This window comes from Passer montanus, unplaced genomic scaffold (assembly GCF_014805655.1).
Source record: "Passer montanus isolate IOZ18808 unplaced genomic scaffold, ASM1480565v1 scaffold4, whole genome shotgun sequence".
NCBI lineage: Eukaryota > Metazoa > Chordata > Aves > Passeriformes > Passeridae > Passer > Passer montanus.
Genome location: NW_024368818.1, coordinates 2,982,694 through 3,126,872, shown reverse-complemented (window position 1 = coordinate 3,126,872; position 144,179 = coordinate 2,982,694). Strand labels below are relative to the sequence as shown.

The following is a 144,179-nucleotide window of genomic DNA, read 5'->3' as shown; positions in this document are numbered from 1 at the left end:
GTGTTCCAAACAGAGCTGTTTCAGTGAAGGACTTGTGACTTTAGAAAAAGGTGAACTGAATATTCCAGAGCAACTGAGGGTTTGTTTTTATTTTGCAGCTTTACAGTACTCCTGCACAGATTTCTAAATTGTCTCTATTGTTAAGTATGTTCTGTAACTTCTGAAATTTGAGTGTGAATCAAGCTGTTGATACTTTGCTGACACAGTACTGTCTTACTGTGCTTTCTCATCTCTACCTGCCTTGACCTTAAGGTAGGATATCTTTGGTGCAGGAATTGTTACCCAGTGCTCTGCTGATTAGTCATATGGTATAATACAGTCTTTGTTTGAATAGGACTTCTTGTCCTTACCAAAATCCAAAGAGTAAAATATTTTAAGGTGGAAATATAATGAGGATTTTAAAAGCATTTTTGTAGAGTATTATCAACCTGTGAACTTGAAGGGGGGAAAATGGTACTTTATGTATTATGTCCATGTATTATATATCTGAAAAATTCTGGTGCCTGTGTAATGTGTTGTTAACTCTAATGAAAACATGATAATTAGACATGTAGCTTAACACCCCATATATATGGAAGCAGGTTTTGTAAAAGATGTGGATTTGTTCTTTGAGTCACAGTGTAGCAATAGAAAGATTTCTTTGGTGAAATTATGTGTTTTCATACCTAGCAGATTGAATTGCCATAAAGTTCAGCACTAACTGAATTTAAAGATGTATGCTGTTTGTTTATTTCTAGGACTTTTGTAGAAGCAATCTAAATTGAATGCTTTGAGAGCTGTGTGCCCACATTCTGCATTTTTTAATGTTGAAGCAGTACTTACCTGGAGTGTATTTATTTTAAAAAAAAGCAAAAGGGGGTAGTGGTGGTGTGGGGAACAGTTTCTTCTGGAAATCACAGCGTGCCCACATTCTGCATTTTTTAATGTTGAAGCAGTACTTACCTGGAGTGTATGCCTTTATTTTAAAAAAAAGCAAAAGGGGGTGGTGGTGATTTGGGGAACAGTTTCTTCTGGAAATCACAGAGCTAATACAGCACAAGCTGAATCTGTTGTTCTTGCTATTAGAAAGACAATGAAGCATATCTTACCTTTTTTGACCACATTTTTGATAAGATCTTCTATCCTTAACCTGTTCTTAGAAATGCAGAGCCTCAGAATGTTTTTACATATTTGGTCCAAGGATTGTAGAGTTTCAGAAATCCACTTTGCAGCCTTTCACAAACAACAGTAATTTAATTTTTCAAAGAAAATTTTTGCTCGAATACTAATTTTTTCTACCTGGTTTTTACACAATAGCAATTACTTCTAAGTTAATACCATATTGTGGTTTTCTGCTTCTTTTCATGTGTGTTTACATTACATTAGAGCCTGATAGATTCAGGAAGGCTTGAGAATATCCTAGAATGTGTTTAGAAAATCACACAAAGATACTAGGATTTATTATGTTAACTTTTAGGTGGTCTAAGCTGTTTTGCTCAGGTACTCTTACCTTCAGATCAATTTAAACTGGAAAAGCAAAGCAAGAGCTGTAACTCAGCCTTATTACAATCTTACAGGCCACAACTGAATAGGAATCCCTGTTTTGCCCAGGATTTACAGATTGAATGGGTATCTAAATCACTCCGTTTAAGAACAAGTCTGGCATACATTATCTGCTTTAGTTGTTTCTTTACTTTTTTCCCTCTAAGTAAGCACTGTAGGTTTCATTATATAAACTGTGTTAGGAGTTGAGGAATCCTGTGACTAAGATGCTGAGAATGGATTATGAAAAACAGGACAGCAGAAAATAGAGGGTTATGAAGTGAGTTATCATGTTTCTAACCAGCCAAACTCTAGCTCAGTTCTTTAACTTGCCTCCATAGTAAAAGAAACAAAGGAAAGACAGAAGAATAACATAAAGGCAGTGCTTTCCAGTTTTGCAGCTGTGTGAATTGGTAAACACTTGTAAATAGGAAGAATTTAGATGAGTGTTCTCTCCAGTATCAAGTGATACGGTAATGTTTGATCTGTATCTCACTTGTGTATTTTTTATGTGCATTGTGTCTGCGAATGTGCCTAATAACCCTGGGCAAAGCTTGCTGTAGAGCTGGCTTCCCATCCCTGTGGCTGGGGTGGTGGGCAGCAGTGGGACTGCCTCCCACTGAAAGGATCTAGGGCAATTGGGGTAGAAATCCCAGCAGCTTGGTGGCTGCTAGCTCATGCCAGAGGACGGACACCAGGGTGTCAGTAGGGAATGTACTGCTGGAGCACAGCAATGCCAAGAAGAAATGCGAGGAAGATGCAGTCAGGGAGATCCTGTGTCTGGCTCCTTGCACAGCATTACTGTGACAGAGAAATTTGTCATTTTTATCAAAACAAAGTTGGTTTAAAACTGGCAAAACAAAGCTTAATTAACTTTTCAGAGACTAATGTTTAGGTTTATCGTGGTATATGTATTGTATATTTATTTTTTTTTCCACAGAAACCTGCTAATATTTTAGTTATGGGTGAAGGTCCTGAGCGAGGAAGAGTAAAAATTGGTATGTTTATATCTTTGATAAGTCCCAGTGTAGCATTTAAGTTAGAATGTTCTGAAGGTGCAGTTGTACCACCTAAAGTAGTCACTGTAATACCAGTATGTGCCTGGGCACATTGCCTAAGTGCTGCTTTCTGAGTGACTGGCTTCATCATATTAGCCCCATGTACCAGTTCTGACAATGAAATGCTGTAGCCTCATCAATAAAAAGTGGAAAATGTCATTATATTTTGCTTAAGTGGGTGTTTGTGTGGGGCGGGGGATTTTGATGTGGGGTTAAAGATGACAGCTAGCTAGGAGGAGAGGAGGAGAAAGAAATGGGATTTTAAAATTTCCTCCATTTTTCTCTAATGCCATGACATCTTGCTGCTGCTTATAAAAATCTAAATAGAGAACTACTCATTGCTACAAACCTTAAATCTTATAATGGAATCAAAGATGGCACTCAGCTTACAAAATATTTTTGAACGAATAGGCAGGTCCCTTGGAGATGAACACAAGGGACCTTAAAAGTGCAGAAACCACAGAAATCCATCCAAAATGTTTAGTGAGAGCCAATAGCTAATGTTAAATGCCTAGCCTGGGGTGGACCAGGATAGAAAGGACCCAGCACTTCCACACTGCTGTAACATTTTCTGGTGGGAGTTACTATTTGCAGTGAGAGGATGGTTTGTAGAAGTTCAGTTGTTTTAAACTAAATACATAAATAAAAATTAACAGTAGTCTAACAATAATAAACTGTACCAGGCTCTGCATTATTATGGCAGTGATACTAGTGCATAGCCTGTTTACATTTGCCATGGTAATACAGCCCCATTCGGGAGGGTTTTTTAAAGCTAGTTCATCTTTTTTTTTCACTTCCCTCTGGCTTTCTTTTGTGAGATTACTCTTCTGCATTGTTGCTCTGTTCTCTTATTGTTTTGTTGATTTGAGCTATACTGTTAGTCACTAGTAGAATGATTCAGGGTAGGATTTTGTGGGAGCGTTCAGTGCTGCTCTAGGCCTTCCCTTGTCCTTTGGAATCCAGGGAGTGATGGGCCAGGGTTGAATGCTTCTGCAGATCCTACTCTGAAAGTTTTTAATGCCTTTCTGAGCTTTTAAGGTTGGCAGTAGGGATTGAGGTCTGCATAGAGAACAGGTACAGCATGGACAACAGAAGGGAAAATTTCTTCATATTACCTTACTCCTCATGGAGGGTTTCTTGCAAAACAGAGCACGTAGGTCATCCTCTGGACTCCCTTTTGATAGTGGTGGTGATATTTGCTGTACACAACTACTTGCTATTAATTGCACATAGACCACCCATTTATTTCTTAATTTATAGTTTTGAATTAATTTGAGAATAACTTAGTAAACAACTAAATTAAGTCAGACTCTGTTAATGGACAGGTGAAAGATTCTGTATTGGGCCACCAGTCCTCTGAGCCATCCATTCCCAGCAGGGATAGAGGGAGGGGAACCTTGGGTTTTGAAGTGTGTTATCAAAATGTAGATTTATTTTTTTTAATTAAGGTTGCCACAGCAGTAAAAGAATGCAGAAATTATACACATACCAAGGGCTTCCACATTACAGTGTAACTAATTTTACTAAAAAATACATAACTGGTATTTAACGTAAAATAATTTTTATAGGCTTTTTGTGTCACTTTGGGTCATAAATCCACTTTTTGCCAACAATTTTCCTTATTATTCATAGTTATTAGTGACTTGACCAATTTTGAATAATTGATATTTTAATGTAGAAAACTGTAAAATGTTTCTCTTTTTAAATGCATTAAAGCAATCATAAATAGGAATGCATATGAAAAAAATAATTAAGGATTGTGTAGTCAAGTTATAGAGCCATATTTACACTGCAGTATTCCCTCATTGAGCTAGAGCATGTAGGTCCTTTTCCCTCAGGGTAGCTACTCATCTCATTTCATTCAAGTCTTTCTCAGCATATGAATATCCCTACATGATAGGGTCACTCTGTCTTGGGATTTAGGGTTGTGGGTCAGGAAAGCAGTTTCATGGGAGAACCTGCATATTTTAGTCTCTGCCCATTTTTTCCTGTATGATTTATATTTAGTTGTTCAGACAACTTTCTAGGCACTTGTACGCTACAAATTCTAGAAAGCAGTTTTTAATGATATAATGCCCACAACCAAAATTTAGAAATCATAGCCTGAATGGTATTCAGCACTGGTATATTGATACTGGAAATGCATCTGGATAGAAAAATCAGCAGGGAGGCAGATGCTCTAGGCTTAGGTGCTGTTTTTGTGTGAAGGAAGTCTTGCCATAGCTAACTTAATGAAGAGGGAGATTTTTTTCATGCGCACGTATGTATTATAAATCATTCTAACCTTTTCAGAATCTGCATTTTGTTTACTTTAAAAATTGCTGTTTTGTGAAAAAACATCCTGTGCGAATGGGAGTATTTTACCATAGAACATCCGGTAAAATGAGTCAGGATTTACCAGTGTCCTGAGGAGTTGATGCACTTCTTCAGAACAATGGTTAATTCTTTGTTGTAAATGACTCATGTTAGTAATGATTTATAATGATATACTTCATAGGTGATGCCATCCAGTAACTTCTACAGAAAGAAAATCTGCTCAGAGAGTTCATATCTGCTACAGTCTGCCTTTGTATTTTATTTAGGAGTGATGATAGTGCTAACAAGTAAACTCAATCAATTTGTTAAAAAAAAAAAAGATTGTTAGTTTCCATCAAATTTTAAAGCATCTCTCTTTGAATTTTGCAGCTGACATGGGCTTTGCCCGATTATTTAATTCACCTCTGAAGCCTTTAGCAGACTTGGATCCAGTAGTTGTAACCTTCTGGTATCGAGCTCCAGAGTTGCTTCTTGGAGCAAGGCATTATACCAAAGCTATTGGTAAGTAAATTGCACAAAAATGTACTGTTCTGTTCTTTATGTAAACTATACCCAAATATTAAAGCTTTGATAAATTAAATAAAAGACAGTAGCTGAGTTAAAGGTATGTTCCTTGTTTCTTGAAGAAACATTAATCTTTCAGAAATTGATCAGTTTACTGTGGTCTCAGGCTGTATATAGAAATGAAATATATTGCTGGTTTTTAGCTCCAAATGCCCTGCAATGCAATTGAAGTTTGTGGCTTTCACACAGACTTTCATAAATGCTGTTGGAGGCTATAAAAAATATGGAAGCATCTTTGAACTGCTAGTAGAATCCATATTAGGATGACTGTGAGGCACAGTGCATTAAATTTATTACCTAGTCTAATAAATGTATGAAATAAAGAACGTACAGAACAGAGAATATTGTGGCTGCACTGAAGCTAAAATGTAAAATTAAGTTGCATTTTAGCCTCTCTGTGTCTTTTTCAAAGACAGATGACAGATGGCCAGAGCTTTTGTGGGCTTTAGAACCGAGGAGCAGCCCAGCAGCAAACTGGAGGGAGATCAGATTCACTTCTACAGCATTGGTCAGCTTTGCTATAGAAAGAAGAGAGACTGTAGGGAAAAGCACTGGGAAGTTTTTCTCTTGCTGCCTGGTTTAAAAGATATGTTAAAGGCTGGCAATCAATTCTTGGAGCAGATAGCTTCCCTAGCAGCACAGACTTGGAGGTTGTATGTCAGCAGACTGTTGTTTCTGTAACCTGAAAGTCTTCCTCAGAACTCAATCTCTCTTTCTCGTTTTGTTTTTGTAGCGATCATATCTGTGTTTCTGTCAGCAATTCTCATGTCTATGCCTTAAATGTATTCTTGTTTACTTTTCTGTTAATGCTGTATTTCTTTCATACATCAGATACATTTTTATATGTTGCTTTAAACTGCTTAATTTGTTGTATTTGCATGTTCCCTCACTTTACTGCTATTTCTTCTGATTGCAGTGTGTGAAACTGCATGGGCAGTCATAGCTTTTAGTACATAGTTTTTTCAGTGTAGATAAAAAATGACTGTGTAAAAACACTGAGTAGTGGAGTTACACTGTTTGTATTATTTACTTTTGTCCTTGTTTATGACCTTGTTCATTCAAGGCTCAGTGTAGCACCACTTAGAGTTAAAAATTGTTTTTATATGCTGGAGAATAATAGAGAAAACAACTGGGAAGATTCAGAAGATCTGATTGTTAGATAGGAAAGCGACAGTGAAAAGAGAGGTTGTGGGGTTTGGGTTTTGTTTTTTTTTAGTGGATGTTATGGAAAAGTTGTGAGGTGTGTGGGCTTGTAACAATTTATATGTAACTCTCTTTCAAGGTGTTACTTGTGTTATACCAATACTGCTACTTTTCAGCTTGTGTTTTTGGGGTAATTTACTATTTAAATTTTGATAAACAATTGTGCATTTCTTGGTCAGGACAGTAAAAGGGCAAGATGCTGGTTGGCTTTTCTTTCTTTGTGTTTTGTGTGTTGGCCATTACCCCAATAGTTTCCTTCACTTTTGTTCTTAACCACATTAATTTTTTACAATGTTAAGTGGTAACTACACTTCAAAAACCCCCCAAAAATTTGTATGCTATTCTCAGCTCCTGCGTAGTTTCTGAATTGGGTACCTCCATTCAAAGCTAAAACAAAAAGTTGAGGAAGTATTGCACTTCCACAATAGAAACTGGACATTTTCAATATAGGAACTTTATCGTCTCTGATAAGCTAAACACTAACATTCTACCTCATCCAGATGGTTTTGGAAAGATTCATTTGTTGTTCTTTTTATTTCTGTTCTCCTTTTTTAAAGATATTTGGGCCATAGGGTGTATATTTGCAGAGCTGCTAACATCAGAGCCAATATTCCATTGCCGACAAGAAGATATCAAAACTAGTAATCCTTATCACCATGACCAGCTGGACAGAATATTCAATGTAATGGGATTTCCTGCAGGTACATACTGTATTTTTTTATCACCGCTGTTCAAAGAAAGATATCCATATTGCTTTCTTTGTATATGAAGGTGGCAGCTGATCAAAGCAACAAAGCTGTTCAAACACAATCTTTATTTCATGAGTTATAAATGTAGAATCCAATGGTCAAATTAGATATTTTCCCTTTTATTAATGATAGGGTTATCTTTGTGTATACATGTACCAATGCTTTATTATTTTAAAAGATTGTATTTAATGGTGGATGATTAAAAATGAGAAGGAATATTTCTACATTGCTTCAGTACTGATTATTGATTTAGAAGGTGATTAATGATATATGAAACCAAGCAAAAATATATATATTTAGTGAATATTACACATTTGTTTAACTCATGCCAGATTAAATGTATCATTTACAAGTAATGGAGGGTGTTGATTTTTTTCCCCCCTGGTGGAAAGGAAAAAATTTCTTTATTCCAAACCGGAAGAAAGAACTGGTTGTATGAACCAAAATAAATTTCAGTGGGGCTATCACTTGTTGCATTTTTCCCTCAGTGTTGGTCATATTTTGTTTCTATGCAAGCTGCCTTGCTTCTTCAGTTGATATTTGTCTTCTAGTGTTCACATGATTGCAGGAGTCAGAGTAACAGGGGCCTTATTTTTACTTTTTGTTTATCTTTCTCCTCACTGTTCCCTTCTCCACTATTAATTATGTTTTTTTGGTTTTGTTTTTTTGTTAAATTTGCCTCTTCCTTTCACATGACTTCTGTGGTCTATATGTTTTTGGTGGTTCTAGGATTTTGGTATTAAACATGCTCTTATTTTTGCTTTTGCCTTTTTTTTTGTGTGTGTGTACTTCATTGCTTCTGTACTGCTGTGTTGGATTCGTGGAAATGTTGCCTTTGCATTTTGTCTCCTTAGTTTTGCTTCTTCAAGCAATACTGTCCCCTTCTGGTTTTGAACTAGAACTTTACCCTTTTATACTTTTCTTAGTTCATTTGGGTTTTACATTGGTTCTGTATAGCTTACATAAGTAGATAATACTCTCATTGTGGTTTTCTGATTGGATTAATTAATCCTTTCTAATGGTCTGTGTTTGACCTTTGGAGTTCTTTGTTTTTTACCAAGAAATGCTTTCCATTCAATTGCAGCATTTTTTTTTTTCATTTTAATTGACATTTGCCATATCTGAAACAGTTTCTCCTGTCCATGGGATAGGAAAGGAGAATTTTTTGTTTAACTAAGTAATAATTAAATAATTACCTCTGATTTATTTATTTATTTAATGCTTTTAGACTCAGTGTTCTGCAGTAGGGATCAGACTTAGTAGAGATTTGAATTGAACCAAATTAGTTGCCCACAAAGCCTTTTCAAGAGTTGGAGCTTAAGACATTTGAGGCTAGGTGCTGGTAGTGAGCTTTTTGTTCTATTTTAAAATACATTTTGATCTTGGTCTACATTGAGGTGGATTCTTCTCATTTGAGTGTGCAGACTTTACTTTTTCTTAACTTTTTGTTTAATAACAGTATTTCTTATTTTGGAGAAGTACCTCTGGGCATTTTCCTGTTACTAAAAGTGCTGTCAGAACAGAGAATCCCTTAGAAGGAGACAGGGTGTGTTCCTGTCCTGAGATCATAGCTGTGTCTAAATAAATTAAATAATAGTCCTGAAGGGTTAAAGCACAGGCACTGATGTGTTTTTCTTCAGCATTGTTTTGTGGCCAGTGTAGTTGGCATCTTTTTTTCAAGTTCTTGAGTTAATCAGCACGCAACTGGAACCTCTTAGGTGTTGGTATGATCTATTGTGAAGAGGTGATGAAGGAATAGGAACTAGGGAGTACAAAGAGATAAGTAACTGCAAGGTTAGAGAAGCAGAATTAAAAAAAAAAAAAACAACAAATATCAAGGCTGTGGAGATAGTTGGAAATGCTTATTTTACTCAGAGAGAAAGGGAAAAAAATAATTAATACTGCTTTGCAGATAAAGATTGGGAAGACATAAAAAAGATGCCAGAACATTCAACCTTAATGAAAGATTTCCGGAGAAACACGTAAGTCTGGGCTGAGCTTTCTTAATAAAGTATATTTTATATCTTTTTCCTACACTAAATTTCTTGCAGTTAAAGTTGTTTTCTGTGTAGATGCTAAACAAGCACTATGAAATTGTTATGACTTAGATTGTGAACAATGAAAAATAAAGTTGCTTCATAATGGTGAACTTGGCCTGTTGAGGTGGTGTGGATCAGAAGAGTAGCCAGAGGCTGTAAAGGGTAAGGTGCAGGTGTGAAACAGGTGGTGCCAGTAAGACCCCATGCAGCTCTGAAGTTTGCAAAGCACAGTGTGTCAAAGCACATCTGTTTCCAAATCTGTGCTACTTGCAACGATTTTCTGTAATAGCTACTTAAAAGGGGTCTGGTAACCTTATACCATTTCCAGCAGACAGTGGGTATAATTGTCAGGTTTGGTGTCTAGGGTAGCTTACAGTGACTAAAGAAGAAAATGCCCTTCAGCTTTGCTGTCACATTGCCACAGGCTAATACCTGCACTTAAAATGCCACCCTGTTGCCTGATTTCTGTACTGAGGCATTTGGGGCTCTATAGTTACATACATTTCTTGCATATGCCATGCCATTGCAACCATTTAGAAACCTTTTACTGAAGCTCCTCTTCAAAAAAAAAAGTAAATATGTGAATGTTCTTGTAGCAATCTGTAGGTTGCAGGACAGCATTCAGATGAGTTTATTATATATCTTCACTGTCATGAGAAATACACACAATTTGACAGTGTAGTAGTAAAATTGCTACCAGGCAGTTTAAATCCAGTTGATGGTTTGCTGTCTGCTTGTGGGTTTAAAGTGTACTTTTTGTGTGGGTATGATATGCTTTTATAAGGATGTGAGGGAAACATGCCTTTTTGCAGTTCTCACTTTGAAGCAATCTCTGGTGTTGATAGTTGTGATTTTTCCCTTCTTATTGGATTTGCAGGGAGACTAAACTGTTCTTATATGTTTTGTGGCTACCAGGAAAACTTTGCAGTGTCAATGATTTGCATATTGGAAATATCACTTCTGTTTCCTTTTCTAGGTATACCAACTGCAGCCTTATCAAATATATGGAAAAACATAAAGTTAAACCAGATAGTAAGGCATTCCACTTGGTAAGTTCCTGCAGACATAAGAAATCCCTCGTGTATGTTACAGATGTTTCATGTAAGAGTTGAGGTAGTGTCAAATCCACTGTAACTAACTTTATAAATGAAATTTGTAATAATTGATACTCCACAGTCTCAAAATTGAAAAATCACTTTATCTTCTCACCTTGATGAAATATCATCTCACCTTATAAAATGATTCTGAGAGTCATTCACTGGATTAGGTTCAGTATCAAGTAATTTTGAAGTTTTTGTTCTTTAGGTCATGTTATAGTTGTGTTAGCCTGTAGTTTTATTTGCAGTGTTGCTGCAATCCTTAGTCATTTTTCTGGTTTGCACAGTTTCAATTGCTTACTTTTACTTCTAAAAATTCCTATATGCCTGATTTTTTTGATCATCCATGTGGTTACTTTGGTCCATATAACCTGTAGTGATTGTCCCATTAATTGATGATGTATGAAGTTTACTGCATTTTTACTGTGTCATTTAGTCAGGTGATCTTTACATCAAGCAGTTTTAAAAATAGAAAATATTTGTAATAATATGTAGAATGTTCACTTCTGTGTGGCATCTGTACAAGGGGACAGAACCAGAGTTTTGATCCCTTGGGTGGATAATGGTTGCACAGTCATTTTGATTTCTTTTTGTATGGGTGATCAATGACCAAGACTTGTCATCATGTCCAATCACCACAAATGATGCTTGTATTTTGCAGTGCTTTTTGTTCGTGCTTTTCAGTGTGTTGGCAGTTCTTTGTCATGTTTTGCCTTTTCCTTTTCTGGCTCTTGGCAGTGTTTTTTGAGAGAGTAAGAGTTGGCTTGTTCAACATGCTATTTGATAAAAAAACTTCATGTAGACTCAGAGAGCTGTGAATTCTTGTGGATGATGTGAAAAACAAAACCGGATTGATGGTGGTAATTCATAGTTATCAAGTTCTTAACCATGCTGTCAAAACTGAAGGCTGAGGAGGGAAGTGTACTTTCTCAACCTCAGCTTTTGAAGTATGGAGATTTACATTGCAGTTATTAATTCTCATATGCAGTTATGAATTTCTCCTAGTGAAAGGAGATGACCAGTTCAGACTTAGATCATGACACTGGATCTTTTTAAAAAGGTGAATGTATGATTCCTATAAAAAGCATGAGTAGGAAATGTAAATGAATTTTATTTACATGTTTTTTCTTGTTAAAAAATACCCACTGCAAGTTAAAAGTGAAGCATTTTTTTAAAGTCTTTGACAATGTGTCATAGTGTAGTTTTGCCTTGTACCCTGTGTTGTATTGTTGAAACATGAGAACTCGCTATTTTTCTGTGTGGTATCTGAAGGTTATCTCATGTTGCTTGTCCAGCACAGCTGTATTCCACACAGCTCTAGAGTGGATGGAGAGAAGTATATGCATGTACACCAGACTTTTTGAATAAAAACCAAGTATTTTAAGAATGCATCACTGCAACTCGGCACTAGAGCTAAATAAAATAGTTATGGTCTGGTATTGCCAGTTCACAAGGCCTCATCTGGAATGCTGTGTCCAGAGGAGGGCCGTAAAGGTGATCAGAGGTCTGGAGCACCACTCCTCTGAAGACAGAGCAGGGCTTGAGAGAGCAGGGCTTGTTCAGCCTGGAGAAAAAAAGGATCCCAGGAGACCTTATAACACCTTTCAGTACTTGGAAGGGGGCCTCCAAGAAAGCTGGAGAGGAAGCTTATTTTGATAGAACAAGAGATGATGGCTTTCTAATGAAAGAAGGTAGATTTGGATTGGATATTAGGAAGAACTTCTTTATTCAAAGAGTGATGAGGCCTTGGAACAGGTTGTACAAATCTCAGGATGCCCCATCACTGGAAGTGTTCAAGGTCAGGCTGGACATGGCTCTGAGTAACCTGGTCTAGTTAATGGTGTCCCTGCCCATGGCAGGGGCTGGACTAACTGACCTCGAAAGGGCCCTGCCAACCCAAATTATTTTGTGACTAAAATGTTGTGCTCGTACATTGTGAAAACTTTTTGAATGGTTTTGATAGAACACTTGTGACTGGAACTGTATGTCCTGGGCTTTGCAAGTGAAAATAGGTGTCCTTTGTTAGGAAATGAAATTACTCTTTTGACAGGGGAGAAGAATTTAGTTGTGCCATTTAGGGTTAGACTTTTGAGTTCAGACACATCTGGATCATCTTATTTTTCAGGAATACAGTGAAGTTTCTATAAATGGTTTTGGTAACGTAAAGGTGTTTTTCTTTTTTTCTTTTTTTTTTCTATTTTTTTTCCAGCTTCAGAAATTGCTCACTATGGATCCAATAAAGAGAATTACCTCAGAACAGGCTATGCAGGATCCTTACTTCTTGGAAGATCCTCTTCCCACATCTGAGTAAGTGGTCAGTTTATTAATCTATCAGTGCATTCAGAGATGCTTTAGAGCTGTGCTTTCTCTCTGCCCTAAGTATGTTTGTGAATATTGAGCTAAATACTGTCTAACAACCAAAGAAAGCTATAACCACTAAAATGCCATTCGTGGTTTTTAAAATTAAATAGCATTTTTATTAATCTCTTGCTTTATGGAACTTTGATCCTATTAGTTGCAGCACTAATCTTGTTACTCACTGACAGGTTGATTATGCATGCTACAGATCTTGGTAGACAACTGCTAAGTGCCCGCAGGTCCGCTTCTCTGCCTCAGAATGCCAGATGACAGTCTCTAATTAGTTTACATTTTTGTCTTAGCCTTTGTTGTAAATTCACTGGGTGGGGAAAGTCAAGTCTGTGTCTCTGTGCTGTCATCCTTAACAACTTAAATCCATTTTCTGTAGACACTCCTCTTTTTTGTTTGCACAGGCAGATTTACAAAAGGGAGAAAATTTACAGACAATGAATGATTTCATTAAAAATTAAGCCCTTCTTCCAAAAGGCTAGCCAGAGAGCATGACTGTACACCCTTTTAAGAAAGCTAGAAGAATTTATAAAATATGTATACTTATAAGGAATTAATTAAAAAGGAAATTATTTCACTAAAGCCTGCTGGATTATTTATAGCATCTCCTGAACTGGCTCTTAAAGTCATGTGAATGATTGGCTGTTGCAGAACCTGCTTTTAGGATAGTGTTTGGCTTTTTTCTCAAATTCAGGTTGACTTTTTAATGTGAATACACAATGAGTATTGCTAACAGGTGTACAGAGACTTTATTATAAATAGATTCCAGTAGATAGAATAGATGAAGGGCAGGTAAATATTAACTTGCACTAGAAGTAGCAAATCCATGTGGACTGTGAGATATGAGTTGATAGGTGAAATTTCTAGTTACTTTTAAACTTTTTTCCAGGTGTGTTTTTAATAGGCAGTGAAATTTCCAGGAATATTTTTAGTTAGTCCTCAGACTGTGAATTACACAGTAGCTGTAGTGAGATAGCTCTTTGTGCCCTTGTAGATACTTAACAAGTGATGTACCTTTCTAACCAACAACAAAATTACTGGGAGCTTAAGTTAGTGTATAAGAGTCAAATGAATATTAAAATAAAATGTGAATATGTTTTTACAAAGTTTAGAATATGGAGATAGAAGTTTTTCCTGTTTGACTCCCTTAGTTGAAGGTATTAAATGATGGCTTAGGCAGCTTGAAACTGTCATGGGTAAAGGGTGAATCTTACAGGTCTAACCCTTCTGTTCTAACACAGTGATAAATAGACTTTTTTGGGGGACAGTGTTTTTGCAGGTTGTCAAATCCCTTACCCAAAACGAGAATTTTTAACAGAAGAAGAACCAGATGATAAAGGAGACAAAGTAAGTACTAGAAGAACAGTGTCATCATGTTTCACTGGCTTTTACACTATTTCCTGATTTTATGTTATTTCATGTACTGCTTTTGAGTTGAAATTTTTCTTTGTGTTTAAACAATTGAGAAGAACCAGCAGCAGCAGCAGGGCAATAACCATACTAATGGAACTGGTCATCCAGGGAACCAAGACAACAGTCACACACAGGGACCCCCACTGAAAAAAGTGAGAGTTGTTCCTCCTACCACTACCTCAGGTGGACTTATTATGACCTCAGACTATCAGGTATTTTGTTTTATTCACATATTGTGTATTTGCTTTTCATGTTTAGAGCAGTGTTTCTTCAAACTGAAAAAGTAATTTTGTAAATGTCACTGTATTAACTGTTACTTTTTGGCATCTTTGAACTTTTTTTTTTTTCAGACATTTAATTGATGATTTGTGGATATCCTGATGTTCTTTAGGTTAGCAGTAAGGAAATAAGGATCAGACATTATTAGAATTACTAATTATCACCTTCATATTAGGGAATGCTAATGATTATGGATCAGGAGCCTGTTATGCTGTGCTCTGTATAATCTAAAAATGCCATTTCTTGCTTGAACAAGCCTTCAGTGGTAGAAGGCAGAAGATGTTGCAGTAAAAACCTGTGAAATAAGAATCTGAACAAGTGTTTTAGTTGGGTGAATGAACGCGGAAACAGTATTTTGGATGACAAATAAACACTTGGCATGATGCTGTCATAATCTGTTTTGAAGATCAAGGGAGACTCCAGGTTGAGTAAGCCAAATATTGCAGATCTGAAGACAGGTGAGGTGGTGGCAGTCAATGAGTGAGGAAGATGAGGAGGTGCATTGGGAAAAAGCACTTGAGGACACATGGAGAAAAATGTGTTCTGGTCTTCCTGCATTTGAGCTTGTGCTCAGATATTAAGAAATCAGAGAATTTCTGACAAATAATATCTTTGTCATCCCAGCAAATGATACCTGAGTTTTTGGGTTTGGATAAGGCTACTGCTGGAGGTGAGGGAGAAGAGGTTTAAGGACAGAACCTTTAGTTAATACAAGCTTAGAAGTTACAAGAGAGGAGCAGGAAAGACTTCAGATGATTCACAGGAGCAGTTAGAGAACAGCAGATTTTTGCAAGCCTGGGGAATAGGCGATTTCAAGAGGAGGCATGCTGCTGGAAGTTAGTTCCTGCAGGAACTAACCATTGCATACTGGTTCACATGGAATGCACGGTACAGGTGGCCAGGCAGTCTTGGATGAAATCAAAGGATGGGGAAGTTGGAAACTACTGGCAATGTTTTCAGTTAATTTAAAGATTGATATCTAAATGTGAGACCTGATATCTAATGGAAACCCACTTAGCTAGGCTTACAGTCTGTAGAAAACATAGGGAGAGTTTAAAAACAGTCAGTAAAGCTGCTGCTGTCAACTTGCCTTTTGGTTTGATACAGCTTCTCCATGTGGGCTTTGAAATCTTGTGTTTCAGAGTTGTCCCTGAGAGTACCAGATAGCCTCAGAAGCTGCCTGGAGGCATTACCTTCATCCTTACCTAAATCTGTGTGCTCTCACTATTGGCCAACACTTGAAAGTACAACAAAAATTTAAAATAAGATCATTTTCAGGAGCTTTATTGTGAGACCCTTCATATAGTCCCCAAGTGCCTTTGTTCAATTTATCCCAGGACATCAATAACACATCAGTTTGCAAGTCATTCTCCTTGAACAATATACATTTTTAGAGCTGTTTGAGACAGTGATGAGCCTTAACTATAGTTCTGCAGGGTGGGGTGCCTCTAAGTATGAATGTCATCTTTCTTTTAGTAGGATTATCCATCACAGGCACTCTTACAGGAGTTTCATCCCTTTCAGTCTGGCAAGCTACAGTCAGTTGCTGTTTTGGCCTTTTAATTGGCTCTTTCTTCTACTTCTTAGAAACACACACACAGAGCAGAAGGCAAATGCAGCTGTAACTTTCTTAATCTTGCCCTTGGGTGGAGTCACACATCTAAGGAGGTTGATTCAGAGGTTGTGTGTACTGTGTCAGGGAGCCCCATTTACATGCCCTATTTACATGCCCTTCACCTAATTTTGCTGCTGCATTGTAGCATCTTGAACAAACTTCAGCTCCTAGTTCTGTGAGCCAGAGCTGAGGTTTGCTGGCTGACAAGTCAGAGGAATCAAATTGCTCAGCTGAAGTTGGCATTGCTTTGTTTTCAGTTCATGCTCATCAAAATTTTTTTACTAGCAGATACCCATCCTGGGATTACAGCTGGGGGCAGCCCTTGTTGACAAATATAATTTCAGAATACTTTTCCCTTAAGATAATGGTAACTGCTGCTTTTCTGTCTCAGGAGTTCTTACTGGTAGCTTGGTTACTCCTGACCAATCTTTCTGCTGTCTCTAGGAGGGAAAATACCTGGTTTGCAAAAACATACATCCTTTTCCCCCTAGCCTTGCAAAGAGACAGTCAATAGATTTGTTCTGATTAAGGTGTCTGGAAAACATGATAATCAAAGAGAGGAGACCTGAACTTGCCAGCACTAGAACAGAAGCAGTTAAAGAGTTTCCAACTGATGGTTTCAGGTCTCCCGGAAAAAAATTCCTCACATTTTTTGCTTCTGATCCAGCAGCTTGAGGAGAGGGAAAACAAACATTACAATACAGCCCTCTGTTTTAATCAAACACCTGTTCCTTTGTTCTCCATCTGATTTGCTCAAATTCCCCATATAAAGCTTGTGAAGAAGGATTGCCATCTCCTGGGCAAGGCACACTAAGACAGTTTCTGCATTCACTCAGAAGTCAAATTACTCTCTGCAGGGCACATTGACCTCATATCCTTTTCTGCCATGCATAAAAATAGTAGACACATGGCACACAGACTTGCCTCCTTGTTTAAATCTGCAATGTGACACTCCCAAAGGCAATGTGATTAAGCAGGCCGGAGCAATTCCACTACTGTGAGCTTTTGCTTGGGATAACACTCTGGGTGCTTAATGGTATTTAGAAAGGATTGTACATGTACTTTTTTCTTAAACAAAAGCCATTTGTTGCTCTAGATGTCATGAAGGAATCTGGTTTTTCATTGCCGGTTTTTCTGTCTTAAAATAAGTTCTGTTTTAGAAGTCAGGATGCAGGGAGTGTTTTACAACTGAAATGAGTGCTCAGTTTTAAATGGTTAAACTTGTGATGGTTTTCTGCATACAGGAACCACTCATGGGCAAAAACAACGCTCAAGACTTTTGCTCTTTAAAGTACATCCTGTCTTTGTAACATGGAGAAGGGTGACCCAGAGCTGTGACCCTTCTGTTGATGAGTGACTTAGTCCTCCTCTCAGGGCTGAAGGCAAATGTCAGCAAAGTTCAGTCACTGTGCTAAGGGCGTGGATCAGCAGTGCTGATTTGTTCCCACTGACATTAAGTGCTGGTCCAGCCATTTGTCCCCCTTTTCTCTAGAGGTGTTAGCTCAGTCCTGTGAGTGTGTGTTAACAAGTAGAATATGCCTTTTTTATTTCTGCCATCATCTCAGCTTCCTGGGTATAGCTTCTGTTCTAAATGCTGTACAAGAAAAAATTGAGGGTTTTGTTTTATGTTGTGACTTAATATTTTACTTTCTCAGGGTGTTGGTTCACCACAGTTTTTTCCTATTCATGTCTCAGTAGCAATGCTCTAGTCCTGGAGTAGTTACTTTATAGAAGTTTCCAGACCTCTTCTAGAAGCAGCTTTTCCTAAAAAACATATGTCCTGTGATATCAAGAATGTAGAAGCTACACAGTTTCTAAATGATGCAAAGTTTGTGAGGGCATGTAAACCTTAATGTGAATGTAAACCAGCCCAGTAATGTACTGAAATTGTGTTAATTTAATGAAATGTTAAATGCTATTAAGTGGTCAGATACTTACTGAAATTCTCACACAGGCAGTCCTTCTTTTCTTTATAACACATGATCAGTAAATAATAACTTTCAGGTTAAAATTGAAGCAGGTTAGGTTAAAATTGGCAGTTCCTGGTTTGTGGAGACCTTCTTGCAATGATGAAAGCTCCACTCAAATAATTGTGTGAGTGCTGGTTGAAAGAGGCCTCTGGAAACCATCTAGCCAAGTCTCCCACTTGGAGCAGGGCTGTTGCTAGTTCTGACTCACTCAGGTTAGCTAGGCTTTGTTAAGCTGAATCTTAAAAACCTTTATAGAGAGAGAGCCCTCACAGACTATATGGGCAGGTTCTTCCAGTGCTATACTGGCTTCTTGGTGGTTCCTTCTCCAGTGTCCCACCTGAACTTCCCAAGCCACAATCTAAGGACATTTTTGCCTGAAATATCTGGTTCCACTGAGGAACGTGTCACTGTTGTCTTTAAACTCTCCTTTGAGCATTTTAAGGCTGCTGATACATGATACCTTAGCCCAGTCACAGTGCTCTCAGCCTGTACTCCTAAGTCACACAGGAGGGTGGCAAATATATCCTCTGTGTGTGAAAACCTCCAGAATAAGGCAGAGTGGCTCATCAGCAGTAAGATGCCTCACCTGGACCTCCACCCCAGCCTACCTTCCTGCTAGGAGAAGGGAGCGAGAGGGGAAGACCAGTGCCATGAGTGGTGGTAGCTCAGTGCCATGTGCAGGTGCACAGTAGCTATCTGTAGGGTTGACTGGAGATTTAACTGTGATGGATGGGGATTCCTGTTAGGGTGGATAGCAGAAGGCTGGCAGCAGTCACTTTCTGATCTGGTATTCCTGATGTCTGTTACCTGCTGTAATCAGAGTACGCGGAAGAAAGTGGAAGTGCAGCTGCTTTGAGACCGTGTGTGCTGGGTGCCTCTTGCAGGAAGGAGTCAGTAGGTGAAATTGCCTGGCGATGTCCGTGTTACGAAGGGCTGTGTGTCTGTGCTTTCCCCCCTGCAGCGTTCCAACCCCCATGCTGCCTACCCCAACCCCGGACCAAGCACATCGCAGCCACAGAGCAGCATGGGATACTCAGCTACCTCCCAGCAGCCGCCGCAGTACTCGCACCAGACCCACCGGTACTGAGCTGCACCCGGTGCCGTCGATGCGCTGCCGCCGCCGCTGCAGCACGGGCCGCGCAGCTGCGTGCCAGGAGCCCGGCTGGGGCCACGGAATGTACTGTACAACCACACCTCCCACCTGTCCCACCGCCACGACCCCCCCGCCACGGGGCCGGGGGGCTCCCACGTTGTACCTGGTTTTGGGGTTAGACTTGAAAAGAAAGTGCTAGCACGGTTTGTGTTGTGGATATGCTACTTCTGTAGTTTACTTGACATGGTTCAGACTGACCGATGCATTTTTTTCAGTGACAGTCTGTAGCAGGTGAAGCTGTGAAATGTGCTAGGGGCAAGCATTTTTGTTGTCGTATGTGGTGAATTCTCTTGATGTAACAACTTCATCTGACCAATAGTACACGACATCTTTGAACTGGTACTTGAAGCATACAGTATATGTTACCATGGCAAAAAAGCAAACTAACCGTAACTCTCAGACAGTTTTGATAGACATTTATTTTTAGTGACTTTTGTGGGTTGGTTCATTTTCCAGCTAGATCGATGTTTTATGACCGACATGATTGCTACGATGAGATTTTTTTAAGAACATGGAAGCGTTTGCATTTTTTCCCAGCAATTACAAGCGTCCCAAAGATTTATTTCCAACATAAGTTTTTGTTCTTGTTTTAAAATCTATGACTTGACTGGTATTAAAGCTGCTATTTGATAGTAAAATAAGTATGTTGTCATTGATATAAACATGTTTGGTTCAGCAAACAAACTAAAATGATTGTCATAGACAGTGTTTTATTTTTTTCCTGTTGGTGTTAATGATTTGTGAGCATGCTTTGGGATTAAAAAAGCATGAATGATATTTCCTAAAAAGGTGCGGCATCCATTCGGATATTTTGTCATGATTTTTGAGAACCAGCTTGGTGTAGTGGATTTTAAATTTTGTTCAGTTTTTTTTTTTTAATGTTCGCACGTTGTTTAGGGGTGCCATTCCTACTGCAGAGGAACAAGATGTTAGGAGAGCCTTAGAATTTATGAGGAAAAACTTACATACAATGTACTGTATCAAACTATTTTACATGAATGACACAAGTATTCTGAGTAAAAAAAAAAATCAAACATTGTTAAAACAAGGTGTTATGTAATAAATTTATTTTTCATAAATCTGCATTATGACCTTTGCCTGTATTCCTTTTTATCATTGAAAACCCCCTGCTCCCCCATCCATACATCTATATCAGGATGTGTCCCAAGAAACAATATGCAACAGGAATTTATCTTGCGAGGCAGGCTTCCATTAACTGGTGAGAAGGATAATTTTTTCTTTTAAACAGCAGGGGAAAAAAAAGGCATTACTCTTGTTCTGTTCATATAGCTGATAAGCTGGAGATGCCCTAAAAGTGGGTTTATTACGAGTAACATTTCCTAGATCAGACAGTTCCTTTTCATCTACAAAATCCAGAAGCATTCCTGTCTGGATGTTCTTCTGAGGTTTCTGTAGCTCATTTTTATTTTGGCAGGTAATACCACACCATAATTTTGACATAATTATATGCAATACACGCAGGATATTTTTCTGCAGGTGCTTCATGTAGTGTGAATATCAACTGGTGTGATTCATCCAGATGTACTGAGATGCCCATGGGGGGGCAAAACAAAAAACAAATTGTTAGCCTGCCTGAAAGGCAAACCATGTTTGAAGTGAAGATTAAACTACCTGACTGGATGGACTACAGGTTCAAGTATTCAGGAGGCTTAAAACTAAAGAAGAAAATCTGAGTGCTGAATTTATGCTGCTTTTATGATACTGTATGATGCCCTCTTAATTTTGACATAAAAGGTGTCAAAATCTGTCTTTCCTTGGTTTCTGGAACAAATTAATGTATAGGTGGGAATGCCTTAAACTTCTTGGTTTGCTTTTCAAATTAAAGCATTTTCAGTTTTTGTTCTTTATTTATATATAGGCTTTAAGCTTACCCGTTCAATATTGTCCAGACTGTTCCCAAGTACTCAGATGATGCCAAGAGTACCTTTTTTTTTTTTGCTAAAGTGCTGTTGGCCCAGATTTTTGTTTCCTATTGAAGTATATTCATATTAATGCATAATAGATAATATCATTCATGTAATAGCAGACTTTATTTGATATCACTATATTGTGCTGTCTGCAGTTGAAAAGTAGCAGGCTTGCTTGAATTTCATTTTTGCAGAAGGAAATGCATCCAGTTGACAAAGGGTGCTCTTGCCATTAGTTTATGCTTGAATTTAATATTCTTATTAAGAATGTATTTGAGATAAAGATGCAGCTTATCAAATAATTATAATAAAACAATTATATTCTGTATTTAGTTTTGAATAGCCTGCTACTCTCAATTTCATTCACTTGTGTTCTCATTTTTAGTAGATATATTGCAGATTACATCAACAAACATCCTAGAGTGAAGTCAAATCCTAATATTTGACTTGTACTGATGTCTCAGTCATCTGGTCATTTGTTAGGAGGCCCTTGAGATTTTTTTCTCTAGGACTTTGGAAAGAAGTTTTTCAATGCTTGGTATAACCTTTGGTACCTCGAAGACAGGGTATGATTCTGTATTGCAGATAAGGTCAATCGTATCATATTCGTGATAATTTTAAGGGATCTTCTGCATCAAATAAGCTTTTTAATACTGGCTTTAGAAATACAGAGGACAAGGCTCTAAATTACTTTCCTGAACTGTATGAAAACATTAATCCTGTTGTTATGCTCTTGATGGGGCTTTTTTACATGAGGGTTACAGAGAGGGGAGGAGAAGAAAGCACTTTTGAGAAGGATTTAATAGAAGAGTTACAAATTCCCGTGAGGTGATGGCAGCAGCAGCCATGCCCCTTTCCTCACATGGCTCAGCTTTTGTTACTTGATTCAAGAACTTCAAAGCTTTTCCTTACTCACCAACAATTATCTGGCCCCATCTGAGTGCATTTAAAATAGCTGGAGTCTGGGTGCCTGTCTTTGTTGCTGTGATTAAAGGACAAATTGTTTTGCTAGAGTCGGCTTATGTCGAAAATGGGCTACAAGCTTAACTTGATCCTGAGGATAAATGTGCTATTGCACCTTAACCTTGGCACTCCCAGCAAGCCTGGCCTGTGGCAGCTCTGCATTTATCATACCAAATAAAGACCCAGCTGCTTTTAGAAGAAATAAATAACTTTTGCACTGATCCCTTTTGAAGAGGATTTCAGCGCTAGTGGTGGGAGGAGCAGTCCCACCTTCCTAGAAGGAAGAACTAGAAGACTGGTTTTGTCCTGTTCATATATAGTAAATAGGAAAATACTCAGTGCACTCACTGCGTTGCCCATGGCAGTGCCCAAGCAATGCCCTGTTGAGGGGTGGGCCAGTGTTCAGGTTTTCTTTTAGCTTTTTTTTATTTTTTCAGGGGACGTTTAGGCTGGATATTGGGAAAAGGTTCTTCACCCAGAGGGTTGCTGGACAGTGGAACAGGTTTTCCAGAGAAATGGCCATGGCACTAAGCCTGCCAGAGCTCAAGCACTTAGATAATGCTCTCAGTTATGTGCTGTGATTTTTGGGGTTGTCCTGTACAGGGCCAGGAGTTGGGCTTTGATGATCCTTGTGAGTTCCTTCCAACTCCGGATATTCTATGATTCTTTCATTCTGAAGCCAGTGCTGGGCACACCCTCTTCTGGCTTCACTGAAAAGCCACCAGTGATCTCTGCCTTTCATGTGTGGTGCCTGTTGATCATTTTATGGGCATGGCTAGGCAGTTTGGTTGCCACCAAGTGGGGTAATGGAGCCTGCAGGATCTCACAGGATTTACTGTGTATCAGGAAGGAAAGGTACAGAGTATTTCTTGAAGCCAGCGGTGAAGTTGCAGACCTGCCATTCAGAGTAAATATTATTGCCATGGCTAAGATGAGCCTCATTTCTGCGGAAGGAATGAGTAATGTGGTCCTCCATCATGTATTAGTTCCTCCCCTGAATAGATAGAGCAGCCTTTTTTTTGTTGAGTAGGGAAGCCATCCCAGCATCTTCCTTCAGGCTGAGTGGGTGACAGTGCTTCAGGCTGCCAGTTCTGAGAGAGTTTAATATCCAGCATCCCTGGAGACCAAGGTAGATGAGCCTAAATCAGTGTAATTTGCTTGTCACAGCTATGGATCAAGAACACTCTGTGAAATAATTTGTCAGACATCTGAGTGATGGCATGTACAAACTACTCCAGCAGTAGGATAGGGAGAGAAAAAGGTGCTTACTTTTTAAAAGCAACATAGAAACAAAGCTGCTGCCGTTTCCACCAGGTCTCTTGTGGTAAGTTCTGCTCCTCAAGGATTTCAGGCAGCCTTTATCTTGGTGGTTGGCTTCAGTGATGGTAGGAGCTGTCTCCAGAGGACTGTCTGTACTTGCAGGGATCCTGTGCTGGAGAACTGGGCACTGGCACTGATGTTAAGCCATTGCCCTGGGGTAATACATGCCAGCTCCAGCCCAGGATGGGAATCTGGATGAGCTCCATCATTGCTCTGAAAGCTCCCATGTCACAAGATGTTGAAAAGTACTTTTCAGCCTGCCAGGATTAGGGTGCCTTTCTTTGGCTCTCAAGGAGTTTAATTATCCCTGAGTTTAACTATACCTTCTCATTTCTGGTCCTGCGGAGATGGGCTGGGTAGTGCCCTGAGCCGGGGGAGGTGGTGAAAGGGCTAGTGCAGGAGTGGTTGTTACTTAAGCTGCTCAGCACAGCTTGGCACATAGCCCTGAGCCCACAGAACCACCAAGGACAGCCTTTACGGCATGTGCTTTTGGGAGGTGTTTCCATTTGCTCAGCCGGGGGTGTGGGAAAGCTGCCATATCCTTGGAGCAAGCCTTTGTTTACTGTTTGTGGGAGCTTTGAATTTGTACAGCGTCAGCCAGAGCATGTGAAGAGCAGCGGCCGCCCTGCTGCCCCATTAGGTACATGCAGCATGCAGCGGCTGACCGAGGGAGGGAGGTGAAGTAGGGATCTGTGTACGGACAGTGCTTACAGGAGTGCTGAGACAGAGCTGAAAAGCCCTTGAGCAGATGCTTATGGAAGGCCCACAGTAACACTGAGAAGGCCCAGAGGTACTGTTGTGCCCTGAGGTGTAAAGAGCACCTGTCTCTCATGGGAGCTCATTCCTTCTCTGACCCACTGTGCCAAAATCTGACCATGTCCTACATTGGTTTGTGCAGGGTTGCCTTCAGTATTTGGCAGGTCTTCCCACAAGGTGCTGGCCAGGTGTGCCGAGAGCTGCTCTTTTTGACCACCTTTTAAAATCAGAATTCTGTTTCTGTTTATAGTGTTTCTCAGGTATACTCAGGGACCTGTGAAGTTCCTACATTAGCCAAGCTCCACCTTAATGAGTTTGTGCCCTTACCTGGGCAGGGCAGACAGTAAGATATATTTGGCATTCTTCACACCTGCTTCAGCCATGTGATCCTGTGGATCAGAATATGGAGATACTCAGCAAACTTGTGGAGAAGGATTCTTTGGGAATAAATCCTGCATTTGGGTGCCAGCAATGATCCCTGTAGGAGAGGGTTTTGCTTTGAGGTGTGCTCAATGCAGACAGCTCATACACACCTTGGGCACTCCTGATGTCCTCTGTACCTGCTTTGCTCTGTTGCTCTGCCCCACTTGCTTTCAGACCAACAAAAGGTGAAAGGAGTGTGATGTCCCAGCCCAAGAAATCCCTGTATAAACTCCTAAAATATATTCTACTCCCACCAGCCATGCAGGTATGCAATACAGCTGCACAATTTACTTGCACACCAGACAGAACCAGCTGGTTTGAAAATCCCCTCAGTGTCTTTGGAGGCCTTGCTGGGAGAGCCCTGCGGGGACTTCTGACCCAGGGCAGCCTGTGGCTCCAGAGTGATGGGCAGACAATGCTGGGACTGATGAGCAGCTGCTTGATCAGATCTCATCCAGCCCCCGCTCCATGGGTGAAGAGGTGAGGCTGTCATTTGCAATCACACGCTTCTCCAGCTCCCCAGGAGGAGGAGGAGAAGGGAGGCTCAGTGCTGTGCGGGTCTGAGGGGAGGAGGGGAGGTGGTGGCTGTGGGCAATGAGGTGCTGGTCAGTCAGGCTGGCTGGTCTGGTGCCCTGGGGCTCTGCAGGACATACATGGCACAAGATGCTGTGGGGACCCAGAGAAGGGACAGTCTGCTGGAAAACCTCCTTTTGTCTGACTGAAAAGTTGCAGAGTGTGTGGGCACTCAAAGGCAGATCTAATGGGCTGTAGGAGGAGCTCAGCTCATGTCCTGCAGCTGCCTTAAACAGAACCTTACACGGGTTCCTCACGGTGCTTCCAGTGTCTGCTGGGACCCGGGATCTGCAATCCTGTGTCCAGCCCCCTGGGGATTTATTGCTGTGCCCCATGCCACGAAACATCAATGAGTGCAGCATCCCAAGTGTGTGAACAGTGAGACACAGTCATGGAGTGAGTTGGTGACACAGGTGCCAAACCACTGCTCTAATGAACCACACGCTGGGTTGTGTTTACAGGAGATGGATCATTCATTTTGGTTAAAATACTACAGAGTGGGAGATTTTCTTTTCCACCAGGAAAGAAGGCAGGGAAAATGGATCAACATAAAACATTACCGTGAAAGCTTGTCTGTCACACTTTTCTACCTGATGGGTTTTTTAAAATAGAGAATAAAAATTACGAAATTCAGTTCACTGGAAACAAGTTAGAAGGAATGTTATCCCAGAGGTTTGTGTTTTCACACAAGTTTTTTAAAATAGAGAATAAAAATTACGAAATTCAGTTCACTGGAAACAAGTTAGAAGGAATGTTATCCCAGAGGTTTGTGTTTTCATGGAGTAACCTATGCCGCACCATGCAGTGTCTATAAACCAGCAACAGGCACATACCTCAAAGGAATGAGGAGAAGCCAAGCTGGAATCTGGATTTGGAGGACAAAGTGGGGGTAACAAACCTGCAGTGCCCATGGCAGTGACTGATCCCAGTGTGCACTGCAGCCCAGGCATGCTGCAGCCACAAGTGTGCTCCTGGGGTTCAGGGCATTTCAGGGGGTCCTGAAGGGTGCAGGGCCACAGGCAGCAGAAGGAGGGGTGCAGCTTTTGTTTCCACTGCACTTCTTTACAGAACATTCAAAATGGGGCAGAGAAGCCCCGGTGTCCTCCCCAGAGGACACTGGAATACAGAGATGTCATCACTGTTACTGAATCTGCACGTTATTCCTTAATAAAAGGCATTTCCAGGGAAAAGGGTTAAACACCCACACTGAAAACCATTTTCACTGGCTGGAAACCTAATTAATGGATTGTAAAAATTACTTTCCTCGAGAGCAGCACCTTAAACAGTAGCATTTAAACAGGGTAGTTTATGCTCCATGAGTTTACAAATACACCTTTGCTGATCCTTGTGTAATTCTTAATAATGCCAGGAAATAAAATATTGATTATGCTAATTATTTATAAAATGTTAATATCCAAGAACAAAATTAATTAATAATAATTTGTTCTGAATTAATGTTCAGAACAAAAGGAGAAATTATGCAGAACATGGCCTGTCCTGAGAGATTATTGATCTTCACAGTGATGTATCAAGGCAGATTATTGTATATATGTATATTTTTTTCCCATTGGTATTTCAGGTAGTCTTTTGATCTGAAAATCTTACAGCATCAATGGCTTGGAGCAGATGCAGTTGTGGATCAGGATCTCCCAAATAAACCATCACACAACCCCTCAGGCTTCCAAGTCACACAGGGAGGGGAAAAAATCCCCTTAAAACCTGAGACACATCAAACCATAGAGCAGGGAAGGTTATACATGGATTTGTCATGGATTCTGAAAATGCTGAAGTTGAGGCCACAGTAAAAGAAGTTAAAAGGTATGCCAGAATGAAACCTACCTGGAGAGAAAAGCAAACCAATATTCTGGAGGTACTTTGGAGGGGCATGAATGCAAGGGTGCTGCAGGGCAAGCAGGCAGTGATGTGGTTTGGGGCTGGGCAGTACCAGGACCTGCTGTTCCCCCCCATGCCAGGGGCTGAGCCTGCAGCTGAGTCCCCTTGGCATTCCCAGATGGCATCAACGTTTTCTAGTGCTGCTCCTGCCCAAATCAAGCTCCCCTCACTCTCAAAGACAACATATCCCTCTTGAGCTGGTGCCTGGCAGGGGCGCCCTGGGGAGTGAGCCCAGGGAGGGCCCTGTCCCTGCTGTGCCAGGGGCTGGGCAGAGGTGGTGTCATGGCTGGGTGGTTGCCAGCACTCACCTCCACTTAGTGCCACATTGCATGGAAGAGAATCTGATACAAATCAGAGCAAATGCAGCTCTCAGGCTCTTACTGACAAGCCTCACAGAGGGTGCTATTTCTAATAAATATTTTAGGCATAAAACATCCTTCAGAGAGGGCTGCTACATTCCTGTTGTGTGCCTTCTTGCTGGGGGAAGCCTGCCTTGGCTGCTTCAAATATTCAAATGCTTGATATATAGTTACTGTTTTATGGAAAAATGCCTCTGGGTGAGATGTGTTTAATAGAGAGAGGCTAATATGTGAGTGATTTATCTCATTTTGCCAAGTTCATGCCTGTAATTCAATAACCCCATGAGCTACACTTAACCGTATTCAATAAAGATGATCTAGAGGAGATGTTAGTGCAGGTGAAGGATTCAAGAACTGGAGAAAAGGTTGTTATAAATAATTGGGTTTGAAGTAAACAGGGAGCTCAGGCAGAACTCTTCCGCAGGATAAATGTCTTGAGCATCATTAAACCAGTACAAATGGCTCTGTGAGCTGCAGAGATTTCTTTCTCTGAAAGGAAAAAGCTGTGAGAGAGACTTTCATTAGGGAGAAAATGCCACCTTGTGCTCCGGCCGTGACCCAAATCCTGCAGCAATCCTTCCAAGCTGTCATCGTGGGGAGCATCCCCAGCAGAGCGTGCCGGCTCCTCTGGCAATGAGGCAGTGTTACAAAGGGCACAGGAAGGTGCTTTTACAGGCAGACAGAGGAAAGAGGTGTGACAGCCCAGGGCTTTATTCTCCACCTGCTATAGAAAACCTTCAGACACGTACCTGGGTGTGCAAAGTGCTTTGCAGACAGTGCTACGTGCAAGCTCTGACAGCATGACAAGGAAATGTGGTCTCTAAAAGCTGTTCAGGGCTGTAATTGCCCAGTTTGATTGTAAAACTAAAGTAAACAGCACTGGCAGCTGAGTCACCCTATTGCAGACCTGCAGCACTTCTAAGTTAGGTCTAAAAATATCTTGTATGCTTCTAAGTTACTGGCAGAATGGAGAAGAAAAGAATAAAGGCATCATAGCACTGACAGGGACTGCACAAGGCTTTGGGGTGAGGTGTGAGTGCTGTCCCTTGCCCAGCCCTGTGGGCAGCATGGCTGTGTGCCCACCCAGCACTGGTGGCTCGCTGTGTGCAGCTGCAGGTGCCAGCCTGGGCCAGGAATGGGCTCCCAGCCTCTGCCCCACAGCCAAGTGCAGCAGCCCACCCCAGACAGCCAGGTCCTGGCTGGAGGTGTAGAGCAGTTGCAATAGCAGGGAAAAAGGAGTGGCTTTCAGCCAAAAAGCTGATAGAGAGGCCTGGGGACAGCAAATAGGCCATGGCCATTCATTGCCTTTTCCCAGCCAACACCTTGGAGGCATGGAGCAAAAGCAGGAGGCAGCAGCTTCAAACAGAGAGGTGCTTTCACACCGCATGTCATTACACAGTGGGGCTCTGCCATGGGAACCTGCCAGTGCCAGCCACAGCTTCAAAACATGGCAGGAAAAAGTCATGAAAGGAAAATAATTTAAACTCTGTTGCCTACAGAGACACTAACTCCCGCCCAGGAGGTCCCTTGGATCCCCATGCGGGGGGAGGTGCTGGAGTGGGTTCATCCTGTCCTCACCTCCTCACATGGCATCTGTGGCTGGTAGGGACAAGCTGTGGGGTCAGATGGACATTTGGTCTGACCAAGGGTGACTGCTCCTCTACGACAAGCAGTCTCACACAGTGGGGGCAGCTGTCCCTGAGCCACCACATGAAGGTCACTCTGTGGCTGCAGCCGGGCAAATGTGCTCTGCTCAGCCCCCTCGGTCCTGCAGTGTGGCCACTCGCCCAGCACAGCTGGAGCCTTTTGATATGAGACACCTTTGCCTGGTCATTGCCTGACAGTCAAAGCCCAAAATCTTCAAAAACTTGAAAATTATCAGCCTTGGAGAAAAGTGAGTGAGAGGAGACACTGAGCTGGCAGGGTTAGAGGAGATGAGAGAGCAAAGGTGCCAGACCCCCTGGGCCACTGGCTGCTGCTACCACAGCTCCTGGTGCAGGTATCCCCAAGAGCATGGGGAGTGGGAAGGGCCTAGGGAGCTGTAGAATAGCTGGCAGAGACAGAAAGGAGAGCAGATGGAGGAAAGGACAAACATGAGCAGTGGGAGCACCCCAATCTGTGCAGCCCACCATGGTACACATGCTACTAGCTCCTGTTTTTGACTTCTCTTCGCAATAATTATTGCATTGGAATAAACAAACCCGCTCTTACCCCCTGCAGAGTCTCTGGTGTTTCTCGTGCCCACAGTCCTCTTCAAAGACCCAGCAGGCAAAGCAGGAAAGGAGCTCCAGATCTTGTTTCTATCCTGACACATCATTGCCACAGATGGGGCTGGCTGCAGCAGCCTGGGCTGAGGCACAGACAGCTGCTCAGCTTGTCTGGGATGGAGCATGAGATGACTGGAACACTGAAAGGGATTTTCCAAAGCATGTGTCACAAAGCTGACAGTTTTTGGTTTTCCTGCTACTTTCAGAAGAGACTTTGCTTGGCATGAGCTCATCTGTTTGTCAGGTTTGGCAGGGGCAGCCAAAGCACTCAGCCTGTGTAGGCTGCACACAGCCTCACAGCACCTCTCGGTCCTTGCCAGGGCCGAAGGAGATGCTTGGCCCTGGCATCCCACACCACCCTTTCCAGCCAGTCCAATGAGCCAAGTGCCTCAGCTGGAAGCCTAAATATACTCAGGTCTGTGGGGTGAAAGTTTGGAGGGACATGTTAAAGTGCTACATCTGAGGAAACAAGTCTGTCTGAGCCTTGAGTCCAGGACAACCTCCAAGGGTTTCTTTAGTCAGTCACTCTTGTGCCTTTCCAAATGTTCAGAAAAGGTCATTTTTTCCAGCTGGTTCAAACAAAGACTAATGCTGATGTTTTTCTAAAAGCTTTCCAAATAGATTTTTGAGCAAAGCTGTACAGGCCAGGAGTGGGAATAACAGAGATGTGCAAAGGCCCTGGAGAGCAGAACTCTACTGGGTTGCATTTATTCCTCAGTCTTTCCATAAAGTAATTGAGCTTTTGCTTTTTCCCTTTGGTTATTGATATGTTTGTAGCTGCCATTTATGTAAAACACCCTGCTAAAATTTATCCTAGTTGTCTTTTCACAGAAATATGATGTATTATATTAGGCACTGACCTACCACCTCAGTGATCTCCCTGCTTCACGTATTTTGCAGTTCTCTGTTTGGTATCTCTGTCTGCTGTGTTGCTTGCACACACTGTAAGTATTTTGCATCCCATCTGCCCTCAGCAGTGGTACCCTGGTCACCTGCAGCAGCATCCATGCAGGGAAAAGTCTGGGGTAATCTGAAAGACACAGTAAAAATAGCAAATCTCTCAATCTCTCTCTCTCTCTCTGGATCCAAATAAACCAACCCTTATAAATATGCAGAGTAATAAAACCCTTAATGCAGTGTGATTAAAAAGTTACGGTTCCCCCGGCAACCCCAAGGCGGCTGCCTCGCGAGTGCCGAGGGTCTGAGATGGCTTTGCTGGGAAATTCATTCGTCTGCCTCGGGTCAGGGTTGCCATGGGAATGGGAGGTCTGGTGCTGCCTGGTGGGAACGCTGAGGAGCTCTCTGCTCCCCTGCCCTGCCCTGCTCTCCTGTGCCTTGGTGACTGGCAGCCGCCTCCTGCAGCTGCCTGCTCCCAGCACGGAACCTGAGAGCAGCTTCCCGGCCCTCAGCCCAGGCACAGGCTTGCCCCCACCTGTTTCAAACCCCTTTTTCTTATCATTCCCTCAGCACTCAGTGCTTCCCAAAATGTGCTCTTTTTGTTTTGGTTTCTTTCAGTCCTCAGTCCCCAGTGAGGCTTGTCACACTGCCAGCAGTCTTCTCCTTAATCAGCTCTGGGTCAGTCCTCTCAGCTCTCCCTCTCCTTCTTGCTTTTCCCTCCATGCCCTTACTGGGGGCACAAGCAGCTGCTGAGCCCTTTTAGATGAGGGCTCAGGAAACCACTTGTGTGAAATATATTGGATGAATATCCTGAATACTCTGGGTGGGTGATCCCATGCCCCTTGTTTGCTCTGGGCAATGTGTGAATCTAGTCCACAAACAGCATTGGTCTCCAAGCCTGTCAAACACCAGTACAATGAAATATGAGGTTTGGTTTTTGGAGGGGAGCTCTGGAAGTAATGCAGGTAAGGAACCCTTTGGGCAAACCCAAAGCAAGAATAAGGCATGAATTCTGCAAGAGTCATTAGCCCTCAGGAGCTCTCAGCCAGGATTTATGACACACACTGGGATTTTAATGAAGACAGAGTGTCTTTCTCACAGATTCCCTCCTGCTCGGGCACGAATTGCCGGGCTGGGATGCAGGAGCTCCCGGCTGCAGTTTTATGGCCAGTTATACAGGAGGTTGGGCAGCTGATGGCAATGGCCCCTCGGCCTTCCCAGTTATGACTCCCTGAATTTCCAGCTGCTCGTTCACTCGTAGTACGTGTCATTTACAGAGAATGGAATGTCACCCAGTCTGTGGCTGGCAGCAATGCCACGTGGCTGCCGCTGCAGCCCGAGGCAGCTCGGCACTGGCAGCCCCCAGCCTGCTGCATGCAGCTTCCATCACTGCAGCTCCCTAAAAGCTCACCTGGGAGGAGCTGGTCACACAAAGAAATCTGAATAATCCAAACGCTCCCTCCAGGTATGACACCTGTGCTCTGGGAGCATAAATAGGATACTGGCTGTGAACAAAATACTTGGTGATTTTCACAAATCTCTTTGCAGGTATTTTTCTTCCCTCTCCATCACCATCTCCCCTAGCAGTAGAAATCCTTCTTGCTCTTCTTTCCCCCCACCACTTTCTTTGTTAAATTACGACTTCAGTAGAATGTGTCTACCTCTGCTTGCTGTACCACGACTATCTATTAAATTCCATATTGCCTGTGTTATTTTCACCCATTTTATCTGTAGGTAGCATTACTCAGAGACTGTTACTCCAGAATAGCAAATAAACACTCAGATTTTTTTTCCTTTTTCCCTATAGTTTCAGTGTGATTAGAGACATACCCTATTAAGCCAAAATAGACACGAGGTTAATGAGAGGTCCTGTTTTAACTCCATGTTAAGGGCAGGCAGGGAACTGTAGGTTGCAAAGGATCTTTCTCATGCAGGGCACATGCTGCAGTGAATGCTGATCTTTTACTGAGCAAGACTGGGAACCTGGAGAAATCCTTGAAAATGAGGACCCAGGATTTACAGATTCCTATCTCCTCCTTTCTGCCTTGGTTTTGTGGGGATCAGCAGGTCTCTGGGTCCAGGGATTTCACCTAGAGAGCAACATGAGTGGTGCAGCAGCACTGCCCATGTGTGGTGTCTCCTGGCAGAATCAGAGGGAAGGTGCCTGGGCAATTTGGAAGTATTTGGAGGTATTTCCCCCCAACTCCCTGCATTAATGGAAAGCTGGAAGCTAGGCTGCTATTGCTAGTCTGTGAATCCATGCCATTACATGAGAACTGCAGCTTTCATTTTTTGCAAAAAGTGGGCAAACTTGTGAATAGAAGACTTCATGTGTATTGGAATTCACCTTGAGATTCATTAGCTTTATTGCTGATTTGTTGAGCAAGGACCGTTCACACTGTTAAGAATGTACCCAGCAAAATGAACACCACTTAAGCACTTGGCCATTCTTCAGGATAGTGAAGGGATGAACAAAGCCAAAATATAAACCCAGGTTCAACTCTGTTCAGCCTTTCCCCTTAACTCCTGCTGCAGTGCATCAAGATGATTTAACCCAGGGGCAAAGCAGGCAGACAAGGACTGGGCCCAGGAGCAGCCTGTGAAATCCAGCCCCAGCCAGCAGCCCCTGGATACCTCTCTGATCCATCTCAAAGGATGAGCACTGGCTGTAAGGTGTATTTAGTCAGCATCAGATTAGCTGAGCTGTGGGAGATGCGGTTGGGATGTGGGAAGCAGAGAGAAGCTCTGGGGAGGGTCAGTGCCCTGCCACGGGCTGTGAGCAGGGTGTGCCCACTTTGTGAGGTCCTGCCACCCGTGTGTGGCACCTGCCCCTGCACTGCTGCTGAGCACTGCGCTTGAACTACATTTTTGAGTGCTGCTTGTGTCAACTGGACACGGACAGTCTGGCTTTAAAGCAATCAGTCAGACCTGGAGAGGTCTATGAAAATCACAGAGTGTGAAGAGCAAATGGGACAGCTTGGTTTGTAAATTAATGTAACCAGCTTCACTGTAAATTCTTGTTAACCTAAGCTGGTTTTTCTCTCTAAATATTCATCATGAAGCGAGCTCTCCTCAGTTGCCCTGAACTTTGCAAACAACACAATCACCTGAATATGGGGAAGAACTTGCATTCCTCTTTGAAGGCTGGTGCATGGACATAGCAGCAACTGTTCCGTGAAGGTTTCCCATTTATCAGATTGATGATGGAAACCAGGATCAGCCTCTGTGCCTGACTGGTCTGGGACTGCTGTGCTGGAGGCCCCGCACCTCCAGAGCACATGGGCAGCAGAATCTTTCGGGGAAGGGGCCTGGGCAGGAGCCGGGCACAGGCGGGCTTCCCTGCAGGAGGAGCCCCTGGAGCGGCTTTCCTGGCCGGCAGGGAGCTGCTGTGCTTTCCGGACAGACAGCTGCCTCTCCACGGGGCAACACCGGCACTGCCCCTCGGGCCAGCGCCCACAGCCTTCCTGGCACTCCTGTGGGCCGGGCATGTGGGCCGTGGCTGTGAGCTGCGGGCCAGGGCTGTGAGCAGGGCCTATCCACGGGGCAACACCGGCACTGCCCCTCGGGCCAGCGCCCACAGCCTTCCTGGCACTCCTGTGGGCCGGGCATGTGGGCCGGGGCTGTGAGCTGTGGGCTGTGAGCTGTGGGCCGGGGCTGTGGGCTGGGACTGTGATCAGGGGCTGTGAGCTGGGGCCGGGGCTATGGGCCGGGGCTGTGAGCTGGGGCTGGGGCTGTGGGCCGGGGCTGTGAGCTGCGGGCACAGCGGCTTCCCCGGCTCCTGCCCCGGCCCCAGCCACAGCCCCCGTGCCACAGAGAGCCTCGCAGGCTCTGCCGGGCAGAGCAGCTCTGCCGACAAGAAATACACGGAATTTGTGAGAGTTTGGGTGGACATGCCTTCCAGGCTTAGCAGCGAGTGGTGCCAGGTGAGCGCTCACCCGTGCAATGGGCAGAGCTGTGCCTCCCCCTTACCTGTGCGGAGCGGCCTTATGCCCCAGCACAGCCTTCGGGGCAAAGGAATATTTTTAGATTTGGTGTGGAAAGGACTGTCCGGGAGCTCTGCATCACTGGTTCCAGCCTCAGCAGCCGCGGGTGATCACCGCCTCCCATTTCCCTCAGAGACTGATCATGCTCATCATCGCCTTTGTGCCCTCGTCCTCCTCCCCAGCAGCTATCCCCTCTTCCAGCCCATGCCCATGCCCATGTCAGATCACTCTTGCTGTGGTTTTGTTGCCTGCCCGCTCCAGCGAACCCCGGGGAGCCGCGAGAGGCGCACCCAAGTGTAGTACGGGATCGCACCATGAGAGGGAGATGATTCCCTGTGGATTTTCTGGGGGAACTGTAGCCCTGCCCTGAGTGGTAGGTGCCGGTGGGAAAGGTGGGCTGTGGTGGGCACAGAGAGAAGAAGAAGGGGGTATCTCAGGATTCCTCACCTTGGGAGTGTGGTGTCCTTTCCATGGGTTCATTCCAGGAGGTTGTCAATAGGTCTTGGGAAGGCTGCTATACCTGAAGGATATTTTCAGCTATTCCAGTGTGTTGCAACACAAAAATGGCTGCAATGTCTTCTAGCCAAAGTTTTTAAAATATTATTCACTGTAAAGTCAGTTTCTAACAGCCCCACAGAAGAAAAACATTAATTTTGTCACAAAAACAGCCTTCCTCCTCCAAGGGAAGGAACTTTCTTCCCCAAGGCCTGAAGTGCAAACTTAGACCTTTTGAACCATGCTTTTTGAACTTCAACAAAAGAAATCAGATCAACCAAAACATATGTACCAGCGCGGGTATCTTGCATTATCACCCTGACTGGCTTGAAAACAGCACCACATTCCTCGGTGTTCATTTCTGGAGGAGGTCTGAATTCAGGGACAAGGTGTGAGACATTTTGAAAAGTCTTCATAAAAGTGCTATTTCCCACCCCCTCTTCCTCTTCCCATCACACCTTTTTTTTTCCCCTCTTCCTTCTCTCAAGCCTTGTCACAGGAGGTTAAGGAGCAGAATTACATTAAGTGCCTCTTTCTTCCAGTCCACAGCAATCTCCTGAGTGGCAGACATTGTTTTTGCCAAGACTGTTTGAAGCTGGAAAGGGCCTGAACTTTGCCAAGCTCAGAAGTTCCTGCGATGGCCCAAGAACAGACTGAAGTGTCCAACACACAGCAGCCTGCTCTACTCCTCCTGTGCCCTGGTGCTTCCAGCAAATGTTTCTAAGTCACAAAAAATCTTACCTGAAGTTGGCTGCTTGGCTCCATGGAGTGTGCATGGCCTCCCAAGGCATTAGGGAGAAGGCAGAGAGAAGGAGAGCAGCCTGCTGTGAGAGGCTACAGTGGAATCCCCTCAGGATCTTTGCTGAGCCAAAGGTTTTGGGCTGCCAGGCTTCTGAGGGAAGCACATGGGCAACAGGGACTCAAGAGGTGCCAGAGAAAGTCAGTGGGCAGGCACCAAGCAAGAAAGTCTCTTGCCAGGGTAAAGCTGTGGGGTAAAGCTCCCTCAGCAGGAGGGATGGGAGCAGGGAAATCCTTGAGGGCGGGACTGTGAAGAGAGAGTGGAGCAGGTCTTGTGTAGCCTTGGTCCCCCCACATTCCCCTCCCAAGAAACTTGTGTCCATAGGTTGTGTCCTGCTGCATGCAGCAGGTCCTGGGCAGTGAGAGATGAGGTGGGGAGAATGTTGCAGCCCTCCAGTTTAACACTGAGCACTGGCAGGAGAGGGAAGGATCCCCTCTCCAGACCTCAGAGGGCATCACAGCGAAGCACAAAGTGGAGGTTGCTGCACCATAGCAGATTTGCTCAGGGGGATGAAGACAAACTCATAGATTTATTGCCTTCCCTGTATGGCCAGGAAGTCAGAGTTGTGAGCACTTGTTCTCTAGAGCTAAAAGCCATAAGCACCAAGGCAGCTCCATCTCTAGTTTGCTGCTAGAGAAAGTGGCTGAGACAGCAGCCTACAAGAAAGCTTCCCAAAAGGTGGGATCAGCCTCTTCCTCTAGTGAGCACCTCCTAGGTCAGAACTGCTTTGGTAGACATTTTACCAAAGGACAATTGCTTTTCTGAAGTGCTTGTGTTAACATCATTTTCTGCTTTCTTCTTTTATTTCTTTTTGCATTTCTTTCTAGGGTACCTTCTGAAAGAAGACAAACAAAAAACCCCCAAAATCTCAAAAAACCCCAAACCTTGAAACAAGCAATCAAAAAAAAAAAAATAAAAATCAATCCAGCCAACAACAAAACCCAAAAAATCAAAACCAAGCTATCCTAAACTTCATCCTGTGAAATTCTGTACAAATACCAAATGAAGATTTGCTCCCTATGTACTGCAGTCAGTGTAGATGAAAGCAACAACCACAGGGATGTGTCCAAGGGGCTCACTGAAGAGCCAGGGGAACGTGGGACATGACTAAGGCTATTTGGCAGTGCCAGATTTTGCTCCCAGAAACACCTTTTTTTCCAGGCACATGGCCAAGATGGAACTACTGTTCCCAACCCTGTAAAGGGCTGGCCCAGAGCACCATGCTTCAGTAAGGGGCAGCCTTTGCCTTTTTCAGGAAGTTGAAATCATCATCATCATCATTTTGATGGAGGACAAGAGCCTTTGGTGCAGGCAGGCAGAGCAGTCACATAGATCTCCTCTACCTCTGACAAAGAATGAGTAGGACCTCCACAATACCCACACAGATTGAAAAGAAATCCAGGAGCAAAACCCAAAAGACCGTCAAAATTCAACATGATTGCTTTTGGACAGTGAACGTCTGTTCACTGCACACTGATTTTCAGTGATGAACATTAATTTTCAGTGATGTTTTGAGCCCAAAGAAATTAATTTTCTTTTTGTGAAAATATTTTCCTTGTAACTTCCAGAGGACTATCCACTGAAGTATCTCTTTTCCAAGAAAAATATAGGAAAGGATGACAAATGTCTACCCAGAATTAAAAAAGAAAGAGAAATCCATACTTCCTCACAAAACTATAGTGTTCCAATCAAATTCCTCTTCCCAGCTTGGCCCAGTTAAGGAATGAGGGGAGGTGCTCAATAGTCTATCAGCTGGACTGGACCTCTGGTGACCCTGGAATTCATCACATCTCCATGAGAAAACAGTCAGCTCTGCACATAGTCGACATCAAATAAGTTCATGAGGGCTTAAATCCATCCTCTCCTCATCTGCGCTGCCACCCTTCCAGGCTCTCCTTTAATGTCCTAGTCAGACTTCATCGACCAGGCTTTGGGGCTGCTGCTCAGGAAGAACAAAGGTTTTCACCTTCTGGGAGGGAAACAGCTGCTTTGTCAAGCTTCTGAATTTGACAATTGTTTAACTGCCTAAATTGTAGAGAAGGAATCCTGGGAGAGTATTTAAAGTCCATGGGAAACTCCATGGAGCTGATCAGGAGATTCACTTTTTGTAAAGCTCACTTGTGGTCCAAACCAGAGCAGTAGTGTTGACACGTCCTTTGCAACTGCCAGCCATCCAAGATAGCTAGGATAATGTTTACTTTAAGAGAAGTAAAATTGTTACCAAAAGCCAGAGACTGCCTTGACTACAATGGCAGAGCAGGCACCTTGCTCGCAGGCAGATCCTTGTGGAACACTCAGATATTCCCCCACCATCCTGCACACCCCAGCATGCTCTGTGTCCCTGCACACAGCTGGGCCCAGCTGTGCTTTTTGTGCTCCCACAGCTTTCACCCAGAATACACTGAAGCTGTGTGTCTGCAGGGATGCAAACTCTGAGTCAAACATGCTCTTCAACCCTCCAAAGGCACCACTCTGTGCCTGTGCAAGGCCACTGGACTCCTTCCAAATGAGCTGAGCTCTCTGGGATGGAGAAAAGTCCCCATGGCCCTGTTTTGCCACAGAGCTATTTTACTCTGTTTATGTGCTGGCTGTCCATCTGCAAATGCAATGCAGAATTGGCCCCTCAAAGAGAGTTCGAGTCAGCGATTGAAACGTTTTGAGTTAAATGAGCTTGTAGACAAAGACAAACAAAAGAGACTCTCTGGAGTCCATTAATTAACAGCATTATGTCATCTACAAGACTGCAGTAGGTAAGTACTGTCCAAGTGTTCTCAGCATTTCAGCCTCAGAGCGCTGTAGCTTTGCTTTGGTTAGGAAAAAGCCGTCTTTCTAGGGCTGCTCTCTGTTAATAAGGCTTCTGCAACCGCACAAATTTGGGTGATCTAATTATGCACGCCTTTTGTTTGAAAGTTTATGTAACTAGCAAGTCAGAGCTTCTTTTCAGAGTGTTTGAATGGTATCTCTTCAAGAGGTCAAGGGAGGAAATGTGAGATAATTGAGCAAAAACCAAATCAGAATCAGCTGCTTTCAAGTGCATCCAGGGGTTACAGTGGCTTCAGCCTGATTTGGGAACCGAAGAATTTCTCAGTAGCCAGAAACTGATGCAGTAAAAGAGACAAAGATACGGGAGGGAGCTTATGAATATAAACAATAGGTGCTGCAGTGGCTGCTGATAATATCTTTGCAGAATTAGGACTTTATTCTTCCTGGTGCTCAAAGCTCTTTTTTTGTTATTGTTTTTGTGGTTTTTTGTTTCTTTTTGTTGTTTTTTGTTTTTGATTTTGGTTTTGTTTTTTGTTTGTTTGGGGGTTTTTTGTTTAGTTTTTTTTTTTTTGTTATTGTTTTTGTGGGTTTTTTGTTTCTTTTTGTTGTTTTTTGTTTTTGATTTTGGTTTTGTTTTTTGTTTGTTTGGGGGTTTTTTGTTTAGTTTTTTTTTTTTTGTTATTGTTTTTGTGGGTTTTTTGTTTCTTTTTGTTGTTTTTTGTTTTTTTTTTTTCTGAAGAAGGTTTCCTGTGTATTTTTTCACTTAAAGTTACATCTTTGCTGCTGAAGTGAGCTTTCTGGTGTCCCTCTAGCTCCATCAAGGAGTATAACATAACATACAGCCCATGTAGCCCTTTTCTTGAGCTAACACAGGGATAAACATGTGAGTGCTTTTAAATTGTGTAGTGCTCACACTAGGAGCTGGGAGGGAATTTCACAGCCATTAACCAGCCCACTGAAACCAAAGCAGTAAAACCTACCCAAGCACTCACAGCCTGTAATTCTCCAAGTGGCATGTTATCCAAGGGAATTTATACACATTTACCAGGGAGGTGTCAGGCAGGAAATTTATCATATCTCTTAAACCCAGCCTTTTCAAGACACAATTATTCCTCTCTGTTGGCTGTGCAGAGAACTGGGCTGCAGTAGGATGGTGCTGCAGGAGCTCACCATTGCTGCAGCAATGCTCTGCTCCCTTTCTGCCACCTCTCTGTCCTCCCTGAGCAGGGATTGTCCCCATCCTTCTTTCTGCAGGCTCCATCCCTCCCCTGTCCCCTCCCCAGAGCTCATTAACTCCAGTGGGTCAGCAGGAAAACTGCTGAAAATTTAAATTCCCTGCTTGCTTTGTCTGTGAAGACTGACTTTAGGGCCTGGAAAATGGGGAGCCAAGGCCTGAATGACCCATTTCACACTGTTATTTTCTGCCAAAGTGACCTAGAGATTTCACCCTGGGGTGATAGCCAAAGCTCATCCATGTTTATTCAACTGGCTTAATTCTCCTCCCTCGTGAAACTTTCTAGCCACAGCCCAGTGATATTATTTGGGTTACTTTTTCTCTCAGAGGAAAACAAGGCCTTCAGAAGCTCTGTTGAGCTGATTGTGGCATTTGCTGAAGGGAGAAGGATGGAAATAAGGAAATATATGAATGGACGTCTGGGCTGCAAGTAGACAGCAAAATATATGAGTTTCACCATTTCCCCCCGCTGTGATCAGTTACAGGACATAAGATGTTACAGCAATGTATTGCATTATCTTGTCTGGAGACCAGGGAAAAAACACTCTGTAGGTATTTCATTTAGTCCTTACTCTGACTCCTAAATATCCTTCTCAGCATTTGCTTTTTAAAGCTTTTTAAATCTGACTCCAGTCCTAAGGTCTATAAACCAGCTCCACATTGGGGAAGAGGTTTCTGCTTCTGGATTGCAGAGGCTGACACCGTGATGGTGGGATGGTGCCTCCAGCCCTTTCTGCTGAGAGCAGAGATATGTTTTAGGTAAGAGAGCCCAAGCAAACAGACACTTTGCAGGGCTGAGATTAAAACTGTATTTATGCTTTGCTGGCAAATCATCTAACAGAAACCTGAACTTATCTCTTGGTGGGTAAATGGGGCTTTGTCTTAGCAGCAGTGTCTGTGTTTACTCTTGGGGTGGCTCAGAGGGGCCTGATGAGGGTGAGGTGCCAATCTGCAGGTATCACAAACACTTTAACAAGGAGAGGAGACATGTGAGGGAGCCTTCACTCTGAGATACAATCAAGTCCCTAAGGACTCATGGAATATCTGGAAAAGGCTATTCCTAGGGATGGTATCTCTTAATGCTGAGTTCTAGTGGTAAACTGTCCTCAGCAAACAGAAGCAACATCTTTCCCAGTCTCTCTTCTCCTCTAGGGACTAGTCAGTGAAATGTCTCCCACTGTTCACAGCCAGCCTGAAGTGTCACCCCATTGAATCATGTTCTTTTGCAGGGGAGATGGAAGTCATGGCTTGCTGGTCAAGCTGCATGTGGCCAGCCATTCAAAGGTGACAGTAAAGACAGCAATTATTCTGCAACTGGTGTTTAATGTCTTGTTCATATAGGTTTCATGATGTCCTCTCGGGTTCTTTGCTGCTGTGGAGCTCTTTGCTAACTGAGGAAATCTGGGAAATAACTAGAATATAAGGGCTGCCAAGACAGACCTTGCTGCCCGAAGATGCCTCATACCTGCACAGCTGCATGTGCCACAACTCTCTGAAAACCACGGGTACCATTTCCTATAGAAATCAGAGTTCTATATTAGGATATGCTAGAGGCACAGGAAAGCATATTGTACTTAAGAAATTACTTTAGTAGGCAAATATTAATACTAGAAGAGGAAAAAATTGCACAGAGGACACTTCCTACTTCTGTTATATTGCAATGAATCAGAGCCTGAGTAAAACTTCTGCTAGATTTTCTCCTGACCAATCACACAAAAATTACTGGTAGAGGCTACAGATTTCCAGAAAGCAAAGAAAGCATTTTCTGTAGATTTTTTTCAGCCTTCTCATAAAGTCTTGTATTTCCTTTTTTCTGCAACTGAATTTCTCATCTTGTCAGACCAAAACAGGAATGCATTTTGAAAAAAAAAAATCCAAAGAATCTCTCTGAAAATATGACTTTTTCTCAACCAATCTTACTTGTATTTAAAACAATATATGATGATCTATCCACCAAAGCATTTGGAGATCTTTATGATATTGATTAACTATGAGCTACCTTCTAATTATATCACCTCTATATTTAACCTCATTAGGAACACATTAGCTTTACAAAACCTTACAAAATTTGGTCTTGAAAAATAAATCTAAATTCACAAACACGATATTAACTTGACTGTCAAGTCTGAGTCCATTCCACTTAATGAAATTATCAGATCACAAGATTTTATTGACCTGGTGTTCAATTAAATATAGCTATTGATTGGTAGGAAAATGTGGATCATTCATATTCCTGTTTCTGTTTTCTTTTTATATATATTACCAGAGTTTGGAAAACTTTTCATGTCTGAACACAGGCCATGTTTTGGGTCAGTTCTTCATGAAGTAGATTAAGATCTTTCTTGCATGATTCCCTCTTTCTCACTGTACTAAGGTGAGAAAAAAGACATAAGTTATAAGGCAGTGGGGTTTCAGCTATGGTATAAAGTGGGTTTATAAACAAGGTAAACCAGACACTCCTCAAAAGGCACCGGATATGATTTCTTTAGAGGAAAAGTTGGGGAAAATAATAAAAATCATATTGGAACACAGAAGAGGAAAAGCTTAGCTATTTAACTGTAACACTTGAGAGGATGCATTGGGTACTGATACACTGCAGAATAGTCTGTGAGCCAAGTGCCAATGTCACAGATCCTGGGCAATTGCATGTGGCCTGTGGATAATGGCTCTGCAGCAGAGCTGAGCACTCCCCCCTCCTTGGGAGGCCCTTGGTGGCACCAACTAATGTGTCTGGAGAGAGTCATTGATGGGCAAACTCAACGAGACCAATATCAAACATCAAAATAAATTTGAGTTTCACCAGTCTGAATCCTATGTGGATTTGACCAGTATCATAATTAGAAGCAAACCAAAGCTTTAACCTGAGAAACAGCAGATCTGTCTGTTTTGGATCCTGCCTGTGTGATTCTGTGCAGTGATTCTCTGTGCACACCCACTCCCCTCCTTAGAGGTAAGAGATGATGCATTTCTTGCCTGGGAAAACCCTAAAATGCAAATTCTTTACCAGAGAAATGTCTATTGTACGGCAAAGGTGCACCTCCCTAGTCCATCCAGGGCTGACACAGATTACACACTCCTATCTGAGCCTCAGTCTGCTTTGTGTAAAGCCCAACCATTTAATTCAAATCATCTTCTGTTTCATCAGGAAAAAGATCAGATATCTGGAGTGAAAAAGTGCATTTTGAAGCAATTAATTGCAGGTGTCTGTTTTGCTTGCTAATGCTATTTATATCTTGAAAGATGGCACACAATGGTTTGAGTCATTGCTGAACAGCTGAATTATAAAATTACTAATCCAAGAGCTAATTGCACTGACGGTTTATCATGTCAAGTTGTATTGTACATGTGGGGTTTATTTGTTGCCTGACACAAACAAGGATGATTTTTCCTGGCACCACCCACTCATACCTTGTACTTACTGCCACTAGGGACTTGGAAAAAAAGCTGCAGTAATAAAATTTTAAATATTCTTACTGTAATCTCTTGCTTGAGGGGCTAATGCTGCTAAGCACAGAAGGCTTTGTAAAGTGTTGTGTTTAATGAAGGATGAGCTACAAGAACAAAATTGAAGGAACAATACCATTATCACAAATTGCAAACTTCTTCAGAATGATGCTTGGCAGTAAATTACAGGCTGTCTGCGACTTCCTTTCTGCAGCTGTGTGACATTTACTATCAGAACATGCAACCTTAAATTAAAGGGCAGAAAGAAAGTTGGGAAACACAAGGAAAATGCATGCACATTGTAAAGGTATATACGCTGTGCATAAGGGATTGATCTCCTGACCCAAGCACTGTTATTTCCCCACTCAAATTCCTCTTTAATTCACTTTTTCTGCAAAGGATTTAGATGATAATCTGCCAGTGAAAACTTCTTTTGTACACATTCATAATTAGAATTTCCTTTTCCTCACAAAAGCAACCTAAAAATCTGTGTAGCAGCCAGGTTGGACAACCTTTTCTCCAGGGAATGTTACATCTCAGAAAACTATTCTTCAGTTTCTTTCACCAATATCCTCTGCAGTTTGTCTTTAGCCTGTGGTTTTGTTCCTTGTTGGACTCTCAGAGGCACTGAATTCCCACTGGAGCTGCTGATATTGAGTGAGATTTGCAGATAGCAGCTTTGGAAACTCAGTGAATTATCTCAGTGCTTATAGAAGGAAATGCTAGCATTTTGTCTCCTAAATTAATCAATTCCATCAGAGATCTGGAAATTTTTATCAAATGTTGGAAGGGCTGAAATAACCAGGGGAAAAACTGTTCCAAGTAATCAGTAGTAGAGGGAGGACTGTCCTGAGGAGTGTGGGGTATTTTCAGCAAGGCTGTACTTGTATCTAGATGCTCAAATCCTTTTGAAACTCCAGGTCACTGGCCTCATTTCTTGGTGATGCTGCACCTGCTTTAAATTGCTCTCCTCAGGCAAAATGACCATAAACCCAGAATAGTTAAGAGCTGACTGTGCCTCTGGGCAAGGAACAGGGATAATGGATCCTACACATCCCATACCAGCTGGGGATTTCTTCTGCTCTGTGGTGCTTGGCTAAAAACCATCTCAATACAGTGTTACAGCCCCTTTGCTGCAGTGCAAAACCAAAGGTGCTGGGGATGATCTCACACTTCCCAGGACCTTGTTCTGTCATACTCATAAAAGCACATTAAAACACATAGCATAGAGCTGTTAGGAGCTGATGGGAATTATCTGCATGCACTGCAGAGCCATGGGGGAAAGTGAGGTTTCTTACAGGAATTAGAAATCCTTTCTAGCAGGGAGGTTATGTAGGGCTTCAGTGAAAGTGCTACTCCAGCCCAGCGACTGTAATGGATGCTCTCAACTGCTGAGCATCACTTTCCCACTCTTACTCACATTGCTCTGGAAAAATGTGAGAATGTTAGTGCCTTCAGGTGCCTGCTGTGTGTAGCTGTTAACAGAGAGAGAAATCAGAAATTCCCTCAGTCCCCAAGGTATCAGGGATTTATTGAACATGTTAAGCTCAAAATCTTGTTATGGACAAAAAGGAAGCACTCTGTCTAGGGGTAAGAATCTGCTGTTAGCATAATTGAAATCTAAATGATCTGATTAAAAAAAATTTCTTATTAATCCAGATCTAATTAATGTAGAAAAGAAAAGAAATAAAAGCAAAAAATACTACTATAGAAGAAGTTTCAATAACAACAATACAGCTAAAATTGTTATATCCTCTCCTAGTGTCCTTCTTCCTGTGTTTTGCAGCCCTTTCCACTGCCCTTCTGGGTGCTCAGACTGATGGCTTCAAACCAAGGGGATGGGGAGCAACAGCACTCCTGTGTACCTTGTCAGGTTGCTTCCTCCTCCCCTTAGGAACCCATTGGGATAATTTCCGTAAATTTGCTAATTTGGTTCACACCTTGATTTCCCACTCTGCATTGCAACTATATCTTACTTATGTTAGATGCTTTTTCTTTGCTGTTTGCTACCCCTGACATGTGCTTTGTGAAGCTCCCAGATCTTCATTTCTGTAACTGCCCATTGGTGAGTTGTTTACAGCCCTGGGCTCTGCCATGTCAGACTCTGCCCTTTTTCCTGTCATCCTGCCTTCCTCTACACCAGTTCACTGTGTTTAGTGATTAAAAAAAAAATAAAAATATTAATATATATATATATATATATAATATATATATATATTAATGTCAGCCAGCTAAGAATATAGTAATAAGGAAGAACCATGTGTCTAGACACTGAAGATAAAAATGCAATATGTAAAAAAATCCAAAGAGCAAGAAATAAGAAATGGGCCAATTAAAATGCTGAAGGTGTAGAAAATATGAGAAAAATGGCAGATTTCTTACTAAGAGAAAAAGTAGTTAAGGAACACAAGTGAGAAGAGGTTATTGTCCATTGCTTTGCATTTCTGAAGCAGCTAGCTCAAAATTTTCTCAGTCCCTCCCTCTACACCAGCTCTCTGTGTTTAGACATGAAGGCTTTATATATATATATATATATATATATATATATATATATTAATGTCAGTCAGCTAAGAATATAGTAATAAGGAAGAACCATGTGTCTAGACACTGAAGATAAAAATGCAATATGTAAAAAAATCCAAAGAGCAAGAAATAAGAAATGGGCCAATTAAAATGCTGAAGGTGTAGAAAATATGAGAAAAATGGCAGATTTCTTACTAAGAGAAAAAGTAGTTAAGGAACACAAGTGAGAAGAGGTTATTGTCCATTGCTTTGCATTTCTGAAGCAGCTAGCTCAAAATTTTCTCAGTGCTTGGATGTAGGAGTGAGGATAGCACCACTGGAGATCTCAAGGTGGAAATACAAGTGCCCAGGAGGTCTAGACAACAGCAGAACAGTCTAGGATAGTCTCAGAGAGCCCAGGTCAGACTAGCTCTTCTGCAACGTGTGCAGAAATGGCAGTCAAGAAGGTTAGAAAAATTCTGATCCAAATGCTGCATGTAAAAATTTATTCAACCTCCAGCACTGGCTGAAGACAGACATTATGCAGGTGAAAAAAGGCTTCTGGGAACATCCAGAAGAGCTCAGAGTACAGTCTTTTATTCAAGTCACTTGTATAAATCTGTATCAGTTAAACTCAGCACTTGGAGGGGCTGGCTGAAACACACACACTTCCTCTTCTCAGCTGGTTGTGTAATTCTTGGTGACAGAATAGGTTTAGCTTTGTGAGTGCTGTGTTGGCTAAGCAGAAATTGCCAAATGCTGTAGGATCACTCCAGGTTTTAGGAGTTGGCAGTCAGCTGTGCTGTGCCTCAGAGCTGGACTTTGTCCTTCATACTTCATGCAGGGAATGTTAGAAACATTTTTGGGCACAGCTGGATAAGTGCACCTTGTGCTTCTGCCCACGGCAGCCTGCGGCACAGCCAGGTCATGTTTATGGGGTGGGAAAGGAAGCTCTGTTCATCCCTTCCTGAGGATACTGGCAGTGAGAGAGGACATGGGCAGCAGGGTAGGAGACACTCAGCTACAGACAAAAGTGTGCATGGAAAGAGAAGGCAATTATGAAGCTAAACCAGTAGGAGTGATCTGGGCCTGTGTTATGCTGTCTTGGAAAACTTTCAAAGCCTTTTTAAGCAATTGGCATGAAGCTTTCTGCTGGCTATAAAAATGCCTTTTGAGAATCATCTCCCATTTGTACTTTTACAATTCATGCTTTTAATGTCGAAAGTGCAAGTTTGCTTGACAGCCTGAGATAATGGAGTTCAGTCCAGGCAACATCAGTAGCATCTCAGCAATATTCCTGCCCTGAAAGTCTCAGCCCTGCCTCAGAGAGAAGTGTCTCGGGGTGAAGAGCAGTTCTGTTGGTAAGGCTGCTCTCATCCTTTGTGTGGCTGCTGAGCAGGTATGCACTGAATCTGGGTTGTCATAGCAGCTCTGATCATCATATCTGTTGAGAAGGAGCTGCCCACAGCCAATAGGTGAATTTCACACTGGCCCAGTAAGGTTAGATAACTCTCCTTCTTGGCTGGGTTGAAGCCAGCAGCCACAGCCATGAGGCAGGAAGTAATTCCACTGGGAAAACATTGTGTGTATGGTGCACTTTGCACAAGTTTCTGCTCCACTGAAGCAGAAGGCAGTTCGGTGTGCAAATGAGAGCTCCTCTGAATAAAGATGGATTTCAGTGCCTAGTTCAGTACTCCTGAAACTGGAAATGTAGCTATGCAAGACTACAGACTTCAACCTCTATTTCTTTCTTGATGCTCTGAATCACTTAGAATTCAGAAAGTTGTCTTCATGAGTCATCACTAGAACTGTCTCTATCCTGGAGCAGAGGAAAGGAGTCAGCATCCTCCACACTGGCACCACAGCACAAGCACAGGGCTTCCTCATGCTGCAGCAGCCCCAGGGTGTTGATTTGACTCCTGAGACAGCTGAAAATACATCAGAGTAGGCCTGAGGCTCTGCTCAACTTCAACCATCTTTTCAGGTGATGAGGCCTCTTCCGTACTCAGCAGAGAAAGAGTAGAACAGTAAAGTGAGCCCTGCTCTGGCTCAGTCACAGGAGATCCTGGTGTTTCTCCATTCACAATAGCAGGACTCTAATCAAATGTGCCAACTGATTGAGTTGCCTAAAACGGTGGTGTCAGCATCCCTCCTGTGCACCCAGATGTGCTCCTGTGCCAAGCCCAGCTTGAATAATCTGGACCTCTATATTCCATTAGCAGTCCTTTAAGTTCTCCAATCTTCTCTTTTGAATGGAATGCGTTTTTAATACTGCAAACATGGGTGTGTAATTCAGTGCATATGTTTTGGGAGTGGGGAGTCTATGAGAATGCCAAGCAAATCAATAAAGGTTTAGCACATCATTATTCATTGTTGCGATGCCATGAGGCATTTTGTACGCCCTTTAGTAAGGAGGGGAAAAAAAAGAGGAAAGCTGTTATATGAGTAGTAAAATTTGATTTGAGAGGAAGAGTTTGCATCTGAATTGCATGAAGTCTATTAAAATTTTGGTCTTCCTCAGACTAATAGGATTATGCCATTCCCAAACTGATTGTTTCTAAGCAACGATGCAGATCCTAGTATGTGTTGGCTTATCTTTTTAGTTTGCTGCTAAACCAGAGAAGCTTCCAAAGATAGCTGCAAAACTGATGATATCAGGTGTAATACATCATTCCAAAGACATTGTTTTGAAAAGATGGTCCATTTATCTTCTATTTGGAAGCTGTAAGAATGCATCAGGACTTGTGTAAGGCAGCTGGAAAGTGATTTTTATTTAATTTTTTTTAACAAAGGAAATGACCTGCACTGTCACCAGCATGGAATGCTCCAGTATGCCACTTCCACTTGTACACAAACACCTTACTGTGCTCAGGGGGAGCTGCTCTCTCTGAGGAACAAATCCTGAGTGGTAGCTAGAAATAGCATTGTAAGGCTTCAAAAATTGCTGTTCCGCAAGGCTTTCCAAATGCTCTCTAGTGTGGCTGCCTATAGGGTCAAATCTTCCCTGCTTTACTAATTAAAAGCTTCCCTCATGTATTATAAAGGAATGCACAGCTATATAGACTGTATACTAAATAATAAATAGCCAGTTGCAAATGAAGTTGCCATTTTATATTCAGAACTGTCCAAGTTGTGTGGAGATTTTGAAAGGTGCATTAGGAGGATATCTCTCTTTTCTGGATGCTTTTGGATTTGATGACATAATGGAATAAATATCATTTAGGAATCGATGTTTACTCTTCTGGCATTTAAAAAGGCTGCTTGAAGAACTCTGTTGCTTAACATCATTCATGCATTTTCTTGATAGTAAAAAAATTGTGCATTTATACATAATTTAATATGAAGAAATAGCTTTTTAGAGTTCTCTGACAGCTACATAAAAAACATACTGCAGCTCTGCAGACATCTGAATTTCCATAGAAAGCAATTGATCACCTCAGAAGAGAAATACATAAGCTATTTAGTGGTATAAAGCAACAAAGAACAAAGTTTAGGACTGTAAGTGAAAAATACTACTATTGATAGAAATTTTAGAAGGAATTTATTGTGGCAGAATGTAATTACCAAACTGGATGGAGTGCTGTGATTTATGTTTGCCCATGTAAAGTGCTTTGAGATGATTAATAACTGGCTCAATCCTTTATATTCATAACAACACTTTTGGCACAATAGCACTGTAGTGATCTGTCACTCCAGCATTGTGTCAGTGGATGTGTAAGACCCCTGCATTAGGCAAGCATGGAGTCTGGGGGCTGGTGAGCAGGCAGATGTAGTCCCTTTGCTATTTGCATTGCAGCCTTGCCAGGGATCTAATAAGGGCTCAGAGCCCTGCTGGGCCAGATGCTGAGCAGTACTTGAAATGAAAGATGGCTCTCCCTTTCAGAGTTCACAATTTAATTATGTGATGGGAATCAATAGAGAGATAAAGCAGAAAAGGAGTGCTGCATCATAGGAATTGTTGAACTTCATATAGTAAACACCAGCCAGAGTCCATCATGTGTTTGCATCTCTTACAAGACACACTATTTGATGGGAAATTAAATTATCTTGTGTACAAGTTGAAGGCAGATAATTTATTCTGATTTGTACTTCATAGTACAAATACTCAGTAGCCAAAGATAACTGAGATTGTACCGTTCAGAGTTTGACTACCCCATGATTTGCAGTCAAAGAAAGTAAAATATAAGAAAGAGACCCTAAAACATCCTATATGATGTGATAGTATCCTCCTTAATTTGGCTCCCTGGCTCTTTGAAGGAAGTAGAACACTGAGGAAAAGGCAGTGAGTCTGGAACATTTTCTCTTCCTCGGCTGGTTTAATGATGGTGCACAATGACTAAAAAGAAAAACAGTGAGCGAGATGATGCACAGAAGTGAGAACACAGTGGAGGAGAGGGAGAAGTGAGAATAGAGTGGAGGAGAGGGAGGCAGAGATTGATGTAAAGAGAGTGAGACTGAGATTGTTGTAAAGAGAGTAAGGCTGAGATGAAGATTTTGCAGGGGATTGTGAGGAGCCTATGAGCAGGGATTGAGTGTCCCAAGGGAAATTAGCAGTGTAATGAAACCTAGTGTCTGATAGCCTTTGAAGACTGTTTCTTGCAGTTGTTTAAGCCAACCTGGCTGCCTTGGCTCTGAAGCTGGCACTTCCCATGCTGAACAACAGGACTTGACATTTACAAGCAAAATTACCCAGTTTCTGAAAGAAGTGATAATGTGCTCAGGATTTCCACCATGCCAGTGAAAGAAAAAAATATTTGTCAGATAAAGAAACAATACAGACGAAGAAGCAGATTTTTTTTTCTTTAAAATTTATATATTTTTAATAAAATCACCAAGGTCAAATTTATGCTCTCTGGCACTGTAAAGAGAAAACAGTTATACTGGAAGAGTATACCTAGATTTACAACAGTGTCAGTGAGGAACATTTGGCTGATGTTCTCTCCCTGAGGAAGGCCATGGTTATGAGTAGCTATGGGGTTAGAACAGTCTAGAACCAGTTTTATTTTGTGCATGATTTTGGCTGCTGCTTCCTCTCTTGGCTGAAGTGCACACTGCTCTATTTCTCTTCCTCATTTTTGTGCTTTGCTTGCATCAAGGTCTCCTCCTCTCTCCTCCTCCTCCTTTCAAAAACTGGCAAAAAAAAAAAAAAAGAGGAAAGAAGAGAAAAACAACAGAAAGAAATCTGACAACGAATTTCACGTTGCCCTTTTCAAAGGACACGACGAGTTACAGAAAATACATCGGAGCGCTGGATGTGAATGCATGCAGCAAAGAAAGCCGTCTCACCAAGCCGGCTCCCTCCCGCCGGCTGCCGGGCGGTCCCGCGGGGATGGGGCGGCAGTCTCGGGGCTCCATGGGGCGGGCAGCCCCTCTCCCGACCTGCCCAACCCCTCCGTGCCTGCCTGTCCCCTCCCTGCCATCCCTCCGTGTCCCAGTGCCTCCCGGCGCGCTCTGTCCATGGTGCTGAGCGGCGGCTGCAGCCTCGCTCCTCGCCCGCGCCGGCAGCACGGGAAGCATTTTTCCTTCAGGTTCCCTGGGCTTCTACCTTGAGCTGCTGCTGCCTCCGCGGTGCAACAGATGTTTTCCAGCCTGGATTTTCCTCTTTTAGCCACTCTAAGAAGGCAGGGAGATTAATTAAAGCCAGAGTCCCCATAGGTGAATTGGCTCCCCACGCGCTCGGGGGCCTCTCTCACTTTCCCTGGTTGTATCTTCATCAGCTGCTTGCACAGGAGAGAGGATTAGATGAACACTGAAAACGCCTTCTGCTTTGATTTGTTTGTGTGTTTACTTTTAATTTTTAGGATATCTGCAGAAATAATGAGAAACAGCAGGGAACGAGAAACCGATTGAGATTGATCGTTTTGTGTATTTGGCTTGTGATGACCTTTGGGGAAAGTGGGTATTTAATTTTTACTGATGTTGTAAAGGCACAGACAAAGTCCTGACCTTTCTGATCCGGGGTGACCACTATGAGCATCCCACTGAGAATTAATTACAATTGCCTGGAGCGGCTCCAAGCAGCATTTATTAGAGCACTATAAATGTGGTAAAAGCGATCAGTATGCCTGGGAGAAGCCATTCCATGTGCCTGCTGTGATACCAAAGAGAAGCTCAGACTTGTCGGTTTGTTGTATTGTTTTGCTGTTCATTAACAAGACTGAAATAGGAGAGACAGCATTAGAACTTGAGGGCAAACATTTCCCATCATTCTGCTCTCCACACAGACACTTTTGTATTAGATTAAGGCACAGTAGACAGAACCAAGCAGAACAAAAATCAAACGCCTCCCCAAGAGACAGGACATGGTGCAATTCTCTGATTGTACACAGCACAGTGCAACAGCTTCTCCTAGCAAACTCCTAGAAATGTAAAGGGGAAGTGAACAGAATGCTCCACACAAGAACCCTGTACAAGGAAGTATTTGATGCTCAAGGTATGCTATGATGCCATTTTACTTTAGCATCTAGCACAAAGCTGGGACTATTAATCCCATAGGATCTTAAGTCCTTTTCCCCAGGGATCTACCTAAAAATGGAAGATCAGTTACATGTTCAAAGTTTAGGCAGAACTATTTTCTATAAGATATGATGATTTTGTCTGATACTCTGACAAAAGAACTGGAAATGAATAAGAAAGTTTAAATACAAATTGTAAAACCAACTTTTTTTGAGAAAGATTTAATTGGGAATGAGGATGAAAAAGGTAGAAATGTGGATTAACCTAAAACAGAAAGGACAGCCAAGTTGCAGCAGATGGCTTTTTCTTATTCTTTGAGTGCCTTATAATGAGGAAAATATGCTATGTAATGACAGTTGTTTCTAAACTGACTTTTTTTTTTTCAGCTGGGGGAGCATGTGTGAGATGTGGTTTCCCATGCAGCACTGGTTGAAAAAGGAGAATGAAAAAGACATGGCTGCAGACAGTCTGTATTGAACTGTTTTTGTTGCGGAGTTCTGAAGCTCGGTTTGATGTATGATAGGAAAGACAGCCATCTCCCATTCCAGCTAAAACTGAATGAGCAAATAGCCTCTATTTCTCCTTGCTGCCTCGCCTCCCTGAGCATCTACATTGCATAAAGGCTCTGCTATTCTCTTTCTGCAACAGAGCCTCCCAACAGCCCTCTCTGTGGGCTAACCAAGATTTCTTTATTCTGACAGGTTTTTGTTCTGTCTTGTTATTTCCTTCCAATGTCAGTTAAGAATTCCTCTTGTAATGCTGTTATCCAAACAACATATTTTCCTACAACTGAAAAACTGCTGTTAGGAATTACCTAAATCTCCCCCTAATTAATTTTTTTTATTATTATTCCTTCCTATCCAAAATGGGGTTGAGAGGGGGAGGGAATGAAAGAAAATGGAAGAGGCAGCCTATTCTACATGACATACGCTTGATTTCCCAGCAAGGCTTAATTACCATTGGGAGTAAGGACTCCTGTTCCTTTTGACACAGCGAGCATTCAGAGTGCAGCCAGTGCCTCTTGCCTATTCCAGTTTGCATGCACTCGGATGAGATTTGATTGCACACTGGGGCACGTGTGAATACAATATGAATTGTATATGAGAAAGGAGAGCCCAGGCATGTCCCCTGAAGGCCCCAGGCATCCATGCAGCTTTCAAGCAGATGTAAGAGCCACAGAAAGTGATACTTTTCGTGCTCTTTTCATATCAGGTTTCATCTTGCAAAGAAATGAGCGTACGCAGAAAATACAGGTGGAATCTTGGCATCTCCTCTGGTCAAGGTGACCCCGAGGAGTGTTAAAAAGTCTCTTTTTCCCAATCCAGCTGTTGAAGAGGGAGTCAGAAGTCTTCGGCTATCGTTCTCAAGGTTGTTTATTATTTCTTATCTAAAACATTTTCTGTCTGGCCTGCCGAAGTTTATTCTGCAGGTCAGTCTGAGGCACACTGCCCACCCACAGGGCTAGTGTTGTCTTTTGTACTTAACCTACGCATTCAATATTTACAATTATGTTGCAATACCTATCACCTATGTTAGACAGTGACTTTCTACTCTATACCAATCCCAAAGTGCCACCATCACCAAGAAGATGGAGGCGAGGAAGAAGAAAGGAGAAGAACAGGACAATGCCCAAATCCCTCCATCTTGCCCCCTAGATCCTCATAGTAAAATTCTTTAAAATTCCACCTTCCACCCTGTGACAACTACTGTTATGCTACTTAAACTTTTGTGACTTGTAATTCTTCATATAAAGTTGGTAATTTGCTCCATAGGTTGACATTGAATTCCCAAGTGTCTTTGGCTTCCTGCCAGGGTCTCCGAGCCCCTGCCGGGATTTTGAGCCATCCAGGGCACCCTGGGTTCTGACAGTGGAACTTCAAAACTTCCACGTAGCTCAGGCAGAAGGGCCTATGATAACGCAAAGGCAAGGGAGCTTTGCAGGACTGAGCTCATGACTGATATCTGAAGGGACTCGTGCTTCATGCTTCGTGGGTACACAAGTCTAATTGGAGACAACAGGAGGTTTGGGACATAATGTGCAAGATGGAAATCCATCACGGTGATTGCTCTTCAACTCTGCATAAAGACATGTGCATTGTGCTTTGAGGAGGAGCATGATTTCCCTTGTTTTTGAGTCTGACATGTAGCAAAATTGTATTAGCTCTAGCCAAAAAGAACAAAAGCTAGGGAATTCATATGCTGAAGCTATGTTGTTAAGGACAATAAAGAATAAGCTTCAAAAAAAGCAAACTAATAAATACAGAATTCTAAAACTTCATTAAAAAGAAAACTGTTATTTTCAAGATCAATCATAGTGATGTGGACCCTCAGTTATGTCAGTAAACACTCACATACAAATTACTTGCTGGTGCTCAAAATCTGAGGACTTTCTTTGAGTGAAAATGCAACTTTTCTCTGCCTGGTATCCAAAATGCCCATCTATTACTGTCTATTCTGAAATATTGTTTTGTTTCTCTCATGAAAATATGAAATGTTCCATAACAGAAACAAGAAATAAGCAATCAAATTTAATATACTCATGAATTTTAAGGAAATTTTTAACTTCAGCTCCCTTTCAAACATTGGTATTGAGAGAGGTTTTTAACATTGCTAGATGTTCTTTTAATAAGCTGGAGAAGATTTTTTGGAAAGCAGTGATCAGGTAATAGTTAGCAGAGGTTCACTACTACAGTGGAAAACTGTTGCCTGAGATTCTCCAGGGATGTGTCCTGAGTTTGGTAATGTTTTGTATTTACTTCAGGGACCTGGATGATGAAGTAGAAAGTATGTTTAGCACATTTTCAGAGGTCACAAAGCTGGTGGAGTAGCAATCAAAGTGATCCTGACAAATGGGACAGCTGGCCAAAAAAACTAGGATGAACTAACTTCAAAGAGGAGAATGCAAGGTCTGCACTTAATCTGGAAAAATCAAGTGCGTTAACACAGAATGGGAAACAGCTGACTAGGCAGCAAGTTTGCTGAAAAAGATGTTGAGGTTGCAGTGAGTCACAAGTGGGATATGTATCAACAGTGTCATACTACTACAGTAAAAGCAAACATGAGGCTTTGCTATTGAGAGCTGCATGTTTAGTTCTGGACAGTGAACTTCAGCATATGTGGAGGCAGTTCAAAAGAAAGAAAGGAAAATGACCAGCGAATTAGAAAACATGTCCAATGAGGCAAGAAAGAAAGAGTTTAGTTTATTGAATGAGTGAATGAATGGAGAGACTGAGAAGCTTTCAAATAATCACAGGTTGTCATTTGTTCTCTGTATCCATTGTGGATATCAAGAGAAAAGAATATGCTAAAATATTGGAAGAGTTACATTAGATATTAGCAAACAGTTTTTGACAATAGAAACTAGCCAAGAATACATAAGGAAATGGTGAAGTTCTCTGCTTTAGATTAAGTACCTTAAAATAATAAAGCAGACATCAGTCTATAATCATATTGCTCTCATTTATGCAGGTTTGGCACAGGAAGATGGATAAAGATAACTCTTTCTGCCATTTTGGCCCCATTTTCCATGTCTCTATCATTACTCTCATGATTTAATTCTAGTGTTAACTTTTCTATTTGCAGTTAATTTACATACATTTTTGAAAAGTGTTCTCAATAAAACTCCATCTCACTTCTATGATTCATACAGTTAATTTTCTTCTGGTGCTCTCCAACTTTTACCTCTATCTTCACACCTTAATCCTTTACATCTCAGCTTCTTCCACTCTGGGATACCAGATGCCAAGTCCACTGGGCAAGCTTAACTGGTGATCCAACTGTGTCTAGAAGCTGGGCACAGGGAGTTGGAGAGTCACATCTCAACTGGAAAATAAACTCCTTGGTCAAGCTGCTGGAAGGAGAGAGTCTCATTGGCCTTGTGTCACTCCCCTGTCACATAACAGGATATGACAGCTCACTTGTCACAGCACTCCTAAGAGGAAGCTGTTTACAATGGGCCAGGGAAAGTTCAGAAGCATTTTGTACTCACTGTTGTGCATCCTTGTACACAAGGTCATTTGATCCCTGCCATCTAAATAGCTGTGCATAAAAAGAAGGTGATACTTGTGAGGCAGACAATGAGATCAGTAATCAGGGTGCTTCCATGACAGCTTTATTCCCATAAGATATGTATGGTTGAAAGGGATGGATTTTATATTTTTTCTATTTTTATTAATTTTTACTGTACTACTCATGTTTGTTTGCTATAGAATATGCCTCCTAACAATTCCAGGATATGCCAGAAGCATATTTTTTATTAGTACCTACTATGATTTTTAAAACTGAATTAAAAAAAGGAAAGTAATTTAACATAACTAATTATTTCATCACAGCCATCTCCTTCATTATTCCTCCCTCACCTTACCTCACATACTAGACTGCAGCTGATGTCTGTCCAAAGTGGGATGCCACTGGGACATTCTAAGGTTTTGAACAAGCTTGGGTTTGGCTCTGCAGTTTTGGGCATCCATGCATCATTCAAAGTACTTTCATATCTAAGGCAAATCACAGGGGTTCAAAAATAAGACAAAGCCACTTCTTGTTCAGACAGCTTATCTTCAATCTGTCCCCTTGACTTTCCCAAAGTCAGAGATGGTAATGGAGTGCAACACTGAGGCACTCACTCTTTTCTATGGATGAGAAGAGAGATTTCTAAGGGGCCCTAAGGGACATAAATGATAACCTCTTGCTGAAAGTCAGCGGGAAATGGATGGTTGCAATCTCTGTTGGTAAACTTTACCCTTGAGACAGACAAGAGGGACAGACAAATAGGATGGAGTGAGTCTACAAGTAACTATTGGACATCAGGCTGGGAGCAATCTAACACAGTTATCATGAATCTTTCAATATCCATGTCTGTTTATGGGCTTAGTAGAGTGAGAAAGCAGCTAGGGACTTCCCAGAATACTGCATAAATCCTTTGACACTGAACAATATATTGTTATTCCTTACTCTTTTATTTGTCTCCAAGAAGCTCATTTTTACCTATATAAGAGATTTCTTGTGACATTACACCCCTGCTGTGATAACACAAGGAGGCACAGAAGTTTAGGCAAGGACTGCTGGGTTTGTAAAAAGCTATAGTGAATCTATAGGAAAAAAATGAGCTCATCTTTAGCTGATGGGAAAGTGTTTGGTACAGTACTCTTTGAAACATTTCACACTGTGCTGTTTGCAGAAACCCAACTTTCCTTGTGACCCCTTCCCTTCCCTTCCCTTCCCCTTAATATTGACCCTGGTTCCCAATTTTTAGTTTCATCCCATTAGTCCTAGCTGTGCCACACTAAATCAACACTGCACTACTAACTACAGCTTTCTGCATATCATTTTTACATCTCTCAGGGAACTTGGCATCATGTTTTTCCTGTGTTTATTTTTGTAGAGGGAACTTGTTCAACTGGCAACACTGTAAAACCATTAAGAGAGTCCGTCCACTCCTGCTATAGATCACCAGTCCTTGCTTCATAGGATATCCTGCTACACTGCCCTCCCAAAATGTCAGGGCCAGCAAAGAAAAGCTAGTGCTTTGCATAGCAAATAGTTTTTATGACTTACAGTTAATGGACCTTACTATTAATTGGCAGAATTACAACTCCTGTTTAGTTGATGAAAGTAGCTGTCTTGAAAAGTTATTAGGCTTCCTTTTGTTCTTGCTTCCCTGTGTTTTTTCTTTCTCAAGATTGATTACACAGTGACTCTTTGAACTTGCGTCGAATGTTTCCTTTGAGGATCTGCTTGCATCTTGGTTTCATATTCTTTGTTAGTCTTTCAGAATTCCAGCAATCCAGGGATAGTGGAAGGAAAGCAATAAAGAAAAAGCAAAATAATTAATAGTGTCAGGAAAGTATTCCTGAAAAATGTGAGTCATATGGTAATATCAATAACACTGAAAATATGAATAGTAGGAGAAATACATATGCAGCCTCATCAAGGCTAATCAGTTTTGTGAAAAAGGAAAATAAACTCCATGAACAGAGACGTAGTAATTCATAGAGCATCTTAGGTTGTGCAGTGTCTGTATCTGCTGGCTATCCTAAATCAATTACTTCAGTCAAGACATGGTTCCCCTTTCTCTGGGTTGCGGCTGGGGATGGAGGGAAAGCAATTTATTTCAAAAGCTGATTCAGCAAGAAACCCTGCAGGGGCCTATCAATGTACCATTAATAATCAGAGATGCTGTAATGATTATCAGTGGCGTTGTAAATCATTTGCACAACACTATTTATTTTAACATTATTCAGCAATTTTTTGTTTCCTGAAAGACAAAAAGGTTTTCATATCATGAAATACGCTCTCCAGCAGGAAGCAACAAGCTGTATAACAGGCTTTCAAAATACTGTTTCTTCTTATGCTGTATCTTTTCTCTGTGTGTGTGAAATTAACTATTCAAGAAGATGAGGTCCTTATAAATTTGATCTAAACCAGGGATATTAGATGCAGACATTAAGAAAATGTCATGCTCACTTCCACTAACTCATCTTGGTTTCAGTGCCCAATAACCCTCCCTTTTCATTACCCTCTGAAGTCTGGTTCTTCCTTCAAGTGAAATTAATAGAAAATCAGTCCTGGGTATCTCTTGGTGTGCCAGCCTAAACCTCTATTTACTGCATTCAGAAGGCTTTTCTGAAGCACGATTTAACTTAAAAATAATATTGGTTCATGCAAATGCTGATTCAATTATTCCTTGCATTTAATTTAACCACCTTTCTTTTTCTCTTAATGAAAACTCAATACCAATTCAACACAAATTGTTTGGCAGATTTGCCTTATTTGCAAATTCAAAAGCAAGGTCAAAGCAGCAGTAATAAAGCTGTGCCTGAGTTCCTTTCTTACAAGATCTAGATGTTATTAGAAATGGCATTAAAAATGTCAGGAATACAGAGGAGAAAAATGAAAGCTATGAAGTAATCCAGGGGACTGGGAAGCAGCCGGAACGAAATAAATGTTAATTAATACCTTGCATCACACAGGCTACTTACTTGTATTGATGGAGCAGAAAAAAAGTACTGGTAGAGATAGGTCTGTTTGAAATTAATATTTTTAAAACCTCAAGACCCCATTTTTAGCATGAAAAAAAGGACCACTGAATGAGCATGAGTGCAGCTGTATTTTACACAATAGCAAGTAATTTTCCTTCTGTTTTGTTTTACAGTCTTTGAAGAGTTTCCACTTGCTGCATATGTGTTTCAGGAAAAATACTCTTTTTTTGGATAGAGAATGAATTTTTCTGAAAACCTTGAGACTATTTTGCTCTTAGGATTTTTGTCCCACAAAGCCCTTATGCTGAATAAAAAGCCTGGTACTTCCTTCTTTTAGGATTATGTTACTTAAAGACTTTTCTGTTTACTTTGCTGGTGATCATAAAACTGTCACCATCCACAGTTCAAAGCTGGCTTGCTGCTTTTTGCTGTGTAACCTGGAGTGATTACAGCACAGCAGTGGTTCTCAGCTGTTGCTTCTTACCACGACCGACACAAGTACCTCAAATACAAATAATTTTTTTCTGAGAATTAGAGGAATCCCACATATAGAGGTTTTGTGGTGGTTCTTGCTTCCCTGTGTGGTGTTTTTTTTTTTTTGGGTTTTTTTTTTTTTTTTTTGGTTAAAAGGAGGTGTTTGTGAGCCTGCAACTTTGCTCTAAGGCAAGATGTGGGTAACTGAAGTGGTTCAACTGGGTTGAGTTCAGTAAACTTTTGGTTGCTAATTGACTGGAGATGGTGTTTAAAAAACTCTACTTTCAGCCGTGATTCTTTTTATTGACTAAACAGTATTTATTTAATATGACTCCAGAGAGAATGGCTGCCTTTTCAGCTTTCCACAGCCTGAGACGCCACTGCCTCCCCGCTCCTGGGGGTCCAAGTGTCTGCAGCGGAGCAGCCCATGGATGAGGGCAGGCTGCTGGGCGCTTACATCGGCTGCTGCCCATCATCGCCTGCTCCTCCTCTGCAGAGCATTATTCCATCATCACGGCGGTCTTCCTGACCTTTTCGTCCCATATAAAGGCCAAGCAGAGACTCTATCGATCTGGATAGCCCGCTGAAAGGGGCAGAGCAGCTGGTTGTCACCTTCATGAGCTCGCTGGTCTTGGGTGTCCTGCCTTAGTTGTCATTAGTTATTGAAGCCGCCCGGGCCATTAAGATCTACTTAGCAGTTTTTCTACCCACCCTGCCCCTCCAAAACCTGATTCACGTGATGCACTCCCACCTACTTTTTTCCTAAAGGCTTCGCGGCGCGCAACAAAAGCCCCCGCGACAGGGATAACCACAAAGGCCGGGGACTGAGGCCCGGCTGGAAGGGGCGCATGGCTGGGGCCCGGCCGGCAGCTGCAGCCCCCGCAGCGCACCTGCCCAGCGGGAGAGAGCCCGTCTGGATAAACATGGATCTCCTGGGGGCCCGGAGGCCCAGGAGCTGGATTCAGCAGGAATTGGGTCGCAAGGGCAAGAAAAGGGCAGCGGGGGTGGGCGTGCTCGTGGCAGTCGGGAATGAGGGCAGAAGCGCCGCAGAGGCCTCTTGCGGGCAGAAAAGGGGCCGGGGCGGTGCGTGGGTGACAGCACCGACCCCACTGATGGCCTCGGGGACTGCGAGGGTGCAAGGGACTGGGCACTGCTGTCCCGCAGCCAGGGCCGGGCGGGGAAGGGGCGGCTCGGGCACTGAGGGGAAAGGCGGCTGCTCCCGAGGGGCACGTGGGTCTCGGGGCTGTCAGGGAGCCCCAGGGCAGCCGCCACACCCTGGGCGCTTGGGCGGCCTCACGGGGCCAGGCAGGACCCAGACCGCGCCGGGCAGGGGTCGAAGCGGCGGGTGTCGGCCCGCTGGCCGGCAGAGAGATGAAAGGATGTAGGGAGGGAGGGATGGATGGATGAGGGAGGGAGGGAGGAGGGGCGGACTCGCCATCCCTCGCGCCCGGCCACTCGCCGGCCCCAGGTAGGGGCCGCTGATTGACAGCTGACACCGCCCCCCCGGCACTCTCATTGGTCGCTCCCCACGCCGATCAGCGCTCAGCGCCGCCGGGACCTGCTTCCCATTGGCGGGCTCCTCCCCGCCCCTCGCGCAGGAACCCTAAGGGCGGTGAGGGGGCGGGGCCCGAGGCTGAAGGGGCGGGGCGGCGGCGGCTTAGCCCGCGAAGGCGGTGGCGGCTGGAGCGCTGGAGCGGCGGCGGCTGGAGCGGGATGGGACGGAGCGCGGCGCCAGGTGGGTGCGGGGCTCCTCTCCAGCCCCTCGCAGCCACTGTGCAAGGAGGGCAGGAGGGCGGGCGGCGGCCCTCAGAGGGTCCTTTCCCCGCCTGCGAGGAGCGCGGAGGGGGAGCAGCCGCTTTTTAGCGGTCTCCAGCCCGCGGGGATAATCCCGGCGCTGCCCTGCGGGAGCCCCTTTCTCCTCCCGGCCGCGGCGGGGGCGCCGGTGGGTCGTTCGGGAGCTGCTGGCTGTGCTCCGCTGGCCCGGGCTGAGCTGCCCGTCCTCGGGCCCTCTCGCCTCAGCTTTGTTCCGAGTCCTCCGCCGGCCTCGGCCCCTCGCCGGTCCCCGGAGCCGCGGGCGCGGTCCCCTTCCCCCCGCGGTCCGTGCGTGGGGCCGGGGCCGGGCCCCCGAGCTCGGCGCTCGGGCGGCGGGAGCGCGGCGCCCACTGCCTCCGCCGCCCGCCCGGGGCTCGTTCCCCGCTCGCCTTCGCCCCCGGAGCGGCCCCGCCGGGGCTTTCTGATGTCCAGCGCTCTTCAGGTGTTTAAGAAATAATCGTCTTTGGCTTTGAAGGGCGCTGGGAGTCCTTGACAGCTCGGGAAGTTTTAAACCCTTCCCCGCCCCACCACGTTTGGGGTTCTTTTTTTAATTTTTTTTTTTTTTTTTCCTTTTTTTTTTTTTTTTCTACTTGGCTCTTAAGTAAATGTGTCGCTGAGAAGAAGCCTGGAGTCTGAGTGAGTGCAGGCGTGCGAAGACAGGGATTTATCTCAGCTGCTCAATGTCTAACACTGACCTAAAAGCAGTTAAAAAATGCTTTGTTTATGCTCTTTCTTTCTGATATAGTTTCGTATTCGCTGCAGATAACAGGAGAAGGGCTGATAGTTTTGGGTTGAGCAGTAATCTGTGAAGTGGGGCCGGTACTTGAGTGATTGGATGCAGTTGTGAGATTCCCTGATAGAAAACACTTCAAAGCACAAATGGTGTAGTGTGTGTGCTGTTTGTGCAGGAATAGGAAAAAGCCGTAGTTCTTTGTGCCTCTTTTGTAAACTGCAGAGAATGAGGGGACAGTATTCCTATCAGAAAAAGATGGGGCAGATGATGAAAGCAGCCAGGAACTTCATGAAACTTTAAATCTGGGGATGAGGAGGTTGTTTTTTCTTGCCTATCATGCAAGACTGGCCTTCTTTTTAAAACTTGACTTAGAGAATCAAAGACTATTACATTTAGAGGAGACAGACTGTTGTTTTGACTTTGGCTGATACAGTATTTTCCATAAACTAATAGTGAGTGTACTTGAAGAGAGGAATGAAGTAATGGAATAAGGCTGCAGTTCTTATCCTCCAGTAGGCTGTCCCACACTACAGTGCTCTGTAGTTCAGATACGAAGTTATGTGGCCTCTAATACATGGAGGCTGACATGATACAAAATAATTACTCTGCAGTAGTGCTCAAGCTGGAAATCTTTGAAAGTTACTGGTTACAGTGATTGGAAACTTAAGTGATTGAAGATTAAACTCTTGTGTTTGAGCCTGGAACTGAGCTTTGTCAGTTGTTATGCTATGGCTTTTTTGCCTTTTAAGTTCTCATCAGAAGAAAATATGCTAAGATGGAAGGACAGTTATCTGCCCATGGGCCCCAAGTCATTCTTAGTAAGAATTAGGATGTTTTATCTGTAGCTATTCATTTGAGACTAGGACCATACTATGTTTCCCTTAAGTGATGTGGAAACTTGACTTGTTTCCAGCTGAATTCTGGGGATGAGTCGTGCAAAGCAAACTTTTTCTGTCCCTCGCTGGAAGATTAGTTTTGTGTTTATATAGCTAGCGGCAGTATGAATGGAGTTATTAGGCAGTGAACACAGAGGTTTTGTTGTACATGAAATAATGTATAATTGAGCTAGTCCTCTTCTCGTTTTCCATGGCTATTTTCCTCAAATAAAGAGAAAATAGAAAACATTTTTTTATCAGATACTGAAACAATAGTCTTGATTATACTCAATAGTTACAGAAATTGAATAGTCTTTGTTAATCTTCCTATTTGTCCATGGAAGTATTAAAAATTAATTTACATGCCAGAAATAGAACTGCTTGTGCTTTAAAAATGTATTTTCTTTACAGGAATGAATTACGTGGCTTTGTGTTTTATTTACATGGTATAACGCATGTGACATTTCATAGGTAATAACAGCATAAACCTGTTTTGTCTTTCAGTATATGTCTTATCTGTAAAACATGATTTTAGGAGTAGGAATATAAATTCCTTGTATGTCAGCTACTCTTTAGTGTGCCTACTTTAGCTCAGGTTTATTTACTTTATTCTTCAATGAGAAGGTACATGCCATGTATTTTTCTGAAACAAGAATGACACTGTCTGTGGGCAATATTGCTGTATGGAGGAAGGAGAAAGAAAACCCATCATTTGACAGATGATAGAGTGTTCTGAAGTGTCTTATACAGTGATGAGAAGGACAGGGTTTCTGGAAAGCTAACTGAACCAGAGCAGATACTTTGGTGAAGGATTCCAGAAGAGCTGATGGTGGTTGAGTATTTCCATCACTGTATCAATGTGACCTGGACATGAATTAGCTTTCATGCCTTCGCAAGTCTTTCTTTTTAAATTTTATTAAACTTCCTGCATGAACAGTCACGAATTAGTGTACTTTGTTCTTTTGAGCAGTCTCAGAGCACTGTCTTCCAGAGTTCTCTTCTCTTGACTGCTTTGTGTGAGGAAGAAGGAAAAAATACTGCTGCAGGTAATTTCAGTCTGCTCTTGCAGGCCTGTCTTTAGCTGATGTGTACTTAATGTTGTCTGGTAACTGCACTGCAATCTTGTATAATACAACTCTGCTTGGACTTTTCCATTCAAATGGAATGTGTTATTACTTCCTGGTTCATGTGTGGCTCCAGTTAAAATTATTAGACAAGTTGTGGTCGTTACTTTTGATTTGTTTTTATTTTATTTTTGTTTGCACAGGATCCTGAGCTACAGGCAGTGTATCACATGAATTGCACTGCTGGTGTAAGTTACTGACCAGGCTGTGCGTGCCCAGTGGGTTATGATACCAACTTTTGTTAATTATCTCAATAGCAGAAATACATTAATATACAGTACTGATGGGGAGCAATTGCTTTTGTCAGGCTAATTTCTTAGTTCTCTAATCTTAATGGCATGCAGTATGTGAAGATCATTGATAGGATCAGATTACAAATGTCTTCCAGTGTAGGATGTAACTGTGCTTCGCCTTTGGAAGCTTCCCTGTACAAGGAGCATGATGAGTCGCAGGCTGTCACTGCTTATTATCCTAAAAGAAAAGGTGGAGGTGGAGGGTGGCTATTAACTTCTCCATATGGAAGGCTCACATACAGAATACCTGTAATCTAAGAAAAAATAGTGTCTCGACTGAGAATGAAATTGAAGCATCTCAAGCCTTTGCTCTGTAGCAGAAGTGCCGTGGCACTCACATTCTCTCCGGAGAGCTTAGTCTTTCTTTAGAGGTAATAATGGCAATAACCTCGAGTTGCACCTGAATTATTTGTTACATTTTAACCAAATGTTTTCCTTCATGTTTAACTATTGTTTAGAACTAAGCCAACCTTTGAAAAAAGTTGTTGAAATATTGCATTGAGTTCTTTTCTTAACTGTAAAGCACAGTTGTTTTTTACCCCTCTTTTGAAAATTCAAATAACTGAAATATTTTTAGCTACTGATGGATGTAATTTCTTCTGCCACAAGAAGAATCAGAATTCTTGGGAAGAAGTTAAGAAATTTGTACAAACAGCTGGAGATCAAAAAAAAAACAGCCTTTGTGCTGATTTAAGCTGCATACTTGGAGCTTGTCTTTGATTTCTTCATTTCTGGCAGGTGAGGTAGCTGGAGAATTTTTTTGAAGGCTTCTAGGTATGGTAAATATTTGTTGGATTTGCTGGTTTTTATTTGTGTTAAGGATTTATAGGTGTCTGGAATTTCAACATGTTGTGAATTAGTTTTTCCTTTCACATACTGAAATATTCTGCTATTGAACTGATGGTGTTTTCTGCGTCTAGAAATGACCCAGAATGTATTGGGATTTTTTTTTTTTTGGTGGACTTCTCAATTCAGCAGAATTTTAGTTACTCCTTCAAGATTCTTGGAGCCCTTCCTATCTAACAAATATAATCTCTTTATTCTAATAGAGATTTGGTAGCCAAATTCAGTGATAGGGGACAGCATGAGTTTCTACTGAGGATAAAGCATAGCATGCCACATTTATTAAATATATTGGTTTTGAGTATTCATTATACTCATGCCACTTGCATGCTTGAACTGATTTACATTTTCAAGTATATGTTTTAGAAGCAGAGAAATTGAGTGTTATTCAGTACTTCAGCTGATGGATCCCAGGTTTCTTGGGCATATTCACAGTGGCAAGCTACTTTGCTCATAACAAGTAATAGTTGGAGAGCTTGTGTGTGTAATGGGTGATGCCTAATACATCAAAACATGTTAATAGTATCCACTGAACATTGGAATTAATTTCTTGATGTTGGTTTTGAAATCCCATAGTTGAAAAGGTTGATATTGAGTGATGCTGAGGAAAGCCATTCATTTACTATGGACTTGGAGTTGTTGTAACAGAGCAACAGGCAGCTGTGGAGACTAATGTGCTAGAAGACAAGGCCTGCAAAGCTTGTTTTATTCTGAAACTTCAAACAGCCTTTGGAAACACTTCTTCGAGGAGTTCTTCTGCCTCATTACATGTGAATGGATAAATGAAGTTTGAACTTGTGAATTAAAAGGGGGGCTTTAGTGGCAATGTGGCTTTTTAGTTTGTTTTTCTGCAGCAGTTAGGTCTTGCTGATGAGTTTTCTATACAATGTTGAAATTCTCTGGAACTTATATCAGCACAGATTTACTGCAGAGTTATTTCCTGGGAAAGTAGTGTTTTTCTTTATAAAGCTTGGCTGCTGCTTTGAATGCTTAAACAGCTGCAAACATGGACAAGAATGCATCACTTCAAATTAAGCCTTTGATTTTGTGCTGAATTTGAGGACACTCTTGTATCAATGTTTTTTGCACATGCAATATTGAAGTTTCTTCTCACCTCTGCTTGCCAGCTTGAGCTGGTGTGGAGCTGCAGTTAAATCTGAAGTCCTATTTAAAGAGGACGTCTTGGTACAATTATACAAGTGGTTTGGTTACAATGTCAGGTAATTTAACTGAATAGTAGGAGAAGGGTATTTGCATTACTAGGCAAGCAGATGTGCAAGCCATGTGCTTTCTATCCATTCTTCTTTTGGCAGAAGGAACCAGGAACTAGCATTTCAGCAGCTTTTTTTTTTTTTTTTTTTTGTCCCTAGATGGAGGAGATCCTGTCTCCTTCTGCTCAGCCAGCTTGCTTCTCTTGAAGCTTTCCCTTCCAATCCTACATGTCTTGAGCATGTTCACTGTAGCAGTCGCTATGTTTATGACTAGTAAAGAGTTGTGAAGCTTGGGCATGGTAAGTGTGATATACCTGAAGGTTGAAAGGAGGAGGTGCAAATGCTTTCCAGAGGAATGCCTGAGAACACACTGAGGTATAATCTTTCAGCCCTCACATGAAGTGTAGCTATTATAACATTTGCCTCTGTCATCAAGCACTGCTCATGCTCTTGTAGACTATGCTGAAATTTCAGGTGTACTTTGATTCAGGGTGGGTAGCTCCACACAAGCACACAGTGAACATTAGGAGCTACACCTAGTTATAGCTCAAGCTGTTCATGCTGTAAAGACAGACCTTCATGTCTAGTTGCTGAATTTCTGTACTGGATTTGCACTGGTATTGACAAGAGAAGCTTCCATGTTGGTGGACTAATACGTGGTTAAGTTTTTAGCCTTAAGGATTTTTATCATCCTGAAATAGCTGCATCTGAAATACTGATGTAACATCATTGAGATTCTGATTTTTATTTTTTTCTAGAATACTTACCATCTTACCAGAGAAAGTGTGTGCTTTGCAAAGTCTTGTTTTGGTTTCTGTACTAACAATTCTGAGGTCCTTGGATCTGCAGCTTGCTGTCATGCTTGGTCACACAGCTGGCTGAAGCACTGTCTGACTAGTTGGCTTGATGCTGGAGCAGGTTTAGCAACCTTCAGTAAATTCTGTGTCTTGGAGGGTCATGGCAAGTTTCTGTTCAGTGGGATTTAGAACTCTATTTGCAAAAACTGGGGAGAGGCAGGTAATACTCCGAAGCTGGGGAAAATTTCAGAGCTTCTGTTGTCTTAGCTGCTTGGAATGGACTAAATATTTTACATTATTTAGTAAATTGGTCCAGTTACTGTTCCTATGTGTTATTGATGAAGGACAGAGTCAAATATTGTAACAGACTGAACTCTCATCTTAAACCTCTGGCTTTCTGAAATGTAGAGAAATAAATCTTATATAGTATATAGTCCAATCTGCATGTTTCTGTTAGCCATTTTGTCTCTTAGTCTGAAACTATGAGGCAGCAGTGAAATAACCACCTTTACTGGCTGCTGTGTATTACTGCTGCCTGTGACAACGACTGCTGAAACCCCAAATTAATTTCCTTCTCTCCCTGTTCCATGCTTTAAAATGAAGCTGTTAAATGTTTTGTGTGCCACTTCCTCATTTGCATTTTCTCTTCCACTTCCTCTTGCTGCAAACACTTGCTGATGCATTTTTTCTGAAGTCTTTTACTTCCCTTCGAAACTTGCTCCTCTATCCTAGTATTCCCTGTAAAAAAGACAAATATTATGATGAGCTTCTGCTTTGTGTCATTTCTAGTAAAACCCACTGATGTCTTATTTTTAGATAGTGAAATACTTGGAGATGTAAAAAAAAAATCTCCAGCAAAAGCCACAACAAAAAACCCTTCCCAGTTGCCACGTACATCCCCGAAAAAATTTAAAACGGAGGGAAGTAGATGCAAGACATGAAGTGTAAATCCTTGCCAAGTGTAAATCCTTCTTCCCTTAGCTGAGTGAACTGCTTACTATCAAATTTCTTTAAGCCACAGAATGTTGGTTTTGGCAGGAACATCAGAAAGAGTTTTCTTTCTTTTAAACAGTTGTTGTTTGGAAAACAAGCATATGTTTGGTATCATCATAGACTTCTAAAAGAGGAAAAAGTGATTTTATTTTCAAAACATATAGTAGAACTGTATTTTCAGCAGAATCAAATGATAATTGCTTCTGGAAGCTTAAATATAATAGTGTGTCCATACAGTGGGTTTTCAAGGTTGAAACAATAAGCACAGTTAGCCCCAAAGCTGCTAAATGCTAATCCAAGCTTGGCAAGTGTTTTTCTCAGCCAACTGAGCTGAGGAAGTTGGAGAAGCACATAGGCAGCCTGTAATAATCCAATTTTTTAAAATGAACTTAAATTTTGAGGTTCAGTTATTAGAAATGCAGCCTTATTTTGTACTTCTGGTAATGATGTTGACTGCAAGACCTGTGACTCCGAATCCGTAGTTTGAGTATCCCCACTATTATTCATCCTGGTGGAATTATTGCTGTTAATGCTTTTGAATATGAAGCATTAGAAAGTACATTGAATTAGGTTTTGTGAACCTAAGGGATGACAGTCTAAATAGTGAAGCTTTGATTTGTTGGTCAAAGATAACTTTGTTCATGCCTCATCACAGAACAATAAGCACAGCATACAGCAGTCTGGGTTACTCAGATAAGTTTGTGTAGGTTCATTCACTTATAGGGATAGGCTAAGAAAGGAGAAGAATGACATGTTCTAGCACTGAGTGGGAAACATCAGGAGATTGAAATGTGAGGGTGAGAAGTATGGATGTTCAATCTAGAGGAGTAAAACTAGTGAATTTAATTGAGGGTTATAGAGGGTTGTTATAATCTCTTTAAAATGTTTAACCTGATACTTTAGAGCTAAAATATAAGTGGAAACCTTCAAACAAAAGCTTGTGTGAAATATGAAGCTTGAAGGACACGAGTTCTTTTGTCAGAAGTGTATTTTTAAGGTTTCTAAATCCACTTTGAACAAAATACTAAAATAAATCTAACTGTAGGAAGATAAGACTGTAGAAATAATTGAATTCTACTGTGGATTAGTTAATTTGCATTATATTAGTAGTGTTCTCTGAATATGCCTTCCATACTTTTTTTGCTCATTTCTGCAGGTGTATAATGAATTGTTCATCCTCTTTTCTTGTTCAAAGCATATAGGATGATTTAAATGATGATTTAAACTTGATGATTTAAATCAGATTCTTATTGGATATTAAAAGAAGAACAGACTTGGCCAAAGTGGGAACCTTAAGCAGTATGTTTTTTGTAGGCTTGAAACAACTTTTGGTGAGTCTGCATATAAGAGAATGTGACCTATGGAACAGCTGGCCTATAAGAAGTAGTTTTGTTGCAGAACAGACTTATTTACATGTTAACTTGGTAGTAGGCTACACCTAAATAAATGCCTTTCTCAATGGCAAAATATCTCTATACTGTTGTTATACTTGAAAATGAGGTAGTTGTGAAAACATTGAATCTTGAAAGTGTTGAGGGCAGTCATCTCTTTAAAAAAGTGGGATTCCCATGATAATCTGCAGCAAGGTTTTCTGAAATAACAAAGCCAGTATTCATCTGCACTGTGCAGAAGGAAACACAGTATCATTTGGGATCAGATGATAGTTTTAAGTGGTACTTTATAAAGGAGGCTTTGAAAAAAAAAACAACAACAAACCCCAAACATCAACAAAAACCTCCAAACAAACCATGTTCCGTGACTTCTTGGATGAGCTGTTTTAGTTCATTTTACTTGATGCAGAATTTGTCAGAGGTTTTATAACCTGTAATAACATGAATGGTCAGCTCAAATGATTGTGGTGCTTACGCCTCCTGAGCACTCCTTGGTCATAGAGGTCACATCTGAAGAGCTACATGAGCAGTTCAAACTGAGGTCAGGTGTGGTAGAACAGTAAAGGCATCAAGTTCTGCATCTGCTGTGGCTTTACTTGCAGCCTTCCACCCATCTGTAGTGCATGTGCTGGTGCTCTTTGAACTAAAGCTTAATGCATGGCATATCAGTAGTTTTAATTGAGCCTCCCTGTTTGGTTGTATTTTATTCCTGTACTGCTCTCTGGCCAGCACCAAGCAGCTGTTAAATAAAGAGGGAAAGAGGAAGCCATGTGTCACAGCTGTACAGCTCTGGTCCTGCCCTTTGGGAAATGGAGCTGTTACTCTTCAAAGCATTGTGTGGCTTCTGCACTTTATATGGAGGTGGGAAGAGGTGGATTTGAAGCTGTGCTGGGTGTCCTGTGTCTTTTCTCTCTTCTCATCCCAGAATGAAGTGGTCAGTAATATCCAGAATATCGTTGCTTCCATTTCCGAATGTATGGCACACATTGCTCTGGAGCTGTCAGCTGCTGCCTGGGCAAGCATGGCATTGCCCTGGGACATGGCATCCCTTCTTTCCTGTGACACATCCTCTGCCTCCACTCCTGCCTACATAGGGTTAAACAGAATAGCTGCTCTTCAAAGGAAAAAAAATTCTTGCATGTTTATTGGCAGCCCATGTCTTTCAGCAACCAGTTGCCACATAAAATGTTTATTTTTTTTCCCAAAAGTCAAGATAATTTGCATCTTACATGATGTAAATCTGTATTTAATTATTGGAAATCTAAATTATTTATAGTTTTCAAAATTTTAATAGAGGAAGGCAAAATTGAAATGGGTATTTTCTGGTTGTTGGAAGACTGAGGAAGGGATGCAGACAAGAAACCAATCCAGACTAGGATAATTTACCTGCAGTCACATTATTATGGAGATATCTGAGATGTATATAGTGTATGTATTAAGTAATTTAGGTTTTCTCTGTGGTCACATCATATCTTAGTTATTGTTTCTAAATCTGTTGATGGAAATTACTTTGTAAGATGCTGGGTTTGTGGCAGCTGACTGCCTCTTCTTCCCCCCAGTAGAAAATACTAAACATGGCTGTGAATGTCATAGAGAAGTAATCTGAAGGATAAGATTTATTGAATTTATGGGAACATGTAGTATGAACAGGTAAAACTAGTCTCTTTAGTTAGTATCAAATGTATGGTGTTGAATGTGATGGTAAGGCAGACCTGGATGGGCTATGTGATTAGGATAATGAAGTAGATATTTTTCATTACCCATATTAAAAAAGTATTTTAAAATTCCTTTTTATGAAAACAGGTCTTAATTAAAACCATAAAAATCCCATGGTAACAGCAGGCATGATTGTTTTAAGCCACTTCAGCCTTCTTTTCAAAAGAAAAAGTGGACTTTATTTCACATACTTCTGGATTTCTGGTGATTTGTTTGATCTTCCTAAACTGCTAAGCTCCTCTACATTGAGTGAGATTTGAGGTCACAGATCCATGCAAAACTGCTTTAGTTTAACTGGCTTATAAATAAAAATGTTTATAACAAAAATGACCCAAAAGAAACAAACAAAACTGTCTGTTGCATCTGGCCCTTTAAAAAAAGGAGAAGGGAGGGAAAAAAATGTAGAGAAACTGGGATAGACCTGAACCATGTAGCTAATGCTAAGGTATGCCATTCTCTTTCAAGAGCAGCTTTCCAGCTGGGATGAAGTAAGGAGTAATTAAATATGTAAGTTTCACCTGTTAAAATGCTTTCACTTCTGTCCCTCCCTTTTCACCCCCTTATTTCTTTACATAATAATGTCCTTGATTGAACCCCATAGGTCAGCTGTAAGGAGTCATTAACTTTGAATTGCATTGAATTTTAATTTTATAAATGGTGGCTCTTTAATGATTAATCTGTATGAGGTCTGTTTGAAAACAATTTATATGGTTTTAAAGACTTTAAAATTGCAGGAAAACCCCATGGTTTTCACAAATATCTTCCTAGTGATAAAACGTACTGGTTTTATGTATATAGAGAGATCTGTTTCTGTAGGTACACAGGGATTTATAAATGGAATAACACAGCATTAGCTACATGCATACATAAGTATGTGCATATGAGAGAGCTGTTTATGAGAACAGAGTGTTTCAGTTGGAGGGCACCTACAGCCCTTGTCCAGTCCGTCTGCCTGCCTGCTTCAGGGCTGACCAAAAGTTAAAGCATGTCCTTAAGAGGCATTTGAACAATGTCCCTAAACACTGTTATGGGTTGAGGCATCAACCACCTCTCTAGAAAACCTGTTTGAGTGTGTGACCCTCCCCTGGGGATGAAACCCTTCCTACTGTCCAGACTGAACCTCCCCTGGTGCAGCTTTGAACCATTCCCAGGTATCCTGTCACTGGGTCCCAAGGAGCAGAGCTCAATACTTTTCTTTTCACATCTCTTCCTTGGGAAGCTGTGGAGAGCAATAAGGTCACCACTCAGCCTCTGTTTCTCCAAACTAGACAAACCCCAAGTCCTCAGCCACTCATTACAGGACTTTTCCTCCCAGGCCCTTCTCCAGCTTTGTTGAGCCTCTCTGGACACGTTCAAGCACTTTCACACCCTTCATAAATTGTGCAGCCAAGAACAGTAGACGGTCCTTGAGGTGAGGCCACAGCAACACTGAATGCAGCAGGACAATCTCCTCTTTTGCCTGGCTAGTGATGTTGTTTGATGCATCCTGGGATGGGGTTTGCCCTCTGGTCTGCCAGAGCTCACTGCTGACTCAGACTGAGCTTGTGCCCACTGTGTAATCCAGATTCCACTCTCTCCCAGTTTATACTTGTCTGGCATTACTTTGTCCCAGGTGCACAATCTGATATTTGGACTTGTTAAATTTCATGCTACAAATCATAGCCCAGTGTTCTAGTCTGCGTAGATCCACCTCTGCAAAGCTCCCTGTTCCTCACAAAAGCCAAAAGCACCTCCCAGTTTGGTATCAGCAGCAAATCAGTGAAGGTGCAGTGCATCCAGATCGTTGGGAAGTACAGGAACAGGACTGGCCCTGGAACTGATGCCTGAGGAGCACTGCTGGGGACCGGTCACCAGCTGGATGTAGCCCCCTTCACTTCACAGCCCTTTGAGCTCTGCCCTTCAGCCAGTCCTTCACCCAGCACACCATGAACCCACTCGTCCTGCAGCTGGACAACTTGTCCAGGAGGATGCTGTGAGAGTATCAAGTTTTCCTAAAAACCCAGAAAAAGACATCTACTGCCTTCCCTTTGTCTACTAGATGTGTGACTTTATTGGAAAAGGTTACCAAATTAGTTTATTAGTTATGACTTTCCTTTTGTGAACCCATATTGGTTGTGCCTGATAATTGCATTATTTTTTAAATGCCTTTCAGTATTACCCAGTATAATTTTTCTTCCATAATTTTTCCAAGAGCTGAAGCAATGTTAATAGGTCTGTAGTTTCTTGGATCTTCCTTCATACCCTTCTTGTAAGTTGGAGTAAAACTAGATCTGGACCAGCAGGGACCTCTATCGACTCTGAAGACTTTTGGTAGATGATGGACAAGGGTGCTGCTGAAGCATCCACTGACTCTTCAGAACTCTGGGATGAATCCCATCATTCCCCATGGAATTGAAAATGTTCAGCTGATACAGCTGGTCCCTTAGAATTTCATTGTTCACAAATGGAAACTCACTGTTCCCACACTCATGGTCTTCCAACTTGGGACTGGGCAGCCCCAGGTCCATCAGTATTGTAATTGAGGCAACCTGACCAGCAGGTTGAGGGAGGTGATTTTCAACTTCTACTTCGCTCTTGTGAGATCCCACCTGCAGTGCTGTGTCCAGCTCTGAGGCCCCCAACGTAAGAAGGATGTGGACATGTTGGAACAAGTCCAGAGAAAAGCCATGAAAATATTCAGAGGGCTGTACCACATTTCCTGTGTTGGAACAAGTCCAGAGAAAAGCCATGAAAATATTGAAGGTTGTACCACATTTCCTGTAACACAGGCTCAGAGAGCTGGGGCTGTTTAGCCTGGGGAAGAGAAGGCTTTTTGAGACAGCACAAAAGAGAGTGGACAGGAAGAAGTTCTTTACTCAGAGGGTGGTGAGGCTCTGGAACAAGTTGCCCAGAAGTGGTGTGGATTCCCCATCCCTGGAAGTGTTCAAGGCCAGGTGGCTTTGAGCAGCCTGGGATAGTGGAGGGTGTCTCTGCCCATGGCAGGAGGTTTGGGACAAGATGATCATTAAAGTCACTTCCAACCTAAGCCATTCTGTAATTCTGTAATGGAAAAAACCACTGAATTTTTAATTCGCCCCTAGCAGTCACTTAATCATCTACCACAAGTCCAATGTTTTGTTTTAGACCTCTTGCTATTTATGTACTTTAAAAAGCCATTTTAAGGGATCATAAAGCAGTTTCCAATGGAAGCAAGCTTCATATCTCAGTTGTGGTTTTTAAACAAAGGATGTGGCCTCTTAGGAGGACATAATAACAGGGAAGGTGAAATTTTTTTCTATACCCAGCTCTAGATCACAAAGCATCATTCTTTCTGCTAGGGTAAAGGATATGCTTTCTTGTCTCCAAACATTAAATCTGAGTGCTCTTACGTTTTTTCATTGCTCTTTTGCTGCCAAGCTGTGGGGAAATTAGCCATAGAGTGATGTGAGTTGTTGCTTTCAGCTAGATCCAGATGTAAAAGTGTCTTGGCCATGAACTGGGTGTGCTAGAGAGAGCAGCTGCTTGCTTGATCCAGGCTGTGACCATCTGCATAATTCTGATTCCATGGAATTCAAGTTGGCTGTCAGCTACAGCAGTGCTGAGTCGTTTAGTAGGACCTTGGTGCTGCTTCCTTCCCTGTTGCACTTCTTTATTGGTGTGGTGTTTTTTCCCCTTTTTAAAAACCACATCAGTTCTGTTTAAGTTCTCTTTTTTTTCTGGACATTCTGAAACCTACTAGATTTTATTTCTCAATCTTGAGGTGTCTCATTTGTGGTTTATGTGTGTATATATATGGTATTTTTGGCTAATGCTTTTCAGCAGGGTTCTTGGCCTGTGCTGATTCATTTTTCCCTTACTGTGCCACTTCTCTCTAACATTATGAAACTGTAGAGTACAACCTGCATGACCCTATACTATTTTTGGAGATGTATAGGTGAAGAAAATATTAAGTTTTGTTCAGCACAAGGTGAAATCTGGTATTTGATTTGAATTTTGGCTGTTAATGACCTGACAATATTTTTTGATTGCTTTTGTCACCTAATTCCAAGGCTAGGTGATGTGACTTTCAAGTTAAATGCTTTAATGAAGCATTTAACTTGAAAGTCACATCACCTAGCCTTGGACTAATCCCCTTAATGAACCCACAGGTTTTCTGTCTGGAGTACTTACACAAAGCATCTGTCTAGATGTTCATGCTTTTTAGCAGTGCCTGCTAACAGCAAGAAGTGAGGTTGAATGCTTCAGAAAGTACAGTTTGAGGGACCTTTCTATTTGAGGAAACATATTCTTAAATATTAGTAATTGAAAAACTGTGCTGTGTAATGCTGGGTGGGTAACAACTGAAATTAGGGATGCAGTCTGCTGAGGATGACCCATTTTTAGTGTTGCTACCTGAGAGTGGGGATCCACTTGAGTAAAGGCATCAGCATTCCTTTAGTGAGGCATTAGGGAGACATCTCTACAGGCTAGGAGTGGAGCTGGGAGGGAGCTCTTTGCTATTCTGTAAAGATGTATACTCTCACCTTCTGGAGAAGAGTGCAGGGCTGTGTTGGGAGATGGAGCAGGCTGATACACGGAAGACTTGTACTGTGATATTAGGGGTGTTATCTGTGGAGAATTTAGGGTTGGTGAACGCTACCAGCAAACCTTTTCAAGTGTTTGAAAACATTTTGATATTGATATCCCATCTGAAATCTGTTCCTTTTCAGAGGTATTGGCCTTTTGTCTTTCCTGGTGGTGAAAGAACCCTCTCTTTTTGGATCAAAGGCAAGAGATCTACAGGGTTTAATTTGCCGTAAAGAGTCAGTGCTGACCACAGAAGAGTGTAGTCCTGGGCAGGCCTCTTGTTGAGACACCAAAGAGGTGATAGATGTAGGGATGGTCACACTTCTTACCAGCAAAGAATGTCTGACGAACCACTGCTGTTACTAGCTGGCTTGTAGGCTTGATGGGCTGGCTTTTGTAGATTGCAAAATCTCTGAAGATCAAGTGTTTAACCTCAGATAAATTCCACAGGATGTGTAGGATTTTGCAAGCCTGCTGTTTAGATGGGTTTCCTCTGTCCAGTACTGAAGGATTGCTATACTCAGTCAAGTAGTGAATATTTGTACCATAATCCAGTGAGTGAAATGGAATAAAAGAATCACCAGGTACTCCACACAGGTTGGATTTTTTTACTTTATCTGCCTGTGCTCTGAAGAAAAATTTCAAGAACTTGAACTTGTTTGTTCCTTGGAAGGAATTGGTGGCAAAGGACACACTGGGTGTGGTGACTAAGTCTGACTGTCAGAGTGGTTCTCAAGAAGATGCAGAGTGGGAAAGCATCCCTTGAGGGCTTGTCAAAGGGCAGGCTGCTCTCTCCACTCCAAGTACAGTGTTTATCTCAAGTAATTTTGCATTTCTGGATACTGCAGAGGCTCATGGATTAGACAACAGTGAGTGACTCTTTAAAGAACACCTGGAAAACATGAGTTGTAGGCTCATGGATTAGACAACAGTGAGTGACTCTTTAATTAAAGAACACCTGGAAAACATGAGTTGCCATGTCTTTATGCTGCTCCTGTTCTGTGCTCAGATTTAAGACTGGGATATGGAACAATCTAGTTTAAAGAGTTAAAGATAAGAAACGTCTGAGTTGTCTTGATCAATCTTATGGAAGCTGCTTAGATGTGTTACTGAGAGGCCCCTCAGTTTTAAGTAACTGATTGCATGGCTCCTATGCAGAAAAGCCCCCATCCCACTCTAGAAGTGCATAAGATCAAGGGGGATCTAACCACTAATTGATGGGAGGTTCTACTCTTTGAAGACTTCAGAACCTGTCTGGGTTTTCCAAACGTGTGTTGCAGAGTTACAGTAGTTTCTAAGATTGAATTTCATGCTTTTGAGATTGAATACATGCACAAATTTAACAAGGCAAATGGGTACTGAAGTTTTAAATAACTTCATTTTTTGTGTGTATGCATTCGTAATGCAGTTACTTGAATTCATACTAGAGTGGTAAGCTTTGAGTCTCCATATATGAAAACATATTTTAAAACCCCTCCCCCTACCCCAGAAAGCAGACTTCAAAATAGAATCCTTTTTTCACCATTTTCATGATGACCTGCCATTTGGATACTTTTAATCCTCAATCTGTGTAAAAGTTATGTCTTACATTAAATCCTTTATGGTTTTTTTCATGTGGATTTCTGAAGTAATCCTCTGTGTGCCATACATCTTGTTCTTCAAATTGCTTGCCTATAATATCCTCATTTCTAGGAGTTTTGTTTAGAAAGCTTTAAAATATTGACTTTAAACACAATTCAGCTGGATATAAATTTCTTACCAGAAGTCAGTGTTACACATTCTGCATGTCTAAGTTCTTATCCTGTTGAAACTGTTCAGTACTTTCTGTAATTTAGTCAGTGAATGCGTCAAATGGGTCACTTGGCAGAGGAGTCAGTGATGCTCTTGATAATGAGCAAGAATCTTTTTATAATGCTTTTGTTGTTTGGTTTTTTTTTCCCCTCTTGGGGATTTCATGGGAAAGAAAGAATCCATTCAAAAGGGAATGCGTGTGTTTTCACAGTTGGGCAGTAGGTAGGTATTGCTGGACTGTTAGTGGTGTACCAAATTATATTTTCCTTCCTGTATCTTGTGTTTTCATCATAGCTATGTATCTTAAATGTGAAACACATAGAGAGTCCAACACTTTGTCTCTGGTTTATCTTAGACCTTTTTGAATATTCTATTTAAAAAAATAATCAAAAATCTGCAAAGCAAAGATCTAAAACTGCTTGACATTGACCATGTCTTGATGTTTTTATTTAGCCAGGTAAGGATTTATACTGAAATACATGTCAACATAGTTGATTTGATTTTCACTGTGAAAGCTGAGATTTGTCGTCACGGTGTGGTAGTTCTCAGTTTTCTTTCCATCACTGTATAGGTTCTGTGTTGTTGATCTGAGTGAGGGGTTCTCTCATCACAAATTCAGGGATCCTGTTTATGTAGTGCAGCACTGCAGGCAGTGTGTAAATGTAAATGATGGCAGTAAACTGCAGCACGTGCACAAAAATGTGCCACTCGTGTGGGGAACTGAGAACTTCCTAAAGTGCCTTTGCTGCTGAGGATAATGTAATGTGTAAATACATTCTCAGATACCCTGGTAGTACTAGAGGGTTTAAGATCTATATAAAGTTCCAGTCACCTTGTGCTATAAGTGCTCTATGATGTCTGTTCCATAGTGTTGTTTATGTCGTGCTGTTTGCTCTAAAGCAGATTTACTGTTCCTGAGGCACAAGCATGCTTAAATCACTGCTGGTTGAAGTCACTTACAGAATCACAGAGTGGCCTGGATTGGAAGGAATTGTAAAGAACATCTAGTTCCAATTCCATTGCCGTGGGCACAGCACTTTCCACTAGGTCAGGTTGCTCCAAGCCCCATGCAAGCTGCCCTTGAACACTTCCATAACTTCTCTGGTCAACCCATTCCAGTGTTTCATTGTCCTCACAGTGAAGAATTTCTTTCCAGTATATAACCTAAACGTACCCTCTTTCAGTTTAAAGCCATTCCCTCTCGTCTTTTCATTACATGTCCTTGTGAAAAGTCCATCTCTAGCTCTCTTGTTGGTCTCCTCTTGGTACCAGAAGTTGCTGTAAGATCTCCCTGGAGCCTTCTCTTGTCTAGGATCCTGTCTTCATAGGACAAGGTGCTTTAGCCCCTCTAATAATCATTGTGGCCCTCCACGTCCATCTTGTGTTAACTTAGGCAAATAGCTTTCCCCATATAGTTCACCTGTCCTGGTAATGAGAACATGAATGAATTGTACATATGTGAGCCTTTATAATGTGTGTCTTTAATTTGTCTCTAAGCACATAAACACTTAAGTGAGGACCAAGACCTTGGCCAACTGGTAGATTTTTGTGAGCAGGTTAACTAGAGGCCAATATTTTATTTGGAATAGGTGGTTATTGCACCAGTGGTTAGTGGAATCAAGGTCTGGGCACCTTAAAGCTTTGGTATTCTGAGGGAGAATGAAGGATTGTGAGCAAGGCAGGTGGTGACAGTGGGCAAGTAGGACACTGCTGTCTTGCCCTTGCGAAATCTCTGTGGTGACTTTAACAGTGTCTTGCTCTTCTAGTTGCTTTGTCTTTCTTATACATCACGGGTTATAATTGTGTCCTTGAGATAAAGTAGTTTTTTTCCTCTTGTAAATTTTAATTGTCTAAATTATTTAGGCAAAAAAATGCAGAGTAGCACCTTTTTAAAATCCTGGTAGTAGTATCAGCCTCCTCAAAGCAAGTGATCTGTTTTAGAGATCATTTTTATATAGTTCTTGTAGAAAGGGCATTTATATCTTAACTGCAAAACCCCTTAATTTACAGAAATTTAGTGTATGACTAAATGCTAATGTATAAGTCACAATGTTCTGTTGATGCTAGGAACTGTAATATTTTCATGGAAACATCTCACTACTTAATTTTTGCAAGAAATTCTCATTGCCTTTTTTTTAGTCTGTTTTAGTGGGTTTCTGTTCAGTAGTATTTAATTTGTTGTGAAGAATCTCAGAGGGATTTAAGACTGCTGTTTTATTGTGCATTACTATAGGCTGTTACATCATTTTTCCATCCCCACAGTCTTCAAGTGGGTAAATGTTACTTTCTCTGCTGATATTTCTATTTAAAAATTGATTATAAAATAACACAAGCTATTTTGTTACCTTGAAAAAAAATTAGGCTGTATCATGAAATATTTAGCACAAAATGGTTAAAGCTGTCTGGATTCTACTCATGCATATTTTACTAAGTTTTTTTTTTTAGCTGATCACTGAAGCGAGCCCCACTTTTAATGCATATTTTTAATTATTCTGTTACTGAAAGGCTGAGTTAGATTTGTCTTTGTTTGCAGAAAAAGCCACCTGAGTGTGCCAGGAAGTTAGAGAGCAGCTGTTTTCTCAGAGGCGTAGACAGTACGGATATTCCACGCTCCTTTTTAAATGGTAAGTTGTTCAAGAGAGCTCTTGCTGAACGTTCCTTGTCACTTACTTTGCATTTGTGTAAATCTATTAAATAGCTTGGATGACTGTGATAAGTCCCTCAAACTGAAGACCAGTGATGAATTTTAGAAACTTGTCCAGAAAGTTTTGAGTTAGCCTTTGGAAGGAGGTTTATATTTTTGTGATATTGAAGATGTGCTGTATTAGGCCCTGAAACAAATGTCAAAAGCATTGTTCACCCAGGAGACTGGTAGCGTTTAAATACTAATCTTATTGTGTAGAAACCGAAATAAATTTACTTTATTCATGGTTGTTCATGAGCTACTGGATTTATAAATTTGCATCTGTTAATTACTTTTACCCTGTATAATCTGTATTTTGTTGATGTATTGTCTAAGAGATTTAAACTAAATCTGCTGAAGTTGAATGTTTGTTGGCATCAAAGTGCAACGGATAATAAAAGATTTGTATTTATTGATATTAAACTAGCTATGTGGGGAAATATTTCCCTGCCCCAGTCTGTCTCAGCTGCCACACTCAATACCAGGGACCTTTAGATAAGGATTATCTGTTGGCGTTGCTGGAAGAATAGCACTTCCCTCACTGTGTGACATCAGAGGTGGGACACACCTGGGGGTGCTAATGAAGGACTGCTGGCAAAGTGCAGACAATTTTGTTACAATGAGTAAGCTGATAAGTGTGTGCATGTGTGTGTTTACAGCGAGCTGCAGCTTGTTGGTGTCTGCAGTGGGAGAGAGAAAGTTTTTGAGCAGGGGAAGAAGCTGAAGGGCAGATTTGTTGCTCTTCCTCCTGAGAGGTTGAGGTTAACAGTAGTGTTAGCTGCCTGTAAGAGAGACTTCCTGCATTGCACACCACAGTGCTGCCTTGGCCAGAAACCATGGCCAGCCTTGCGTCAAGGTCTCTGAGAAACAGCAAAGTATGCAGCAGTGCTTTAGGAGACTGTTGTTTAGGATTCTGTTCTCCTGTGTCCTAGAGCTGACTCTGTCTGTATCCCTGGCTATGATCCTTTGCCACACTTTATCCCACTCAGCTGAAATTCACTTATGCTTGTTTCAGTTTTGAGTTCTGGGGATATGCCTGATGATACTCAAGATGCTTTTCAGCATATATGTTCTGAAAGAGATTTTACTTTAAGTTAGGAAAATGAATTCTGGAAAATGTGTGCATTCACAAATTTCAAGTAGGAAACTGTTTTGAGTAATGAAAGAATAAGGAAGCAATATGGTGCACACTGGAGTGGAGAGTTATGGTAATAGCTTTTGAAGGAGAAGGGTAAAAGAAAACCCACTCTTTCCCCCTTTACCCCTCTTGCATTACCCATTAAATGGAAAGGTAAATCAATGGTAATATTCTGAAATTGTTTGGAAAAAAGATCTCTTGCTGTAAATGTCAAAAGTGGAGGAAATGTGTCAGGGAAAGTAAGTAGTCTGTAGAAAAAAAAAGGTAAACCAAATAGATGTATCTAAAATTGAAAATATGCTTCACTACTAGGTTATTAGATTAGCTTATTATTTAATGAAGCAGTGAGTGTTACAGCACTGTTATATTTCAGTTGCGTTTGATGCTGCATGGGAACATCATTGCTTTTATTTACGGGGAGCTATAGAAATTAGTTACTACAGGAATAAGACCCTTGGTTTTGGAATATTTTACCTAGGTTATATCCATTAATAAAACTTCAGAAATTATTTTGAGATGTTTGCTGTTCATTCTCAGTGCAGTTTTATCAAGCGTTTTCTGTTCTTTGTGCAGTTTAAGCCCAGCTTTCATGTAGAGTTTAATTGAAGTGTCAAGTGTTCAACTAGTCTGGAGTTTAATGTAACTGATGGTTTTATAAAGACAATGCTGAACATACTTGAAAATATCAACCTTTAAGTTTTTTTAAAAATATTAAAACCTAATTCTAGTAAACAAATTCTAATTTTTGGTTGAACATTGATCATTCATGTATCACAAACATTCGGATTTGATGCACAATTTGGAAACTACCTGATCAATAAAATGTGAAACTTGTACTTAAAATAATGGTTGATTTCTACAGAAATGTAATGTATTTTCTTTTTAAATTCCTATTCAAAGAATTTCACTTGCAAATCACAATAAAAATATTAAACAGCTTAATTCACCTTCATGTGTAGTAAGGCATTTGAATTTGAAATTAAGTCACTCATTTTGTCACTTCGATTATAGTTGTGCCTTGTCTTGCTTCTCTGGATTTCCTGCTGTGTTTTGCTAATATAAATGCTCCCCAAAGTTGTCAGGTTGATAAAAACACTATATTAAATGTTTGTAAAAGTTGTGGATTGCTTAAAATGCCATACGGTGTGAGTAGCATGCACTGGCTTTTCTAAACGTCCATTATAAACCTACAACACTATGGTACAAAAGTGTCGTCCACAAAGAAAGTTAGAGAGCATGCAGTGAGGAATGAAATACCAGATGCAAGGCTTGAAAACAGCCTCTGATGCTTACTAGCCCCAGCTGTCAATTCAATAGACTACCAGAAGGATTCATTTGTCGTCACATACAAGCAATTCTAAGAAATACACCTTTACACTTATTTTGGCAGATAAAAATACTGTGTATTCACTTACGTGTTTTTAAAAAAAAAGGTTAAAATTATGTTTGTGATTGCTGTGTGGATAATACTCCAGTCTTTAGAAACACTTTTATTGGGAAAGCAGCTTGGATATTTTCAGTCAGGGTTAAACCAAATTTATGTGCCAAGACTTTTGCATGTACTGTCTGACTTTTCAGTCGTGTAATCTGGCTGCTAAATTATACAATTATTTAGTAACTTAAATATTTGATTTAAAACAAACCATTAAGAATAGTCCCCTGAAGGAAAGCAGCATTTCAGAATGGGACAGACTGAGTGTGAAAAGTAGGTTGGGCAGGAGAGAAGTAGTTTCTGGAGAGAGGTGGAGGGTTTTTGGACTACTTGACCAGCCAAAAGTTGTGGATCACTAATTGCATAATGGTGGATGGGGGGAGTAGCAGGACAGTGTTTTCCCAGTGGTCTCCCAGGGGTGGGAAAAGACCTATGAGAGAGGCAAAAGTATTGCAGAATTCTTGCATTGCAAATGGTAAAGCCAAAATGAGGTGGAACTGGTTTTGGGAGAGACTAACTTAAAACAGAATAGAGAAATGATCACAGATTTTGATCTTCAGGTACATGCATTTTTGATGAGGCTTTTCTTGGTTTCTATCAGATTTTGATGTTAGGAGAGGGTGAATATTTTGGCTTAGCTCTTGCCTCTCTGGGGTTAAACTCTTTTCAGTATGCACTTATTTACATTTTGGACTTGACTGCATGGAGTTGAATTAAATTGCAGCCTGACAAAATGGGTGTGATGTTAGCAAATTTCTTCCCTTTCTGCATTAAAACTGGTGTCTGCACTGTGAGAGCCTTAGCATGCTCATCACATATAGAAATATTCTTTGTTATCACTGTCTGAGACTGGGAAATTTTCATCTCTGCAAATAAATGCAGTCATTGGCCTCTTCTCTGAACTTTTCTGTGATTGGCATCATAATAACTTCCCTCTGAATTATGCAGCTAGTGCACAGGGATCTGCTTGAGGATGAGGTTTAAATCTTGGTTGCCTTCGCAATGATTAAATAAATCAGCTTCTAAATTTAACTGATGTAGTTAAATTACTTCTTGAACTGTGTGTAGATTAGTCTCTAATGGCTTCATTTTTTCCATATGTGCTTGTAGTCTATGTAGATTACACTGATTATTTTGAAATGTAGTTAAGAGCAATGTAAGCATTGATAGGTTTGTTACATAATTTGGTGGGGTGTATGGAAGATCCATGTAATCACAGATAACTTTAAATTATGGTCTTTGAGAGTTGCAGTCAATGTGTTTGTGCCTACAGTCATCCTGTCAGTCCATAAAAACAAACTGGTCGCCAGTCACAATGTGTTTTGCTTGGTTTGTTGTGATTCTCAGCCTCAGGAAGGGTGCCAACAACCGCAGCATTGCCCCTGGAGCCTCATCACAGAGATGGCAATAGCAGTCCTTTTTCTGTTTAGCAGCCAGTTGGTCACAGCTGTAGTTAAGAAATCTATTCCTCTTAGATTGGGGCATCTCATCAGCTGAATGAGTTTTAAACTAATAATTGCATTTCACAGGAGAAGATTTTATTGCCAATAGAACAGCAACAGTGCTGCTGTGAGGGAGGCAAGTTTGGTGTAGGTTCACTTCAGAATTCAGCATCTTTCTTTGCTTCTGTTGTATATTTAAAGAAAAACAAAAGCTTCCTGAATATTAACATGCCAGGATTTAATCCCCCCGCATTGTTTTCACTTCAGCATGTTTAGGTTCAAAATCTACTTACTAGTGTTAAGAATGAACATCTAGGAAGTCTTTTGGTTCAAACCAATTTAATGATAGGAAATACTGAAAGTGTTTTGATCCAGTATGCAAGATATTTTGAGGCAAGGTTCACTACTGACCATTGTGGAAGTGGAGGGGTAAAAAACATCCGTTGGGTTTTTCTTTCTTTGAAAATAGGTGCCCTAATTGATTTCCAACTGCTTTCTTTAAGTTTACAAGAGACTGCTGTGATCATCAGGATCTAGATGGCTGCCCTTTCTTTTTAAAATTCAGGAATAAAATTAAAGCATATTTCATCAATACTCATTGCAGTGTTATACTTTTACTTGTAAATAAAACATTAATGTTTAAGGCTTCCTCATTTATTATTCGGTTTGTGTATTTCATGAAATGGGTCAGGTTGGATGGGACCACAGTTGGTCATCTGGTCCATCCTCCCTTGCTCAAGCAAGGTCATCCCAGAGCACATGGCACAGGGTTGTGTCCAAATGGTTCTTGAACATCTCCAGCAAGGGAGAGTCCACACCCGCTCTGGGCAGCCTGTTCCAGTGTGCAGTCACTGCACACTAAAGAAGCCCTTCCTCATGTTCAGGTGAAACTTCCTGTGCTTCAGTTTCTGCCCGTTGCCTCTTGTCTTGTTGTTTGGCACCACTGAGAAGAGCTTTCAAGATAGAACACACTGCCCTGAAATTATCTGGTTGCAGCTACAAGGTAGCCTCAGCTTTGCATTAAAACAGTTTAAAATGAGGCATTAATGGCTCCTTACACTTCAGAAATAGAGCACTGAGTCTTTCCAGGTAGCTCCCTGGTCTGCATTCTGTCAGCATTTAGTAAGCTAGGTGCATTTGCCTTATTGTGTGGGGAGAAGCAGAATTTATTTCTGAGCATTTGTGGAAAGAGTTGACATGCTATGGGGTGTATTGGAAGAGTTTTCATATTCAAATAAGAACACAGCCTTTGAACAGGATGTTTTACACTGACAGTGGGAGGGGAGTTTGGAATGTGTCTGGGAGGTAGATGGGAAAGGGGGAGGAGCAGCTAACCCATCCCATTCTTTTAGTTACTGGACTCTTTCTTCTGAGTCTTTAAAATCTGTCTCTGAATAGTAAACAGTTTAAATAATTTAAAAAAAAGTTTTGTACCCAGTAGGGCAAACACTGTGTTGTAAAACTGCAGGGATGAAAGGATGGTCAAAAGGATTAGTTTATATCTCTCCTCTTAGCTACCAATGCCTCCAACTCTTGTTGGACCAGCTGGCAACTTCCAAAGAAACAGTGAGACATGGCATGGCAGAAGTGAGGTGTGGAGAGCAGAGTCCAGTCCAGTCCAGAGGAGAGTGGATGCAGGGCATGTGAAGGACACCAATCTTGGTTGCTGTGTCGGCAGCTATGCACAGAGCAGCGATGCTGGATGTGGAGGAGGAGATAAAGCACTAGCAGCAGGATTCCTGTAAAGGAGGAGAAGGTTGGACTGTGGCTCTAAGATATGGGCAGGGCATCTTATCATCAGTATAAAACTGAATGGCTTCAGGTGTTTTGCTGTGGGATGCTGATAGATGCAACTGGAAATATGGATGTGATCAGTTCAACATGCAATCTACCTGTTTGCATTTTATGACTAGTGATTAATGGTGAACAGGTAAAGAAATATTCTGTTCTCTGTGAATTGCAAAATCATTTTGTATTTAATTTGGATTTTGTATTGAAAACATAGAGAGAATGGTTCCTTAACTTTTTAATGGTTTGTCCTTGATTCTATCTTAGTCTCTTGGAAAGAAAGAAGGGACCTTCACAATTTACCAGGAGCTAAGGGTAACTACTTTTCTTGAGATGTGATGGTACCTTTCATCAGATAAGTGACTTCTTGTTCCTGAGAAGAGGATACTAATTTTTGTCTTGAGTTGCTATCCACGCTTCTGTTTCAGAGTACTGTGTATTTATTTAAAAAGTACATATTTAATATTTCATTCTTTAAAAATAAATTTGGTTTTAAATATTTATAAGTAGATGCTGCTTGTTTCTTTTTATGAACAAACCACAGAAATCAATGTATACCAGGTTAGCATTCACTAAAAGCATGTTTTTCAGAAAGAGATGGAAAGGATACAGATATAAACTACTTATGTGGCTAACGTGATAATCAGAATTTATAATGCACACATGGGATATCTGTTTTTCTTCTGTTCAGTAAATTTTTTGTTGACCTACTCTGAGTTTGCTGGGATGCCTACATGGTTTTGGGAAATGTGTCAGCAGAAAGTTCCTGAAAATTGCAAGAGTTCTGAGCTCTTTAGTGTCATTGGTTTGTGTTCCTACTAATAGGACAGACTGGGACTAGAGAGACTGACTTCTGAGAAATCAGCTGAGGGTATTTTGTGTATCTTCGGGAAGAGGGTACTTTATTATTCTGTCTACAACTTCCTTGTGAGGGGGTGGAAAGGGAGGTGCTGTCCACCCTGTGTCAGGTGTCCAGTGACAAGATGCAAGGGAATGACATAAAGCTGCGTCAGGGAAGTTTAGACTGGATGTTAGGGAAAAGTTGTTTGCTGAGAGTTGTGGTCAAGCACTGGAATCAGTTCTGCAGAAAAGTGGTTGTGACCCCAAATCTGTCAAGAGTTCAGGAAGCATTTGGACAACACTTCTAAGTACCTGGGTTGCCCTGTATGGTCAGGAGCTGGACTGGACTATCCTCACGGGTCCTTTCCAACTCAGCATATTCTATGACTCAAGTAAAATTATTTTAACGTGACAATATTGGTGCAATTTCTTGCAGGAAGCAGCTGCTAGTCTTTCAGTTTTGTTATCTAGTCACTTGTGCTTAGCTTGCTGTTCACCTGCACAGCTAAACACTGTAACTGGGTATGAAATGGGAATTCAGCTTGAATTGCTTTGTTTTTTGGTTTTCTTTTTTCTCTTTTGTCCTGAAGGAGATTGAGTGCTTTCACTAACACTTCCATGCTCTCAGATATAAGGGTAGTAATTCCATAAACTGCTTTGATTTCTTTCCCCTGGATTAGATTTTTGCTGACTTCCAATCTGATTCCAGCACGAGAAGCAGCTCAGCTAGGAGCAGCAGCTATAGCAGCACAAATGTTGAAACAGGAATGGGAAAAGGAATCCATTTAATTAAATCAAGAACCGGTTGGCTTACAGCTGTCTTCAAAAGCACAACTTTAAATGGAGCAGATCTTCAGGCAATGACTGGGTTTTTCTTCTGAGAAGGAAACATAACTCATCTTGTGGTTGAAACATTTGTTGCTGAGTATGGATGTGAACCAGGTCCAATTTCTGATCCTTCTACAGGCCTTGATGATGCTGACCAGCACACAGTGGCTCTAGTGCCTCTCAGCAGTATAAATGAGATGCTGCTTCCTGCCTTTCTCATGTTTGGGGAGTAAGTTTAATGTCAGGGTATACAGATGCTGTAGGAGTGCACATGTTGGGTAACCTTACTGTAATAGGCTTGGTGACACTCCTTGGCAGTTGCAGCCTTGCTAGATTTAGGCAGTGTGTTCCTCTTTCAGTGGGTTTTAGTTGGCTCTATTGCCAGGATTTTGCTGTGTGTTTGACTGGCAGTCAGTAAGGAAGATGAGATCCTTCCCAAATGGGAAGCTGAGTGCATTATAGGGAGTGAGAGGATCAAGGTAACTCTGACTCCTGTACATATTTTTTTTTATTCCTCCTTTTTCCCTGGAACATTCATTTGTAATTATTGGAGGGAAGCATAATTAAAAAATACTGTGACATAGTTTCAGCCCTAAGATGATTCTTTTTCTTTCTAACCTGTATTTGCCTCTCTTCTTACATCCTGTCCTGACAAAATTAAAACAAAATAAAACTACTCTTTTTCAGCCTTTATATAGTAAATTAAAGCATGCTGAAACAACATTGTAGGATGTATTATGCTGTAGGTTTGGTTTGGATCCAGGATTATATTTATGATGCAAATTCCCCAGATGTGAAGTATATGAACTCTTTCAGATGAGTGTAAAACCAAAACGTTGTCTGTATGGACATAGGTGACAGTGTCAGCATCTGATGGTCCAAGGACTGGGAGAGCACTAGCTTGGAACAAATATTCCTGTTTCCCTACAAAAAAGAGTGTATGCAAGATGGACTCAGGATCATCACCAGCAGCTATTCGGCTCTGAAGGTGCTTATGCACCTATTGTACCACACAGCTTGCTAATGCAGTCTCTGAAGCCTTTGAACATCCCCAGAGGCTCACAAATGAAAAACCTGATGGCTCTTGTTGTTCTTTATTGTGGACTCCATGTATTTTGATGGTTTGTGCTTTTATTATTCTATGTAGGACTGTTTTCCTCCAAGTTCACACTTAGCATTCACCCACGCTTGGCATTGACTAAAAGAAGAGAATTACAGACATAGCTATAAATCAGTGTGATGCTTTCAAGTACTCAGTGTTAGGTTCTGAAATTTCATAGTTCCTTATAAAGCTAAGTTTACATTTTCAAGTCATATTTATCTCTCTCTCTCTCTCTCTCTCTCTCTCTCTCTCTCTCTCTATATATATATATATATGTCTTGAAGAAAGACAGACAAAAGGTTCCACAAGGGGTATTTTAATGCACTGATTTGAAATACAGGAATAAAGCAGATATAAAGAATTTAGTGTTGTCATTGATAACCTCTGCATCCCAGTAATCTTAGCTGTGATTTGATGATTTTTAGCTAGGAGAAAAAGTTGTGTAAGCTTCTTCTTAGTGATTATTTGTACGTTGCAAGAATGCCTTTTTTTTGTTGTTGAAGCTGTTTTCTGGAGCACTTCTATCCTGCCAGCTCCATGGAGATGTGTTGATACAATGCCAGATTTCATGGAACACAACTTTCCTTCCAGCCTTCAAGTATTGAAAGGGGATTTTTACAGAAGACTCACTGCTGAATTCTGTCTGAGACTCACTATGGTTTTACAGTAGCTTATTTGTCTCACAATGGGAGTTACTGTATGTGTAAGGAGGAAATCTCTTTAATGCTGAAAATGAGGTTTTGTATGCCAGTGTTACTGTATCAAAGCATGTTACTTGTAGTACTGCGTGACACTGATTTTAGCTTTAACAACCCCCCCCCCAAGAAAACGCCAACAAAAAAACCCCAAAACCAAAAAACCCACAAAACTCCAACACAAAATGCTACTATAACCTCAAAACAGCAGAAAAAGAAAAATCTGAGGCAAACATTATATGTTGAATTTTTAAGAAGGTAATGATGGGCAGAACCTTGACATCTGAATTTGTGATCCTAGCAGAAGAGAGGATCTGTCATAGAAGAGGCAGAAACACCAAGAGGATGTGATGTTTTGTACCTGCTTACAATCTTAGTGTGCCTTACATATTAATAACAAATTTATGAAGTGTATTTAGATTTAAGTTTTTTTACTGTGGTTTTGTTTCTCTTAGTATTCTCTTTCTGCTGAGAGGTATAAATGGATATCTGCCCATGTAAATTAGTTTTGAAAAAATGTCTTCAGTACTGATAAGGGCAGAAAAAAGGAGTATGATCTGTCTTGATTTCTGCTGGACCCTGTGTAACTCGCTTGTGAGTCAGTTGTTGGGGTACAGGGAGCTCCTGTACTTCTGATAACTGGATGTTCTGCTGTCATCTGTATACTGTTACTATTTCATTCTATAAACTGAAAAATTGCACATTGCTTATTTCTCATGTGTCAAGCAGGAATGGTTTCTGTGATTAACTTGAAGATGTTAACTGTGTGGAGGAGAGCAAGAAAGATTAGCTGGGAGAGGGAAATATCATCCTTGGTGCTCAGGTTACTGTGCACAGGCAGATAATGTGTGGGAAAGACATAAAATGTGTCCCCACCCTGGGAAAGTCTCTGACCAGAGCTCAGCCTTCTTTGGGCATCAGAGCGAAATAACCACACAAAAAGCTGTATTAACAGGGGACCTTGATAAGGCTGCTTGAGCTTTGCGATGATTTTTTTGGGGGTGGTGGGTTGGCTTTTTTGTGTTGTTTCTCTTTGTTATTTTTCTTTTTAAATTGTTTTTACTACTGTCTTGAGTGTCGCTTTCTGTCACTCATAGTATCTTTCTTGATTTCAATTCTTGATCACATGGCACTTCGTGATAATGCTGTAGTATAGTAGCTACCAGAAGATGGACTTTGTGGGAACAGATGGCACACTTGGCTCAGGATAAAAATAGTTGGGAATTTTCAATTCACTTAGACTCAGCTGTTGAATACAGACACAAAATATTTAGTTCATTTTTTCCATGAAAGCACCCAAAATAAATCTGCTTTTCCCTCACATAGGTTAGTTGCCATTTCCAGGTTTCTGGTATATAGGTAACGTCAAATGTTGGTGGGAGTGTCAAAATCAGGAAAATTTGTTTTGTGGGTGTAAAGCTTCACCTGGAGGAACTCCAGGGATGTTGCTTTATTTTAATTTAAATAATTTAAATCTTCATGGACTGTCCATGTGTTTCCTGACACATATCAGGAACTTTCTGCTGCTGCTGTGTGGTTGTTCAGGTGAACGTTGATGTTGCTTTGACTGCGAAGAATTTTAAGGATTGTGATACATAGGGTGATAGCCTGAAAAAACATCATTGCAGGTGTTTCCCAGTGGTAAAGTCTTTCCTGCCTGCTGAGAACTGGGAGTGGAGGAGGTTTGTTGGGAGTAGAAGTATAATGGCAATTCAACATTAATCTTGTGCTTTTTCTTTTGTTGTTTGACCTACATTATTGGTCTCTTCCATCTTCTCTGTGTGTCATATGTATAATAAATGTGTATAAATTGCGTGTGTATATATAGAACATAAATGTACACAAAGTGTACTTGTGTGTATATGCATATATGACATCCAGAGGGTTTCTTGTACAGAAAAGGAATATAAGAAAACTTGACACTTCTGTGTGATATTTAAAATTTTGGATTAACTGAATTATGTGAAAATGTAACACTTCAGTGTGACATTTTAGAGCAACTGCTGGGAGTAAAAGAGTTTTAAGAACAGAATTTTTTTCTGGAAAAATTCCATTTTAAAAGGTTTTTCATGGTGAATGTTAGATATGGGAAATGGGGAACACTGTGTATTGCCATAAAATGGATGTTGTTTGACAAAAAATTCAATCCTTGATCCCTTTTTTACTTTCCCTTCCAATTTAAGGTTAATTGGAGTTCTGAGAAACAAATTACTGAATTTGCTACTGGTTTAGCTTGAGGTCATTGGAGGATCTGGATGGCATGTTGTCCCTGCAGGAGGGCTCCTGAGGCCTCACCAGGTGGCCTTTATCACATGGACTGTGACCCAGACAGTTATTTCGAGCACTTTAAATCCAGTAAGGCTCTGTTAAATGGGATCAATGTAAGTCAGCAAGCCTAGCTGCAACTTAGGTTTTCTTTATATAATCAAGGCATTTGCTTTTGATAACCCTTGCTGTTTGTGAAGGAGGAAGGCTGGGACAAATGTACTTCAAATGGTCTGCAGGAGTTATTTGTACGTTATTGTAGTCTGAAACACTAAGAAAAGGTTTGTTTACAATTGTTTCAATATACTATTGTGAGTTCTTCCAGCATCAAATTGTCTGAAGCAGTGTAAAGGAATTATAGGGTAATGGTTCTTGTCACAGAATTTTCCCATTTCTGTAGGGTAGATAGAATGCAACTGTATATAATCTAAACTCCTAAAAGAATGTGCATCAGATAACCAAAACAGGCTTAAAGTAAGCACTGCAAGATGTTTAATGCCATCATTCAAGAGACTGTTGAAAGAGTCATACTTATAGCAGTTTCTCAGTGGTGTATCCTAAACTGGGACATGAAAAGCCACGCTTAGTCTTATTTTGTCAGCTGAAGAAGTTTATTTGTAATGATGCTTTTTGGACTGTAGTAGATGGGTAGGGAACAAAGAAATTTCCTTCAGGTGGTGGTATTGTTAATTAAGTACCAGTGTTTACTCAATAGCAGTTCTCTTGGTTTTGTCATATTCTTGTTTTAATTATTATTTGTTGCTTTGTGGTATTACTATGCTAGAAAAATTAAGAGGTACTAAACAGGTGGGAATCAATAGTGTGGCAGTACACAGTAAGTTACTTCAACCATTATTTACTTCTAAGGCTTAATTTATGTTAGCCAGTTCATGGAAATACTTCTGGGGTTTGAGATAGTGGCCTGTAGACATTTTCTCAGCTGTCTGGGCTGCTGAGTTTTGCTGTGGAAAGTGAGAACTGTGTGGCTCTGTCTGCATAGCACACTCTGCTCACATCTGATTAAGATCCAAGCCAGTTTCCAGATGTCATCTGGAAACATTTCGACCTGCTAGTGGAGGGCTGTTCCTGACCTAATTAGCTTGGTGGTATAACTAGCTCTCTGCTGCTTTGTGATTTTGTTCCTTTTGACTTCATCTGGTTTACACTTCTCGCTGAATGTTACCATGTAGGGTACTAAAGGTCAAAACAAAATTAGATTTTACAATCTGCTGCACTTCCAGTCAGTGTTTCAGTACTTCTAAATTTTCATACATGTAATCATTAGGTATTCCAAGTACAAAGAGCTGAATAATTCAGCAGCCGTATGGCTCGCACATGTCGAGATGATACAAAAGGGGGGGTGATCAATCTAAGTCTTCTTTCCTGTGCTGTAGGACAAAGCACAGCTTCCTCCTCTTTCTGTTCTGAGTTTCTCCTAGCTCTGGCTGGATGCTTCTTTTCAAGAAAGAGGTGGTATTTTTAAAGGGTAAATGCCACTTGAGAGGTTGACAGTATAGTGTAGTAAGGTATTTATATTTTCATTTCGTTCAACCCTGCTTTAAAAAACAAAAGGCTACCACTATTTCTTTATATGCACAAGCAAAGTATTTTTTAGCTGCTGTACCAAACTGGACAAATGAAATTTAAACAAGCTCCAACAAATGCGTAGTGTGCATCTTTGCTGTAAAGACAAATAATAAAAACAAAGGGAAACAAATGGTGACTCAGTTCAATTCTGTTTGCTTGAATAGGAGAAGGGATAATAATAAATTCTTGGGGTATAATAGAGAAAGGTCATATGAATGAAAACCGTGTTTTTGGTGCAGCATAAGTACTTTGTGATTGAAACAAGTCCGTTCTTAAGATAGCAAAAATGAAACAAATGCTCTTACATGATTTGAAAAGAGGTTTTTTTGCTTTCTCAAGTGCCTGCATAACATTTACATTGTATTTGGTGTTAGTCTAGCAGTGTTAGGTTGAAATTGTAAAATTGATAGTGGCGGTAAGATTTTTATTGTTTTTTTTTACATGTGTGAATGCAGTGGAGCAGATGTTCAGAACAGCATGGAATATTCCTTGTTCCCTGTCCCACCATCTCTTTCACACTGAGCCATCTGGAAGGGACTAGGAGCAGGATGAGCAGCCATCACGCTAAGAACAAGATTAACGTGTCGGCATCTTTTGTTGATACTTTAAACTGGTCACTGTTTATTCAGCAGAAAGAAACAATGGGACGTCTCATGACTCCCTGTGTGCTAAGATCATTCACGTGAATATGGAAAGAAGCAGAAGAGAAAATGTCATTTATATTGAACAACTAATAAATTTAATGGTAGTCAGGCTGGACTTAGACCCATACAGGCAGAAACCAACTTTTCTCTCATTCAGCTGTATTGATGTATTGATGGCCACTTTTTAACATTAAGCTCAGTGTCAAGTAATAGCGTTCTGTTAAAACAGATTCAGATTTACTTATTTGGGAAAAGACTCTGTACATGTTTTTCAGTTCATGCTCTTAATGAACTTTTTTTTTTTTTTACCCTGAATTTTTCTTTTTTACAGAAATAAGTATACCATGTGCGGATGTCTTTCAGTTTACTCAGTTGGATTTCTTTTTTACCCTTTAGCCTTACATCTTTTGAGACAAAGTGTAAATGTTCTGGTTTAATGAACAAAGTTTTGGTTGGAGAAAAGACAGCTTGTGGTTTAGAAGCGAGGGACTTTAGTCATGTGTGAAGGTGCCCTGGATCATCTGTATTCTGAAACAGAATGAGTAGTAAAGGGTGGGTGGATCTGATGCTGGCAGAGTGATTTGATTCAGTGCAGCAAGCTATTGCATTGTGCACTCTGTGAACTTCTGTTAAATTTCAGGTAAGCAAATCTGTTTCTGAATAGATATCTGAGCAACACTGGGTGTCAAGGAAGACTAAAATGTGTTAGTAAAGGAGAAATTGGATTTCAAAGCTTACTACACAGGTTCAGTGGTACCACAGTGTATTTCTTGCATTGTTTTTTGTTTCTTTCAAAGAAGAGAATTTTAAGGAATTGAAATCTGAAATCATATTCAGGAAGGCTATTTCAAAATGAGATGCTTAAAGTCTGAAACTGCTACTGTAGTGCCATAAGCTGTTCTAAGGGAGAAGATAATCAGAAGAAAGTGACACAATTCAAGATAGCAGCTTTCAGATCTCTGTTTTCAGGATAAAGATAAGCATGAGAAAAGTAAGAGAGGGTAGAACTAGTTAAGGGATATGCATAGATGTTCTGGGGAAAGCTTGTTCTATGAAGAAATGGGGTGATGGAATTAAGTAAATATTCGTGTTTTAAAAAAAGTACTTCAGTATGACAAATATACTGTGTATATGCTTCTCCTGTATTTTTATGAAAATGATAAGGCATGTTTAAAAAGTATAAAGATTTAAGTGACAGGAGTTAAAAAATCCAATGCAATTTACTGGCAAAGATTTTTGCATATTGGGCAGTGGAAAAAATGCTGTGAGTATAAATGGCAAAGTCCATTAATTTGAACAGTGAGAACTTAATACAGGAGATGCATTCTGTATTCCATAGGTATTTTGCAGTTGGGCTTGAAAAGTTGCCTACTTGGAAATTGAGATAAAGCAGCGTTAACCTTTCATTAAGTGGCTTCATTAGCAGAGAGTGAGAAATACCTTTATTTTTTCCTTGAACAATGGTGAAGCCGTTTAATTGGATGAGATGTATGTGATCCCTTATTTTGGAGCAGGAGGTGAAACTTCATCATAATCTGTCTGTACTTCCTGATGATAAGCCTTTTATTTTCTTAAAAACTGCTGTGAAAAGTGTTGCAAATGGGAAGAATTATTCTTGGGATTGTGGCTTTGATATGTTACAGTTCTGTTGAGAGGAAAAAGTAAATGCAATAACTTTGAAGTGGTCCCTCAGTCTTCTTTTCTTTGTTGTGGGACTCGGCAGTAAACTGTAGACACAAGTATTTAAGCAGAAGTTCATGTGACTTTTGACACTATCAAAGACTGGCAGGTGCCCAAAGATCATCTTGAACTACAGTCAGCGGGTAATGCAAACATGGGGTTGTAGAACAAATGGGAAAATACCCCAAAATACTCATCCTGGAAGCTGTAGAGAAAATAAGTCAAATTCTGACATCATAGATGTTGATATTATTTTAAAGCCTTTTATATTACAATCTGTAGTGTCAAAGAAAGAATAGCTACTTAAAAATTTTAGGTTGAATCATCCTCAGGGCCTCTTTTCCTACATTTGTGAATGTTATCTTTTCTATGCATGTTTATAGTTAATCAGAAATATTGAGAATAAATGTAAAGTACCTGTAAATGTTCACTACTGTGAAGATCTGTTCACTTTTTTCTCTCCCAACTTTTTAATTAATGGAAATTCCTGAATTAATGCCTTCACCATTTAATGGTTCTGCAAACTTTTGTGTTGCAGGCCCACTCTGTTAACAGAGGTGGCTATTGTTCTGCTTCTTACAAGTCTTTTGGATATATGAAGGGATGACTAGGAAAATGTACATCCATACAATTTTGGATTGCAGATAAGCAAAACTAATTACCATCCCTTCTCCTGTTGTCCTTTCCCTTGTCATTACTTAATGCCTTGATTTCCTTCATAATATCACTGGACCATAAAATCTGCCCTGAAGATCTCAGCACAGACAAAAACTCTGCCAAATAAAGAAAAGAAAACAAAACAACCGTCCAAGTTGGTGAACCTTCAGAAGCAGCTCATTGCAACGGACATTGAAGAGCTCTATTAAAGAAACAAAATAGCTTTAGGAATTTCTGTGCCCTTTTCATCATTGCTAGTGCTTAGATTGGTATGATGCGAGAGGAAGATGAGAAGTGGTGGTCTGATGCTGAGAGGAAAAAACCTGCTTTCATTCCAGCCTTGACTCGCGTCCCTTTCACGCAGACCTGGCAATCAGGAGGAAGATCTGTGAAAACGATGGTGTATATTGGCTGTATATTAAACTGTAGTGAGGAGGACATTTTCTAGGCACTTCTCTTTACATATATTGTTGAAAGATGTGGGGTTTTTTGTGGATAAGAAATGTTCTTGATTTTTAATTATCCTTAGGAAATAGAATTCAATTAGATTTTGTGCATAGTTATATCAAAAGTCTGCCTTTGCATCACCAAACTCCTATCAAAATCAAGAGTTGCATTAAAAATTATGTGAAATGTGAAAAAATATGTATATTAACTAAAAAATACAATGTCCCTCTGATTGGGTTAGCTCTAATAAAAGTGAAGTACTTGGTACTTAAAGAATGATTGTGGTTTAGTAAAACAATATTTTGTTTTGATAGTAATTACATAGTAATGTGGCTGAGAGAGGAATTGCATACTTGATAGAATTCTAATAGCTAGAAGAGACTATTAAAAATTAGTCTTGTTTAGAAGCCTGTTGATAAAAAATAATTCTGTGGTATTAGAGAGCACTGTGAGACAATAACTGATGGCTAAATATTCTGTATTGTTTTGCAGTACACAAAATGTGGATTCAGATTCTTGTTAGAATGAAGCCAGTTAAAAAAAAGAAAAAAGCACAAAACTTTTAAAATTACAGAAGAATGCCATTAGATGAATATTGAATTCAATAATTTCCAGAATATATGCTAGTTATGTTTGGTTTTTAACTTGTCATTGCTGATCAGGTAGTAAATGACATTCAGAGATGACAAGTAGGAAAGGTTCACAAACATCGGGTTCTTGGTCACGTAGGATAAGGAAAAACCAGAAAGGAGCATGCACTACAGGCATATTTATTCCTTTCCTTCCATTAGAATAGGAGGCATAGCAGTGTTTATTCTCCATGTAGCTGTTTGTTTTTGTCTTGTGAAGGATGAAGAGCCTTTGGATGACATAGAGATCTGTGATAATGGCACCTCCTTGGGGGGAAAAAAGGGAATGGGAGAGCATCTTGAAAGCTGGTGCTTGGGGTCTTTCACCTTTCTGCTTCCTCTTCTATTCCAGTTTAGCACATAACAAGTCTTGAAGGTGGGTGATGGCAGGCTATCTAGAATTACAAACCTGAACAGGAAAATGGCAGTATTACTAAATTTGGTATCATTCAGAGATGGAAATTGTGTGTAGATTTGACTGTTAGGACATCAGATACGAGAAAACTTAACTGTCTGTAAAGGTTTTAAATGTTGAAATGCCCTAGACATGGAGACTGTGATTAGGAGATAGTGTAACTTGGTTGTGTGGCTTGATGTGAGCAAACCAATGGTATTTCTCTGGTTTTGATGAGGTGAAATGCAGTTCTAGATTGAGACACTGAAATTTAGGTGAGTGTCTATCAGAGCTTACACATGAGGTGTTTGAGCACACTGTGTCATTCTTGAATCTGTCAAGAGATGCAGGGATTTGGTTGCTCTCTGGGCTTCTGCTGAGCTCATAGATATGTAGTCATACAAATTGAGGTGCTTAATTCTGAATGGAATCCCATCTGGTACATTACTCATGGCAAGCTGTGTATTCAGTCTGTCTCGTTTTTCTTCTCCATAGAAAGAGAATTATGGTATGTTCTCTTTTTATAGAGAGCTGGGAGATTCATCAATGGAAAGCTCAAAGCTCTCTGAAAAGAATAGACTATATTCAGGGAGAATTTAGAATTGATGTATAGTAAACTCTTTTTCATGGTAAAATGTTCAGCTTTGTCATATTTTACTAGAGGATATAAGAAGAAATCTCTGAAGAGTTTAAGAAAGGGGTTGAACAGTGTCTTTGAGAAAATGTAATAAGTAAACATTCACAAGTAGGGAGGCTGTTTAATGGATTGGAATTTGTTTTGTGGTATTAGTGAATATGTAAAGAACTTAAAGAACCATAAAATTCAGGTACATTATTTTTAGCACTCGTGTAAATTGCAGTGCCTTTTTGGGGTTGTGAAAGGACAAAAGGCAGGTTTGGGGAACAGCTGGTACTTCAAGTTTTTGCCAGTAGCTCAAATATTTGAAAAATCCATCTTGTCTCTTGTAATAGCTGTGCTCTGCTGTTGTTTGGAAAGATTGCACATGCTGTTTTTCATCTTTCAAGTTTGTTACTGTACATCTGCTCTCTACAAGATTTTTCAAGAATCTGACTTGCCAAGGCAGTGTCAGACTTCTTGCAAGCAGTTTAACAGCTGCTGTCCAGGGCAAGGCAGTCTGAGTTGACCTGGAGTGGTACTTCTCTGGCTGTGGGGGAAGCATGCAAAGAAAAGCAGAAATACTTTAAGTCTTTACATAGCACACTTGCCTCTACAGCAGTGAGTACTGGGATGAATGCATTCTAATTTTAAGACAAAGGGCAAGTTGTTATGGAGTTGTTATACAAGTTTTTATGGGAGGGGGAGAGAGAAAGAAGAGAAAGGGAGGTGAGAATACTGAGGAAGCGTGCAAAATCTGAATTTTAATGGGATGATCTAAGCTAATTCAAGCTTTTGATGTCCTGTCCTTTCAGAATGTGTGTGGAAATCGAGTTGCTGATGCCTGGAGGCTTTGGAGAGCAGTGTCCATTTGTACTCCAGTGAGAGTTCAGTCCAGCCAGATGTCAAATCTGATCCATGTCCAGTGAGGCACTCATGGGTTTAGTGAGATGTTAAGCGGCATCTCACCCTCTTAGTTTTTCTTCTCTCCCCTTTTGACTCCTCTAGTTTTTCTGGTCTGCCACTAATGTGTCATACATTACCATTTCAGCCAGTTCTATATGTGCAATATAGCATCTTTCTAGAGTCTTGTGCTTGATGCAGCTGATGGTTTAAAGGCAGCTGTCAGGTGTAGGTGGCCTCACAGTGGAGATGAACCCCTTTATCCAAACTACAAGTTTTTGGTTTCATTGTGTACTTAGATGGAGTAAAATGAGTAAAAAAATTACAGACTTAGGATTGGGACCAATCTACTGCACTGACATAATTTCTGAAAATAATGATTGATTTGCATTAGATTTTTCAGTTATTTGTGGATGGAAGTTGTTCTGTTTTGGGCTGGGGTGGAGTTTTTTTTTTTCACGGTGGCTAGTAGGGAGCTGAGATTCAGATTGTGCTCAACCCACGGTTGATAAATTAGAGGTGCTATTGCTGAGCAGGGCTTACACAGAGCCACAGCCTTTTCTGTTTATTGTACTTCGATGTTGTCAAGGAGAATACTGGAGTGCTTGGGAGATTTCGGAAGAGACACAGCTGGGACAGGTGACCCAGAATGACCATGGTAGTATTCCAGACCATGTGACATCATGGTCAGTGTATAAAGTGAGGAGAAGAAGGAGGAAGAAGGGGGGATGTTTGGAGTGATGGTGCAGTACTTTGACTACCCAGGTCACCATTATGTGTGATGGGCCTCTGCTCTTCTGGAGACGTCTGAACACCTGCCTGCCTTGGGAAGCAGTGAATTAATTCCTTGGTGTGCTTTTCTTGCATGGGCAGCTTTTGCTTTCCCTATTAAACTGTATTTATCTCAATCTATGAGTTTTCTATCTTTTACTCTCTTGATTCTCTCCCTAGTCCGGCTGGTGGGAGACAGGGAGAGCAACTGTCTGGGGGGCTTGGCTCTTGGCTGGGGTTAAACCATGGCAGAAGTGAAGAGAAGTTATTAAACCTCTGTACTGCAAAATTGAATATGATTTCTAAATGCCGGTGTATTTAATATAGTGACATCACAGTGTATTTCTTGTCTAGAAAGAAACTGGGTCTGAGTGTGACTCAAAACAGGTGGAAGATGAATGTGGAAGGCAGTGGAATTGCCATTTCAAATTCTTGGTTTCTGCTCCTGGTAACACACTCCCTTCAGTCTGGTTGTGTCTTATGAGGACCCTGTAATTCAGAGACTCTTCTGTCTTGATTCCTCATCTGACTTCTTGCTACATACATTTTGAAATTAATTTAGCCTCACTTCTCATGCATTTTCTTTAAAAAGGATTAAGTTCATCTGAGTTGTGTGTGGTGAAGAAAAAGGTGGTTGTGCTTTAGTAGTAAGGACACAAGCTTTTTACTTAGTAATAGGTTAATATCTGAATAGGTCTGTAAGTGGTTAATTCAGTTAGGTAGAGGGTTTAAATTAGAATAAACTTAATGCAGTTGCAGAGTTCTTTTTTTCTTTTCCTCTGATTAGGAGTAGGTAGTGGATTGCTTAATTTCTTGCATATATTTACTCACTGGTGTTCAGTTTACTTTTTGGAATTAAACGTCAAACTGAAATGAGGTTGCTACATAATAATTTAAATCATGCATTCAAATATGTAAGTTGTTTATTTTCCCCTATCCTCAGCTGTGGTGTGTGCTTTAGCCTGCTCTTTAGAGTAATGGGATTTCTTGTGTTGGTCTGTCACTCTCCTGGTAGTTCTTGAGCACACTGGACCATTTTATCAGTAAGTGACAAGAAAACAAAAAGCTCAAGCTGCAGTTGTATGTTTTCTTCAAATTAGCTTTTACAGGCAAGAAAGAACACTGTGTGGAGAAGGGACTGAAGTAAGAGCTCCTGGTGGAAGGCATTCTGATTGTACCCAGTGTGGTAGGTGTTTCAAGGGGTAGCAGATGATGAGCTGGGCCCATAGTGCTTCCAGTGGGCTAGTGGGGGAGTTGGGTGAACTGCAAGAGCTAAGGGCAGGGGGCAGCTCTGAGAGTGCTAGACAGAAAGCCATGGGAAAACCAGCCTTGTCATATAATTAATTAAGCATTAATTTGTGCTCCTTTTAATTTATTTCTTACAAATTATGTTTATATGAAATGCATTTTCACTGTAACATTCACATTACAGTGGAAGAATTCCTCATAATTACTTCTATTTCGTAGCTCCAGTGCACTAGCCTGTTTACAGAGTGCTGGTGCTAGAAGTTGCTCTTCAGTAATAGTGAATTTGCAGTTTTGACTTACTGTTCAGAAAAGTGTCTGCAGGGATATGAAGTAGTATTTTGAAATGTATATGGTTGTAGAGGAATACAAAAACATAGAACAGAAACAGGAAAGGTTTTTTATCAAACACAGAAATTGTTCATCTGTTACCTCTGATGTGTTGTGTAAAATTTAGCAAACTCAGCTAACCTTAAATTCTGACATATTCAAATTGTCTCATATTAAGAAAGCAGTGCAATATAATTCAAGACTACTGCTTAGAAGTCATGAGCTTGTTCCTTCCTGACCTGTTATGAAATAGTCTTACAGTTAAATAGTTTCTTTTTGTTCATTAAGGCTGTTAAGCTTTTAGAAATGTTCTTGAGAATAAAATATTTTAAATTTCAGGCGGAAGTCCTTACAAAAATTACTGTGCAGCATTTGAAAGACAAAAGGATTTTTTAATTTACTAATGTGATTTTAATTAGAGAAATTGAAAGGCTACTTTAATTGCTTTAATACAGCAAAAAAAGAAATTTTCAGCTAAGTCTTTCCCAAATGACTATGTCCTTGGTAATAATGTAACTTCTTGTTCCAGAAAATTTCCATGCCACATGCTTTTAAACAGAGTATTATTCATGAGTAGTACATGGACATTGAATTGTTGCTGTTAAAAATGTAATCGAGTTGAGTATTGTGTAAGTATAGTTTTAAAGAACTGCTTTAGATGTTTTTGTTATATATTGCTTCCCTTTTAGGATAATTCTGTCTCACTTGGGCATCCTTGCTCTCAAAGCTGCTCTCTGCAGGACAGTGTTTTCTATGCCATTGTGCCCTTTTTGTGATGCTTTGAGATCTCTTTTTGTTTTCGTTTTCCCCATCTGCTGTGGTTTAGGAATGGTACTGCACAATTTACTTCTCCTCCCGAGAGAGACTTTCCAAACCCCACTGTTACTCGCTCACTCCCCTTCTCCCCCTGTTCTGCCCCCCAGCCCCGGGTGTGCACAAAAGGCAAAGATCACAGCTTGAGATTAAACAATTTACTGGAAACAGCAATGAGATAAGAAAACAAACAGTAGCAGCAACAATATTAATAAGAAAAATGTATAAAAAGAGAATTATTCACATGCAAAAATGCTCAAAAAATGCAGAGCCTGACTTGACAGAAGCCAGGTTGTTCCTGACTGTAGAGGAATGCACTGACTCTTGGAAACGGGAGAGGAATCCCTTTTCCCTGCCTCTGGCAATGATGTGAGATGGTATCAAATAACACAATGTCTTGGTCCCTCCCCTTGGTCTGGGCTGGAACCAAGACATCATCCTCATTTATTTAATTTCTACAAGAAAACCAGTTCTGACAACCTTAGTTTTCTCAGATAAATGTCTTCCTGCATCTGGCATGTTCTCAAAAGCTGTTCAGTGAATGCGGTTATCCCATTCAGAATGCCATACAGCTCCACCTGTGGAAAACCATCTTCTTCCTCATGCAGCCTAATTCTGAGAGGCACTTGCCCTTACGTGTCAGATGAATTTATCATTTTTGCTGAAAACTGTCAGAGCTGGGGTAGGTCGGTGTCTGACGTAATTGGGGGCTGTAGTGCTTGGTCGGTCTGTTGGTGGCCAGCTTGCCAAGGCAGGATGCCAGCCTGCTCCAGACAGTGACCTTTCCTGCCACTCCTGTGGGGACTGCCAGTTTTTTCTAAATGCAAATGTGCACTGAAGTCCAGTGATTCTGGAACTGCAGCACAAGTCTGTGAATACCGTAAATCTTACACCAAATCTAAGGCAGAAAGCCTACATTGCCTATATTGCCTTTACTCTCTGCTGCTCTGCAGTGTTCCTGTCATATTCTGGCAGGAGTACACAACTCCAGTGCCCCGGTAGGAATTGTACAGTATCTTACAGTGGGAAGGCTGGAGCAAGGCTTTAAAAGAAGAAAGGTGAAGTACTTTTTGGAGAAAAAAGCCTGAATGTATGCTACACTGGTTCAGAGCTCTGAATTTCATTTTTGTAAATGTCATATGTATTTGTTTGTAAATTCCAGATTGTGAGCCATGCCTTTGGTGAAAAGGAACATTGAACCACGGCATCTCTGCCGAGGAGCTCTGCCAGAGGGAATTACAAGTGAACTGGAATGTGTAACAAATAGCACCCTTGCTGCTATCATACGCCAGCTAAGCAGCTTAAGTAAGTATCTGTAACTTCCTGCAAGTATTTGATTAATGATGAAAAGCTTTGAGATGGATTGTTTTAAATAGCAAAAGTATTGTATGGGCCATTACCATTTATATATTGTAATTATATGCTATAATAATAATTGCCTTTATGCTCTTCTATATTTTGAAGTTTATTAAAAACCCAATTCTCCCCCCACCCCCAAAAACAAATCAACAAAAAACCAAACAAGCAGGAAAAAAAACTACTACCAAGAAAAGTCCCAACCAAAAGACCAGAGCATAGAAGACCAGGAATTTTTCTAAGTGAGAGAAATTAGTGCAAGAAACAAGACCAACACTTGAGTTCTACAGAATTGAGCCAGCAAACTCTTCTGCCTCTTGACATCAAATGACACATTTGACTGAAATTTTAGTTTTTTGTAGTGTGCTAGTATTTCTTAAGCCTTCTCTTTTATACATATGTGTGTTCAATTCATATGAATGAAATTAAGCACATTGAAAGGATGCCATTTGCTGAGCAGGCTACTCTTGAGGCAGGCTAACATCAGCTCTGTTCAGAGTGGCCTACACACCACACCTGTCAGGTGACACCACCACTAGCAATTCTAGAAGCGTGACTGGAGTGTTTGCAAGATGAACAATATTTTTGATGAAAGGGATAAGAGATGTTTTTCAGACAGTCTTTAACAATCAGCAGCTGTTGTTTGTGCTGATAACGCTGCTCCTAGAAAAGAAATTACTGCTTCATCAGTTGCTTCTCTTTGTAAATAGACATGGTTTTAAAACTGGGAGTCTGTATGGAGCTCAGACTGTAGGGCCCACTGGCGTTTAGTTCATGATGATAGGAAAAAGCCTTTGCTTAGGGAAAGAGGACAAGAGACACAGCATTTCCTCTTTGCAGTAGTCAGGGATTTAGGGATTTTTCTGAGCTGGAAGTCCATCTGAATCATCCTATGTAATGAGCATTTGTAAAACTATCATCTGTGGTATTGCTTAGATCTGTTGAAATAGGGATTACACCTTCTTCTTGACCAATGACCTTTGGCAGAATGTCCCACAATGGAAGTTGACCTGTTTCTTCCTTTTGACACCTTCTCATTCTGGTGTGATGAAAAATAATGAAAGGCGCTTTCATCTTGTGCATTTCCATAATAATTTGTGATTTTGTTAAGTCTTTATCCTCTTCTCCTGGTGATATCTTTCCCAGGTTGAAGTGACCTGATCTGTAAGTGATCTTTTTGAACAGAAACCATTTTGTATTTCTGATCACTGTTATTTCTGCTTTGGATATGTAAGTTAGGGTAAACAGAAGTCTGTTTTATCGTTATTGCCCTAGGAATTTGTAGAATTTTGATTGTTGCTGAGCATTGAATTATTATTTTCAAATAAGCTTGCAAGTGATCCTCTGACCTTTCTTGAACAGCAGCTTACGATTTTATGTCTAATGTTATTGAGAGTTACTTTGTGTTTGCATTGTCATTGCGTTTCATTGTTTTTTCAGACAGTTGCTTAGTAGTGCCATCCTTAAGTTTCAGAAAAGTGAGAATGGCTAATGTTCTAATACTGAAGGAGACCTCATTTTGAGTGATAAGACCTCATTTTCAATGATAGCACCTCATTTTGGTATTGTGCTATGATTGTCCAAATGAAGAAAATACACTTTTTACTTGTCTGACTTGCTAGGAATGTGTACAGCTTTCATTTATCCAGATTTGGTCTTGGGGCTAATCTATTATACAGTGTATTTAGATCCTCTTATGATTGTTGCCGAGGAACTGACTACTTATATTCATATCCAGCAGTTTTCCCTTAGCAGATTTCTAGGGTCATCTGAAGTCTTTGTAGACAGCCCCTAAAGTTCTGTTAGTGTCAAGTTAAAGATCTATGCAAATAAATGATGTGTCCTTAGTCTTAACAGATGACTACGTGGTATTTAACAAGTGAAATGTACCCCTGTTCTCATCCACAGTCTGAAATATGTCATGTTTGCAGAGGGTTTTTTCTGCAGACAGCATTTGCTTTGCCTGTCTTTTGAGCCAACTGGGAGCAAGGAAATGATCACAGAAAAATGCTGTGCTGGAGCTGAAGTAGAATGTCCTGCTGACTGCATCAGAGCTGGTTGGTGTTCCCACAGCTTGAGGCGTAGAGCAAGAATGTTCAGGTCTATCTTGCAGTCACACTGGTTTTTTAGTGTTGCACTATGAGTTCAGTGTGGATTTTAAAAACTGGCAGGTCTGTACTGTTGCATACAAACTTGGCTTGCTTCTGCCTCTGCTCTTTTTGGGAGACGTGAACAAGTTCCTATCCAAAGGGAATGTGCTTTCAGGAGAGTGTTTTCTGTATTATGTTTTCAGATTTGGGTTCATTTCCAGCCAGCTGGCTCCCAGCACAGGCAGAGTGAGCAGCATTCTGTATGACACTGTGCACTTTTATGTAAGGCAGAATCTTGTCTACGGGATTCACCTCTACTTGGGAAGAGAGAATCTTCTGGAGGGGAAGGACAGGGAGCATTTGCAGCCAGTACCTCTAAGTAGCATGGAGGAAGTGTAATCTGTGGAGATTTGGAAGACTTTTTTTTCATGCAGAGAACAATATTCACCAACTTGCCTCCTGGTATTTTCTTGGGTAGATTGGCCATTGGCTGTTTCAGTAGTTTTCGTGCAGGCCTGAGCACACTACATCCCCCTGTGTCACTTTCCTCTGTAGTACTGCTGAACCAGGCTGGGTTGGAAAGGCTGCTTTTTTGCCATTAAGTATCATGCTGGAGGTGCTGTGAGAAAGGAGATGGGAATCAAGACCTAGTCAGTAACAGCCTACCACTTTTGCATCTTTAAAAAAAGAGGAGGGGTAAAGCATGATTCTTATGTTTCTAGTTAATCCAGTTACAGTGATTCCACCCACCCATAGAATCCACTGTCTTATGTAGTTGGAGGGAAACTTAGAAGAAAAGACGGCATAATTTCTTAGATGGGTTTTTTAATTAATGTATAGGTTGGCCACATGTTGGGAAACACCTATTGTTTTTTAAATTATTGTCTTACAGTACCAAAATCAGCTCTTAAATTGAAAGACATATTTTTTCCTGCTTATTTCTGTTTTGTTAAAGATCTAATTTAAACAATGGCAACATAGAAAACACTTGAAGTATTATTTTATTTCTAAAACTTCTTGCATCATGTTACTCACAACAACATGTCCAACACTGCTTTACCATGTCACTGTTTTCACAGACAGGAGATTGACAATCTGTCTTTCACATGTTCTGGGCTAGGAAGTGTTGAAAAAAAATCAAATATTAAAAGAAGTATGCTCCCACTTTGCCTTCTGAAAGATAACTGACAAACATCCATCTCCTCGACTTCTCTAGGGGTGATGTGTTTAATTCTAGGATGTGGCAGTCCTCTCTCAGCAGGCTGATTTCAATATATTAACATAAACTACCATCTATTAAAATTGATTGAGCTCTGAATACTGGTGGCTGAAGAATGTAATAACTGCTTTATTTAGCTGAAGAATTGAAAAGCTTATTTTTTCCATAGCCTGGAATAACATCTTCATTTGAAGCAACTAAATCAAGTGGGGATTATAAGTAAATTTCAACTAGCTGCTGGGAACACTTAGAGAACACTCCTAGTGTGAAGGCAGTTCACTGGCACGGGTAGCCCAGAGGAGTTGTGGAGCGTCCATCCTTGAAAGTGTTCAAAACCCAGCTGGTCAAAGTCCTGTCTCATTGTGCTTTGAGCCTGGAATTGGAGCAGATGATTTTCAACTTCAGCTATTCTGTGGCTGTGTTTGACTTCTGTTTTGGAGGGGCAGGAGATTAGGAACAGGTAGATAGCATAGCCTTCTTATCCACCTTCCACATATATATATATTAAGCAGAGCTTGTATACATTGACATATCTTAACATTTTGGGTTAGTTATTGGCTGATCTTACATGTAGTAATGAAAACTATTACTGGTTAAGTTCTTCATTCACAGACAATCACTTTTTTCCTTGTGATTGATTCACAGTGTTTTCAGATAATGTTTTAGGCTAGTTGTTGTTCCTCACCCCTCCCAGGTAAGTGACCAAGAAAAGACCAGATTGTCCTGTTGATTTCCTCAGTGTGGCCATTTTTTTACAATGAGTTATTATCTCCAGATGTTCACAGAATGGGATCTTAACTGAAATTTTCATTGTCTTTTTACTTTTCTTTGTGAAGTATTAAGGTTGCTTATTGGAGCAACTTAAAATATCAATAATGGCTGCTTTGGAAGTCCCTGTCATTTAGGCATATTCCGTATTCTTTCAACTTAATTGGAAAGTTTTACTCCCCCCCCACCCCATCCCCTTCTATTTCTGCTCTTCAGACTCTTGATACAGGTCACAACAAGATGAGCTTAATTCAGAAGTAGTGTTTTAAAATTAGTTTTTGTTTAAAAAACATGGTTAAATGCAGGAGGCAGGACTTTTCTTTCTACAAGGATTTCTTGAGTGGGTTGGGCTGCAGAAATTGTAGAAATTGATATTTCATTTTAAATGAAATATCAGTATCTGGGTAGGAGGGACCATCAGTTCAGTGAGTGGGAGTAATGAGTTTGGGTGAAATCTGAAATTTGTAGGGAAGTTCTGGGGCAGGTGAACTATTTAAACTGGGGATCTGGAGCCACTGATCTGGAGTGGATGAGAGTTGTGGAGTGGGGCATGAAGAGAATCAAAGATGAGTGTGCCTAGTCCTGTGGGAGAACTGGGAGAGGAATGGCCAAGGACAACGATCTGTGCATCAGGGTGGGATTTGGTTTATCATGTGGCACCTTCTGTCCACTGTAGCACTTTCAGGGAAGGGCCTGAGGCTGCAAATCTGTGCTAAGCACTGGTGAGGCCACACTTTGAGTATGGTGTCCTGCAGTGTCCACTTCTGGGCCCCTCAGTTCAGGCACGACATTGAGGTGCTGGAGTGGATTCAGGGGACATCAGAGCGGGTTAAGGGTCTGGAGCACAAGTCTGAGGATCAGCTGAGGGAGCTGGGGGTGTTGTGCCTGGAGAAAAAGAGTCCTTATTGTTCTCTACAAGTGCCTGAAAGGAGGGTGTAGGCAGGTGGGGGTTGGCCTCTTTTCCCAGGTGACAAGTGACAGGATGAAAGGACAAAGTCTTAAGCTGCTTCAGGAGAAGTTTAGGTCAGATGTGAGGAAGAATTTCTTCTCAGAAAGTGTGATTAGAAATTGCAATGGGCTGCCCAGGAGATTATGGAGTCACCATCCCTTGGAGATATTTAAGGAAAGACAGGATCTTGCTCTTGGTGCCATGGTCTAGTTGATGTGGTAGTGTTTGAACATAGGTTGGACTCATTGATCTCAGAGGTCTTGTCCATCCTAATTGATTCAGTGATTTGGTGATCTGGACTGCATTGTCCACTGTCACAGTGATTGAGAACATACAGCAGGTGAAAGGGAGGCTGAAAAGGTTGTGCACCAAGTCCAGCATGGCCCTGGGTAAATGTGGTCAGTGACCTCTGACCCTCTCTCAAATGATTCCAGGGACAGCAGCGTTTGCAGTCGGCAATTGTAGAGGTAAGTGGGCTGCTGTTTTTATCTGTTTAACGCTGTTTTAATTTTGATGTTGGCCTGTGCTACTGTGGATTGCAAGATTTTAATTTCAAAATCTACTTCAGAAGCTTTTATTGACTGCAGTAACTTCAGGCCTTTTCATCACAGAGGCAGGTTTTAATGCTCAGTTGTCTGTCAGTTGGCACTAGCTCAGCTACATAAGGATTAGAATTTGTAAGTCTCCCTGTGTTTTTAAGAAGACTGCTAACCAGGATGTCCAGAAGAATAGACTTCAGCCAGAATTTATGGTATATTTTGACTTTTTTGCACACATCTTATGCCTCAAATTTTGCTGAATGACAAACTGCGCTGTTCTAATCCTACAGCTACTGTGTTTTATTATATTTCATGGTACTGAAGCCATTTGTCTTGTGTTTTGTAAGCCACTAGCAAAGGGATTTCCTTGTCTATTTCTTACACAGGCAAACATGCTGAAGACATATTTGGTGAATTGTTTAATGAGGCCAACAGCTTCTACATCAGAGCAAATTCCCTCCAAGACAGAATTGATCGCCTTGCTGTCAAAGTCACCCAGCTGGATTCAACAGTGGAAGAGGGTAGGTAATTGCATGAAAGCATTGAGCCAGAAGTGATGTTGACAAGAGCACAGTATTTAATTGCACAATAACCTCTGTCTTTTCAAAGTAATCCTGTAACGATATTTCATCCTGTTGTCTCAGTAAGGCAAGCTGGGAATAATCACTTTAGCCAAGCAAGTGAAAGTATTCTTGAGTCAAGAAGCCCTGTAGTAACAGAGCCATTAAGTTGCCTTTTTCATGAGGAAGGCTTTGAGTTTGTGAGTGTAGTAAATCATAAATGAATAAATATAGGCCTTACTGGGAGTAAGTCAGAATATTGGAAATAGTTTGGGCTGGGTGTCCCTATCAATTTCAGAGTAGAGTCATCACAAACTACATTAGTACATTAGTCTGTTCTGTGGTCATCAAAGATCGTATAATACTCTGTATCTAAACAAGGCACTGTGTTTGCATCAACTAGGTGAAATTCTTTAGGGGGTTCTATTCACTAGAAACTGGATTTCCTTTTAAAATATTTCCCACTTATGAGCTTGGTATTCACTTCATAAATACACAGTAAAAACAAAGGATTTAAGTAACATCATTATATTGTTTGAAAGCATTTATTTGGGTAGATAAAGCATTTCTCTGTCTAGCTTTAAAAGCTGTTAACGTGCATCTTGGCCTCCATGCTACATGTCTGAGCCAGCCAATGCCTGTACTTCCTGTTTAGAGGATTCTTGACATTTACTAAAATGTCAAAACTTTTTATATCAGTACAGTAGTGTAATATTGACTTAGTAGTAGTTAATACTACTTGTGATATATTCAGTAGTGATATTTATATGACATATATTTCATTGCCATTCAGATTTTTGTAGTTTATGAGTAGTTAATACTACTTGTGATATATTCAGTAGTGATATTTATATGACTTATATATTTAATTGCCATTCAGATTTTTGTAGTTTATATATTTATAGTGCCAATTATTAGTGCCAACATGAAATTTTAGTGTTGATATTTAATAGTATAATGGTGTAATATTTAGCCTTCCTTTTTTAGCTGCTTACTGTCTGGAAATTATTACATGTTGTTGTTCTAGGGTTGTGGAACATATGAACTATTAGACTATCAGAGTTGCCCAGAGAAGCTGTGGATGCCCTGTCTCCAAAGAGACCTGGTTAAGTGAAATTAGAATTAATGTTAAAGATTATCTTATTCCAATCCTCCTACCTGTCCTTGTCCATGGTAGGGGGATTGGAATGAGATAATCTTTAAGATCCCCTCCAAACCAAACCACTCTGATTTTTTGGTACAAGCACCTGCATTTTGCTGTCTTAGGAGTCAAGAACTATATGGGAACATAAACTAACCTCTTATGAGATCACTATTCAGCTTAGTTTTTGAGGCATATCATGTTGGTACTATGAGCAAACTAGATGATATATTAATATACTGTACTTTTGGAAATGGCAGTTCTCAAGGTGGTTTTGCTGGCTTTTTTTCTCCCCTCCCCTCCCCTTTTTTTTTTTTTTTTTTTTTTTAATGCCTCATTAATGTCTCATTAGTGTTATGCAGTACCACCCAGCTAGTTTTAAGAGTTTGGAAAATAATTAAAAGCAATATTATGGAAGGGGAAACTAGTGTATGGACTGAGAATTTAATCAGTGTTTATTTTAAATTGACAGCAGTTGTTACTCTTGCATTGCTAATCATGCTTCATATTAATAAGCTGTATATACAAACTGCTGTCACCTTAGTGTCAGTAGTGAGTTTTATTAGCTGTTTCACTGTAGAAGTTGAAGTCTTTATAATAATTCATTGTACTGTCAGAAATAGATTGTTTGTGGATAGCTTTGGCATTTAAGCAAAATGTCAATTGCAAGGTTGTTTTAAAAAGCCCTTCAGATTTGATTGCATCAGTGATTTCTTATATTCTTAGCTATAACTAATACAGTGTATTTTAAAATAAATGAGGTTAAGTTTTCAAAAATATAGAAATAACTAATTCCAAAAATCTCCAGCAATTTTTTTTGGTTCTTTTGAATGTCTTCCATCAAACAAGAATGAAAAAATTCAGATATGTACATCTAAAAAATCTGTTTGAAATACCTTCTACTTACAGGCAGATTTAAATAGAAAGTACTTCCAGAAATGATGTTTTGATACTTCAGATGATGTGAATGGGGAACGAGTATTAGGCATTAAATATTCTATTTTAAAATTTTTGCTGTTGTAGAAGTTACAGAAGAAACTAATTAGTTCTTGGAGTGAGAAGCAAGATCTCAGCACAGATAACAAAAATAGTTGAGCAGAGAAGTCTGAGTGGGATTTGGTGTCTTGGTGTCCACCATGACAGACAATAACAGTGTAAAATTGCATCCCTTTGGGTTTTTTTCAGGTTATCAGTATACTACATTTTTGGCCATTACTGTTCATTTACCTTGTGAAATTTCTCACAGTTTATCCTTGATACTCAATACATTGAATGAATGGGAAGAAGTATTAGATGAAATGCCAATGGGAATAAAAGGAGTCTAAGCTGGTGCATTTTGTTTGCACAAGTCCTACAGCTTACACTCTTATAAAACACTTGGATTGAATCCAGGAGTGGTCAGTGTCATTATAGGCAACCCAGTGAAGACTTCAACATCCTCTTCAACTGCAGTCTGAAACCTGTATTTCAGTGTGCTTAGGGGTGAAAGACAGTATCAAGAGTTTACTGCCACTTTTAAATTGTGATTGACCTTTAACTGGATCTTCTTTAACAATATTTGCTGCATCTCATGAAAACTTGTATTAAGAGTGAAAGAAAGCCTTGATAAAAGTGACAGGAACAATTAAAACCAACTTCAACCTTTCATGTGAAAAGAAAGAATGAAAAGCCTGGTGTCATTTTCCCCAGAGCTGTGTATGTGAAAAGATAAATTCAAAGTACTAGAGTGGAAGTATTTCTCTCTCTAGAGATTTGATCAAAACTTAAGAGCAAGGAGTGTTTAGTTGTATGGGAAGACATGGGAGTTGAAAGAGAGTGAAATAAGAGGAACTCTGTCTCTCACAGGAGGTTGCTGCAGCTGTAATTTAATGATTCTTAGAATGGGCTGGAATATGTGTATAGATGGCATGTGCAATTATAAGACACACTGTGCCAGAGGAACACCAGGCCTTGTGTTTCAGTCTTGAAGCCAGTGTAAACCAGGATAAACCTTATAAAAAGGGGAAATGGTTGGACGTCTGCATGCAACAGCATTCTTGCACCATCTTCCAAGATACAGTCAGTGGTCCCATTATTTTAAGTGAGGTTCTGGACCAAATGAGACTTAAATCTGTTTTATTATGGTAATTTTTACGTGTCTTTGCACTTAAATATCAGGATTATCCACTAAGGAAAAACCTGTCTTTGTGCTAACTTGCTGAAAATATTTCAAATAATTAGTAAAAAAAGGATTTTGTGTATCCACTTTCACTCCTTTCAGACATATGGTAAATGTATTTCTGTTTCTAATAGTATCCTTACAGGATATCAACATGAAAAAAGCATTCAAGAGCTCAACAGTTCAAGACCAGCAGGTAGTTTCAAAGAACAGCATTCCGAACCCGGTGGCTGATATTTATAATCAAAGTGACAAACCACCACCTCTGAATATTCTTTCACCTTATAGGTAAGGAAATATTGATTGTTTACCTTCTTGTACTTTACCCTTTATTTCCTAACTGTATTTGCTAATAATTATAGCAGAGGGGAAAAGCTACATGGATTATTGAGATTTGATTTTTCAAGATTGATAAAACTCAATCTGCAATAAATAATTTATTTCTGTTTTAAGAATGGTGTAGCACAACATTTTCAGTGTATTTTATTTTTAAGAATAAGAATTTTTAACTGCAAGGTAAATGTGTAGGATTTATGACCAATGGATGTGGTTTTGCTGCTGCTACAGACAGTGGTGGTATTTGTTTATGGACCTTCAGTTAGCAAGTGTTGTTGCTTGATCAGCTTGAGGCTCGGATGATCATCAAAGGTAAGTTTTCTGGATTTAAAAGATACTAGTTCATGTATTTTTAGCTTTTCTTCTGCTGCTTTTCCAGGGATGATAAGAAAGATGGATTGAAGTTCTATACTGATCCTTCCTATTTTTTTGATCTTTGGAAAGAAAAAATGTTACAAGATACTGAAGATAAGCGAAAAGAAAAGAGGAGACAAAAGGTAAAAGCAGAAACATAATAACACATTTGTACATTACAATTTTATGTGCAGTTGTCCAGGCGTAAAGGTCATACTTAGTTTGTGTGCATGGAAAGATTGTTCCTCTTGTGTGGCTGTAGTTTCAGTACATTCCATTTTTATAGCTTGTCCTGTCTATTTTAAGAAGGCAGCAAATTGAATTTTAGGAGTGCTGTGGTTATCTTCCAAGGTGCTGTTTTGACTCCTTTGCCAGTATCTGTTTATTGATACCCAGAGAAATGGCCCTGTTATGCTCCAGAAAAAGACACTGTAATGGGAGAGGAAAGGAGTTGGAATTAGAGTTTTTTCCATTCCAGTGTCCCATTTTTTCCATTCTCATTTTAAAGGAAAAAATACAGATGCCTTTATAAGATTTTAAAAAATCACTTGAGCATTTCTTTATTCCTGTAGAATGATTTCTACAAAACTACTTTATATATATAGAAGTTACTTTTAGACTTTATCTTAGGCAACTCATCCTGCTTATTTCCATCCATGGTATATTTTTTGTAGATTTTAATTGTCTTATTACAGTCTACAAATGCAAATATGCTCACTTCCAATCATGTAGTATTATAGCCATACATCACAGAAATACCCCTTAATAAATTCTAACTGAAGTACTATTTGATTTGATTAAATATATGCCAAGTCCAACTAAGAAGAAAGCAGCATAGACTTGAGTCTGCATGGATAAAGTTCACTGTGTGATGGAAAAAAATCTCAGGTTTAGCTTTCCAGAAGATGGTTTTCAAGCATTTCATGTCCTGTGTCCTTTGGAGAGCAGGATGGTTTAGGTGAGATGTGTCCCAGACACACTTTGTTCCACAGGTTGCTGAACCAAATGTCCTTTTTCTTTTATTCTTGTCCTTATGGTAGCAGTAACCAGGAGTGAATCCAGAGCATTTATTAACAATGTGATAGCTGAACTTACATTTTCAATCTATTAAATGAGAATTCTTTATTTAATTTGTGCTCTACAGAAGCACAAAACTTGATAGTTGTTGAGAAACTGTGCAGGTGAAATAAATGTCTATAGTTTAACAAAGTACAAGCTAGACATCAGCTGACCAAATACAGCTAGTTTTTAGCCTCAATTTTTGAGGTGCTTGCTGAAATCTGAGAGTAGTCCCTGCACCAGAGAATCAGTTTTCCAGTATTGTTTTGATAATTTGCCCTAAGTACTTGAGCTGTTGCAGCCAGGGCTTTATGAGCTGTTTAATTTTCTTGCCTCAAATATCATGCTTTTTGTTTCTGTATACAGTTTAATTGAAAATACCTGACAGGCATCCTCTGATTTGACTCCTTCAGGCAGTCTTTTTCTGAAGAAAAATGTAATTTTAATCCTTTAAGTTTAAAATCTAGTGTGGTCTATTTTTTTACTTTCTGTAGATCAGTGTCTGAGAGTTCAGTGTAGCTTTGACTTGGTATGTACCAGTAGTATTCCAAATTGAATGACTGTAGGTAGGGCAATTGTGATTAAACAAAGGATAAGCTGTTCTAATTCTCTCTTTATTGTGCTGGCTTTTTATCTGAGAATAACTAGCTATTCTAGCAACTAAAAATTTCTAAAATTGGAAAGCTCGTATTTCAGAAATCATTATTGCTGACTTGTGTTTTGATAGGCTTTTATAAATTTGTGGTCAGGAAAATAGTGTCATGCTTCCAGTTTTTTGAAAGTATTGCAAATACTTGCTGAAGCTGCTTTTTATTACTAGCTCTTAATTCTTTATTAAGATGCTTGAAATATTGTTTGCTAATTCTTGATGCAAATATCGAACTTACAATTAACTCCACCCTGTTTGAAGCTCTAATATGTTTTGTGTTCGCTGAAATAATTTCCTGCCAACATGAATGCCTTGTTTTCTGGCCTGATCTACAGCACCCACTTGTCTGCCACAGCTTCTATTACAGTTAGTTTAAAAAAAGTAACTTCTCTCAATATTACTTCAGTTTTCTGAGAAATATTTCCAGCTGTAATTATCTAGAAAGGCTTCAGTTCCCCTGCAACTCTGTCTCTTTGCCCTGGGTCGTAAAGCTAGAGCTGTCACCATTGTCAAGGGAATGAAACTGCTACTGAAACAACTTAAAACTACTCCTGGAGGTACATGTAGCTTTGTCAGCTGCTAGGAATAGGGCTGCCCCACTGTTTTGGAGACAATTTAATGTTTTAGAGATGTACTGATAAAATATTTAATCAAAATATTGCTACCAGTAGGGTTTAGTACTGCTTGAGTAAAAGGGATTCAAGTGCATTCATTAGCATGCTTACAGATGCTGATCTGGAACAACCTGTCCAGCTGAAATCTGATCTAATTAAAACCAGCTAAGCTTTGTGCTTATTTTTTGTTGTTTATACATCCACATGTATAAACATTTTTTAAACTTTTTAAACTTTTAAAAACTTCATAAACTTTTTTTCATAAAAAAGCTGATTTCTTTAAAACTAAGCTTCTAAATAATAAGCAGTAACTGTAAGCAGTCATGTAAGCATTCATGACTGTACAGGAATTGTATTAAAATGATTGTCTTCCCAATAGCATCATATATTGAGCAAAAGGTGAATATTTATTTTATTTAGAATCTTGCAAGAAATAGATAGTTGTGACCCCCAGATGACAAATTTTTTGTTCTGAAAGAAGACAGAATGAAGTGTTTTCAGTGAAAATGCTTACTTGAGCTTTCTTCTGAAATGAAGAAAAATGAAAAAACATGACTCAGGATAATTAAAAAATTAAAAAACACAGAATATTTGCAGCAAGTAATTGAAAAAGACAGATGAAAAGCTTTTAACAAGCATGTATTCACGCATGGCAATTAGCAAAACTCTATATATTTAAAATAAAGTGTGACTAAGTCTTGTGTCCTTTCTGCTTCAAATCCTCTGTTGGCAGAATTTGATGTGAAAAAGTGGCTGTCAGACATAAAAAGGGTGTGATTCTGAAAAGTTTGTGGAGGAAAAATATTTCTGATTAAGAACCAGGATGATCATTGTTATTAAACACAAATCAGACCAAAAAAATCTGTTTACTGTAGAAATGAGCAGGAGTTGTCAAAACATTTGGGTGTTGAACTTCAAGAAGTCGTTTCTGACATTCTAAATGTTAGGAGGGTCAGCAGGTCCCTCATGCAAATATGCATGAATGAGCAAGAGATTCAAAACAAGGACAAGGAAGCCATTTGTTAGTTTTTTGTTAGTTACGTAATGACAAACACATTATTTCAGAATTATTTACTCAGTGCTGTTAGAGTAAAAAACCTGTGTTCATCTGTGGTTAACTTTTTGTTGAGCTGGCTTTCCAACTATTAGCCCTTATTTTATGGGTCTAGGTTCCCCAGTAAAAGGCTTGCCTACCAGAATTTGACCAAGCTCTTCTCTTAATACAATTCACTGACTGCATTCTCAGGATACCAATATAATTCTTTCCTGAGAAACTATTTTTCTTAGCAGCCAAAAGCCTAACACCAACCTACTAATAGATCAAGGGTGTAGGATCCAGAGCTGATTGAAAAAACCCCTATGCTCTCATGAATACTGAGAAAAGGAGTAGCTGACCCTTCTCAGTCTGATCTGAGCAATCTTGTTCATTTTTTGTGCAGAAGCACCAGTATGAGCTTTATATTCATACTGAGTAGTCAGAAGTAGGTAAGTACAATATTTCCAAGGTGTGAAAGCATTAGGTCCCAATATTAGGAGATCTTGCTGTCAGTGAGGTAGAGATAAACAGGAATGATAAACACTGACATTGGTTGAGCCTGATGCTATATTGAAAGATAAAAGCAGCCAAGTTTGTAATGAACCTATCCAGCTGTAATATTCTGCTGGCCTGAGTATTGCTGACTCACTGCAGAGAGAATTAGTGTAATTCATTTTTATATCAATGATGAGGAGAAACTAGGAGGAATTTCAGTAGTTAATTAGATCTAAGAAGGGAGAGGAAGTTAAAACAAACAAAGATAATTTCACATAGACTATGGAATAGGAATGTGTGTCCAGTTTCTCCATACTTCACCTGGCTCTGTTGATTGTGACCATAATGAATAACCAGAATAGCCCTGAGATTATTTAACATTCTCAGAAGTTTGATTTTCAGGAGATGAAAATTACAAGTGCTTCAGGGTGGTCTAAATAAAAGACATGATGTCAAAAGAAGTTCAACTTTCTGGCTTTTGAAATTGGTCCCATTTCTGTATTAGGAAAACCAGGAGATTGGCATCACAGTAGCACATGCATCCTTACAGAACAAAGGCAAATCAAAAGTCTTGCTACTAATGAGGTTCATAGCGTAAGGACATACTCTTATTTTAGTATTTTAGTACAGAGAAATTTATGAAGACTTGGCTTCATCTGTAAATCTGGTCTTATTTTCATGCACTCTAACTGCATTTTAACCAGCTTTTTTCCTTTCCTTTTTTCTCTCTCTTTGCATGCTTTATTTCTTTTGTTTGGACATTAGGAGCAAAAGCGTATAGATGGCACCACCCGTGAGGTGAAAAAGGTTAGAAAAGCCAGGAACAGACGCCAGGAGTGGAATATGATGGCATATGACAAAGAGCTTAGACCTGACAACAGGTTGTCTCAAAGTGTGTACCATGGAGCATCTTCCGAGGGATCACTGTCCCCAGATACTAGGTCTGTTTACAGCAAAGCTGTTTGTTGTACCACAGTTGTATGTTCAGCAATACTGAGTAGAATTAGGTGTTTTTACAGGATGGGAATAGTTAGACAAAACATACAATGCATGTTTAAAACATTCTTTTCAAATTTATTTTAAAGCGTAAACGACATAACAAATTCTGTAATTTTTTTTTTCTTCCTCAGCTTCACATGAGCATTTTATCCTCTTAATATTTTGTATTGCAGAGAAAGAAGTGTTGGCTGCTTTGTGGTTCATCTTCAGTGTCTGTAGTTACAAAGCATTTGAGCCTCTACTAGATAATGTCAGTAGCTCTTCCTTAGTGTCTAGTTTGTTGTGCCCTGCTGGTAGCTTAATAAATATTTTTCTGTGATCTACTCAGTCAAGAATACTTTTGCCTGTAAGGAATACTTCAGTGGGAGAAGAGTTCAGCTTTTTGATGTTATATTAGTCTAAAAACCAAGCTACAAAACCAGATGAGATGCTACTGCTTGAAATAACAAAAATCTCTGCTTAGAGATAATGCAGCAGAATTCGTCTTCATTGACTGAGATTCCCTTTGAGCTCAGTGGGAGCTGCCTGATGTGCATTGAAGTCTTAGTTTTTGCACTAAGCTGGTCTCACCAGAGGATTTTCCACTTATTTTATTTCCTTTGTCTGTTGTGATTAGGTACTAGCAGTAAGCATAGAAATAAATAGGGTCCACTGGAAAAAGTGTTTAAATTGTTGAATGGCTAAGTTGAGGAGGCAGCTACCACTGCAAGAGTGTGGAAAGATGCCTTTAGATGCCTTAAAAGATAAAAATCTGCTCAGAACTTTGCAGTGTTGTGGTCTTTGTGAAAAGTAATGAACTTGTTATTGAAACATAGTATTTGATATTGCTATTGGTCTTTCAGTAATGTATTCAGACTCCCTCACTGTCTAAAAAGTCTTGTTTGTTTAGTTTTATTTTATAGTTTCTAATGCAAAACTTTGTCTTCTGTTAGTCTTAATGAAACGCTGCAGACTGACTAAGCTTTACATAGGTTGATCTCCAAAAGCTGTGGATTTTTTCATCAGGAGTTCTGTTTTGCACTTTTTGAGTCTTTTTTTCAGGTTTAACACTTTGCCTCCAGGATTCCTGAGTTTAAATTATCATATTGAAATGATTTGTTTTTATCTTCCAGCAACGTCAACATGTATTTGGCTGTTTGCAGATATGTGGTATTTGCAATCTGTGGGCATTTTTAAAGCAGAAATTGTAGGATGTGGCTGTGTTGGATTTTGATGTTGTTTGTGTGACAGATACCTTGTACTTATATTATGCCTTTTATGTTTTATAAATTATGGAGTATTTTACATTTCAGTGAATCAAATATCTGAGATTGAATCCTGAAATCTGTTTTACATCTATGAAGCATTAATTCTGAGAATGGTAGTGAGGTGGAGAGAGGGCTTTCTATTTTTTACCTTGGAGTAGTCTTAAGCTATATAAAATCCATACATATAAAAATATGTACAGGTTTGAGAGACATTTTCATGCTGCCAGCTATGGCGTGAGCAGTGTTCTGTAAGTCAGGTTCCAAAAAAGTGCATTTGGTTATACTGTCATTATTTTCCTACTGCTAAAGTAAAAAAAAAAAAAAATTGGTCATATATCTTCTAGTTTACTAATTGTAAGACTCAGGCATTAAATGTTGACATCCCTGTGTTTGGACTGTGGCAATTTACAATGTATTTGTTATACTTATTGTACTTTAGAGAGAGAAACACAAGCTGAATCCAAACAGAAACCAGCAAATTAATGTGAGAAAAGTAAGAACAAGAAAAGAAGAGTGGGAGAGAAGGAAAATGGGCATTGAGTTCATGAGTGACGCAAAGAAAATGGAACAGGCAGGAAGCATGAAAGAGGACAAAATGCCCAAAGGGTTTGTTATTTTGTTTTGCTCAAAGCCCTGGCTTTTTGTTGCTTACCTTGCTTCCAGTCTCACAGATAAGTGCATCAGTTCACTGTGTTCACTAAAAGCCAGGCTGCACCATTGTTCATTACTAAAACAAGTCTTCACAGTAATGGGATGAAAAGATCCTTTTGCTCCCTCTCTTGGGCTTATTTGACAGAACATCCTAGACTTTGTATCTTTATGAACTCTCTGCTCAACTAATACTTACATTTCCCAGTTTCTTTAAGCTCTTCCAACAAAATTAATTGTGCAAACAAATTAAAAAGCATTTTCTAACTTTAAAAATTGGTTTTCTCTGCATTGGTAAAATATGTTCTTCCGCATAATTGCAAGTGCTTGTAGTATTGCTTTTCTTTTTCTGCTGCCACTGTTTACTTGAGGCAGGCTGGTAAGTATTGCTATTTCAAACAATGGACTGTCAAAATCATTGACAAAAACCATAAGCTTCATTATGGCTACTAAAATTCTTGTGCTTTCTGTGGACTTAAAAGGGAGTGGTACTTGATAAATCGGGGAATCCTCTTGCAAGAAAAATAATGCTGATTGTATTCTTTTTTGCTTGTTTTGTCAGTTATTTAGGTAATACCCTGTTGCACTCACATAATCTGTTCTTCTGCATCAATTTACTTTAATTTTAGGTCCCATGCATCCGATGTTACAGATTATTCTTATCCTGCTACTCCGAATCATTCCCTCCATCAGCAGATTTCAATGCCTTCCTATGGAGCAGGAGATGGTCCACAGTACATGGCAGCGTCCCAAAGCCACGAGCATGAATACAGACCGCCCTCCACCACTGTACGACACGCCACTTTAAACAGACCTCAGCAGCCACCTCCCCCTCCACCCCAGCCTCCAGATGGCCAGCACAGCTCAGTACCTGTGGTACCAGCAGAATATGGGTAAGTCTGATTTAGTCTAGTGGATTCTTGGCAAAAGCAGAGGAATGCATGTTTTTTGTAGCCATCATAACGTGTAATGCATCAAAGAAAAAGATCCCAAATACATTAGCTACCTCCTTGGGGAGAATAGAAGAAAATGGATATAATTTCTATGTATGAACCGAATTTAAGTGAAAAAATAGTGAAAGCAGAAGGAACCAAGTTTGTATTGAATGAAGTGTGTATTGGTGAAGTCAGTATGATTGTAAAATATTAAGGGTGCCTAATACAATATCGAAGAAGAGATAATTTTCCTTTAAAGTAGAAAGTAGTTAAGGATAATATGGATAATATTTTAAACTTCAGGAAATGTGCAGAAAGAGCATTGTTGATTGTGATTAATCTGGCAGTCTTTGTTGTATCCCTGAAAGGCATTTTTAGAGAAGCATGTGACAGAATTGGAAGGGGTCTCCTCAGACACAAATTCCATACTGCCACAGGAGGAATGCTGCTCCTTAATTCAAGACAGAGATTTATCAAATGCCTGTGTAGATATTTTGCCTGAATGCATTCTGAATGAGGGCTTGCTCCAGAGTTCTGGTTCTTCTGTTGCAAGAAAACATATGTTTTCTAATAAGTCTGTGTCTTTTGTGTAAATAGCTTAAACTTTCAAGTTGTAACCCCAGGAAAGTTGTAGTCATTCTTGCCTGTGTTGTTTTTTTGCTATTCAAGCCAAGGTTTGTCATCCTTGCTTGATGCACCCTGGGATAGCCTTTGCCTGATTCATGGCTATCGTGCTGCAGATGACTCAGTTAGGAGGGTCTGCTCCAGCCTGCCCTTTCTCTGTTGTTTACAGTGTGTAAGACATCTCGGTGCTTGGTCCTCAGGTCTATGACTGTTGTCGGGGTGTTGCAGTTGTCATGCACTGGCATGTGCCACTCAATGTCATCAGCCACTTTGCTTCAGCTCCTGTCTCCTGTATCTAGTTCTTTACCTACTTCATAACTCTTATAAATTCTTTTTTTTCCTGATTAAGATTTCTTTCAATGACATTTTAACAAAGATATGAGTTCTTCCCTGTGCCTCCTATTTAAGGAATCAATCAAATGTATCAATTGAATTAAATGGTATTTAAACTCATTAAATTTGACCAAAGAAGCACATGAGATACGTTTACCTTTGGGTAAATATTTCCTTTCATACTTTCTATTGTTCTCCATGTCTGTGTCCTCTATTACCTCTTGATCTTCTATGGAATTGAAGGATGTAGTCTGCAGTTTTCTTGTTCCCTTCTTCTTCAAAGACTTTGTGCTTAACAGTCCCACAGAGTAGATGTTTAATAAGAAATGAAGCTTCATACTTAACTGGGCAGGAGAATTAAGATAAAGAAGCTCACTTTGTAGAGTGCTGAAAGGCCATTGTTTTTAACTTCAATATTTGTCTTAAATCTCAATATATCAGCAATATTTGACAATTCTTACATGTATAATCACTTGTATATTTAAGTCACCAGTTTAAATTGCTTTTGATTTTTGTTTTACCTGAGGTTGGATGAGTGCAGTTTAAGGGGCAATAATTTTGTAAGTTCTAACTTCAAATGCATTAAATGTTTTTGTTCTGTTTTATATAGGATGCTCCCAGCTCAGATGGTGGATTACTACAATCCTACAGGTCCTCCCCCTCCTCCTCCCCCTCCTATGATTCCTTCAGCACAAACTGCGTTTGTTAGTCCCCTTCAGCTTCCCGTGCCACCTTCCCATTCCGGACTGGTGACTGGCTCTACATATGCAGCTACTCATCCTCCTCCTTCTGGTGGGCTTGTTGTCACTGCTCCTCCTCCTCCTGGCCCACCTCCTCCCCCTCCAGGCCCTCCTGCTGCAGGTGCATCCCTCTCTTCCTCCCCCATGCACGCTCCTCCGGTGTCGGAGGCGAAGCAGGCACCGATGAGCGATGCACGGAGCGATCTGCTGGCTGCCATCAGGATGGGTAAGTGCACACTGAGTTTTAGGTATTCCTTTTTTACAGTGAGAGCACAGTGTTTACCACTGAAATGAGTTTATGGCTTCTTTTCCCAGCTGGGAAGATTTCATTAACCACAGGTACCACACACCTGTTCTGACATTTGTCAGCGTGAGGTTGGATCATTTTCTAGCACCTAAAGCTTCACAGCTGTGTCAAGCGTGTTCTAGTGTTTGTGTGGACATAATCTAATGAACACACTACATAATGTGTTCATTATGTAGAGTGCCAGTACATGTACATGGATTTTTGCTTCTGTTCAGAAGAACTGAATTACCCAACACCAGGCTTCAGCCCACTGATTTTTTTAACCAATGACTTCTGGCTTCCTGACCTTGCTTACAATATGGAGCTGTAGGTCTAACAGTATTTCCAAATACAGTTTTGAAAACTTTCATCTTCAGATCAAAATGACCTGTACAGTCTTGGAACATTTAGCTTCAACATTTTGTTGACAGTTTTAGAAGTCCAAAAGTATTCAGTCTCTGAGAATTATTTCCAATCTGCCTTTTTTGTCTTTCCCTCTTCCTTGCTCAAGGAGGCTCTCTTCTCTCAATGCTTGCTTTCTTTTTTCCCCTCCTTCTTCCCGAGTATTTTGTAAAGATGCAACAAACCAATAACTGTCAAATACGAAATCTCTAGCGTCTGGAAAGCTTTGTCTGAGAGTGGTTGTCTCTGCAGGAATTCAGCTGAAGAAGGTGCAGGAGCAGCGTGAGCAGGAGGCGAAGCGCGAGCCCGTTGGCAATGACGTGGCCACCATCCTGTCGAGGCGCATTGCCGTGGAGTACAGCGATTCCGACGACGACTCCGAGTTTGACGAGAACGACTGGTCAGATTGAACGTGGTCCAAGCCTGCTGGCAACTGCATTAAATACTTGGCTTCGGTGATTGCTTTGTTAGCAAGATGTAAAGCAGGACGTTGACATGTGTTAAGGCTAGTGAGGGAAGTGCTAAAATTGAATTGGTATTATTCAGAATGCTGTAGCTTAGCAACTCTGGTAATAATGATGTGATTATGCTTATGCAGATCAGAAACTTGTCTTACTTTCAGTATTTACTGCATAATACTTAAGTGCCACTAAATGTAGCAACTCTTGTGCTGCGTGCAAGATATGATGCAGTTGTTGCACTGTTACAGAACCAGCATTTTATTTTACTTTCCTGTTCTTGAAGGGATAAAATATATTTTTTTGACTTTACATCTTACTCTTTTAATTATGTAAGCAACTTAGATACTTGTGAATTGGTCTGGTTGTTAGTCTTTGAGGGCAGCTTACTGTATAGCTGAGTGAAGTGTTGAGTTTCATAAATGTGACTTCTAGCTTTTTTATTAGGTACTAATTATGCCCACCTTAGTCTATTTTTAACCACTTTTGGGCTTAAGTTTTTATGCATACAGAATTGATTTTATACTATCTTCCTTTTTATCTTAAAAATGTAGCACATGACGAAATGTATACTTTGAAGAATGACCCCAAGTGATCAAAAAAGAACATTTGGTGAGCAGACAGATATGTCTGTAATGGTACCAGCTCTAAGTTACTGGCTGCTTGTTAGGAAGAGTGTTGGGGGGGTCTCTACTGGGTAGCAGATGCATGTCTGTGTTATAAATGGAAATGAAAATACCTGTAGAGCTTTTCAGTCTTAATATAAGATCAACTGGATGCAGGATAGACCTGATGGAAACCCTGTGGCTGTTGCAGTGCAGAAATGCTACTGCTATTACTAAAGATTGGAACAGTCTGGATCTAGCAATCAGATACATTTCACAAGTATTAAACTTGGTCTTTATGCCTGTAGTTATACATGTGTGTAAATAAGTTCTGTTGTTGTTGATTTGTACATGTGTAGTTGTGTAGCACATTGACTCAGAACTCTTATTTTGAATGTATTTCTTTCCCAGTACATCCCATGGATAAAACAGGGGAAAACAGGGGCAGTTAAAGCAGTTTTGATGGCTATTGAGGTACTATGCCATATATATATATATATATATATATATATATACACAATCACTTTCTTAGTCCTTTCCCGGCTATTGAGGTACTATGCCATATATATATATATATATACAATCACTTTCTTAGTCGTTTCCTAGGCATAGTTGCTGCCATAAAGCCTGCTTTGACGGTCTCTGTTTTCCTTGTTTTCCATTTTTTTTTATCAGCCGTACGGTATTAAAATGGTTTAGTTTGTTTTGGGGTTTTTTTTTCTTTTCTGGACCAAGAGTCAGGCTGCTGCTCTGCCTAATGAGGCTTTTAAATTTTATTCATAGCAAGGAAGATTTCTTTCCTTACCAGATTACAGTTTTAATCTTTGTAACTGAAGTCTGTGTAATTCCAGGTCTAACATTTGATAAACCTCCTTTGTTCTGTGAGGCACCCCTATCTGTTCTTAAAAGAAGTATGTAAAATAAAAAGAGAAATGGAAGGTGATTATCTAACCTGTGTTTACACCATTAACAGTTTTAGTCCTGAGAATGTAACAGTCTAACACGATGTTTGCATGCAAACTGTTGGCTACTGCATTGCTGTTTAATCTGCATATGATTTTTCAATCCTTGGTGGCTGCCTTTATGGTAGAGGGATAACGTGCTGCCTCAGGGCTGGTGTTAAAATTTATCACACAAAGTATGACCAATCTCTGCATAGCGGTGAGCAACCACAGCTCTTGGTAACCAGGGGCAGCTGAAGGTACTTGCTGATCTCTGTCCCACTTAGAGCTGGTTTTGTCTTCGCCTTAAAATGCAGAGCTGAAGTGTGCTTTATTTTGTGTCCTGGAGTCTGAGGTCTGTGTGTCCACCAGGGAGGACAGAATTTAGGCCGTAGCCTGATGGTGGCTTTCAGCACCATGAGGGACATGGCTTGTCCTTGCCATCACGGTGTGCTTGCACAGTGGCCTGCAAAATGATCCTTGGGAGAGGAAGCTGAAGGTGCAACTGGGACCTCAGTGTTACATCACTGCATAGGTGGTGAGAGCACTCTCGATGTTCTTTTGATACATGCTGAAATGAAATGTTTCAGCAGAAAGTTCTTTCCAATCTACTGAAATTTGATATGAGAGAAGATATATTTTATGAGCACAGAAGATGGATGTGTCTGAAATTTTGTAATTTGTGCTTATTTTAAGTAATAAGCATTAAACAAGCAATCAGTTGTGACCAGTGAGATAGTGTAGATTTTTCAGTCATAGTAGCCAACCTGTTTTTCTGAACCTGCAATGTTGTCATTTTCCTTTTGGTATTTTATGGACGAAATGTGAATTGAATTTAGTGATGTAAACACTATTCTAGGCTGTTTTTATCAGTTTTATCATACTTCGGGTTGTGCATAAGTAACAAATATGAATAAAATCTCACTTTTGAGCCTGTGTTTCTTTCCTTAGATTAGTAAGATTTTGCTGTTAATCTTTATTTTAACTTACCAGTAACAGAAGTGAAAATGTTAGACTTCCAAATGCTATCTCTGATCCCAAGGCATGATGTTCCTGGGATGAGGGATGGAGTCTACAAAACCAGATTCCCTTGAGATACTGCTGTTGCTGCTAACATCCATACTTGGTTCTTTTGCAGACTTGATTCAGGCTCCAAGTTCCTGGCTGGTCTAAGCAGGTATGAATTTCCCTACAGGTGGCTTTAGGGATGTTTTTTTTCCAGTGAAATGTGTTAAAGGCCAGCTCTGCTTCCAGAAAGAATAAGGCAGAAAATACAAGTTAAATCAGCAAATATTCTTGCCCACTTTTTTAATGGAAGTTGTCTTTGTAGGTTAGTGACCCAGCACAATACTTTAAAATACAAACCCATGTAGGCCTACTAGAAAAATACTTTAAATTTAATCTTTTAATTGTAATCAGATTAAAGGCGGGAGAGGCTTTTCATCCTGCTGGGAAGAACTTACATAAACCAATTGTGCAATAGAGTAGGTTAATTGTAAATTAAACAGATTTGTTTATGCATCTTAGACTCGGTTGTTTCTTGGGAAAATAAATTAATCTTTATTCTGTTCAACTAAAAATCTCAGTACCTCTGGCTCTCAGTTCTTACTTCTCTCAAATTTCCCACTTTTTGATTTGAAATAATTCAAATAATTTAGACCAGAATTCTTAGACAGCAATTCTACATAGAAACTGAATATGCAAGCTTGAAATTTTTTGGTTCAAAAGTTCTCTTAGTAAAGCATTTATAAGTGCTTGTTGTAGCTTGGTTTGAGTTAGGACTGATGGTCACTCAGCATGCTGCTTCTACAGCTTTTGTGGTTGTCCTTTCAATTTTAAAGAATTTTCATGGACCTAAACTGAAATGGATTTTTGGGTATTTGAGATTTCACTTTACCAAGATGAAGGGAGAAGAAAAACACCTTATTGTAAGAGAGGATGCATGGTGTTGAGAAGAAGCTCCAAACTGAGCTTGTTTGCAGTATGCAGATGGAGTTGGGAGGAAGGGAAATGTCTCCTTGGAACATGGGTGTTTGATGTATTTTTCAGCTGTGTTCTTTCTCCTGTGCTGGGCACTGTGTTAATAATGAAGAGGTGTTCTTTTCCTCTTGGAACAACATAAGGGTACAGCAAAGATGTAATTTCTAAAAATGTTTAAAATCTCACTGTGAACTGAACTGAGTGTAAACCTTATACTAATGAAGACTTCATTAGAATCCTGTGGCTGGAAGCTGAAGTTGTACAAATTAAATTTTGAGCTGAGGTATTAGTTCCTAGCCAAGAAGTAAAATAAATATTGGAACAGCTTATCTAGAGATGATTTTTTACAGTGAATTTTCTTTAAGGTGACATTACACATATTTTCCTTCTGAAAAATCACACGGAAATTCAGCCTGCCATAGTCTGCTTTGGGAAAAAGTGCTTGCCCTGTGGGGGTGTGGATTTTTACTTCTGAGTCTGAAGCATTCCTGCTAAGAGTGAGTCCATACATGAACTCAAGTCCAAGGATTTTTAACACATTGAAGTGGATCTGCATTCAGGTGCTAAAACACTGAGGGTGATACATAGGGAATAAAAATAAATTATGATCCCTGCTAGAATCCCTCAGTCCCTGGTGTCTGCTGCTGCAGAACAGTCATGAGAGACTTGAGCTTATCACTGAACACCCTTCCCAGTTTTCTTGGACTTGAAAAGAAGTTAGGCTACTCCAGAAGGACTGTGGGTTCCCAATTGCCCATCTTTTTATCAAAAGATGAAGAGAAAGAACAAGAACCCTGAGAAAAAGAAGTCCTTTAGGTATAAAGCAGGGAGATGGGATTTCGTATCTTGCTTTCTCTACTAACAGGCAAAGAATCTCTTTTCATGTGCTGTCAAGTCTGTGTAGGTTTTTCTGCAGAAATGTGTTCTCATCTGTGGGTGACATAGATGTGCACTCCTACAAGAGGAAAGTGCTCTCAGGTTTGTGCTGGGCTGAGCTTTTCAGCTACATAAGAAGACAAGTTGCCCCTAAGGTTCTTAGCTAAATATAGTAGTCTCTTGGAGATTATTCCTACTGCTGCAGCTGAATAGAGAACTTCTTATCTGATTAGCCAGAGCAGGGTGGAGTTCTGTGCTTTTCTCTTGTCAAGGGGTTATGTGCAAAGTGATTTGGAGATTAGAGCTGAGGGCCACTGTTCTGAGCTGTCTCAGCAGCTTGTCTCAAGCTGTTGCCTTTCTGAGTCACTCGCATTTCAGTCCCTCTGTGCTCTGGCACCACGTGAAAATGCTCTGTTCAGCAGTCACTTGTTGCCAGTCAGGTGTAGGGTAGAGGAAGGAAAAGGGGCCTGGGAATCTGCCTGAGTTACCCTAATGCCAGTTCATACTGCACAGCCTGTCCTCTCTGTCTGGGGCAGCAGCTCTAAACAGAAGTCCTGCCAGCTACACTGAGCGGGGTGGCAGAACTCCTCTCTTTCCTCTCTTCCTGGAAATCAGGTGCTCTCTTGGTATCTGCCAGTGCTGATGAATGTTTTAGTCAAGTTTTCCTGAGTCATCCTGCTGTTAATGTTTGATTTCTCTAGTGAGTTTAACTTTCTAGTCCCTTTCCAGTCACCTTCTCTCCTTTCTGAATGGCCCATGCCCACTGTGGCCGGTCACCCTTCACAAACTGGATGCAGTCACCAGCCATGGTGGCAGTGCCCTTGCTCTCCTGAACTCCACAGCCCAGCACGGGCTGTCACCTGCAGCCTGTCCCTCTGCCTCCTCTTCTTGTGAGTCTCATCCTCCTGGTTTTCAGTAGATGGTTTGCACGTTACCAGCCAAGGATATTCCCCTTCCCTGTTTCAGCAGGACCTGGGGTTTGGCTGGTTGGCCATGGTGTCTTTCCCTTGGGTAGATCCTTGCTCTGTGAGTGTACTTGTACCAGTGGGTGTTAGAAAGGGTGCAGATTCAGGGCACAGGGCTTTTCCTCTCCACGGAGGAGCATGATAGTAGTAGGATTGTTTGTTATAGAGTAACACTTTATCACTAAGCTAAGCCTTTTTAAAAGTTGCTGCTTATCCCAACCATGTGAGGCCTCACCTTAGCCTCACTTGAGACACTCTTTCATGTTCGTTTGTATTTATTTTCTCTGGTCTGGTTTTGGGGTGTTTTCAGATATACCTGTGATGCCTTAGGTTTTAGCTTTTACTGCTTTAGTGTGTAGTTATGAACTTCATATTAGGGGATGGTAAACTCTCTTCACAGAGTAGGTAGACAAAACAATTTCCTTTCCTAGCTTGGGACCAAGGAAAACGAGTTCAAATCTCAGGCCCAAAAGTATAAACAATGTGGACTGAAGAAAGAAAACCAAGAAGGATGGGACTTCATAACCTAAAGCTATAATTAGACAATGTGCTAATGGACCAGAACTTACAAAAGCGAGAGATCCCATGACCGATTGTCCATTTTGTGACCATTTTGGGTTCATCCTGGGTGTAGCCCTCGCTGGGCTCTTGTACTGCCCAAGGTGTATCCATTGAGGCCTTTTAATAAATCCCTACTTTATTCTTTAACTCTGTCTAGCCTCTGTTCTAGGTCAGCCTTCACAAGGCATCACCTGCAATGGTTTGTTTTTCTGTTCTGTTTGTGTTTCATTCCAAATTTACTATGCTTCCTAAAACTCTCCTTAGGGGTTGTCTTCACACAGCTGGGTACACTGCTTATGGTTGCCATTATGTTGTAATCATTATTTCTGTCTTTGAGGAAGAAGGATTTTTGTTTGCTTCATATGCTCAGAATGACAACCAAAGTAATGCTTTCAAGGATGGCTGTTAAAGTTTCCCCACAAATTTATTTCTACATAATTTGTATTTATGACACATTTTGCTGTAACAAAGGTTTAGAAGCTTTGCTTACAGCAGATGGTAAAGTTTTTGTATTGCTGTATAGGTTTTATACTTTTTTATATACTTTTGCATAGGCTCATCAGAGTATTTCATCTGACTGTGTTGAGACTGTTAAGATGTATAATGTGTGCAGTGCTTGATTAGTTTTAAATGTCTGCAGTTCCCTGGGGCATGTGGGGTTTACCTTAAAATACCTGGATCCTGCTGGCTCACTGCTCCTCCCAGTACCAGTCACTGATTTGGCATAAGTGATGCAAAGCACCACTGTGACATTTCACAAATGTTTACAGAAAGATAAGCAAGACTGCTGCCTTGTGCTGATGCCTTGAGAGGCTGACCTGGAGAGGCTAGACAGTGTTAAAGGAATCAAGCAGGTATTTATTGAAAGGCCTTCAAAGGATACACCTCGGGCAGCACAAGAGCCCAGCCAAGGCTCTGCCCAAGGTAGAACTCCAAGTCATGAGAGTCATGAGTCTTCACACTTTTGGTCCATTTACATTTTGGGGTTCATTGTCCTATTACAGCCTCAGGTTATGAAGTCCCATCCTCCCAGACTGCTCTCCTCAATTTGCTGTTGTTTACACCTTTTGGGCCTGAAGCTGCAATGGTGTCCTTGGTTTTTAAGCTAAAACTTAAAGCATCAGTACCAACCAACTGCCATCAACCAAATGCTTACCTGAAACAGTATCCCATTTTTGATCATCTCCTGTACTCTCTTCAAAACCCCCAGTGACTATCATGACAACCCATGCTTTTAAAATTTTTAAGAGCCATCTTTATTCTATAAGTTGACATGGTCTGCTTAGAAAACTGAATTTAGGTTTACCACAGTCTTTTAAGTAAAGGATGCTGCATCCCTCTCCTGTGGTGCCCTTCCTGTCCTATATTATTTGCTACGTTTCTAGAATTAATGTGAATAATTTATATGGCTTGATAGATTTACTTCGTACTTAACTGAAAGAGATAATAAATCCTTACTTTAGGGATTTTCAAACTTAGTTAAAATACACCAAATGGTGAGACAGCTGCCAACAGCTAGAATTATTTGAGAAGAGATGTGGGAGTTGTCTATAACATTGCTGCTTATTTACTGTTTTAGCCAAGTAAAAGCATTTAGCATGGATGCCTCACTTACATGGGGAGAATAACAGCACAGATCTGTGGCATTCTTCTGTCTCTTAAATGGGAGGTAGAAAATAAAGATTTTTATGACAGAGATGGGGAAGAAGAGAAAGGTTCAGAATTTTTTTCTCTTCTAAACAATAGGAGAAAGTGCTTCAGTGAAATTGATGATACTTCTCTTTGTATTTGTTTTATCTCCATACAGAAGCCTCCAAATGGTGAGGCAACGTTTTAACCTTTTCCCTGAAGATCACCTTCCCTATTTTATTCTCTTCACCTTATCAGCTGCAGTATGCAATGACCTTTCTCTTTGATTCGGCCATCTGCCTGCCTCAGCTTTTATTTCCTTCACTGATCAGATGAGACGTGAGGGTACAAATGGCACTGGCAGCGCTGCTGGTCTCGGTACCTGATTAGGATGAATAGACTTAAGCTGACATTTTAAATAGTAAATAGGTCTTTTTTAAAATTCATGAATACAAAAACTGCTTAAGTAGTCTAGTGGACTGGTAATGTGTTCTGCTCAGAAAGCAAAACATACTATACTCAGTGTGGCAGGATGTATAAAAAGAATGTGTGGCTAAAGGACACCTCTAAAGTGCTGCTCTGTTTTAAGGCTTCCAGATGTGAGCTTTGCACAATTGCTGCAATTACCAGCCTGCTGCAGGTATTGCTTCTTTCTGGGTTTGGGCTGCAACCATTTATTCTCACCCGACTGCTTGAATGCTAACAGGAGTATCAGTGCTGTCAAAAGGACGCAGAAAAATGTTGTTGCCTTAGGAAGCGTAATATGGAATGAAATGGAGAGCTAGTGGGATGGAAAAAACCAAAATTTCCCTCTGAGAACATCAGTGCTCTTGGCAGGACAGAACTGAAGATACAGCAGGCACCATTCATTCCTTAGCATGGCAGTTAAAGAAAATAAAGTAGAGCTTGAAAGCTCAAGGTCTTGCAATCCACAGCATGGGGACTGTCTCATCTCATCAGTCTTGATGGCTGAAAGTGCAGCCTGGACAGCTCTGCTGTCAGCTGGCCAGTGAGATCATGTGCAGGTGACTCAGAAATGGGGCTCAAAGGGAGCCACTCTAGACCAGGGCACGGCAGGCGCTGGGCTTCAGTTCTTCATGCAAACTGGATGCCTGGAGCTGCAGTGAGAGCAGGTCTTGTGCCTGCCTGCATCTGGCAGGAATCGAATTCACGTGCTGTTCCATGATGGGAATTACAGCATGGAGAGATGCAGTGAGCAGATTTGCTTCCAAAGCGCTTCTGATCCAAGCTGAAGTTCTGGTATGGACTCCAGTGCGTGTGCTCTGTGTGTGGCTGCCAAGCAGCCCCGTTCTCGTGGCTGTTCACCCTTCCTTGCCACACTCCCTGCCTCCCGGTCGCTGCTGTTGCCATCCTTCAACATCATCTGTTGCTCAGCCTGGGAGAGGCAAACAGCCCATCTTTGTGCTGAATGTCTGGCAAAGTGTTGGCAGGAGCTGAGGAAGCCTTGCTAATGAGCGGGTGTTGCTGAAAGCAGCGTGGTGCAGCACCTCTCCCACGCAGCCCGAGCAGCAGCCGAAACAGCCGCCTTCTCTGGAGCTCATGCTGGCACACGAGCCAAGTAGGATTTACTAGATAGTAAAGATCTGTTGGCTGGTAACTGCACTTTACTGTCTGATTTACATACAAAGCCAGGTAATGCAGAAAGCATGAACGTGTTTCAAAATGCTCATTCATCAGTTAGGAATTCCCTGCCCAACGAGATGCTTTTTTACCCAAGAGTGGAGTCTGGCACTTGGCTCCTGCAACGCTGCAGTGGTGGTGGGAGAGCTGCAGGAGGGCACTTGCAGCTTTTGGATCGAATCTACTCAATAGCTGGGAAAACACAATGTTTGAGCTTCCTGCAATTCTTTGTGTTACTTTGACTGGGAAAGGACATGCCAGGAGCAACCTTCCATTATGGACTGCACTGGGCTTCTCATCTTGTACCCAAAGCCTTAAGATCCTGTGACAGGAAAATGAGGTGCTGCTGTAAGATTTGTCCCCTGCAGACCCACCAGGTAAGAGGGACAGTCTTTCGTAGCAAGAGACTGACCTCCAGTGGACAGACGGGGCAATCATAAGAGCTCGTTCGAATAAAAAATTAACTGTATGAAGACAGAGAGAAGATGAAGAAGTCTGAGTTAGAGAGAGGGAGAGACATTCCTCTCCCAGTTATCGAGTGGTAGTGTGGTAAATGTGGATGTACAGCACAATCTCTGTGCATGTGCAACTGTGCCGACTGCTGGAGACTCGAGAGTCTCGGTCCTTGACAAACTTGGAACAAAGTGCTCTGAAATGTAAACCTGCCATTAAGCTAAAAGCTCTGAAGTGACAAGGTCTGACAGCTGAGGAATTTACTGCACCTTGCCTGAGCTCCCACCTGTAAATATCCTCACAAGTGCCCTGAGCCTGCCCTGGTTGTGAGGTGATGAAGAGGAGGCCTCCAAGGAAGCCGGGAGAGGGATATGAATTGCTTAATGTTGGATGTTTTAAACTTTTCATTCCCAGAATCACAGGGGGCTTGAGGTGAGAAGGAATCTCTGGAGGTCGTGCTGAAGCAGGATGACCTAGAGCTGTTTGCCCAGGACCATGTCCAGATGGCTTTTGATTGTCTCTGAGGAGTGAGACTCCACAGCATCTCTGGGTAACCTGTGCTGGTGCCCAGCCAGGGTCACAGTGAAAGAGCATTTCCTGATGTTCAGAGGGTTCCTCACTGTGTGTAATTTTGTGCCCATTGCTTTCAGTTCTGTGCTTGAGCTCTACAGATACTGCCCATCAATGCTTAATAACTGTGTTGCTGTAAATGCAATGCTTGAGTTAAAAATCATGAGTCTTTTTACAGGGAAAATGATGTGTGATTAGAAGTGGATGTGCTGTTCAGCTTCTGAGTGACAAGGTAGTAGAAATCACTAAAGAAAAAGTTGCACAGCAAGTTTCATCATCAGGCTTCCAATGGCTGGAGCTGAGTCTAATACGAAACTAGAAAACCTTGATTATTCTCCAACTTTACTGGGGTGATGTGCTTTGAATTTCACCATGCAGTGAGGTGAAAGCCTCAGCTGTCAGCAGCCTAATGAGAAATAATCTGAGGGCCTTGCTGGTTTTGGTAAGGTTGTTCTTCAAGGAGGTGGGAGTTTTGTGGCTGCCTTTTAGAAAAGGACTGGAGGGTCAGAAAGGGGTTTTGGCAGACTTAAGTTTCCCCACATCCTGTTGTGTGCAGTACAGGTTTGGATGGGGAGGTGATTTGAAACCCATCCCTTAGTCAGGAAGGGAAATATGTTCAGCAACGAAAGCTAATGCTGTTTCCTTAGACTCCAGTGCTGCTCCTTTGTGTGGTGGAAGCCACTCTTAGCAGAAAGCCTTTCCAGTGCTCTTTCATAGGATCACAGGGTAGTTCAGGCAGGAGGATGCCCCAGGATCTCTCCTGTGCAGCGTCCTGCTCACAGCAGGGTCAAACCAAGCTGCTCCAGGCTTGATGTGGCCCCCATGCCTACAGTAACATTCGTTTTTTCCCCCCAGTGTGTGACAAGGACATTCATGGTGGGTTTAAGCTTTCCCCTGCCAAATGATTGAGACCACATGAGACCAGTCTTCATCGCTCTGAGGAGGAGAAAACAAATGTTTCCTGGTCACTAAGGGAACAGCACGTGGGAAATACCTTGCTGTGGTATGGGGAGAGTGGTTGGCAGTTCCCACATTCCCTGCTCCCCATGTGTGTGCTAGGGGAGAAGCTGGCTGGGGTGCTGTGTGGGAGACTTTACCATGTGGATGCTGCTGCTTTCCTTTCCCTCTTCTGTAAGTTCTCCAAATATTTGAAGGATTTGAGTAGTTGGTAGGTGGAAGACATGGCTGTCTTCCCCTGTGCTCCTCAGGGGAATAGAAAGGGGGTAATTATTCCACCGGGACAATGATGGTGAGTGGTGCTTTTTGCAGCACTGCTGTGCACACCACTCCTCTCACAAGAAACACATCCCACATTTTCCTTATGGTGTTTGATGTTGTGCCTGTAGATGTGAGTGTTAATGGGCAAAGGCCTAACCAGATTTACTGGGTGTTAGAAGGAAGAAAGAACTGGGTGTTCACTTGTTATTGCCTGGAACTTGCCTGTTGGTATGAGAACTGATCAACCCTTGAATGACAGCTAATCTATATTGTGAAATATATTATACAATCTTTAATTTACATAGAGATGAAGTCTGCTTATAGGGAGTGGAAATCAATAATGGCTTTTATATCATCCTCTGGGTAGAATATTAAGTCTGAAATTCCATAATATCTAAACTGCATCAAGAGATTACAAGTCAATAGTACTAATAGCATAAAAGGTTTTATCATTTTATCCTCTCTTAATAAATTTGACATATCTGCTGTTTCCAGATGGGGTTTTTGTTCTTTCAGAACGAGAAATGTGTTGCAGTCTTCATCATTTTATTATTGTTTGAGGTTACAGCCAGAAGCTTGCAATGCAGGTAGAGCATAAACACGCAAAAAAAAGATGGTCCCTGCAGTCTAATCTGAATTTGAGGGGTAGTTGGTGGGCAGCCACATTATCTGAACAGGAACCTTGACTTTTTCCTGATTCAAAGCCCACCCATTTGCTAGGGACCAAGCTGTACTCAAGTTAACACTATACTGATACCAAGCAGGGGTGGATTCAGATTAAAGTCAGCCTTCTCTGCAAAAAAAAACCTTTGCCAGTGCATTCCTACAGTAATGGTGTAGTTCCCAGTCCAGCATCCATCTCTGCCGTGTCTTGGAAAGGCAGTGCTGCCACTTTATATTTTTTTGTTCTTTCCTTTGAGCCAACTGGAGCCATATAACAATCTGCTCCAGCCATTCTGAAGGCTCTATTTTGCTATAATTTGCTTTGACTCTGAATAGATGGGAGAAGTGAGAGTGAAAGAAAACATTTCAGTCAGAACAATGTCTCTTTTCAAAGGCATGTCACAACAGGAAATACAATTTAAATTGACTGAATGGCCATGGTTGGTACATAAAACCTTGTGCAGTGATTCACAGTAGCAGAGCACAGTGAACATGATGTGCTGGAGTATTGACACTCCCTGGCTGTTTCTCTGCACCTTCTCCAAGTTGTAGTAGTTTTCTTTCACCCCAATAAATGCTCTCTCTTCTTCTGTATGATGAATACAGCCATTAGTCCAAGATTAACTTTATTCAGGTTCTTTACATCACCTCTTCTCCTCTGGTTTTAATCAGCTTGCACAACCAAGTTAGGTCTGTCTTAATTTTTCTGTGCTTACAAAGGTGCAAGAAGAACCAGCAGGTGCACAAAGACTGAAGCATGGGGAGGAGGATGACAAAATTGTGGGAGTGGGAGGAAAATAGGTGGCTTTTCAGATGGGCTGATTTAATAGCTTGAAAAATTACCTTTTTCAGAGAACACGTAATGACTTCCAAGTAGTTTACTCAAAACTGTGACTTCTTTAGACTGAGGTTTTCTCAGAATTTCTTGGGGATTAGAAATTAAAGTGCTGAGCCTATTTGATTAATAACCTTCTGTAATGCAGCTGCTTTTGTATGTACAGCAAAACCATGTACAGACAGGCAATTTTTTTTTCTATAAAACTGCATCTCTAGAAGTGCTGAGCCTATTTTATTAATAACCTTCTGTAATGCAGCTGCTTTTGTCTGTACAGCAAAACCATGTACAGACAGACAATTTTTTGTCTATAAAACTGCATCTCTACTGCAGCATTTAAAGCCTGTATCTACTATGCATTCCTTATTTCCCATGCTGTCATGAGGGATTAATTTGATTTCTTTAGTTGTGCCCTATCTAGGCAAAAAAATATGGAAGAAAACTTTAGATACTGCAAATTTTATTAAACCTAGTGATATTTTCTAGGAAAGAGAGCAGATCCTGAATTATTTCTTTCAAGGTAATTAATGTGGCTTATAGATAATTCTACTGAAATTCCTAGAGTTTATGAATTGTACAGTTATCATATTTTCCTATCTCTGTAGATCTCTAGCCAAAACAAATTCCAGGGCTGGCATTTTGATTTGTGTTTGCATTTCAGCTCTGCCGTATGACTACTATTTCTTTAAGTGAACCAGACTAAAAAAGCCTCATGTGAACAGGTGGCAAGAAATAGAACAGACAGGATTCTTCTCATCATTCTGTTCCTAGATTGCCTCCTCAGCAGTGAATCTCTTTTAGGATTCGATGTAGCAACATACATATTTTTCCTGGCTCACTAGGATTTTTAATAATTCCAGGTCAGTTTAAGAGTGAGCCTGAGGAAAAGCTTATGCACATGCAAAGTTTCAAATTTCATTTGTAAGTATTGAAGGCTGGAAGCTTCAGCCATGGAAGCATGGCTGGGACAAAAGAAAAGTCAAGAGCAATCTGAAATGGTTCAACGTAATCTGTGCTGTCATAGCAGAGATCTGAAAAGCTCTTAGCATCCACTGAGAAGGTGATGCTCCTCAAAGATCGGATTTATTTCAAACATTATGGAAGTGTTTGATTATCTCCATCTGGGCACCCATGAGAGGTGCTGTATTACTAACTCATGGTATGGGGCATGGTGTTGCAAAGATGCCTGGTCTCTGAAAGCAGATGGTTTGTTATGATACTGCTGATGCAAATTATGCAATGAAGCCAAAAAGTGACTCAGCACTGGATCTGGTATGAGTTACTGCTCTTGGTAGCAGCACTGGCACAACTTGACAACAAAGGGACGTGGAAACAGAACTGCTGCCTCCCTATAGTGCCATTCGAGGAGGAGATCGGCATTCCAGAGCTGTATTTGCTGTCCAGATGTTCCAGGCACAGGTAAAGGGTGTAGATCATACAACTGCTATGAATTTCTTATCACTCTGCGTTGGAGAGGTGCTTGGGGTTCAGTTTGCTCTCCGTGTGCCACCTATTTGTGATGCTCTCTGTGTCTGCACTGACCTTAAACAGCCCAGGCCTACTGCATGTTCAGCATTTTTCCCTTTTCATTAATTTTTAACTAGTTCTGTAGACTTCCCAGGTGTTCTTTCAGCTGTCGACTCTGGCTGTGCCACAGCTGCTGCTGCTGCGCCTCTCAGTGTGACCCTCTGTGCTGCTCACTTCAGGCAGAGCAAGAACAAGACTCAAGAATGGCCTGTGAAATGCAAATTACTCTGCCAGGTAGGAGAGCAAAAGCAAAGCAAATGAGGGTGTCTTCTAATTAAATGTAATGACAAGGAGGCCAAAGAGCATCCCCTGCTAATTCCTGAACTACTTTGGCAGGAGGCAGAGAGAAAGCAAGAAGGGAGAGGAGAATACCTGCCAGAATGGGGCAGGGAAAAATAATAACAGGACAAAAAGGGAGGTGGCACTGCAGCTCCCCCTGGGCTTCAGTCAGGGCACCTCTGCCCCACTGCTCACACCAGGGCTGCCTTGCAGCAGCTTCGGGATCCTTCTGCTCCTGGTGCTTGGATTCTCCTCGGCAGAGCATTGCACAAGCAGTCTCTCATTAGTAGGCAAATCTTTTGGATGAGATATCACTGTTACTAGCTGCTCTGGTTTTAATCTGTTCCCAATGCTTGCAGGAATATGCATGGGCCTAAGAAAATTTTAGTCATGTGGTTTCTGTAATTCCATTTTATTGGTTATATAGAGCTGAGGGAAAGCCTTGCTGTCCTGGGAGTTGTACTCATAAAGACAAAAGTTCTTCCTTTGTTTATTTCAGTTTCTTTGTCCTTCAAGTGAGAATGTGCTGTGGTGCACCTCAGATCAGCTTCTTGGCAGGGCTCACACACTATTTTGTGCTGTAGCAGAGGTAGGGGGCAGGTACCCTGCACAGCTGTGTGCAGCTCTGCTGGGCTCTGGAAGCTCCACTTCATTTTGTGGCTCAGACCCCACTTGGGAAAACACCAATGCCCAGCAGGTTCCCCCAGGAGCTCTCCTCAGCTGCTCCTGCTCCTGTCAGGGAGCAGAGTGATGATGGACAGGCTTTACCTTATGGATGAGTGTAAATGTGTGACACTATCATTTTTGGTACTTCTGAAGTTTCATGATGTCTCTGTTGTTAGTCTCCATTGTGGCATGCACTCCATGTGGAAGAGATTGCCCACACACCTTCATTTCCAACAGTGTTCAGGGAATGATGCGAGCACGTGTCCCCCAAGTTTCACTTTCTTCTACATCTGAACTTCCCTCCTACCCGAAGGGTGGCCTTTGGTGGTCAGTAGATAACCCAGGTCAGAGAGCCCAGGTTTATATGGCAAGGAGAGACTTTTTTTTTTTTCACCCAGTTCTGTGTGGGTATGTTTTCTTCCCCCTTATATGAAAAGTTAGGAAATAATGCTTTTCTTTTAAGGTGAACCTGGCACAGTTTATAGCCCACATTCTCCTAAAGACAAGCCTTCCCCCATCCTCCCTCATCCTCAGGCTAAGTGATGACTCTCCCTGGCAGCCTCACACCCTCCAAGGCTGAGCTGCTGAGGATTTGTAGGGCACCTTCTGCTCTGTTTCAGGATGGGCTCCCTGAATGTCACTCAGGAGTTAGCACTTGGGGTTTTCAGTGACCAACTGCAAATGAACTGGGGACGTGTTTCTCTGTGGCTGATGGAGATGGAAGCTGCCAGGTGAGCAGGTTTTGGCTGGGCAGGATGGTGGTGGGCCCATTGTAATTGGTCCAGATGGAGACTTCCATCAGATATTTTTTGAGTGTGAACATTTCTTAAACATTCATGCAGTATAAATCAGGAAAAAGTTCCTGTTGCAGATTCAAGACTTTCAATGAATCTTTTCAACAGGGCAAAAGCCTAAAGCAGCTTGACCAGGATTCCTAGCAAGGGTTTTTTACAGGTGGCTGGGACACTGACAAACAAGCTGTTACTTCATTTACTCTGGTGGTTTGGTCCACTGTAAAGACAGAGCAGGGAACAGGCATTTCTATAAACAGTGGATGTGTAGTATTTTATTCTGTTATAGCAGCAAAATTGTATTATATCTAGAGAGATAATGCCAGACATAATCATATAGCAAATAGTATTAAGGAATATGTATTAATTTAGCAATGCACCAGCTGCCATAGGAAATGTTCATATCATAACCATTAGTACTTGATTAGTAATGCTGGCAGAAGCAGGATTTTTTTCCTCCCTTTTTTTCCCCCTTGTGACTTCAGCATTGGTAGTCCTGGCGACTGGAAGGCTCACTCCATCCAGAAATTGTGCAAGCTTTTCCTTGTACCTCAGTCCTATGGAGGACAGGGTGTCTTTAAGTTACTTTTGTGCTCTTGGTTCTTTTCCAGTCCATGAATAAGAGTCAAACATCAAAGGAATAATAGATCAGTCACCACCAACTAGACTGATACCCTCAAATTATTTCAAGTAGATAAATAAATCATAGTGAACTCATAATTGTGATTGATAGTAATATTTTTTAAATCTGCATTAAACACAGGTTATCGATGATTCTAAGGTAAGGACCAAGGTATGTTGTGCCAGGTACCCTGCAGAAACAAGGTTCTGCTTTAACTCTTCCAGATGATATGGCCCTGCAGACTTGAAATCTGCCTACAGCTTGGGCTGGAATTGAGTGACTGTGAGCTGTTTGGTTTGACAAAAAAGATGTTTTAATGGTATTAGGAAATTTTTCCCACTCAGAATCCAAATGCTAATGCTGCCTCGTGCTGCAACTCTGATCTTTCTGCTGTTTTGATTTATCTGTTGAGTAGACTGACACACAAGTGTTAACTTTTTCTTTTAAATACTGCTTCTGATATGACATAAACCCACTATGGGCCAGTGAAGATCTTGGTATAATTTTAATTAATTTTCTTTTCAGTGCTCGTGCCCCAAGGCAGATCTTTTTTATAATGTCTGAAATTTTAAAATGTGTTACCTTCTGTGAGCACCCAATGTTATCAATAATAGGGGAAATCCTTAAAATTATGAAGGGCATAGTGTAAAAAGTGAAAAAAAATGGTGGGGGGCCCATTGTTTCTCTTTCCTTCCTCTTTGGGAGGCACCAAAGTTGTTTGTCACTGTTCAAGGCAGCACAGACCAAGAGGTACAGGAGTAAGATCCAATGTGTAACTTGTGGAGGCTGTGTCAATGCCTCTGCTGTGACCATGGCCATTGACTCCTATTGTTTAACTCCAGAAACGTCCACTAGATCTTTGAGCCAGACCACCAATATTTTGTAGGCTCTTCTAATCTGCTAGTCATTTATTCTTCTACTAAATCCAGTAGTTTGTGTTTGGCTCAAGCCATTCCAGTAGCTGATCTACATGGCAGGAGATGGAGATGCCACATTTCCTAGGGAGTATCTTCCAAGGCTTGATCTCTGTCTACCTCCTTGTTATGAACTAAAAATAAGACAAGGAGTAACAGGTACAAATTGAAAGATGGGAAATTTAGGTTAGAGAATTTAGGGAGAAATTTTTCACAGTGGGGGTGGTGAGACACTGGCTCAGGCTGCCCAGAGAAGCTGTGAATGCCCCAACCCTGGCAGTGTTCAAGGCCAGGTTGGATAAGGCCTTGAGCAGCCTGGTCTGGTGGGAGGTGTCCCTGCCCATGGCAGGGAGCTGGGACTGGATCATCTTTAAGGCCCATTCCAACCCTTAACATTCTACAAGTCTATGATAATGCTCTGTCAAGGTCCAAGCCTTCCGGATCGTGGCATGGACACCCACAGGCATCTCTCACTGTCCATGAGAACCACAGGAATCTCAGGAGGTCTCTGGTCCAACCTCTGTCTCAAAGCACAGTCAGACCACGTTGTTCAAGGTTTTATCCAGTGACTCTTGAAAACCTTCAAGAGAGATTGCACCACCTCTCTGGCCAACCTGTGCCACTGCCTCCTGTCGGAATGGGGAAATAGTTTCTCCTTATATCCAGTCTCCTCCTCACTGTTTCACTTGGGCCTGCAGGCTCTCAGGATGTACCATGTGAAGATCCCGGATCTGTTGCCTTGATAACACCCTCACAAGCTTTGTTGGGTGCTTGTGAAGCAAGATCTTCTCCAGGCTCTATGAGCCAAGCTCCCCCAGCGTCTCCTCACAGGCTGCTGTGCAACCTCTGACTTACCTGTAGGGCTGTGTGTTTATAAAACAAACCTCTAAACACCCAAATGCAGCACAAGATGGTGTCAATTTGTTGAGCCGTCTGACCTCTGTTGCCTTGATGACAATTTAAGTATTATAAACTCTTGGTAGGTTAAAGGACAGATGTCTCTATGCTTTATGTAAATATCAGAGCTTCCCATCACTTCCTCTATAGTGATTTCATCTGCTAAATTTGATTTTATATCAAATCTCAGGCATCAACATTAAAATCCTTTTTTCCAGGCTGGTCCAAGCTGCGTCCCTCTCAGCTGCCTTGCTGGCTTCCAAGCTTTTTTTTCTCACAGTGATCTGAAATACCATCACTACACCTCACCGGCTACCCAGACCTCTCTTTCTCCTGATGCTGAAACAGAGGGAAAGCAGAGCTATCAAAAAGTTTCTGCATTGCTTCCTGAATTCTTTTGCAATGCTCACTGTACATAAGATGAGCTCTCACATAACACCAGCTCATTACCCCACTTATTTCTGGAACACCGTCTCCCAGCCGTGATGCTGTGCACTCAAAAGCAGCATCCTGCTCTTCCACTTACACGTCTGCTCTGCTTTTACCATCAGTAACAAACCCATAATCTCTCCTGGGCAGGATTTTGTTTCGAGTTCTGGTTCTCACAGTCAGCTGCTGCAACACGGGGGCAATTACAGCGCTTCACAA

The 144,179-nt window shown here is 40.9% G+C and overlaps 3 protein-coding genes across 12 annotated transcripts in view; 2 read left to right on the top strand and 1 right to left on the bottom strand.

Moving 5' to 3' along the window:
• Positions 1-20,429, top strand: part of CDK8 (cyclin dependent kinase 8) — a 69,740-nt gene extending 49,311 nt beyond the window's left edge. For 2 of the 6 annotated variants that reach the window (XM_039718516.1, XM_039718520.1), the window contains exons 5-13: positions 2,462-2,519; positions 5,265-5,396; positions 7,220-7,363; positions 9,324-9,393; positions 10,427-10,499; positions 12,757-12,854; positions 14,183-14,261; positions 14,381-14,539; positions 19,153-20,429. In XM_039718516.1, the coding sequence (XP_039574450.1) occupies positions 2,462-2,519; positions 5,265-5,396; positions 7,220-7,363; positions 9,324-9,393; positions 10,427-10,499; positions 12,757-12,854; positions 14,183-14,261; positions 14,381-14,539; positions 19,153-19,278 (939 nt within the window). In that variant the 3' untranslated portion in view covers positions 19,279-20,429. The remainder of the gene's footprint in view (positions 1-2,461; positions 2,520-5,264; positions 5,397-7,219; positions 7,364-9,323; positions 9,394-10,426; positions 10,500-12,756; positions 12,855-14,182; positions 14,262-14,380; positions 14,540-19,152) is intronic. The other 4 variants (XM_039718517.1, XM_039718521.1, XM_039718519.1 and 1 more) reach the window with 4 other exon arrangements.
• A 41,078-nt stretch (positions 20,430-61,507) lies between these two features.
• Positions 61,508-67,322, bottom strand: LOC120506735 (putative HTLV-1-related endogenous sequence). Its single transcript, XM_039718697.1, has 2 exons — positions 67,317-67,322; positions 61,508-62,098 (listed from the first exon to the last, which is right to left on the bottom strand). The coding sequence occupies exons 1-2, from the start codon at positions 67,320-67,322 to the stop codon at positions 61,508-61,510; spliced, it is 597 nt and encodes a 198-aa protein (XP_039574631.1).
• On the top strand, positions 61,520-125,932 carry WASF3 (WASP family member 3). Of its 5 annotated transcripts, XM_039718777.1 has the most exons (11): positions 61,544-61,585; positions 64,241-64,316; positions 80,508-80,598; positions 104,066-104,208; positions 110,211-110,345; positions 113,818-113,971; positions 114,399-114,516; positions 118,992-119,167; positions 121,750-122,013; positions 123,623-123,978; positions 124,693-125,932. In XM_039718777.1, exons 4-11 carry the CDS (start codon positions 104,076-104,078, stop codon positions 124,848-124,850), a joined length of 1,494 nt encoding a protein of 497 aa, XP_039574711.1. In that variant the 5' UTR covers positions 61,544-61,585; positions 64,241-64,316; positions 80,508-80,598; positions 104,066-104,075; the 3' UTR covers positions 124,851-125,932. The 5 variants fall into 5 exon arrangements, with proteins under 5 accessions (XP_039574714.1, XP_039574710.1, XP_039574711.1 ...); XM_039718780.1 differs by lacking the exons at positions 64,241-64,316; positions 118,992-119,167 and adding an exon at positions 120,912-121,078 and having other exon boundaries at positions 61,520-61,585; XM_039718776.1 differs by lacking the exon at positions 64,241-64,316 and having other exon boundaries at positions 61,520-61,585.
• Positions 125,933-144,179: the final 18,247 nt, after the last annotated feature.

What these genes read in the sequence shown, in the direction of transcription:
- WASF3 (XM_039718776.1), top strand. Translation starts at nt 104,076, where the DNA reads ATGCCTTTGGTGAAAAGGAACATTGAACCACGGCATCTCTGCCGAGGA. An exon ending in AAGAAAAGAGGAGACAAAAG is followed by an intron (nt 114,517 to 118,991) that starts GTAAAAGCAGAA and finishes TTTGGACATTAG; the next exon opens with GAGCAAAAGCGTATAGATGG. An exon ending in GCTGGCTGCCATCAGGATGG is followed by an intron (nt 123,979 to 124,692) that starts GTAAGTGCACAC and finishes TTGTCTCTGCAG; the next exon opens with GAATTCAGCTGAAGAAGGTG.